This window comes from Rhodamnia argentea, chromosome 11 (assembly GCF_020921035.1).
Source record: "Rhodamnia argentea isolate NSW1041297 chromosome 11, ASM2092103v1, whole genome shotgun sequence".
NCBI classification, from domain to species: Eukaryota; Viridiplantae; Streptophyta; class Magnoliopsida; order Myrtales; family Myrtaceae; genus Rhodamnia; species Rhodamnia argentea.
The window spans coordinates 23,483,047-23,617,605 of NC_063160.1; the positions used below are offsets into that span (position 1 = coordinate 23,483,047).

Here is a 134,559-nt window from a genome sequence, read left to right on the forward strand (position 1 = left end):
CAAAGTAATCTCGAGGGCTGTGCTCGCGACATCTATTAACGGAATTTTATCCGATACACGTGGACGTGGCGATTTGTTTCAAATGCAAGTATAAGAATTGGTTGACAAGATTAATGGGCTGGCTTGATTGCGGGTAGAGCTATCAATATGAGTCTTTGACCCACTTTTTAACTCACTTTTATTCATGTGGGTCAAATATGAGTTCAACAAACTTAAAAAATGGGTCAAATATGGGTTTAGGCCTATAAAGCCCATTCAAATATGGGTTTTAACTCGACCCGTAGCCTAGAGCTTCGTAAGATAACTTTTATTCACTTGTAAATCATCGCCAATTGTCCACATGCCGTCGCCCGCCCGCCCGCCTCCACCGACCGGCACCCCGCCACCGCCGCCGTCCGCCCACCCGCCCAATGACACCACCCTTCGAGAACTCTTTGAATTCAAGGCAGAGTAAACGGTGGTTCGCGCGGTGAATCAAATTTGGATTGGTTTTTCCCTTCGAATCCGGTTTGATTCGAGCCATGTCGGGTTGAGATCTAGAGCGAGGCTTCGGGAAGGGCCTCGCCATGGCCAATTACCCCGGTGGGAGCTACAACCAAACAGCATACTACACAAATCGTCGCCGCTACTCCGACGGGCAGTGGACGTCGTGGCCGGTCGCGATGATCGTCGTCGCCAACATCTCGGTGTTCATCATGACGATGTTTGTTGGGTTCGAAGGCGGTTGTGTCGCCAAATTCCTCGAGAGGGTCTCGTTCCAACCGCTCAGAGAGAATCCTCTCTTCGGTCCTTCTTGGACTATGTGAGTGTTTTTGTCTTGTTTGTGTGATTTTATATTCGTAGTTTTTGTGCAACCTAGTGCGGTTGGGAGCCTCACATTCAGCTCGAAATTGAGAAAATAATCCTCACATTGGACTTGTTGCTTGATGATCAGCTTGTCCCAATGCGAAATGTGTACTCCAGGTGTGTGTTCCACTTGATTCTTGAAATTCAACAAGTGGGAGGGTGGGTGGCGGCGGGGGGCGAGCGGTGAAGGCCGTGGGCGAGCCACAATGACAACCGTAGGCGATCGGCCAAACAGTTTTTACATTTTTTTAATTTTATGAAACAAAAATATCATGATTTGATTAAATATATAAGTGTTTATACTATACGGGTCGGGTCGGGTATGTGTTGGGTTTGGGTTGGGTTGCGTATGGGTCATAAAATTTGTACTACGTGAAAATGGGTCAAAACGGGTTACATGGATCGATATAAGTTGGACCATATTCGACCCGATCTAAATCCGATCCAACCCACCCATTTAACACATCTAATTGCAGAGCTTACATGAGAAAGTCCACCTGCTCAACTTTGGTCTCGGCCCCGCCTATTTTTTCCAGTTAGTTTCGGGAACACAATGGGCCAGGCTTTTTCCGGGCCGGCCCAATGATCACCTTCCCCAAGCATCGACTCTATCAAGTCCGGCCCACCGGGCGTCATTACCGGCCCAGTTTATGTGCCGCGAAGCCGAGACCGAGAGTCTTCTGCCATCTTTTTTCTTGATGAGGAAGCCAGTGAAAGCGAGGAAGAAAAATGAAGAAGAAGAAGAGGCAAAGCCTGAAGTGATACGAACGAGCACACACTCTGCTCTCTTGACTGTCGTCTGCATCATCAGTGGAGATTGATCCTTCGGTCTCTGCTTCGTACGCTGTCGAACCGCTGCTCCGTGCGTCTCCCAGCAGGTTCTCTTCGCTTTTCGTTAGCTTCGAACGCGCTTCAGTCGTTTTTGTCGTAGGAGTCTTTGGTTTTTGTTCTTCTTTTGTCAGATTCTGTCGTTGTCTCTGAATTTTTCCTATGAGATTCCGGTCAGAGGTTGCATGGCGAGATTAGGCATGTTTTGTTTCCTTTGGCATGAGGCTGAAGGGGGGAGGATAGTGAGATAGGTAATTGCACGATTGAGGAGCTCAATCAATCGAGCTTCGTGTTTCCCGTAGCTACTTTTTCGTTGGTGTCTGCATGACCGTGTGCTGGGAGTGCAAGGTTTGGATGAGGTGGAAGAATGTTTATGGGTAAGAGTAACGGTTTTCGTGAGGATCTGTGTGGATTGGTCCAGGTTCTGAGGAAGGAATGCTTTTGTTGCTGTTGGCGGTGGCGGCGGCATTACTACACCTCTTAAAGATCTAATTATTTATAGTCAGCTAAAATCTGCCCTTGTTTTCGCCCGTTGGGTTTTTTGCTTCTGAAATTGTATTTTTAAGTACTATGTTGTACATTGGACTACATCAATCTGGGAACTTGATGACGCTTGCTTGTTTTGCCCTCTTTTGATTATGTTATTCTCATTGGTTAAGTGATTTGTGTGGTTGGACTAACATTTCTTGGCTGTCTTTTTGTAGGTCTACTTAAATTCAAAATGTCTACTAAGGCAACAATAGATCTCCCTCCAAAAGGTGGATTTAGTTTCGATCTGTGCAGGAGAAATGATATGCTATCAAAGAAGGGTGTTAGCCCTCCATCATATCGGAAAACTGGAACAACCATTGTTGGAATAATTTTCCAGGTATCACTTTATGTTAGATTCGTTTATCAGTACTGTGAGCTATGATCTTCTAGCTACCATTATTTAAAGTGGTATTAGCGAATTTATAAAATTGATCTATGTTTTTCCGATGAGTGAGCCAATATCACCTGAACATAAATATAATAAGTCTCCTTCAATTTGCTTTCTGTTGTGATTGCAAGGCCAAATAATCAACGATCTTGGACCAGTGAAATGTCAGAAGTTTTTTCAGTTATGTGTAAACACCCTATGGAATCTTGTGTCTTGGGATAGGCTAACGTTATTTATTTGTGTAAATTTCTCCAGCCTTTTTGAGAACCTTCAATACTATCATAGCTTGGCTGGTTTCATTCGCACTTATTACGATGGGCGCTACTGCACTTTAAATTTTTGTCCTTATGTCTATTCCAAATAAACTTTGATTATTTAGTGCTTGTTTGGATTCGCTCGGCTGAGAAGTTGTCGATGAATCCTACTGTTGAGTATTTGATTCTTACTTTTCAATGAGAAAGTATTGCTTGGGGGGATACCTGACCTAATCTAAGAAACAACATAATTTAGATGCCTTTTGTGCCTATTGGTGCTTAATCCTCAGTCATTTCATGAAAGTGGTAGAGCTGTCTTAGACATTGAATGGCTTTTTGTGGTTACCACCACCCCATGCTTCAATTCCCATTTTTCCCTCTCAAAAGATTAGCATTATATCAATCCTGAGTTGATTTAGTTATATTTTGCAAGAATACTACAGGGTGATTAGTGTATGTCGTAGTAAATAGCTTCATTTACTATAGTGTGCATAGATTGGCCACACAGTATAGGACTATGACTGATTATATGTGTGATGTGGGTTTATCACTTTCGTTAATAGTTAAATATGCTCATTTGCATTTTCCTTTCTTCTTGAAATCTTCTTTCCTTAGGATGGAGTTATTCTTGGAGCAGACACTAGAGCTACTGAAGGACCCATAGTTTGTGATAAGAATTGCGAGAAAATCCACTACATGGCACCAAACATATATTGCTGTGGCGCTGGGACTGCTGCCGATACAGAGGCTGTGACAGGTTAGATTTTTCACTTTTGAGTGTCAATTTGGCAGCGCTAATGAGGACTTTACACTTCTCTCTAACATTAGCTTGGAGTTGTCTGATATTTACAGTGTCGGTCTGTACTTAATTAAAAAGCCTGTGATTTCTCAATATTGTTTTGGTGAAGCTAATGCGTTTATTTCTTATATGCGGTCCTTCCATCCCTCAGACATGGTAAGTTCACAGTTACAGCTGCATCGCTACCATATAGGCCGAGAATCTAGGGTTGTGACAGCTTTGACCCTCCTTAAGCGACATCTTTTCAGGTATTGCTTCTCTTTTTTCTGCTTGGGTGGTGGTTAACAAATCTGAAATTCTCTCTTGTGGTTCTTCTGGTTCTAATTGTATATGTCGTATGCAGCTACCAGGGTTATGTCCAAGCTGCTTTGGTACTCGGTGGTGTCGATGTCACAGGACCTCATCTGCATACGGTGCGTTTGAGATTGAAGACTGTTGGCAATGCCTCTTTGGCCTGATAAGCTTAACTTCTTGCAAATTTGGATGTAATGTCTTCTTCTGCAGATATATCCCCATGGATCAACTGACACATTGCCGTTTGCTACGATGGGATCTGGTTCGCTGGCTGCAATGTCTGTATTTGAATCAAAGTACAGGGAAGGCTTAACTGTAAGTCTTTTTGTTACATTAGGGATGGTTTCTAATTTTGCCAAACCTTCTTTTGTCCACCTTAACTGAAATTCTGGCTGATTCAATCTATCGTTGGTGTGTTTAGCATATCTTGTACTCTGTCTGTTATATATATGTCTTTGAAAGGAAAAAAGGGAGAGGATTAGATTGCTCATAGTCTGTACTCATAGTTTGTCTCTTTGGAAGAAAACTGAGGATATTGATAGAGGATTCGTATTCATTTTCATACAGAAAGATGAAGGAATTACTCTTGTTTCTGAGGCGATATGTGCTGGTATATTCAATGACCTGGGAAGTGGAAGCAATGTTGATGTTTGTGTAATAACGAAGGTTTGTGGTCACTCACCAGTTGCAATTCTTACTGCACGTAAAAGTACATGAGGCAAAGAACTTGTTTTATGTGAGATCTATTATGATTCTCATATTGATGTCAGTTTTCCACAATTTTGGTCACAGGGTCACAAGGAATACCTCAGAAACCACCTTTTGCCGAATTCTGATGTTTATGCACTCAAGAGAGAGTACACTTTTCCTAAGAAGACTGGTGAGTACCCTTTACGCTGAGCTATTTATTGTCTCATGAGGCTATGTCCTTACAGTTTGTTCTAGCTTGAGCTTTATATGGAAGAAAAACAGTATTGCTAAATTTGCTTGTTTTTACTTGTTTTGGGGATCTCGGGGGCATTATGGTTGTTTTCTTGTCCGGCAGTTGTTTTCTTGGCCACATTTCGTGTCCGACAGTTGAGAAATGCATTTAGACACCATATAACTTTCTTGAGCTTCTCAGAGTGCAGCAACCACATGACTTTAAGCACAGTAAATAGAGCATATCGTTTGTCTTGCTCTCTCGATCTACATAAAGCCAAAATTTCCGGTTCCTCTGCTCGAGTCACGATTCCACTTTTTCTCCTGTTAAGTGACATGACTGTCATTCTGTGTGGCTGTTCAGACTTGATATGTTTGTGCCTTCTGTGCTTGCAGAGGTTCTGCTAACGAAAGTCACGCCACTGAAGGAGAAAGTGGAAATCATTGAAGGAGGAGATGCAATGGAAGAGTAATCATCGCTAGCGGTCGAAGAGGGTTGAGCTTTTAATTGGCCCTATTGCAGCTCCAATACTTCATGAACCGGGCGTGAGATGGGCGCATATAAATTCGAGCGGCTGCTAGCCTTCAATTCGAAAGCTAGAGCAACTGGTTGCTTGTTCATCCTCTCCCCACTTATGTTTCGTGTAGCTCCATAGCCATGTTCGAAAGCGCTTACTATGTAATGGATTTCATTGGGGCATGGTTTGAACTTTCCTCAAGTGTCCATTCGTCCGTCCGTCATGTGAAATGGTTTTTTATGAGTATGTAAGGACCGTTGGACCTCGCACGAGTTAGGAAGCAGATCCAGCGATTTTGGACGACGAGTTGATCTCATGGTTACTGAAGAGAAAGCAAAGCACGTGGTAAAGAGGTCCAACGGACCGTGCCAATTGCAGTTTGGAAAGACATCCGACCGGTCTAAATCGATTTACTATATTTCTTTGCCCGGATGGATTGAAACGAGTTCGGTGCGACAGCCCCCAAATATAATTTTCTTCGATAACGTTACTCACCAGGGACAGATAACGTAACGCTAAGTCGTCCCTTTAATCCGGAATTCAATAGTCGCTTTGTTTAAAGACCAGAATGCTTATTTGGACGTTGGAAGGGATTAGACTAATTATTTTTTTTTTTGTGTGTCACGATCGGATTAGAACAGATTAAGCTAGCGTACCATTTTTGAGTTCCCGCATTATCACTTAGTGCTGTTAACCCGCTGCTACATCTGAAAAGTTTAATATCGTGGGATTAAGTTAAAGGGCAAGTGCGTTAAAAATCCTAAAATTTGTCATATTGAAGTTTTAAAATTTTTAAAAACTTTAATCAAATTATAAAGCTTGTCAAATTTGTGAAATTAAGTTTTGGGAAAAATCCAAAAAAGGGCCTGAAGTCTTCATATTTTCTCAAATAAGGGCCCCGAATGAACATTTGTTTGAAAAAGGGCTTGAAGTCCTCATATTTTCTTAAATAAGGTACCCAAGTGAATACCGTTTTGAATAAGGGCCTGAAATGACTATAAATTCTCAAAAAAAGGCCTGATTTAAGGGCATTTTAGTCTTTTTACTTATTTAATTTTTTTCTTTTATATTATAGTTTTTGTAGTCTGTTTCCTAAAAAAAAAAAAAAAAAAAAAAAAAAAGGAGTGAACTTCACAGGCGGGAGGGGTAGCCCTCCCGCCTGTGGCCACCGCCCCACCGCCGGAGGGCAGTAGGCGGGGGCGGCACAGGCTGGCGGGGTCGCCGGCGCCTCGGCGAGGGCCGGCGACCCAGCCGACCAGAGGCAAGGGCCTCTGGCCCTCGCCAAAACCGGGAGAGGGTCGGGCCCTCTCCCGGATCTGGGCGAAGCCGGCGGTCCCCGCCCAGATCGGGGTCGCCGGCCGTCGCCCGGGACTGGGCCGGGGTCGCCTTGACCAGGCGACCCCCCACCAGCGACGGGGCGACGACCGGCGACCCCCGATCTGGGCGGGGACCGCCGGCCTCGCCCAGATCCGGGAGAGGGCCCGACCCTCTCCCGGTTTTGGCGAGGGCCAGAGGCCCTCGCCTCTGACCGGCGGGGTCGCCGGGGTCGCCGGCGACCCCGCCGGCCTTCGCCGCGCCCGCCGACCCCCCACCAGCGGTGGGCCGGCGGCCACAGGCGGGAGGGGCAGCCCTCCCGCCTGTGCAAAGCCTTTTTTTTTAATTTTTTAATTTTTTAATTGTTTTTTATTATTATAAATCAGGAAAAAGAAAAAATAATAATAATAAATTTTAAAATGTAAAATGACGAAAATGCCCTTCAGGCCAAACCCTTTTTTGAAATTTAATAACCACTTCGGGCCCTCAATTGAAACGGATCATGTTATTCTTGGGCCTTTTTTGAAACAGTGTTCGCTTTGGGCCCTTATTTGAGAAATTATGAAGACTTCGGGCCCTTCTTTGGATTTTTCCCTTAAGTTTTTCTGTTGATTGTATTTTTGAAAGTTTTAAAATTTAATTATATTTTTGTGATAAATTTTAATACTTGATTGTGTTTTTTGAAAATTTTAGGATTTCATTACATTTTGATAGCAAGTTTTAAAATTTGGTTGCAGTTTTTGAAATTTTAATAACTCAATTCAAATTTTAGGATTTTCAATAGAATCATCCCTAAATTAAATGTCGCATGGTAATGCGAGGTGTCAGTTGGTCTCTTAATCGAAGGTTGCTATCGGATTAGTCGAGCGATTAAGATTACGGATAGATTAAGGAGATACGATGCGTACGTGGAAGCTTCAAGCAATGCCTTGGCGTGCCGGTGACTCCCTACGTCACTTCCCTTCCCTTCCTCCCTCATCTTCTCTTTTCAAATTCCACGTCCAAACCCCGATTCCACTGTTTCACCCTCTCTCTCTCTCTCTAAAATTCCATTGATCGGGCTCGGCCCCCCGCCCTCGTCTCTCCGTCTCCCTCCGCCACGTCCGCTCGGCGGCGACGACGACGACGATTCAGACATGTCCTACGACTACCTCTTCAAGTACATCATCATCGGAGACACGGGTTAGCCCCGGACCACCCCGTGGAGCTTCTGGTTTCATCTCTCCGATTGCGGAAACCCTAATTTTTCCTTTCTATTGGCTGCTTTTTTGCTTGCAGGTGTGGGCAAATCGTGCCTGCTTCTGCAATTCACGGACAAGAGGTTCCAGCCCGTCCATGATCTCACCATCGGCGTCGAGTTCGGCGCTCGCATGGTCACCATCGACGGTAGACCGATCAAGCTTCAGATTTGGGACACGGTGAGCTGCTATTCTTTTTGCTTTTAAAAATGTTTCTCGACTTTGTCTTGATATCGTAAAACCTCATGGGCACGATAAGCTGAACTGTATGCCACCCTGTTCAATCTTTGAGGTTTCTAAGGTTTGTGTTTGGGGTTGTAGCATAAAAAAACTAGTGCTCTCGTGCAATTTGTACTTCAGTGGGAGACTTGCGATTTGGTGCGGATTCTGAGACTGATGGACAATGACTTTTGCCATTTGAAGGAATTGTCCTCTAAGAGTTGAATCATGCGGCTCTACGATCTCAGTATTCTGCTTGTCTATATCTGTACTTAATTGGATGGGACATAGAGTTAGTTCAGAGGCAGTTGTCATTAGCAAGATGAGCTTTCACTGATATGTTGGTTTGTCCCAAAATGGGTAACATTAGCGTATCTAGTTGCCAGTGATGGATTTTCACATTTTGTGTTTTCAATGTGTCTAGAAGAATTGGATGTTTGAAACTTGTAAGTTCTATGCGGGCACAATTCTCACGTCCCTGTGGATATTTCAGAAGCTTTGTCGAATTAGTCCTTCAATTCTAGGAAAAGACTCGGAATCGAAATATGGAAGTCCAAGTGCGGCCTCCCATACCTGTTTGCTTTACAAGCTGGACGATGACAGGAGGAGTAAGTTTTCAGCCTGGAGGTTGGAAAATTTTGGTGAAGTTATTAAATGTCGTGGATCCTTCGGCGACTGAAGTAAATATCAAACAAAATTGAGCTTGTGTTTAGCAATATGAACATGTTGTTAGTGGCCTAGGGGGATGATGTATGTACCTTTTCCTTGCAGTCAATTTAAAGACTTTTAACTTGATTGATATAGCTTGAGCCATTAAGCATGTCAAAGACAGAGAGATGCATAGAGAAGCCAGTGATACCTACTCCCTCTCTATTTTGGCTAGCAGAGAGTATTTTTTATGGAACCCATCTGCACATTTCCAGTTGGTTGCTTTTTCATTTATACATCTGGAGTTTCCCAAAGAAACTCAGAAATGCTTCAATTTGAGATAATGCTCAGTAAAACTGTCCGTATGTTTACACAAATATTGCTTGTAACTCGTTTGTATTCTTTGTCTCATTACAGGCAGGGCAGGAATCTTTCAGATCCATCACTAGATCTTACTATAGAGGAGCTGCTGGAGCACTTTTAGTTTATGACATCACCCGGTATGTACTATTCGAAATGCTATTGTCTGTTTTTTATTTTTCCTTTTTTTTTTGTTTGGGGGGGGGGTAGACGCCATAGAGAATGGGTAGAATGATTTGCTTACAATCTCATGTCCAGGTTAAATTAGCGACCTCCTTGGACATTGAGTAACTTCATAATATGGATGCTGCCACAGGGCAATGAAAGCTGTGTAGCAAACTAAAAATGGGAGAAAATGAAATCAACAGATTATGAGGCTATGACACCTATGATTAGAGAATATATACATTGGAATCTGATGTTATCATCCATCGTGAGATACAAGTGTCAGAACTTTTGAAAATTTTCGGAGGAATATGAAGTTATGAAGAGTTCCTTTGGGAGAGTTCTGTGTTATAGTTTGTCTTATTATTGCAATCATTTTGTAATTTTATTGCTGAGACGAAAATTCTCTTGTATTTTAGGAGAGATACATTTAATCATCTTGCAAGCTGGTTGGAGGATGCTCGGCAGCATGCAAATCCTAACATGACAATCATGCTTATAGGAAACAAATCTGATCTATCTCACCGGAGGGCTGTCAGCAAAGAAGAAGGAGAACAGTTTGCAAAGGAAAATGGACTTCTATTTTTGGAGGCATCTGCAAGAACAGCACAAAATGTTGAGGAGGTGATTTGACGCTACCATCTCTTCTCTATCCCATCGTGGATGAGTCCACAGCAGCATGACATTGTTCCTCACGATCTTGTACCTTTTAATCTCCAGGCTTTTGTAAAGACTGCTGCGCAGATCCTACAGAATATACAAGACGGAGTATTTGATGTATCCAATGAGGTATACATTCGCTCCCTGAAAAACAGACATTGCTTAATGTTTATCAGCCAAAATACACACTTACCAAACTTTTCAGTATTTGATTCAACTGATTTTCAATTTTCAACGCTGGCATGAGTCGTTGATGGCAATGTCATTTATGTGGATGAGTTATAGGTTGCTTTAAACATCCAGACCATATTTATACTTGATATGTCGGATTTAAACATGGGCAATTGTGTCAAAACCGGTCATCTTAAAACATTTCTTTGTTTCAAATTGCACTTGCAGACATCCGGAATCAAGGTGGGTTATGGGCGCCCTCAAGGTCAAACCGGTGCAAGAGACGGAACTGTAGCTCAGAGGGGTGGATGTTGCAGCTGATTGAGGATAGCGCAGCATTGGCGTTGGTGATCTTCTGCGATCTGTTAATTCTGATCTTGGCCCTTAAATTTTCTATATGTACGGATGCTGCTTTTGTACGGTGAATTGTACAGATCTGCTCACAGTTGTTCCTCGATAGCTATCATTTGTAGACCCAGTAAATCTTCTAATTACTTTGATTTGCTCCATGTGTCCTGAATGATTCGCCTCTGTGCTTTGGGAGCTTGCATGATTTTTAACCAACTTGGTCATCATTGGAGTACCTTCTGGAACTATGAAGTTCAACCGACCGCTTTCTCGATTAGGCATGCCCAATCAATCTGCTGGAATTTCATCTTGAATCTTGTGGAGAACAATAGAAACATGGCAATATGCAATCTTGACTTATACTGTAGATCAGCATAATCTCGATGCAGTCGATTAATCATCTCATCATTTTGATGACCTCTTATGCTATAGCGCAATCACTCGTATAGATTTAAGTTTACAGTAAGATACTGGGACGGAGGGTCACTAATGTAAATAACAAAAGGCAAGCTCTTTACGCGCAAGGTTAGTTTTCTTACGGTCATATTTTCCTGTAATTTACGAAGTGGAAAGACTCGAACTCTGTTCAAAACTAGTTTATATACTCCAGGGAGTCATTGACCCACTGTAAATGAGAAATCTCATTCACATTTTCATGGAAGTACGATGCGGGTCACCGGTGAGGCAAAATTGCTTCAGTGCCTTGTTCTCCGACTTGGTTCGACCTATCCTCCATCCAAAATACAGATCTTAAAACAAGATGATTAGCTTCTGTATGCTTCCACCACATCTCAGGCATTACAAATCAACGAGGGTGGGAGACGATACATAACGGAGACGATACATAACAGGGTCAATTGATCTTAAAAATATAAGGAGCCAAGGAACTTTAGGGCAGACGGGAACATGCTACTAGCCATATAATTGAATGAACCGAGTGACTGATATACCAGCAAAATTGTAGCCAAACGAAATCGAGGCATGTGCCATTGTAAGTATATTACATAGTCAAAGATGCTGTTGAGCACATATGCCGGAAAAATGTGTTGTTATCAGGCCTGGCTTTTTACAACCAAATTAGACACTTGAGACCTGTGTAACTAAGAAGTGCCGAACACCTGCAGACAAGAAGTCGTGCTTTAGACAACGGTGCATAGATATGTATCTAATAAGTGTCTTGACAAAGGAAGCTTACCCCAGCCAGAATATCTTTAGAGAGACGAGGTTTATTTTGGGCTGCATTTTCAGCAACCGGTTGCTTTTGTGGGAACTGGCGAATCACCTTCACCACCGGCTGGCTGATCTGTTGCTCAGTGCTCTTCACTGAACCTTCTTGCAACTCTTGCTTCTGTAAAGCAAAACAATGACACAGAGTCAAAAGGCGAGAGACGAAAAAAAGAAATGCATCAGACACACCAGACCTAGATGAACAGCAACACCACTATGACTGAAGTGATCGACATGAAATATATCGTTGAAAAGGGAAAAGGATAATTACATCATTTGGGAAGAGTTACAAATTTCATACTCGCACAAGATTTAGAAGAGTTACTTCTGCTACCGCATCCTCTATGGACGATAATGAGCAAGTCTTTCACCCATAACACACCCACACATACTGACGAACATGTCTCCACAACAAAAGATACTCCAAAAAGATGTTAAGAGGGTACTTCGCATAGTCTAGGCAGATATTAAAGTATTCACACAAAGAAAACAGTACAGGTTTTTGAAATTTCCAAATTTTCAAGGATGTTAAAAGATGCTTTGCATACTCTAGCCATTGAGAATCAGTACCACTCTCCACTGTTAGACCTCCGAAATGCATTATTAAGAGTCGTGATGAGGTCTGCTCAGCCTGGTGTCACTGACTCGTCACTAGTGCCCAACTAGGAATTGCTAAGGTCTTGCAAGTACTATTAGAAAAGATCTACAAGGAGTACGGAGAAGGACCCATTACCTTCTTGAGCCGTTCTTCTATGGAGCTTAAGGCTCGGGACTGGTCGACCTTAGAAAGATAGAAATCCCGCTCCCTCTTGGCAACAGAAAGCTCTAAAGCCAGCTTCTGCTCCCGAATAGCATTCTTATAAGCTACATTACAAACATCATGATACAAAACACAATCAGCTTCAGCAGACAACAACGAGTATGGCATGAAATATCTCATTGTGCTATGTACCTATTTCTTCAGTAAGATCATCCCACTTGAATTTGCTCAAATACTTGATATTCCAGAGATCATAATAAAATGAGGACCTCTTCCTCCCTCCTAAACAGAATCAGACATGCAGAGATTAATAGTAGACACAAAGGAACATATTCAGGAAAAGCTCGTGAAAAAGGAAAAATCAACTTTTATTAGGACATACAACAACCACAAAAGAAAAGTGTATCAAACAAGAACCAGGGGCAAAAGGTGCTCTGTTTAAGTACTCAAAATATTCACTTGTGGCAACGCACACCCACCATTGTCCAATAAAAAAACCGAAAAGTTACCTATTTGTTCACCATTTAACACGTCAGCAACTCTCTTTGCAACACTTTTCTTAGCGAACTCAACCCATCTGCAAGACAAGAACACATCAAATCAAGGTAACAACATACGTTCACAGATCATAACCTAACACCGACGGTATCCAGAAGTAGGCTTATGACTGAGGCAAGGCTAATACAGAGCCCAAAAGAAAATGCAAAACTTTTGCAAGTCCAAGGTGAATCATACCCTTCTGAGAATCCTTGTCCTCGAAAGCCACCAGCTCGTTTGCGCTTCACTTGAGCCGAAGGATCTATGATGTAGGTACAAATAGTGGTTACAACAAGCACGCCAGTTATGTTAACAAGGAGAAGCCTTACATTTCGCCAAGATGTGCTTGTCACTACTAGTACAACCAAAAGACTTCCGTCCAGAAAAACTTAACAATCCATAATTTTGAGCGGGAACAAGTTTAATCAAACATGTAGGAAGGGCATTGTATTTACCTTCGGGTGCAAGATATATCCTCTGTATTTCTCCATACTGAGAAAGAATCTGACGAAGTTTCACATGATCCATGTGAGGAGGAATCCTGCTCAAGTAGCAGACCCCACGATTCCCTGCTTGAGCAGCCTCTTTACTCAATTGCTTCTTCTTCCTCATTTTCTTGGACGCCTTCTCGTCCTTCGATTTTGTCTTCGTGTCCTCTGGAGGATTCACGGAACCAACATCCTCCCCTCTCGCAGTGTCGGCGCCTTCATTCTGATTACCATCCTCTCCGTTTTCACGACCATCAATCGCACTATCAATACTTATAGCTCGTTGCTCACCATCCTCCATAGCTTCCTCTAGAAGCTTCTCTTTCCTTCTCCTTTTCCTATCCTCCTCCCTCTCATCAAAGGTGTCCAGTTTGTTTCCACTCGCCATTGCCTTAATCTCTTTCTTTTTCCTTCTCCTTTCCTTTTTGACGGCAGAATCCAAGTGTCCCTCCTCCATTGAAGTCGATCGCGCGTCTCGTCCTTGTTCCCTCAACGAAACCTAATACAGATGGTCAGCACAAAGTTCGGATTGAGCATCGACACAAGAGCACGGAGCTCCCCTGAGTGCTGTATCGGAATCCGGAGCTAATTTAACACAGGAATGGCTATTTCACCGAACGAAACAAGCACGTCAAGCCGTACAAAGAAAAAGCCGAAATCCGGCTCGAACCAGAAGCAGAAGCGACAGAGGCTCTCACCTTCCGGCGATGGCGCGGAGGCTTGGTTGGCTTAGGCGGCGGTCGCCGTTCGCAGAAGAGAGGGAGAGCAAGAAGCAGAGGCGACGAGTCGGCTCGAGTGCCCGCCCCGAGAAGTCATCGGTTACTTTGAAGCCGATACAAAAGCCCATGAAAACGGTGGGTCAACAGATTAAGGCCTTCGACCAAAAAACAGATTAAGGCCCAAACAAGAACAAATTTTGGCCCAAAAGCCCACGTATTTGTTGGAAATTCTAAACGAAGTCCTTCGCTTGTTCGACTTTAGGAGGAAGTAACTTCCGCTCCAATTATTACGTAAAAAATGAATGATTTAAAAAATAATTTTTTAAAAATAATCTCTCTTATTCCTCACAAATATGAATAAATGAAAAATATTTCCTTTGTTCACAAAAATAATTAAATATAAATAGTTGTCAATAATAAAGACGTTTTTTTTATGGATTAGTCATTTAAAGTGTTATAAACGATTGTTTTCTGGGAAAATGTTTCTTAATTCACTCGTTTTTTTACGAAACATGTGGAGCCTTCATTTTCATCGTGTTTTTGTTTTTTTGGTTTTATCGTGTTTATCTCCACTGCTTATCACCCGATAAATCCAGTTTATCTCTTTGGTCTTTTTTTCTTTTCCCCTTTGGATGTCACTTCTCTCTTTTATGTACACTTGTGCGTGGTGCTCGTGAGAATCAAACCTCGGATCCAGTACTCTCAGGCTCCACCCCTATCCCTTTCCAAGCAAGGCCGCATGCATGTTGGTAGGTCATAATGCGCTCTATATCATGTACGTCGACTCAACGTACGTCATAGGCTGAACAAATATGATCACGAGATGCCCGATCTTTATCGAGTTGAATCATGTAACCGACTAGCATTGTACGGAACCGCCAGATCAGGATCGCAGGATGCGCAGCCTTTGTAACTTGAGGTCTTGTTATTTGCCCTGGCGTTGTGGCTCAAGATTTTCTTGGGTGCTAATTACACGTATAAATTGAGGACGAATCTTCCATAAGGACGACAAATTTATCTGCTGTAATATATCCATCTACAGAGTTGACGAAGGTTTGGCATTGCCGTTGGGAAATCGATCCAATATTAAAATTTTCGGGTCGGATCACATTTGATTTGGACCCTTTTTTGCACGAACAAATGGGCTAGAGACCCTACGCGATGGAAAACAAACCAGCGACGATTATTTCCGGAAGCATGAAAAGGTTTCTACTCAATAACGAGCGAATCTCTGGACGGAGACCTTCGGAGACGATCCATGGCCTCCGACGCCGTACGCACGACCTCGTTCGCCGGCGGCGGATCGCTCCAAGTGCTTCTTCACCGGCGTCGGGTTCACCTGGAGGAACAGGTAGTTGCCGGCGAAGAGGTCGCCGAAGTGCGACTGGCTCTCCTTCAGCCTCCTCAGCACCTTGGCGCACGAGACCCTGGCCGCCCTCACTAGCCTCGCCCGCCTCCTCAGGAGCCTCCTCAACCCGGGGACCCGGAGCTTGAACCTCCTCTTGACACCGACCCTCTTGAGCCTCGCGTACCACAGCTTGGACCTCACGATCGCCCTGTATCTCTCGAAGACGTGGCCGTCGAGGACGAGGCCCCCGGCATCGCCGTCGCCGTCGCCGTCGCCCTCTGTTTTCAGTCTCTGGTATGGGAATTTGGCGGCGGAGGCCATGAGAAACAGAGAGGGAGGGAGGGAGACGGGGGTTGAAATGTCGCTAGCTGGAGAGGATGGATCACTTGCAGAAGTTGGATTCGTGGGGATGAAGGATTTTACCTTGAGGTTGAGCTCGCAGAGGCAGTTGAGTCGCATTAAATGCCGAGAGCAATTGGTTTTCGATAGACCAAGGTGTTATTGCAGCAACTGTCGATCAGCATGTCTGGTGGCTGTCTCTGTCCGAAAGGTTTTTATGTAGTTCCCCGCTATTTTAATCCCTTGAAGCCGATTTGATTTCGGCCGGCCATTATGAGGGCCGATGTTAATGCTTATCGACTCAACTGACATTGACCGGACTAGCATCGACTCAGCTATCGGTCGATGGACTGGACGGAAACCCATCCCTGCCTTCTCGACTTGATTCTATTGGCTTCTCGGAGTGAATATTGTCGCTTGCCCGTCATCAAAATCGAATCATGTGTGCTAGCAAACATACCATTTATTCCTTCCTTGTTGACAACGTATTGCATTAATTGGTCCGTACCCGTAATTAGGTTCGCGCTGTTTTGTCGATGACCTTGATTTATCTCGCTGGGGCCGACTCAATTGACATCATCAATTCTTATTAATTTTAACTCTTTGACATCCTTCGACCAAAACCAAAAAAAACTCTTTGACTTCCGAGTTGACTTTTTTAGGGCGCCGACAGATAATCCAGTGAAGGGGGTCTGAGCCTTTGTGCTGGCGCTCGAGGATGGGTCACCAGTGCCACGGTTCAGACTATTGGCATGTGATGACCCAACGATCCAATAACGATCGCCAGAACTAACCAAGGGCAATAAGAGGGGCCGGCCGTGTAGTGATTAGGCTAACTAGGGATGTCCATGGTAACATAACATTTTTTAAAGTGGATTTCTGCATTAGAAATATTTTTGGAGCAGAAATCCATTTGGTAATTTAACTTTTGAAACAGAAATTCATTTGGTAAAGAATTTTACTTCTCAAAGAAATTTCTATTCCTAAAGTGAATTGTTACTTCAAAAGTTGTTTTTCCTCCAATTTAAGAAGTTAAAAAAAAAAAATTGATTTTCGACTCAAGAAATACTTATCGCCTCACCCTCTTTTCGATAACGCCCGCCTTCGCCTGAGGCCGACCTCCATCACCGCCCACGCCACTCTCGACCATCACCGGCCACCAATTGCCGCCGCCGACCTCCATCGGCCGCCCCCATCGCCGCCAACCACCGACTATTGCTCGCCGCCGCCCAACGCAGACCTCCATCGGTTGCCGCCCCCCGCCAGCCACCGCCGACCACCGTCAAAGGCCACCACCACCCTTTGCCAACCGCCGCCTACCACCGACCTCCACCGGCCACCACCCATCGCCGCCCGCAACCATCCCCAACCATTGCTAGCGGCCGCCCACCACCGACTTCCACCGCCCGCCACCCATAATTGCCCGTGACCACCGCTAACCACTAACCATCTCCCGTCGCCTACCTTCGCCAGCTGCCGCACCTCGCCGACCACTACCAACTGCAGACCATCGCCACAACCCACCACCACCCTGCGCCAACCACCAACCATCGCAGCTTGCAACCACCACCAACCACCGACCATTGCTCGTCGCCGCCCATCGTAGACCTTCACCGATTGTCACCCCCCGCCGACCACCGTCGGTCGTTAGCAACCGCCGACCACCGTTGCAACCCACCACCACCCTCCTCCGACCTCCGCCCACCTGCGACCTCCATTGGCTACCACCTATCACGCGCTGCGACCACCTCCGACCATCGCTTGTCGCCGCCCATCGTAAACCTCCACCGGTCCCCCCGGGGCGACCACTACCGCAACCCATCACCACCTTTCGCCGCCAACACTAGCTAACAACCATTGTCGCCAACCATTGACCACCACCCACCCCACTGCCGCATCCCGTTGTAGTAGTCAAGTCGCCATCTCTGGCCACCGAAGTAAAAGTTAAGTAATATTTTTTTATTTTTAAAAGGCAAATTATATTTTTTAACTAAAAAATTTTTAAAAATGAAGTAGAAATTTTTCGACCGCCGACAATAATTTTTATAGAAGATTTTGTGTTAATAATGTTTCAGAAGTGAAAATTTTCAACAATTACTAAACGAATTTCTCTTATCAAAAATCAAATTTTGAAGTAGAAGTAGAAATATCAACTTCTGATCGGAAGTTGATTTCTGAAGTAGAAGTATTGCTAGGTGCAATCGAGGGCATGTTTGCGACAATCTTGGATTGATTGGAAGGACGTACAATTGACTAACGATGTCGAAGATGCTGGCCAATGGTGACTCGACGCCATCACTTAGAGAAAACTAGGGATGAGACGGCGATAACTCGGGCTCGAGGGAAGTTGAGCGAGGACCAACTTGGGGTCTCGAAGACCAAATTTAGAGCAATGACTCGTGGCGGTGGTTCGAAATCAGGCAAATGTGATGTACCAATGCATTTCGGCTTTCAAGAACAAAAATTTGTGGGAACATAAATTCCCCCTCAGATCGTGAACGCATTTTCGGTCTTCTAGGTCTTTCAATAACTGAATAAATTCAATAAGAACCTGTAGGAACAGCCATCCGTCCACCTAAAAACGCGAAAACCCGGGCTAACCCCTTTAAGATAGACATCTTCGGAGGTCGGTAGGCTCTCAGGGCGCAGAAATCCGACGTGAAAATGCCGCCGCCGGACTTGGCGGATTCACAAGGCAAACGTTAAGTATGAAAGATGCAAAGACTTTATGGTTCCGTGCAGGAAGACAACTACCAATGTTTTTCCTTGTTTAGGTGATTAAGAAGCACATGAATTGAATGGAGAGAAGAACTCCGCAATCACCCTCCTCCCTGTTTTCGACGCCCCACTTGAATTCGCAGAAACGGGCCTTCGGCTTCCAATGCCACAATTAAATTGATACGATAGCTTCTTCAAGTCCTCACTTCACAAAGTCATTAATTCTGTCGAATTAATTGGCAACATTGACCCCAAAGTCAAAACAGTCCTCAATATGGACCCCGAGCCTCGATAGCTTTTGACACTACCAACACAGATGTATGTCCAAATACAGGTGGAGTCGTCCGCCCGGTGTTCAACATCGGATCAAAAAGCAAAGAACCAGAACCGTCCAGGCTGAGATCTATTGAACGACCGTGACCCGTTACCTTTACATTCATCGACGGAAAGATTATAAGGACGAGATCCCTCTCGGGAATAGAATCGTCCGTGCAAAAATACAACCCGAGATTGGCAAATCGATCCAAGAAGAGAAGAGGAAAAAACAAAGAAAGTAGGGTGACGAGTCCTCATCATCAACCGGGCCCTTTGCAGCAAACAATAAATGAGGTTGGTTCAGACTGAATTGAATGGAACAGCACATCAATACAGCAAACTACCCAATGAATAAACAGGCAGCAAAGACAAGACCCACGAACTTTTATTTCTCTCAAGCATGTATCATTTACGGTCTACAACTGATCTTGCCCTTTTTGTGCTGGCAAGCAATCGATACCCAACATCTATCGACAAAATCAATAAACAAATAAGATTAGGCTGAGGTCATTATATACAGAGAGGGCAGCAAATCCCGAATAAACAACCGATGCAGAAGGGTCTTCTCATGGAAGCAATGCTGAAGGAACAAACCCACGGCAGCCTCTACAACTTGGATAGTGAACACTGGAAAAATTTGCTGAATCGCGGCGAATGGGAGAAAACCCTATTGCTAGTAGAGCTTTATCCTAGTATGGATCGCGCTTCGACAAATGGGGCACACCTGAAGATCTTGCCCACACTCACAGCATGTCTGTCATAAGAAAAATTTCATGTTGACAGTCAGCATAACCATGTGTCACCACAGAGAGAGAGAGAGATGCAAAAATAAAAATAAAATAATACCTGATGCCCACAGCCAAAAGCCATGTCTTTCACATTTGTAAAGCAAATAGGGCAAAGCTGCACGACGTGGCATAAAATGAGTCAGCTAACTTTAGAACCAGTCAATCAAGTAAGAAGATCGATTCGAGCGCACTATATCTCCCTTGACAAGGAACTCCAAATTGAACACCAGTTAGAGCATGCAATACAATCGCTAGTTAACTTAATGAAGATTAACCAAAGGAAGAACAGAAAGAATTCGAGGAAACATCGCCCTTTTCGCACATTCCTTCTGCTTTCTAAAATGTCGAGCAATATAATGGGAACATTGCAATAGCACCCTAGTTGATGGCATTCCTTTCTGTGGCAGGCACTCAAGGAACCACAGGGCACTCCATACGGAGCAAGGAAGTTTTAGGGATGAGATGCCCAGAAAAAACTTAGAAACCGGGATTTTAGGCAAATGTAGGCATCAGCAAATGCCTTAATCAATGACAAGCTCATTGAGGAAACAGAGCGGTTATCCAAAGCCATTAAAGTATTATTTCCCGACAAGGAACTTGTGAAGCAGCATATTCTCAACATGTAGTCGGCACATTAGAACACTGAAAATAGAAACATTTTGAAAAACAGAGAGATTTGAACTCTAATACCTGGTCATCATTAGTAGAACTTGGAGCAGATGGAGCTGTGCCAGTTGGCTGGCTATCCTGGGGATAAGGTGGAACAGTTGGCTGGGAGATTGTTGGATGGTAATCTTCATAATAAGGTGGAACACTTGGTTGAGAGGTTGGCAGATAGCTATCTCTGTAATAAGGGGGAGCACTTGGCTGAGAGATGGTTGGACGGGAAGGCTTCGACATACCAGTGGATGGTGTACCGGATACAGGCGGTGGGAGAGGAACCCTCTGAGAAACATTTCTCTTCTGACTACTCATATGTAAAAAAACGAATCAGAAGATCTGATTTCCAAAGAGTAACTTTGCAACCAAGCCAAAAACGATCAAACAAGCACACACAATAAACAACTAGATGTATTCCTCTTACCCAAGTAAATTAAGCTCAATAGTTGCCCTGTACTGAGAAGGAATTTCCATTAAGGCTGAAAGAGCAAATTCTGTCTCCTTTCTTGTAGGCGCCACATTCTTCGACATAATTTGGGTAAAATTGACAAACTAGAGCAGGAGGAAGAGGGGGGAAGAATAGAATGTTCCCAGTCAACAAATTTTTAAAAAAAAATAAAATAAATAAACCTCATATAAAATATTACTGAGAAAGAACAATCATGCTCAATACCACATACCTGGAAATTATCAAATGCTCGAGCAGGAATATTGTCATCGAAGTCCTGCATCGTGTCCCAGGGCCCATCTCCTACCCCAACTAATATGATTGAAAGAGGCAACTTGCTGCAGAAAACAAGCATATAAGATAAAAAACAATGGACAGAAAAAAGGTAGAGACTTCATCAGTTATTCTCTATATATATACCTCGCTTCAACAATTGCTTCAACTGTCTTCCTCTCCTGTGGACTTAGTTGGCCTTGTTCAGTGTCAACGCTCCGAGTCACCTGCAGCAACCAGCTCATTAGACTCAGAAGATATAATTGTAAGCATGTAACAACGTATACAACAGTCAACAAGGGCATAGTAACACAACCCCTGAAAAGGTATGTAAGCCAATAGCTTTGGAAACATGCACCTGTCCATCAGCAATAATCACTAAGACATGGTACTGCCCACCACTTTGCTCAACAATTGTCATGGCCATCTCTATAATTGGTGCAAAAGAAGTAGGTCCTATGATCAGAGATAGCCAAAAGAAAAAAGGTTAATACTAATAAAAATAACAAATGAATTAATGAATAAAAACCATTCAGTATAAAGACTGTTAGATCAGCCTTTCTCCAACCAATGCGCTTTACAGCACAATGAGCTAAAAAATAAGAATCACCTGCAAGCCTCAAATGAGGAACTATTTCCCTGTAATGGTGCAAAACTTCTTCAAAACCATTACAAAATCTCTCATCTGGGTAGAAGCTGAAGACATCTTGGTCGTGCGTCGATGCTGGCATGAGAAAGCAAGACTCGCCATTTTTAGAGCTCAAATAACAATATTTGCAGGAAAAAATTAAAGTACTAGATCCATTCTACATACCATCTCCAAACCCAAAACAAGGAATCATGTTATCATCATCAAAAGTAGCCAAGGTTCTCCCTATAATCGATATCGCTTGTTCGTAGGGGTTAGGACCATTGCTAACATCATGCAGGCTGCGCTTGTTAAATGACTTTGCACCTACATTACAAACAAGTCTCAGCATTCAGAAAGGAACGAGAGTGACGATGGGCCGAGAAAGAAGCATCGAATGTAAAACCTCACCCGTCCACTCATTGCTCTTAGTAAAGTCAATACCGACAATAAGGTTGGAAGACTCGAGACCAGCACGTGCAAGAGCCCCAGTAACCTAAAACATCACAATTAAGAAAAAAGAGTCAATAGAAAGAAAAAGCCTCATACTCTTAGAAAATGCAACAAAGAACTAGACCAACATGACAAACTATTGTCACCCAAAAACTCCATACACCAAACAAGTTTAGGTCCTGAGATAAGCAGCCCTTACGTCAGCCAAGCATTTATAGAGCTCATCTATCAACCACTTGAAAAGTTTGAAGTAGCTGTTCCATCTCATAAGATGCTGAATAAGGCAACTAAAGAGAGAGCAATAATCGACTATGTGACATGTGAAAGGATCAACACAAGGAATCCATTGGTGTGGTTACAACAGAAGCAAGCTCCATTTCCATGTCTATATTGCAGAGAAAGCCACATCATGAGAATTTCACTTACTGGCATGAACACAACTACCAATCACAGGGCAACAATTTCAATCCAAAATCTCACCTCTTCCAGGGAATTGAAACTATCCGCGATCCTCGAATACCTCTTGTCTAGCCTTCTCCGGTTATTGCGTGCTTGACCGCCGCCATACCCGTTCTCCTGAGGTGGCGGATAATACTGCTGCGGCGGAGGATAAGCCATCTGCGGCGGGGGATACGCCATCTGCGGCGGGGGATACGCCGTCTGTGGCGGCGGATCGCTCACGCTCTCTTGACGGTACAGAGGAGGCTGTGCATACCCGTACTGCGAATCCAAAGGAGATGAAGTCCGACGGTGCGATGAGTTTGAATTCTCTTCCCAACTATCCTCTGTGGAAAGCCTAGCCCCCATCAATCAAACCCGAGAAACTCTGCACCAATTCTAGCAACTCTCAACACAAAATCGCAAGTTCCTCCTCTAACCCGCCCCTATAAACAAAAAGCAAGCAAATCCAAGTCTCAAGATCCGAAACACCAGGAGATCAGAATCAGAGCAACAATACTTCGATCAAACTTTCAAGAGATTGGAACCAGGAAAAAATAGGAAGAAACCCAATTCAGCTTTTATATATACACATCAATTCGTAAGGCGTTGAACCAGATGTATGCACTGACCGAACAAAGCGAAGACCGAAGACGAAGAGAGGCGGCTTCAGGCACACGGCTTTCACATGCAACAAAACAAACCGACTCAAAAGCGAAGGAGATTGTTCAACGTAAGTAAGCTGCCTAAATAACTTGTCCAAGAATTCTTCAATTTTTTTTTTTTTTTTGGCGTTTTGGTTTGAAGTTTCCACGCTACCGTCCACATCCACAAGCCTCCAAAATTTGAAACCCATCATCCCCATCCCACGCACGGTTTGACTTGACCCTTAAATCAACGCGACCTCGTTATTAAAGGCCGTCACATGGGCCCGAACGAAGGAGAGTAAAAACAAGACGCACGACATGAAAACGAAAAGGTGCAAACAATTGGAATCGCAGGGACATTGACCCCCAAGAAACACCAGCTAAAACATCTGCGGATGCGATCGACTAGAGAGGTCAATGCCACCGCAGACGAAGCATCGCGATCGAGCACGTACCTAATTACAGCTGCGGAAGTTGCAGCGCCTCGAATTTCCGGAGAAGACAATGCGGGAAGCGCCGCGATTTGACAATGCGAAGTGGGAAGCTCGTCTTTGAGCTCGATTTACATACGAACGAGATAAACGTGTCGGCCCGGTGGACGAAGCTTCGAACCAGCTCGTCGCGACTCTAATCAGATTTGACGTTAGCAGAGAGATCGCGATTTGGCATCAACATTTGTTGACTTTTTCGTAAAACCCGCTTTGGATATTCTCGCCAGCCCCCCTCCTGCTTGGCATTTTCCATGTTTTTTCTTCCGTTTCCCTCGTATTACTCCATGGATTTACAATGTTTTTCACCAAATGTTCCCCCTTTGCTTTTACTTATGGTTTTCCGAAATACCCCCATGAAGAAATCTGTCGTTTAAAAGCATTGTCGAGTGTTAAGAGTGATAGTTTCTTGGATGGATAGGAGGGATCTGTTCTTGAACCCGGCAGAACCATCAATTCCTAAGATAGTTCTCGTTCTGCTCCGGAACGACCCACCATTTTTCATTTTTGTCTTGTGTAAAAGACTAATTTCTTTCGGATGTAAAAATGTTTACCAAATAGATTTCTGCTAAGCACTTCTAAAATAGAAATCTACCTATAAAAATGTTACCATGCATACCCTTAAAAGATCAATTTAACTCGAAAACCCAACCAGTCAGTCCAGGTCAGTTTGGCCCAATTTCCTAGACTGTATTGGACTTAATGCTCACCCATATCATGTTATGTGTTGTCAGTGCGTTAACAATGAGATCATTTTGATTGTTGCCTTGGAGTCCATCCTTGGCAAAGAACCTTTTTTGTTTTTTTAACAGTGACTTGACTTAGTTGTGCTTAAATAAGCCAATCGTTTTATGCACAAAGTTCACTTGGAACCCAACGCATTATTTCATGTACTTCATAACACAATAAAATTTAGATCCGCATATACCATCAAACCATTCGGAATCTTCTTATGATGCGTGATTAATACTTCGAAAAATCAAAACAATCTTCATCCAAGTAAACACGAGACGAGCATCGCTCGTTAATAAGACCCATTTGACAAAAAGGTTTGTCATCTGTTGTAAAATAAAAGACATGGAGCTTTATTGTCATTTTCAGCAATTGGCATTGCTCTCTTAAAGCGATGGTAATATTCTAATACATCGAGATGGCTGCACTAGTCCTTGAGATTCACAATCAACAGGAGGAGCGCCACCAACTTTTCCATTCTTAAAGTGCACGAAACGGAAGGAAGGGCGGACGAAAGAACGAACCCATCGAAAAGCCGACAATAATTGAAGATGGGTCGAAAGAGGCGTGGCTTTTTCAAAAGAGGCTTTTGCGCCTTTGGCATTGTGTCAAAAAAGCGACATGTGCAAAATATGATTAGGTACTTCCACTTTTTATTCTAAGAGGCTTTTGGACTTTTTGAGGAAAGCTTGCCGGTCCGGATAACTACCGGGGATTCTCGACCCTGCCAATGTTCGACATGGGACGCCTTAACTGGACCCCGTGTCCAGGCTGCACCTGGCGATTGAAAATTCAAAAAAGCGAGGGCGGGGATGTTCTCGTTCCGAAATGAGTTCGAAGGCCAAGTGGGGCCGTGAGCCTGCTCGGGCCGAAGTTACATCGGGCTAGGCCTTGATCCGGAAGGAAAACAAGGACTAGTTCGCTCAAAAGTTCAAGCCATGTCGTGAGTGAATCTTCAATCAAGGGAAAATCACCGGAAAAAAATCATAAATCCTTATGACTCATCAATCCTAAACTTTATTTTATCAATTGAGTCATAAATTTTTTGTATTTATGTTAATTCGGTCTATTTGGCCAATTTTGATCGGTAATTGCTGACGTAGAACGATCAGCATTGACATAAACTATTTTTAATAATATGTAAATATTTTTTTAAAAAAAATTAATGATTTATTCTTCTTCTTTTTCTTCTTCTTTTATTAGGGCCAGAAGGAGGCCGTCGGCCACCCACCAAGGCCCGGCGACCTCCGTTGGCTACTAGACAAGAACCTACAAGCCCTCGTTGGTTGCTGGGCAAGGCTCACGACCTGCGCCCCGATCTAAGCGAGTCTTGAGATATAAAGCCAAGGGGACTATGCACCAAGCCTATGTGGCATATTGACCAAAAAAAAAAAAAAGGCCTATGTCGCATACGTCAACTTGTCATGCCAACTTCTATGTCAAATGCTTCGCAATAAATAAATAAAATAGAAGGACTAGTTGTGCCGCTGCATGTGAGCCCAACTCATATATTTCGTTGCATGAGGACACCAAGGGTCCGTTTGATAACATTTCTGTTCATAAATAGTTGTTTTCTATTTCTATTCTATATATGAGTTTTCGAGCAAAAAAAATCCTTCGGTAATCGCACAAAATTTCTATTCTCGGAAAAAGAAAGAACATAAATGCATTCGTAACAACCCCAAAAATGTCTACTCCTTAATTTTTTTAATTATAAAAATGTCGTGGAGACTTAACAATTCATGTTTGGATAAAACCATACTTTTTTAGATTTAACTGATCAAGATATTCTAAGATGGCCTAAAAAAATAGAATTACAAATGATCTTAAATGATGTCTCCTATAGAATCTTAGCGGAAGACAATTTAAGCAGGACAAATCCATTTTGACTACAGGATAGCCCGTCTGCTCTGTTAACAAAGATGCAAACGTGTAGGAGAGCAACAAGCTAAACTCAAACGCCAACAGGATTTATCTGGACAGCAGCAATCATATTCATTCTTCGTCACAATAGAAATTAACGGAGCAACAAACATGACTCTACCAGATCAATAAAGCTAACGTCAGTTACAGCAGCCGTTAATTCACACTTCTCTATAAGAAGATGAAGATGAAGATGAAGATGGAAATCTCGTTCGGAGATTCGCCCAGGCAAGGAAATAATTCCAAGTAACACGCGACGCGCTTTTGATAAAAGCATATTCGACAAAAGACAAAGAGCTTTAATGTCATTAGCACCTATCATTGCCCTCTTAAAGCGATGAAATATTTTAATGCATCGAGATGGCCGCACCAGTCCTAGATTCTGAATCCGACGGGAGCGCCACCAGCTTTTTACATTCTTAAACTTTACGAAACGGAAGGAAGGACGAACGAACGAACGAACGAGCCGGTCGAAAAGCCAGCAACAAATTAAGATGGATCGAAAAGGGGAGTGGATTTTTTCAACGAAGCCTTTTTGCCTTAGCATTTTGTCAAAAAAGCGACGGCCAAAGTATGATTGGGGAAGGATCCGGGCAATGGCGGAGTGCGGGAAACTTGGGCGCCAAATCTATTGCTCTTTATTCTAGAGGCTTTTGGACTTTTTGAAGGAAAGCTTGCTGGTCCGGATAACCAAGGGGATTCTCCGTGTCCAGGTTGCATCTGGCAACTTTGGAAATTCTAGAAAAAGTGAGGGTGAGGATCCTTTTCGCTCCGAAATGAGTTTTGAAGGCCAAGCTGGGCCATGAGCCAGCTTGGGCCGAAGTCACATCAGGCCGGGCCATGATCCGAAACAAAAGCAAGGACGGTTCGGTCACGAGTTCAAGCCATGTGGTGGGTGAACCTTTTAACCAATTTGTGCCGTGGATAGTCGCTATCTCATGTGAAGATACTTCCCGACTTTCTGGCTCACCGATTGAGATGAAATGACGAGGCGTGCGCCTATTGGTAAGGGAGATATGGCTCAAACCAAGCATTCCTTAACCCCATGCCACCGACGATATTTGGGACAGCTGTGGCAAGTGGCGATGGTGAGGGGGGGGGCGGCGATCTAATTCCTCTCAATTCTTGGAAAGAGCGATGAATCGGAAAAAAATGCAATACATGAAGTCTCGCATCGTCCTCGCCATTTTATCTTCTCCACCCAAACCTCACTCCACACGATCGGAATCGAATTGCTTGTTGCTAAATATCACGGGGCTCTCTCTCTCTCACCGAAAGCTCTCCTTCGTGATGGTGAGCCGAAGCGATCACCTAGAAGAGCCGGAGGATGAGTAATTGTCCATAATCTAATCAACCTCCATTAGCCTGTCGGTCGCAAGAGGTCGACTGATCTTGGCGTGGTGGCAAGGTGCCAAACCCTAAGCTTGTTTCGGGCTATGTAGCACGAACGGGACACAAGACACGATATGCCGACACGTAATTTTTTAAAAAATAGAGAATTTCGACACGTTGGGATACGTCGTATATTAAATATATATTTTTTTATATATACGTAATAAATTATTATTCTTACGATTCCAAATATTATGATTCATAAAATATCAATCTCGAATGGAATCAACAAGGTAGAGAATTGGATGGTCCCAACAACAATAACATAAAAAATTATTTTCTTATTTTTTTTATTTTGGTCTGGTTCACGTAGAAAATTATTTCATCGAATATCAATTGATCGTTATTTTTTATGGAAATAGAAAAATTTAAAGAGCGATGGCAAATCAGAGAAAAAATATATTTCTCAAGAGATAATACTGCAAGAGGGAATAAGAAAAAATTGAAAAAGGGGGAGTAGCACAGGAAGAAAATATTATTTTTATCACCTGCTTTCTTAGGGGTCTCAATAGTCGTTTCGCCTGTCAATCGTAAATTAAAGCTATCATCATCCCCTCTCTCTCTACTTTCTTAGGCCAAATGTTTCCTCCATTGACGAACCTTTCTCGTGTCTCCCTCTCTTTCTGTTTCAGTTTCCATAGGAAGAGCTCTATTTTCATCTAGCTTCCTTGTCCATCTTCATCTAATGAGCTACTACCCATTATTCTTTGAAGAAGGCGAGGCGAGCGAGGATGCGAGCTGAGGCGAGGCCAGCGGCCACAAGCCATTGAGGGGCCTGATCTTCTAATTCGAGGTGGCCTTTTCTCTTCCCTCAGAAACGAAGGCCGCTGAGCTGCGAGGAGTCGATGGGAGGCGAACGGACTCGCGAGTCCCTCCGGTGTCCGGTCGGTTGACCGTGTGTCGGAGCTCGGACACGCAACGCATGTCCGAGCTTTGTCCGGGGAGTATCGGACACCGACGCATGTCCGACACTCGAAAATCTACTCGAGGAGAGTGTCCGTGCTACATAGGTTTCAGGTGAAGACTCTCCCTTGTGACCTAGGGGCGATGCCACTCCTTGCAAACCCCGAGTGAAAAGCCCCTCCCCTGGTGCAATCTCTCCGGACCTGTTTGGTTCAAGATTGCAAATGAGCATTGGGGCTCTAAAGTCCTTTGGTCAAATGCAAATGGTGTTTGGTTCATTTTTTGACTCACTTTGGAAAAATGCAATTGCATCTCAAATGCTCTCCAAAGTCCCTTAGCCCAAAGTACCTCCAAAAGGTTCTTTGGGCTAAGAGACTTTGGCGAAATGCAACTAATTTTTTTTATTATTTTAATTTTTTCACCTTTGCTTGCCGCCGCCGCTCTTTAAAAAAATATATATATTTTACAAAGTTCATTTTTCACCAAACAATATTTTCGTCAAAGTTACTTTTTAAATGTGTTTTTAAAATACATTTTACCAAACACTACTTGCATTTTGAAAAAGGCCTTTAGCCCAAAGGTATTTGCATTTTTTCAAAGTCCCTTGATCAAATGCTAAACCAAACAGGGCTTCTGTCTCTCTCGTGTTGATTTTCTTTCTTTTAGAAAATAAATGCGGCCCATTGTTTCATTTGTTCAAATTTAGGCTCTTTTAGCTTTTTTCTGTTTTATTGGTGAAATCCTCGAGTGTTTGACACGGAACTTTTAGTCGTTGTTGTCGACAATGGAATTTTTTTTTCTTACCGGCTAATTATTTCGGACGATATGAACGATTAATTTCGAAAAAATGTTTTCCAGATCATTCATCTTTCGTAAAATAGACGCAGCCTTAATTTCTCCATCTACTATTGTACGTTATACAAGTGGCCACGTCCTTTTTCATATTGGAAATTGGTACATAATTTGTTTGATTTAATATAGACTGGTAAATCGGGAATGGACCCAGCAAGTCCGGTTCGGTCCGATGATGCCTAATATTAAACACTCGACAAGAATATTCAACATATCAAATTGTAAATCAGCTCTAATGTAACCAACAACCAGATATAATTGATCATTAATATTATTTCTTTTTGGGCCGACATGAGTTCAGATTCTTTCTTTAAATAGAAGCAGCGTTAATTTTATCCCAGGCGAAAGGCCGTGGTCTCCCCGCTTCCCCACACCGCAAAAGAAGAACAGGCGAACGAAACGCCACGCTGCCCACGACCAACCCACATGTGGCACAAGAGCAAATCCCGGTGCCCCACCCCCGCTCTAAGCCCACTCTCCCATTCCGACGTGCGCAACACTCGCGCATTGATTGGTCAGATCAGCACCTAAAAGCCAAGAATCCCCGAACTCTGCGCCACACGCGCTCGCTTTGGCCTCTCTCCTCTATCCGAGCGAGATCCATTTCCAATATCATCCTTACAAAAAAGAAGAAGGGAAAAACAAAACGAAGAAAGACGATCCCCGTACTATGGAAAGACGTTATTGACCTCGGTGAAATGGCTAGTTGCCGCATTAGCCGGTGGGCCTTTGCGGAAAATCGCTTTACCCCGTCCCCCGGGTCCCACCAAATCTCTTGACTTTCCCGATTGGTCCCCGACAGATAATTAAGAAACAAATCTTGTTCCAAGAGCGACAGTGGGACCGATAATTACCAGAAGCGGGTACGAAGTTGCCGGATGTGGCAACATTTTTGCAAATCAAAATATATTTCTTTTATAATAATACGAATTATATTACTCACGGACGGTGAAAATTTTTATTGATTATCTCCGATGAATATAATGTGTCAGAAAGAAAATAGGACTAGAGATTTCTATTTTATGTGAAATACTGAAAAACAAAAAATACACATCTTATCGAGACTTATTTTCGGTGCCAAACTATTTATGCCGATAATGATTATTATTCTGTTTCTCTATTTCTGTTCCAAACCCTTTTATGGAACATGTTTGAAACATAAATCTATTTGGTAACGCAATTTCATTTTTGTTTGGAATAGAAACGAGAAGTGCTCTAATTACGTCTCGAATTTGAGCCTGAAACAAAAATCTGAATTGAGGAAATAAAAGACGTATTTATTGGCGTTCTCCATAGAAATCCTATTTCTTGTTCATACAATCCAAGATTGAGGTTTTTGCATGTGAGAATCTGGTTGGAAATTTGTGATATAGTCGGATGTGGCATATATTTGCAAAGTGTATATTGGCCTTGAAGATTGACTTTGGGTCAGAAAACGAGAAAGAATAAGAAATATACGGGTCAGAGAAAGGGTAAGAAATATTCTTTCCTAGTTTGTCTGGAAGTCACGTTTTTTATTTTTTATTTTTTGTCTGGTCCCAGGAAGTCACGTTGAAGAATTAGAGTTGTCTTTAAGCCCCGGTTTACGTCGAGTGCTTCATGAGGTTTTCTTCGTGGATTTTATTCGTGAAATTGAGATATTATTTCACGAGAAATTATGGAGCTAAACACACGTAAATTATTTGATTATAATTGGAGTTAGAAACATTAAGAGTGTTTGAGTAACTTAAGTCTAATTTGTAATCTCCACGTATCGCTTAATCTATAGTTGAATTCGTTCATGCTTTTCACGTGAATATGAGTCTCTACGATTGAATTATGTAAATCTGGTGTCCCTTTTTGTTTTGTTCTATCTATTTGTTATTTAATTATTTACTTTCGCACAACAAGAAGTTGAAATTTTTAGCTTCTCTGTTTCTAGAACATAAATAAGCAATAAGAATTTTTCTCATTGTTCATCCCTCTCTTTCGCGTCCTCGGTGGCGGGTTCGTTGGCCTACCGTCCGCAAATCGCCAAAAACCTTAAAAATTTTATGCTGTTATGAAATGAATTTATATATTGGATAACAAAAATGTTGTGTTGCAATTATTTACTCACAAACTCGTCCTAAAATTGATCGGAAACTGATTTTAGAAATAAAATAATTATCATTCGCATCTCAGTATTTTAAAATAATTATTTAAATGAAGTATCCGTACATTAGTAATTATATAATTTTTAATTAATTATACTCTTGTCAAGTGCTTCCGAGATATTATTTAATAAAATAATCAACAGATGCAATTATTAAAACAAAATTTTAATGATTTTTTAGAATTTGAGATGATTTTTGGGGTTTCAAATTTACGAGATAGTAACGAGTGAAGAACGGTGTCTCCTTTCCGACATTCTTTATTCTTTTCAACATTATCAATTCTTAAAAAGTCAAAAGGCATTGACTCGTGTCCTGCTAGCGTGAGCTCGACCACATCTGATTTCTCATGCACACGCCCAACTTGCTTACTTAAATGGATGACAGGACAGCCCCAGCACCGAAAACTTGGCTCGGGAGCTGCGTCCATCGCCGTCGCCGCAAGGCCAAATCCACCCACCTGTTTTTCGACCAAAAAAAAAAAAAAAAAAAATCCACCCACCTGTCTCTCGCTCTCCGACCTCCGTCAAAATCGTGTCTTTTGGCTTAGGGTTTATTGCTCCGGAGGATTTCGTCGCGGTTCGGTTCGGTTCAGTTCAAATGAAGAGCAAGGGCGAATTGGTGGCTAATGCAATGGCCGTGAAGTACGTTTTGATCGGAACGATTGCGGTTCTGGGGCTGGTGTGTTTGTACTACGGGTCGTCTGTCGCTCCGGGTCTCTCGAGATCCGACGCAGATGGTCTCGGGTCCGAAGGGGTCGACCCTGTTCTCGGCGGGTTCGTGCCCCATCACGACTTGGATGATCTGTTCGCCAACCGTGAGCGCCAGCCTGATGTTCCCGGGAGCATTCCCGTAAGCTGTGCTCGAAGTTTAATTGTTTTCAGTTATGAAAGTCGGTTTATTGCGACTTCTGGAGTTCGATTCCGTTTAACTTGGCATTTTCGTAATTTTTGGCCGGTTTTATTGGCATTGTCCTTAGGAGCATTCGCGAAAGTTGTACTTGAAGTTTAGTTGTTTGCTGTGGTGAAAAGCTGTTTATTGCGACTTCTGGAGTTCGATTCCGTTTAACTTCTCATTTTCCTATTTTTTGGCCGGTTTTATTGCATTGTCCTGTGCCACGAGTGTACAAGTCTCACCGATCAGAGTGTGGAGATTTCAAAATCACTAAAATGATAAATGACTGGCTTGCTGCTTCGAGTTTGGAAATGCAATTGCTGCATCAAAAAGGACAACCCTTTTTTCAATATTCTTTTCCTGCTAATATCGGATTTTGATACTTTTAGTGTCTGCGAACAAACAATGGTCTTGTCATTTGCAAGTCTGCCAGGATGTGGGTTATGTTTAGATCATTGCTTGCATTCTCGAGCGCATCTTTTCCAACCTCTTTCGATCATTTCGTGAATGTGGTTGTATCGACAGATGATAGAATTTGCCTATTTATTGCTTTGAATTCCCTGCAGTTTGATGGTCGGCTTTGTCGATTGTGCTTTTGATTGATCTTTATGATCTCCTTATGTAGCTCTTCTCACCTGGATCATTCCTTCTTTTGGTCCATTTAGGTATGTGATGTGAAATTCTCGGAATTAATACCTTGTTTGGATAGAAACCTTATATACCAAATGAAATTGAAGCCCAACTTGACTTTGATGGAGCACTACGAACGGCATTGTCCACCACCTGAGCGCCGTTACAACTGCTTGATTCCTCCACCAGTTGGCTATAAGGTTCGTTTCTTTTGCCGCCTTTTGTACAGCAGTCAAATTTAGGTTGGCGTCAGTTGGATCTGATGTTAATACTTATTTCTAGAATATCAGATACCTATCAGGTGGCCAGCAAGCAGGGATGAAGTGTGGAGAGCAAACATACCACACACACATCTTGCACAGGAGAAATCCGATCAGCATTGGATGGTTGTGAATGGCAACAAGATAAATTTCCCTGGTGGTGGAACCCATTTTCATGATGGGGCCGACAAGTACATCATGGCAGTGGCTAAGGTACGATCTAGTTGCTTTATCATCTGTTGACCCTTGGCGGGAAAAAGACAGAAGCTTTTCTTTCCTATGTACAAATTATTCCTTTGGAGGGGGTGGGGGCATCGTTTGATTTACTGTGCATTTTTTATTTAGCTGCAATCATTAAAGCCATAACTCATTATGTGCTTTTTGTGGGCTTTACTTATGAAACTTCAGATGCTAAAGTTTCCTGGGGATAAGCTCCACAATGGGGGAAGTATCAGGAACGTCCTTGATGTTGGGTGTGGTGTCGCAAGTTTTGGTGCTTACCTTCTTCCTCTTGATATTATAGCCATGTCCCTTGCACCTAATGATGTGCATGAGAACCAAATACAATTCGCATTGGAGAGGGGGATTCCTTCTACTCTAGGTGTATTGGGGACCAAAAGACTTCCTTATCCGAGTAGGTCTTTTGAACTGGCTCATTGTTCAAGATGTAGGATAGATTGGCTCCAAAGAGATGGCATTCTATTATTAGAACTTGACAGACTACTAAGACCAGGAGGATATTTTGTGTACTCCTCTCCTGAAGCCTATGCACACGATCCGGAGAACCGAAAGATTTGGAACTCCATGCATGATCTTCTTAGAAGAATGTGTTGGAGAGTTGTAGCTAAGAAAGACCAAACTGTTATATGGGCAAAACCAATGAGTAATAGTTGCTACTTGAAGAGAGATCAAGGAACAAAACCCCCTTTGTGCAGCTCTGATGATGATCCAGATGCAAGTTGGAATGTGCTCATGAAGGCATGCATCTCCCCTTACTCGGCAAGTGAGTGCTTTGACAATATATTTAGTGCTGAAAACGTATGTACTTGTTACTGATGTATGATTTGTTTATTCGTTTACCGCTAATTTAATTACCTGCCCTTATTCCCAAATCACTCTGGGACTTGACAACTCTGTCATTGCAGATTATCACAGTAGGCATTAATTGTCTTTCTAAAATAGTAATTGCATTTAGACCAAATGAAAAAGAAGTAGGAATAATAATAGTTACTGCATCTGTCTGGTAAACATAAGTGATTGAATGGTGAGGACAGATTATAGAGTCCCCTTAGTCTGCCCTCACCTTGATTGCTTATGGTGATGATAATCACAATTTTTTGGTTGGGTGGCAAAAAGACTTCATCGAAGGGACATAATTCGAGATCCATGCTGATAAATTTACTTCTGTCAATTGCTTTTCGGGGAACACGTGTTTCTCCCTCGATATTGAGTAAAATTTTGGCGGTGTGAGTAAAATTAATTTTCATTATCCTACTTATACTTTTGAGAAGGGATGCACCGGGAAAGATGGAGTGGATTGGTTCCTTGGCCTCGGAGGCTTACTGCACCACCTCCTCGCCTGGAAGAAATTGGTGTCATTCCTGCAGAGTTTCAAGAGGATACTGTAAGTGCACGCATGCTGTGATGATCAATGTGTCACTACATTCAGGATTTAGCTCGTATCATTGCGATAAAAAATTTCATAATCTTTTATGCAGAATGTATGGCGTTCTAGAGTTGATGAGTACTGGAAGCAGATGAGAGCTATCTTACATAAGAACTCAATCAGAAATGTTATGGACATGAACTCTAACCTTGGGGGGTTTGCAGCTGCGCTAAACGACAAAGATGTTTGGGTTATGAATGTAGCTTCTGTTCATGCCTCTGCCAAATTGAAGATTATCTATGACCGAGGCTTAATTGGAACTGTTCATGATTGGTATTGATCCTGCCTATTATCATTTTAGGTTATTGATTCTTTTTCATACATGATCCGTGCAAAGTATTTCCTGTTACCAATCAACATATACTGTTGTTGATCTTATTGATGACGTAGATATTTGACAGCCGCTGAGTATGATGCGGATATGGCAGGGATAACAAAGAATTTGACATTCTCTGTTCTGTTTCTCATTCTCAGCTCTTAGTATGAATATCATTCACGTATAATTTTTTTGTCCTTTGTCAGGTGTGAAGCATTTTCAACGTATCCCCGTACATATGATCTTCTTCATGCCTGGGAAGTTTTTTCGGAGATTGACGAGCGTAATTGTGGGATAGAGGATCTATTGATTGAAATGGACCGGATTTTAAGGCCGGAGGGCTATGTAATCATAAGAGATAAGTCTTCTGTAATAAATTACATCAGGAGATATCTTCTTGCCTTTAGGTGGGATGGCTGGTCATCGGAAGTTGAACCTAGGGTGGATTCTCTCTCCTCTTCCGAAGAAAGAGTTCTTATCGTGAGAAAGAAGTTGTGGACTGAAGGGGTCAACACATTGTGATGATGCATTATCAGGTACTTGTTAGTTTTGTTTTTTGTTAATCACATATCATCATGGTGGATTACAAGGTCATCCTTTGATCCTCTCTATAGCTTCCTGGCCCAGTTGTCTCTGTTTTCTGAACCAGTTAAGTCAGATTTTATGAGCAACTCAAATAACCATGGCCTTTTTCAGCCAAAAAAGGCTTGAATGGATCTGCTAGGAGAAACTGGCATTCAGTTGCGCCACTTGGTACCGAGACTTGCCTGTTCTTTCGAGATGGGGACTCACTTTCTACATGAGACTACTGCGTAAAGCATTGTGGAGATACGGGTGCAGCGACGGCTACATGTGACTGTTTGAGAGAAGCTAGGCTTACATGATCATTTTAGGTTGGTTTGATCGGATGTAATTCTTCGTCAATATACTTTTTAATTTTCACTTTTACATGGACTTTTCGATCGTGAAGGCTTTATGGGTGATTCCGTCGGTCAGAGCTGATTCTGTCGCAGTGATCCGACCAAACAAAAGTAAAGCAACGGCCTGGTCTAAGTTGCGGCTGTATTTAAAAGTTGGTCAGTAGCTGAGTGCATGTACATGTCAAATCGGTCATTGACATCAAAATGGACTGTGTCTCATATTCAGGATGTCTTCGGGAGACGATGAGTTGATTAATTCTTTCTCGGCGCTTTGAATTTTTTGGTTCTTAACTAATGGCTTCTTGTTTTTTTGTTGTTGGTTTCTTCAGTCCTTGGATGCATTCAATTTCGCATTAGAAATGTAATGTTTTATGTAATGTTCTCGTGTTCAATACTCGAGTCTCTGTTCTGTCAGGCTGCGTTTGGTGGTTCGGACATGGATTGGAATAGGATAGCATAAGGTGGGATTAAAAATCTTTCGGATTGTCCATTGAATTATGAAAAATCCTATCATATGTTTCGTAAATATCCGGATATAACCTGGATATCAGGCTGCATCATCAGTAGAGTATAAGGTGCCGAGCTAGATTCGAGCCTTCTTCCATGGGTCTTGGATATGCGAACCTACCCTAGGGCCGCCTCCAGACGCCGTGAAACTGGTGCGCCCAGGCGGATTCTGGAAGGATCTGTGACCGTCGCAGCGGTTCCGATCTCGGGTATGGATGGGAGAGAGAGAACGACCAAGAAGCAAAACAGCGCAACGGTTCCGATCTCGGGCATGGATGGAAGAGAGAGAATGACCAAGAAGCAAACTTTTTTTTCTCTTTTTTGTCTTATTTCACTTAAGAACGATTTGGAGTAGAAGGCAGAGGAGGAAGACATGGGAGGCCCTGAAAAAAGAAAAAGAAAAGAAAGGTCCCGCTGGCAAAATCTCGACCACCATCTCCTTCAATGGAGGTTTTGTGGGTCTCTCCGTTTCTGCGTCCATGGAGATTTTCTTCTTTCTCTTCTTCTTAGACTCTATTTTGATCGTCGATCATCGCTTGCTTTACTATGCCACCTCCTTCAATGCAGGGTTTGTTAAGTTTTTTGTTAAAAAAATATTATCCAATCCGGATCTATTCCACCTCTTTCCCCGGATTTCTTATCGGGTATTTTATCCATGTATATCCTGTTGAGATGATGTTGCCAAATACTGGATATGATAATTTCTTATTCTATCCGGACTCTAATCCGAACCACCAAACGCAGCCCTATTGTATGAAAAATTCCAATCCCGACCACAATCCGAATTCAATGCTACACTTGAAAAGTTCAGAATTGAATTACTTTATCGTAGCTACTATTGGCATTTCACTTTTACGTTTTCATAGCCTCAAAATCATCAAAAAAATCAACCTCTACCGTAGATGGCCATTGCGGTTGATTGCCACCTCCGCTACCTTCGTCATTGATCACGGTTGCGGTCGCCAGTAGATCGTCATCGGTTTCCATTGTCAATGAGAAGTGTCCATGAAGAGGAGGATGTCTGGTCATCCAAACAACGGAAATGAAATCTTTTTCCAATAAACGATATTATTTGGAATAGAGAATTCCTTATTCGTAAAACCAAACTAGACCTAAAAGGAATCATGATTTCAAGGAGAAATATGATCCTTTCTCATTCCATTAGTACATATAATGTATTAAGATTCAATCGAAAGGAATAGTTTAGGTAGTTTTAAGATACAATCGGTACATCCTAAATTAATTTTATTAGAGAATTCTCATTCGATAATATTTCCACGACTTTATTTTTTCTCAAAATCAAATATAATAATTTTCATCGTGCTCCATTCCCACGGCCAGAATTCACCGTATAAAAATCATCGTTTTGCTGGGTTAATCTCAATCGTCCGATAGCCTATGTCGGGTAGGTGTGACTAATCCCTAAAATTAAGCCACGGTTCTTCGATAGAAGGTCACGTAAAGCGAAACGGTGCTTTTGCCGACTTAGAGTACATTTAAAACAACATCGGATATACATAAATTTATATTTGAAAAAGTTTAATAAATACAGGATCTCGTGAATTAGAAATCATTTTTTTTTCCATTTCCTAATCGGAGAAAAGGCAAAAGAAGGAAGAAAATATCACTCGCATTTTCTGTAGTTTAATGTCGAAACGACCGTGAAGGATAAGAAACGGTAGCGAGCGTACCGAAATCGACCACGAGGATACGAAAGCTGGGCACGTGTCGGTCCCACATTGTTCGTCTCTTCCCGCTCTTTTCGTTCCTTTCCTCCTCCATCGTCTTCGATCTCATCTCTCTCTGTCTCTGTAACTCCTCCTTATAAAGGGAGCTAAACTCGCAAAAGCATGGAAATCCTCACGCCCTGCCATTTCCTATGCTATCTTTCGAGATCCTCACCGCCCAGCGACGACGGACGAGAGCCCGAACGCTCCTCCAACCGCGACGCTTCCGTACGCACTCCCCTTCAGTACCATCGCGAACCGCCGCGTGAAAGTTGAGGCCCGATCGAGACGGAGCGCTTCGTCGTTTTTGTGTGGATCGCCGAGGTCGATCTTGAGGCTTCCCGCGGCTTTCTTCGCGCGGATTTCGGCTCTCGCCCATGGAACCGGAGCCGGTGGCTGCGTTGGCCAATGGCGTCAAGGATCAGTACTTCTCCCTTAAATCCCAGGGCCAGCGCGCCCGCGCGCCGCCGTTCAAGCAGCCGTTCGTGATAGGTGACCGGGTCGTGCCCGTGCTTGATTCTAGTTTTCGGATAATATTGGTCTTAGTCTGTGACGGAACGAATCGTGATTCGTGGTTTCTTGTGTTGTTTGTTCGGCCTTCGGTCAGGGGTTGCTGGTGGGACTGCGTCCGGCAAGACGACCGTTTGCAACATGATCATCTCGCAGATGCATCATGAGAGTGTTGTTCTCGTGAATCAGGTGAGTGCCTCTAGTCCTTATGGATTGACCTTGTAAGAAATCGGAACAGCTAAAAGAAACTTACAGTGAAAACATTCCCTTTTTTGCACTGCAAATGATGTTACACGAGAAACACCGAGAAGAGTGGCGTTAGGCTGTCCAACGTCAAAGCTGGGCCAACAGTAACTTACAAGGCCGCTACACTAGCCAAACGCATAATTAGGAGTAGCCTTGTGGACTTATGTGAATTCTACCTTGTGATAGACTCTTTCTGCCAAGCTTACTATAAAGACAATAACATTTAGCGTATCGTTTACAATTTGAAAGAGTTCCTGAGCGTTCGTCTCTCTTAACAGGGGCGGCTCATTGATTTATCGAAGCATGAAGTTCCTTTTGTTCGGAAAGGTTGAAATGGTCATGTTTCATGGTTAGATGTCTCCTGAACTAAACTGACCTTCGTTGTCAAACGAATGCAGTTTGCTCTGCTCTAGCGATAGATTTGTTGGAGACACTCATAAAGCTTAACGTAGAAAGTGGAATATAAGGATGTGATTGCGACTCTTATATAAGGCATGTAGAGCAGGAAATAGCCCTTTCTTTTGGGACTTAATTTTTGGAGTTCAAAAAATAGAGAGATCAATTTTCTCATGCTCTCTTTTTATGTAAGCAATACATAAAAGTAGACTGTTCCATATGGGAAAGAGGATATCATTTATTCGTTCCAGCGAATTCTGTTATCCTGGAATGAATATGGAGGGTAATTGCTTCGCTCTGCATCTTGCAGGATTCTTTCTACCACGCACTGAGTGATGAGAAACTGCAGAACGTTCACGAGTACAATTTTGACCATCCGGGTGAGTTTACTGGTCAGATTGCTTGGTCAAAGCTTCAAGCTTGAAGAGTCCGCAACAATGTACTTGACATCTTCAATCATTGCTCAGATGCATTCAATACAGAGCTACTCCTTTCATGCATGGAACAGCTAAAACTTGGACAGGAAGTCAGCATACCTGACTATGATTTCAAGAGCCATAGAAGCACTGAAGCAGCATGCAAGGTACTAACGTATATGCAAGCTGCAGACCATCTTTCGAGCTGCCAAGTCAATCACCAGAAGCACTTCCAAGACTCCTGATTATAGCAAACTTTCAATCATCTTGGGTCCCTGGTTGTGTCGAGAACAGTACCATTGCCATCAGAAACTTATGGTGGAGCAATGTGCAGCATTAGAATGGCACATACATTTTTATAGCATCTGTGAAGATCCTTTTTTCTTTTCTTTAGGTTTACTACTTTCTTGTAGATCCTCCCAATTAGATACACACTAACTTTATAATGCTGTTTCTTTAATTCATGTAGGTCAACCCGTCTGACGTTATAATTTTAGAAGGAATTCTCGTCCTTCATGATCCTCGAGTTCGCGATCTCATGAACATGAAGATCTTCGTTGACACAGGTCTCTTATGGTCCCTGTCTCTGTATCATTCGTACAGTAGAGTAAGTTGTTCTGCCTTTGTTTTGAGAGGATCTGACCTGTCTTTGAGCTTTCCAACTTGGGTTTCTGCTTTCCTGAAACCAAATAGCTTGGGACTGGAGGAACCTACATGAAATGTAATAGTGCCTTAGACCCCTTCGGACTTTGTTCACTAAAGCATATGTTTGCCAGAAAAGTACATTATTTTGACGTGTCCAGCAGTCATAGTTCATCTATAGAAACTTTATCTGCAGTTAATAAAAGCATAACAAGATTAGGAGTTCCTACACGAGTATCCTCAATTTTAATTCTCGTATGATTCTTAGTTCAGCTAGAAAGTTTGTTTGTATTTACACACGTGGAGTCCTGCTGAACTCCTCCTCTCAACATAAAGTCCCTGCATTCATTATGTGGCACAAGCTTTGCTTTCTGCACAGGATTCAGGGTTACAATCTAATTACCATCCTAACACTTCTTCAGTGCAGATTCTGATATACGACTAGCCCGAAGGATTCAACGGGATACCATTGAAAGAGGCAGAGACATTCAAGGCGTGCTTGACCAAGTTAGTAATCTGAATCCCTTCGTCATATAGATGCCATCTCAATCCATGGTAAGGATGCACGTCATTCCTTCAAAAGAAATCATCACATTCCCAATTAAACCAAGAAGTAATACACTGCAACGAAACTTTAAAAAAGATTCTTGCAGGGACTATGTTTATTCTTATCTAAGCATTTGAAACTCTCTCTCTGTCTCTCTGTCTCTCTGTCTCTCTCTGTATGCATTGCAGCCCCATCACACGTCCAACGGCAACCTATCAGCAAGTTGTCTTACTGGGCAATTTTCTCTAATTTTCAGTATGACAGGTTTGTGAAGCCTAGTTTTGATGAATTCATATTGCCTTCAAAAAAGTTTGCTGATGTCATCATCCCTAGAGGAGGAGATAATGATGTTGCAATCGACTTGATAGTTCAACATATTCATACGAAGCTTGGCCAGCACAATCTATGCAAAATATATGCCAACTTATTTGTGATTACTTCTACATTTCAGGTATCAGTCATATATCCTCGCCAAGTTCTTTATTTCTCTGTACATGTTCCAGTAGAGTTCCTCTTATGCAACATAGGAAACCACTTGTGTGTTGAACTCCTCATCTAAACTTCTAGAGGCTAATGCCAAAAACAACTTCATGATTATGTTTATTTCCAGATACGGGGTATGCACACGCTTGTACGTGATGTCAGGACAAGAAAACATGACTTTGTCTTCTATGCTGATCGTCTTATTCGCTTGGTAATGAATTTGGCTTTTACTGCAGTCTATAGAACAGGAGACGTAATCTGTTCGTTTTAGTTCTTGATTTGTTAGATGCCGTCTTTCAGGTGGTGGAGCACGGACTTGGCCATCTTCCCTTTTCTGAAAAACAGATAACTACTCCAACAGGTTGTTACAAAATGCTTTCTACGTTCCTTGTCTAAAAGGAAGACAATAGATGCACTGATTCTTTATATCAAGTTTTTTCACTTGTACATATGCGTTGTTTAGTCTCTGTAGTCTGTAGTCATGGTGGGAAAAATTTCTTCCTTGTAATAATGGGCCATCCAGGCTTGAGTGAATGCCCTTTACCCAAATACTCAAACGGAGTAGGCCAAATGTCTGCTTTTAAGTCATAGACACTAGTGAATTTGAATACCTTTCATTCCTCTCAGGATCTGTGTACACTGGAGTTGTTTTCCGCAAAAGGTTGTGCGGAGTCTCAATCATCAGAAGGTATGTTTATCATTCGTTCATTCCATACGACAGAGTCCTAAGAGCTCATAGCATTCAAAATTCGGCTAGTATCAAGCATAGCAGGTTGTTATTGATTATGTAGAAAATATCTTGCGGTGCTATAGCTGCTTCTCCCGAACAGCATCAGTGCCCGTTAGGTTCCAATCTACAGATTAAAGAAAACTGTTTTCTGTCTTGAGGATTTTCTTTGGGCTTCAATAAACGAGTCTTGCTCCTTACTGCTGTTCAGTTGGAATAAATGATACCAAAGGTTTTTCTTTTGGCAACTATTGTTGGCACAATCACCGAGAAGGAAAGTAAGGGTAAGGAGTTGCTGTGTTAACCTGGAAACTTCAAAGGCTTTTGTCTGCTTTTACATGATATGGAGCTCTCCACCCATGCCGCTGCTGAGCCATTTGGTCTCCTTGGACATACTAAGGAGAATTATGCTTTCTGCTAATGTTGTGCTTGCTTACACTTGATTCAATGAACTAACAAGAACTCAACTAAGAGCGGCAAAAACTAAGTGGATTACTCACACTTGATTGTGAATACACCAGTGGGGAAAGCATGGAGAATGCACTAAGGGCCTGCTGTAAGGGAATCAAAATTGGCAAAATCCTCATCCATGGAGAGGGAAATAGTGGCAGGCAGGTTTGTAAAGCCAAGCTCCGATGCACGTTCTTATTTCAACAACGTGGTAATTATACTTTGGCTACAACATTGGTGCAGTTGATCTATGAAAAGCTACCTGCAGACATCTCAAGCCGCCACGTGTTCTTACTCGATCCCGTACTTGCTTCAGGTTTGAAAACACAGAATAGTCACTATCCCTCTATAAACCAGCTAAAACAGACATGATATTGTGCGTAAATCCATGTGTTTCAGGAAATTCTGCCGTCAAGGCCATAACTCTACTTCTCAGCAAAGGTGTACCAGAGTATAATATCATCTTCCTTAATCTTATAGCTGTAAGTGATGTTGGTAATTCACATTCTTCAGAAGCCACCATGCGTCGTGCATTTTTAAGTTCTGTTGCAATTTAATGTCACGATGCAGGCACCTCAAGGAATACATGCGGTGTGCAAAAGATTTCCCAAGATGAAGCTTGTGACTTCAGAGATCGATGCATCTCTGGATGAGAATGCGCGTGTGATTCCAGGCATGGGGGAGTTTGGGGATCGCTACTTTGGAACAGATTAAAATTCACAACAAAGAGGCACCGATCCAAGCACTTTCAAAGGCGAACGAGCAGAAACATACTATACTATTTTTCACAGCAATTCTTCAAATATCAACGTCAATATCAAATGATGCTAAAGTACTGCTTGTAGAATTACAAACAACCGAGAGAAACATGGTTTCATATGATCAGATTCACATGATGCATATCAATTATGATATAATGTCTCATATATAAAATATCATACATCAAACCTGTGATCTCTTTCTCTTGATTTAACAGGCGACAACCGGACCTGTGGTTTAAGGAGGATCTGTACTTCTAAACACAGGTAGGAGACTCTAGAAAACAAAAACACACATGGCTATCGATGGCATCTTTATTGAGGGAAAGACGGAAGAAACTTTCAGTATTTGAAGTGGTCAGAGAACGTAGTCTATGATAAGTATAAAATAAAGTTTCGGACATAGAGAAGAAACAGAAAACTGTCCAGCCAAGTCACGTATGATCGATATGGTCACTACTGATTTCTCATAAACAATGCTCAAGCAGCTGCCACGAGGAAAAGCAGTATCCATCATGGGTGTTCTCAACAGCCCTTCCAGCCGACAGCAATGTCCTACAAACTCTTCCTTTTCAACAAAATTTAGAGGTAAAATTAACAATGTCCATTTTCCCAAAGAAACAGGAGTTCACTGGCTTCATAATCAGACTTCTCCGTTAACAGGCCAGGCATACAACCTTGATGGAAGATTTCAGACAATCTAGTACAATGGATCTGCCAAAACATCGAATTACTGCTTACAGCCTCAGCCAGTGGGATTTTTTCTACTTTTCTTCTTCCTTGAAGCAAAGCTACTGGGTCCAATTTCGATCGACATTCTTTTTGTCCTGCACATGAAAGCATCAACCCGGGATTCACTGTCCCTCTCCCCATCCCCCAGAATAATAAATTTACAATACGATGATTGGCATGAAGTTACCTCATAGAAATCTCTTCAGAATCGTTGTCGTCAACTTTATTGATACCATCTAGATCACAAAAATATCGCAACAATTTTGTCAAAAGAAACAGATAAAAAGCACCCACAATCTGACTGAAACATTATCTTGAAGTATAGGAAAAAGAATGATGACAAGCTGGCTTTTGGGCCAACAAAATTCAATGTTCCAGAGAACTGTCACAAAAATTCATTTATGATTAAGAAATTCTTAGCATCCACACTATGGGAAGGCAATCATTGATTGCCATGCCTTTGTCTTACCCTGCCTCATGAAATGAACCTTCTAGTACTTGTAACAGCACATGCAATCCTAAGACAATGTGACTGAAGAATACAAATCTGAAAATACTTTACTCAAACCAAATGATTGGTTTTGCATAGTGATATGAGCTACTCGTCACTCATTATATAGAATATGAAATTAATACTCATTAAAACATACCTGTTCCATCAGCTGCTTCATCACTCTCTTGCCCTGACTCCGCATCAGATCCCCATCTATCTCCACCATCGTCAAAGTCCCAACGATCTCCAATAGGAGGCATCCAGAAGTCAGCATTATCTACATCACTGTCAATCTCAGCAGAGTCTCTCACTTCCGATACCATCTCAATAGCAGATTTCTGCTTCTCCTTCTTCTGCTTCGTATCGAAATTGTCGTTTTTCTGTTTTGATGCTTTTTTTGGCTTTTCATCCACTTCTTCCATCGAATTGTTCTCCATCAGCTTTTCCATTTCCTTCAGCTCTGTTACCAGATATCACCATGATTATCATCACATTAGACTTCAAACATCCCAGTCCTTTCAATGTGTTAAGGTAAAAGTACTTCCCTCAGTTTTTACAGTGTAAGCCTACCACTCGTGCTAACATTAACAAAACCAGAAATAGCGCAACATCCTACATGATCTCATGCACCGATTTCAAAAGCTACTGATTATCAAACTGAGTGTAAAAGTACCAACCTAATTTGTTGAGGAATCGTTTCCCATTGACATGTTTCCATATATGTTCCTCTGATTTGTTTACTGTATCTCCAGTCAATTTGCATACTAACTTCGAACTGAAAAACAGAATAAAGAGAGAGCCCTATCAGCATCGAGACTTTCATTCCCCTCCCTCATTTGCCAAAGAGGGAAGCGCCCGAAAACGGCGAATATAAAGAGCATCTAGAGTAGGATTCAATCCATCCAAAGAGGCGGAACTTCTCACGCTAGTCATAAAATATATTGACAACAAAACCAGTAAAACAAAACAAAATCTCCCCCACCAACGCGAAACCAATAAGTTAATCCATCTGTGGAAACCAAACTAGCTCAGCTAAGCTTTCAATCTTCAACCTCCAAAACACACATTCCATCCTCTTTCTCCAGCTTTATCAGCACAAATTAAAGAAACAAAAGATGGAGAATCAAAACGACGAGAAGACAAAACACGTTAGCTCTGAAAATTTTCGCCACAGGAAGGACGACAATAAAGGAGTCAACTTTTTGACTACCGGCAAAGTGGGTCTTGCTTGAACATGTTGAGGGGAGCCTTATTGCGGGCCAAGGCGAAGTCGATGAGGCCCAGACGACACCGTTTGCTGCGAGAGTAGGGTTCCATGTCCTTGGCGAGCATCTCGTGGCCAGTCTCGACGCACTTGAATCGGCCGTTTTGGAGCTCGGTGAACGTCGGCGAGCCCAGCAGCTGGGTCCCTTCTTTCTCCTCTTTATTATCCTCCGCCGCCGCCGGCGTCGACATTGTCGCTGTTCACAGAGAGAGAGAGAGAGAGAGAGGGGTTCGTTGGTTGCACGATCAGGGAAGAGGACGATGACGTGGCTTGCCGCTTCAAACGATCTGCCGTTTGATATTGTGAACAATGAGGGGAAAACACTGTGGTTTGATGTGGAGGTGGAGGAGGTCCACTCGACGGTATTGGGACTTGGGAGAGAGAATCGTTCTTGCCAAGATATCAAACGGGCCGGAACATCCCTAGCACGGCGGCCCTTTGGATTTTTCGGGACTATGGGCTTTCCAGGCCCATTTATTCTTGAGACATTTTTGGGCCTAAATGGACTTTTTGCTACTTTTTAGCAATTTTGTGAGCCTGGCCCCTGGGACCATGATCAATAGCCGTTGACCATGAGAAATAAAAGAAAAAATTGGACGGGCTTGGGCACGGCATGACCTGTCACATGTGGCCCGAGGAACGAAGCGGGCCGTGTCCAAGCAGGGCCTGCTCCATAAATGGTCTGTTCCGGCACGGCGAGCGGTAGGCCAAGCCGGCCCATTTGCCACCCCTAACTCTTGTTTAGAAGCTCCATCGACAAGAGATCATTATTGGAGCATTTTCCACACATTGATGGGTTACAACTACTGGCGTGGCTAAACAAAATTAGAAATCTATGGGTCAATTTTAAGGTAAGGATATTTGATTGAGATCCAAACTATGGCATTTTGGTCAAAAGAAAATATATCCCAAGAACAACTCAACTGTGAAAACATGAAGAGTGTCATTGGCTCATGGGCAAGGTCAAAACAAAAATTGCTGCAAATACAGAAACAGAGGCGGACCAGCATATGAAATCCAATCACTGTTCACGTCCAACTTTGCCATTTTGTTCATACGTGCGAAGGATTTGTCTCCAACCCGGACACTCCCGACCGGTTTATGGCAATTGGAGGAGTTCTCTCGCTTTCAGTGTCATGCGCTGCTGCTCCTAGTGGCTTGGAATGTTGTCAGCCTTGCAATCGCAGAAGCCTTGCCACCGTGTGAGTCCCCGGCGATCAACAACTTCAGGGACTCGAACTCCGACACTGGGGGATATCAGCTGCACTTTACCCGATGGCGTTGCCGACCGGGGAGACTCTTCCACAGGCTGGTGGGGCGGGCCTCAGACGGCCATCTAGGGATGGGTTTCGAAGAGTAGCAGCAGCAGTTTTTTATTGTGACGAATCAATTCGGCGCGGCTTGAGGCCAGTGTATTGTCAATCATGTACCTGAGCACCTCGGACTGCATTACTTGAGCGCGTATTTGGACTTGCTTGGTCGGAGCTTTCGGCACTAGGCGAACTTCGCCATGAGAAGATCGACCATCCGGAGGCAGAACGAAAGCTTCTTTGAGAATGGGGTGAGCCCCTTCTCGCTGGACATCAGGACGGCGAATTACGACCAGTTTGTGGCGCGCACGAGCTATCTCTACAACCACAATAAGCTAGCTTTATAAGAAGATAGTGTCGGATCTATGCGTTTGTTAAAATCAATGTCACTCCTCCTAGACCTTTTGGCATACCTAGTACTAAATTTGCTGTTTGTTGAAAATAAATTTGCAGCTGGAGCCAAGAAGTTTCGCAGAAGCCGGCTTCCGAGGCCCAAGGACTTCTCAAAGGCGCTCTACGTGTTCGACATTGGACAAAATGATTTGGCTGCCGGGTTCCGAAAGAGAACTAACAAGAAACTCAACACTTTTGTCAATCAGTTGGCTACTGCAGTCCAAGTAAGAAGCCAAGAAAGCTAAATAGTCATATGACAACTTCCAACGTTAATTCATGTTCTTACTCTATTCTCATCTGATGTATGCTTTGGCCTTGGACATATAATGACATCATCTGTATCAGCAAGGCGCAAGAACTTTCCGGATACACAACACCGGCCCCATCGGTTGCTTGCCAATAACACTGCACTTCGTCCACAATCCGATGCCAGGGTACCTCGATGAGATCGGGTGCGTGAAGGATCAGAACGAAATGGCCTCGAAGTTCAATCGACAACTAAAAGAATGAGTGAAGCAACTAAGGGATGAACTGCCGGAAGCTGTACTGACTTATGTGGACGTCTACGACGGCAAAATACGGCCTCATTGCCGACTCCTCGAGAGAAGGTAAATCATCTTGGAGAACCTTGAACAGACGGAACGTCGCCGAATTTTGGTTTTTAGAGAAAGAGTGTCCTATGTCCTCGTTAAAAGGTTTCGACCAATCCTTGTGAACCTAATTCGGACATACGAAGTTTGCAAGCCGAATCCTCCGACTTCCTGGTTCAAAGCAGAAATGACCGTTAAAACGCTCTGATGTAGCTTCACTTCCATGAACTTTGATCCAAAATTATTCCGCGTGAACAAGAATCAGGAAAGCTCAAATTCAGTTTTTCTCAACAGGATTTGAGAAAGCAGGGAAGATGTCCTGTGGATACGAACGGGAGGACAAGCATGTCTGGTGTGGGCAAAAGGCAAAGCATAAACGGGAGCGAGGTGCTCGCAGACTCCGGCGAGGACCCTTCCATTTTTCGTCGGTTGGCACGGCATACATTAAATTGCACCGATGCGGCAGCAAATAACTGGATATCCGAGCACATCCTCGGCGACTCGCCATCCGACCGGGGCCGAAAGTCCCGATCACGCACCGGCCTGTTATAGACTTTTGGCTTTGTCATCACATTATTTTGCTTCAATTTAATCCGTGACAGTGTGACGCAGAATAAGAAAGGATCAGTAACACAAACATCGTACATGTGATCTTCCTCTCCATGATGTCAACATTACACAGAAAGAAACAAGTCCCGGGTCCAAGGGACACTGTGGACATTCTCGGGTGCACGTGAGTCCGGTGCATCTCAATTGAATTCTCGCGCGTGAACCCATTAAATTCCTCGATTCGGATACTCGACAACCCGCACTGGAATGACCTAGCAAAGGTCCAAAATCAAGACCAATGTGTCCGCTGAAACACGTGCCGCGCACGAGAGATTTCGGAATTTTAGTTTTCGATGTGATCCGGAAGTTCACGAAACCAATGCTTCTCGACCGTTTTATGCAAGTGGGCCCCACGTGGGAACAGATGAGATCGATTGGATTTATGTGCCCTCGCGAATGTTGTCGGACATATGAAAATGACAGACCTCGAATGCTTACCAAAAAAAGTCTTAAATTATTACCAATTTAATTTGATTAAAAAAAGCTGACATGGACAGCCGGCCCCGTTCGAGGCGCTAACGCAAACAAATTTTACATATTTTAAATTTTTTTCTAAAGCTTCTTTTATTTTATTTTTCTTTGTTTTTAGTTTACAACTTTGGGCCGACCATCGAAAGCCACAACTAAGGGCGTTAGGCCCTTGCCCATATCCATACATTTGCCGGCCAACGGGTGAGGGTCGTGGCCCTCTCCTGAATCTAGGAGGGCCAGATAACTCGCGGGCCCATAGTTGAAAAAAGAAACAAAAAAAGAAAGTAATAAAAATTTTATAAAGAAATTTTAAAAAATTATTCATGTCGGTGTTGGCTGTGCCACGTTTGGGATTTAAAATTTTTTAAACTCCAAAAAAAATTTCGCCCACATTTTTTCTTTCTCTTTCAACAAATGACGTGGTTCAAATCAAGCCGTCCATTTTCATTTGGACGATCAAATTTGAGAAATGCCACGCATGTCACAGAAACCCTAATGTTAAGTAATCCAAATCCCGTGAGACCCATGTGGAAAATGATTGAGATCAATTGGACTCATGTGCACACTCGCAAGTGAATATTGTTGCGCGTATGAAAATAACAAGACCTAGAATACTTCCCATACCCTAAAATGAAGAAAAGTATCTACAAAGTCCTAAATTATTGTATTTGTGTCCATTTAGTCATAAACCTTTCAGTTATGCCGGTTGAGTCATAAATCTTTAAATAATTTGTCAATTTAGGTTGTGCGGCCAATTTTGGCTAGAAATCGCCAACATGGACGCCAACCGTCACGCTTGACATGACCATCGCCGACGCGGATTCTATTATTTCTTTAGTTTTATCTAGAAACTTTTACTAGCCGACATGGATGCCAACCGCCATACATGACACGATTGACGTCAACGCGGATTCTACTATTTTTTTAGTTTTGTCTAGAAAATTCCATTCTTTTCTTATCTTTTCTTCTTTTTTTTACAACTCTGGTTTGGTGAGGTAGTCAATCGATCACCGCCAACCACAGGCGAGGCATGTTTATGGGTTTTGGCGTGATTCTTTTGGAATGACTCCCGTTGACGTTCACGTTAGCGATTTCCAGTCAAAACCGATCAAATATACTACATTGGCAAATTGTTGAAAATTTTATAATTCAATTGACACGATTAAAAGGTTTATAAATGAATTTGATATAAGTACAATAGGTTTAGTATTAATTTTTTTGTATACTTTTCCATTTGATTTCCAATCAGTAAATTGAAGTTGCCTTTTCCTTATTACCTTTTGGTTCACAGGATGATTATCTTTTTGAGTATAGAGTCACATTTTTTGGGACTTCACATGCGTCCTGGACCCTGGTTCTTTGCTAATTTTTACGCAGAGAACCGAGCATCCTTTCAACAACAAAAGCATGTCACGCGATGGCCTGATGACAACAAGATTTGCTTCTTATCACCGTATATCCTAAGCAAGATTAATTCTGCTCCAAACATTCGTTACGCTTCCCGAAGATAAACGGTCGGATCGAACAGCAAATGCGAGACGTGGAAGGGTGATCCGCACAGCGCACTTTTAAACGGTGAAATCATGGATTTTGGCCCAAAAATGAATCGAAACATAGGATTTGCCAAGATCTCTTCCTCAGCCCATTTGATTTTTGGCAATGGGATTTGATTTAGGAAAGTGACGATGTCTCTCTTTTCCAGGCGGTCCTTGTAGAAGTGAATGGCATCCAGACAGGAGACAGACAGCCAGCCAGCCAAAGGCCAGAACGATCTCTCTCTCTCTCTCTCTCTCCCTCTCCGTCAATGGCTGCCCCCATAATTGCTCTGTTTGTCCACATGTGCACGAGGATAGAATTACCCAAAAGGCAAAAGTGGCCGAGCTGATGAAAGACGTGAGCACAGTGTTCCCACACCCACTTACTTTTCGTATATAAATCACACAAATCGGCAACCATTGCACTGGGAATTTAGCCGACGCGTTCCTGTTAATGGGGTTCTGGGGAGTTCTTGTTACTGGGCTTGTGATAGCTTCGGCTTGTTCTTGTTCTTCATGGGTACTGAGAGTACAGGCCGATGATGCATTACCCGCCTGTGATTTCCCGGCAATCTACAACTTCGGCGACTCCAACTCCGACACTGGCGGCATCTCCGCCGCCTTCGACCCCATCCCCCCGCCGTACGGCACCGCCTACTTCCACAAGCCTGCCGGCCGAGACTGTGATGGCCGTCTCATCATAGACTTCATTGGTAAGTTTTTTTATGTGTTCCCTGTTAACGTTTAGTTAGATAGAGTGATTTGTTTTGGATCTTTTATCCTACCTTATGTGATCTTGTTTTGGGTCCTGAAGTTCTCTCGTTGCTCAACAGATGAATGCTAAAAGCAGAGCAGATTTGAGCTAAATTTGTGTTTTTTTCCTTGTTTTCTGTTTCGTGTTCTTTGGCAGCTGAGAAGCTGAAACTACCATATTTGAGTGCCTACCTGAACTCTCTAGGAACAAATTACAGGCACGGTGCGAATTTCGCAACTGGTGGATCAACCATTAGGAGGCAAAATGAGACCATATTTGAGTATGGAATCAGCCCATTCTCACTTGATATGCAGATCGTGCAATACAATCAGTTCATGCGACGGACCGCCGAACTATACAGCCAAGGTGATAAGGCCAAAATCTCCTAATTAAGTAGACATGATCTATCTGATCTCTTATAGCTATTCATATCTTGAATGATTATTTTGTTGATGTAATTGACCAGCCACGGATTCCTCGGAGAAAAGCAAATTGCCAGTGCAGGAGGAATTTGCAAAGGCGTTATACACATTCGATATTGGGCAAAATGATCTCTCTGTTGGGTTCAGGAAGCTGAGCTCTGATCAGCTCAAAGCGGCAATGCCGGATATAGTGGACAAGTTAGCTTCAGCTGTTCAAGTAATTTGAATTCTGATACTGGTTTAGTGAAGATATCAAATATTACCGATAAATATTGCGGGTTTTGATGATTTTGGGTCTTTCTAACCTTTCTTCAGAATATATACCAACATGGGGGGAGGTCATTTTGGATTCACAATACTGGGCCAATTGGGTGCTTGCCGGTGAACTTTTTCTACAATCACAATCCGCCACCTGGGTATTTGGATGATCACGGTTGTGTGAAGACTCAGAATGAAATGGCCGTCGAGTTCAATAGGCAGCTCAAAGAAAGGGTGGTCAAGCTGAGGCAGGAGCTCCCTACGGCTGCCATTACTTATGTCGATGTTTATGCTGCAAAGTTCGGGCTCATCGGCAATTATAAGAGCGAAGGTAAAGTTCGGATCTCTGCACTCTATATACTGTGGCTAGCTCAGTATGCTAGTGGAGTCTTCAGAGGAAATTTTATGCCCTCTCTTGTACTTAAAACAATTTGGCCGAGCACATTCTACAGTGCAAATTTGCTTAAATTACGATGTGCGTCGTCTTCCCACAATTATGATCAGCCAGTACCACTCACAGTTGCAACATGTTCACTTACCTGACATTATTTATTCCTTATGAATACATGCATGAATCCATGAAGCAAGAGTTTATATGCGATATATGGACGGTCATTGACGAATGGTTCGACTGATGGTGTGGATGGTGAAAGATAACTGATGTTGCTGTCTTGGCTTGCAAAAAAAATGGATGGTGCAAGATAACTGATGTTGCGCACTGTCTTGGCTTACACTAAACTGGCTTTATGGTGCTTGCTATTTTGAGATCACATTGGCGGCTCTTATGAGACCCATCTCCTAGTTTTGGCTTCATTCTTTGTCTTCCGTTTACAGGATTTGTCGACCCCTTCAAGGTTTGCTGTGGATATCACGAGAATTACGACCATATCTGGTGCGGAAATAGAGGGATTGTCAACGGCACTGAGGTGTTCGGTGATTCTTGCAAGGATCCCGCTACTTCTATCAGCTGGGACGGGGTCCATTATTCAGAGGCCACAAACCACTGGGTCGCCAATCGCATACTCAATGGTTCGCTGTCTGATCCACCGATTCCAATCACTCAAGCATGTCACAGGCATTAGAGTGCACGTGAGTGTGCAAGGCGCGCAGCACAGTGATTATGGCAATAAGAGTCGAGAAGCTTCAGGAGTAATGTCAGCTTACAATTTAACTATATCACTAGTACCATGCCGAAATGTTTCGAGAAGTTGAGATGCCCCATCTCATCTTAATCAGACTATCCAAGGGCATTTAAAGCAGTCAAATTGTGACAAGCATAGATATAATGTATCAAGATTTATCTTCTTTACTCTTTAGTGTGATCACTGCAAATCCATTGGTGCTTATTCTTCAGATAAACTGCATGCTGGACACGAGCTGCGGAACTTATCAGAGTCACAACATGAGATTTTCTGCTTCACTGTGAAAGCAGAGGGTGGTGGCTGAAAAAAAACTGAGTAAAAGAGGTGATGACGAGAGTTGCCTCTTGGTCCGGTTTTGCTGATGTGAGCTCTAGCAAGTAGCAACTGAAAGTGTCACAGAACTAAGATCGATCAGAATGATGTTATGAATCCGCTTCTCCATCCTACCAAACGACGGTGCTCAAGCTTCATAACTACGGTTTGCACCGGTTTCACGACGGAAACACTGATAAAATGCCCCGCGGGTAAAGTAAAATTCCATCATCTGGTGAAACACTCGGTTAGACGCGATCTATCATGAACACTGAAACATGGATAACGAAGCATCCGCATGATCCGACTGCTGTACCTGCACTTGTCCTTGTGCTTTCGCTACCTCCTGAAGTCGGCCGAGCCTATCGAGGACGGTGCTTTTGGAAATAGTATGTTGTTTAAACAAGCGTTAGAAGTCCCAGGTTTTTCACTTGCAATTTTGTCGAGGTACAGAATGACGTAGTTGGATCGAATTGATACATAAGGTGAAAGCAAGAAGGGACTTAATGACCCTGAATGATCATAACGACCTTGAAAGTAGTAGGGCCTAGACGTGGCCGGTTCCGGTTCCGGGCCGGTTCCGGTTCGAATCTGTCGGTTCCTAGGCCCAATGGTTCTTTTTCCCCGGGACTCCTCCCTTTTTAAAAAAAAAAAGAAAAAAAGAAGGGTTGGAACCGTGGGCCCGGTCAACGGGCCGGTTTTGGGCCCACGGTTCCATTTGGCCATGTCTAGTGGGGCCTCTCGCTATGTTGTTGGTATTGTCGTCTAGTGTTTTATGAGCCGTGAACTTCGGTCAAATATGCAATGTGGTCTCTAAATTATTGATAAATGTTTAGTACTAGTCCTTTCATACAAATCGGACGTCATAGGCCCGTTAGGTTTAGTGTCCGGCCAATGAACTTTGAGATAATGCAAATACCTTTGGGCTAAAGGTTTTTTTCAAAATGCAGGTAGTGTTTAGTAAAATATATTTTAAAAACATATTTGGAAAGCAACTTTGACGTAAATGTTGTTTGGTGAAAAATGAACTTTGTAAAGTATTTTTACCTTTTGGAAAAAAGCGGCGGCGACGGGTGGACGATATGGGGTAGCCGGTGGACGGCGGGGTTCGACGGGCGGGTGGTGGTGAGTAGCGGCAAGCGGTGGTTGGGCGACGGGCGGGTGGCAACAAGCGAAGGTGACAAAGTTAAAATAAAATAAAAATAGTTATATTTCGCAAAAGTCCTTTAGCCCACAATAGTTGTATCTCCCCAAAGTGAGTCAAAAAATGAACCAAACACTATTTACATTTGGCTAAGGGACTTTAGAGCCCCAATGCTCTTTTTCAATGCTGAATCAAACCAGGCCAACATATTCATCTTTGTATTCATATAATTTTGAAAAGGAAAAAAAATCATGGAGATATCATGTCCATCGTTATTTGGTGACGTCGATTATTATATTGTTATTCGAGATAAATATCTAATTTAGATAATCCACATGCATTTTTTTTTTATGTTCACTATGCAAACTTCACATAATAGAAGTCCCGTTAGCATATATTATCAATTTGAATTAACATAAGGATAACATAGAATATTTTCGAATAATTTAGGAGCTAAATTGAACTTTTACTAATAATCTAAGGATCATGTTGAACAAACTAAAAGTCTAGTGATGACATTACACATTAAACCAAAATTTAAATACTATTTCTATCATTTTCCCTAGAGTTTTTAAAGTTCACAACTACCATTCACCTTTGGCATTTGAGAACGCTATTAGATGACTCGGATTGCCATAAAAGCCTTATTTGAATGGATCTATCTATCTATCTATCTGCAAAATTTCCTAAACTCATAATAAATGAAGGGTTTTGAGGATTTTTTGTACAAAAAATAAGGGTTTGAGGATTTTGATTTCAATTTTGAAACGTGGCTACTTATAACGTGTTTAGCCCGGCAAAATTAAGAAGTTTGAATAACATTGTTTCTAGATCTAGTTCTAGTTCTAGTTCTCCTCTTTGCCTCCCTCTTCATTTTAGATGGTCCCGGTAATATTAAGAAGTTTGAATAACATTGCATCGAATTATGAAATTTTGAATTTCAACGGCCTTAATAGTTGAATTCGAGTTTTCAAGATATTCGAATCGAACCGAAAGATTGACACTTCTACTGACAGGCCTTGGTCCTTGGTCGCTGTTCCAAAAAGCTTCCTTTAACTCCTCAGCCTAAAATGCAAACGGTACCCTCCAAAAGCCCAATCGAGAATCCGAGTAGAAAGGGAACGTCTTTTTGAGAGAAACGTTTTGAATTCCACCCCAATCGCCCGCAAGAAGGCCAGAGTCCGTCGCATCAATCATCGCGAGGCGTCCGATTTCCGCCTATCCCAGCCGAGGGACCCACCCCAAGCGGTGGAACTATCAATCCGGCCCCAACAGCATCGCCAATTGGAGAGTTCGTGTCTCGTTCCCTGGAGATTCACGAGAGAAACGACGCGGACCCTTTTCTTCGTTCGATCCAACGTTGTCGATTTCGCAGCGCCTGCCTCGCCTTGCCTTCGACTTTTTTGGGAAGGTCAGTGGACGAATTGATTGCCCGAAGAAAGACCTTCTCGGACCAGTTGAAGACCACGTTCGGGCGAGATTCAATTCATTAAAAAAGCTCGGGGGTTGTACTTCTTCTGGGTTGATCCAAGGTCGTTCATTTATGGAACGTTGTTTTACTTTCTCTATTTTGGGTGAATTTGTTTGCGATTTGAGTTCGTTTTCGTGATTCATTCAGGTGGGTTGGTGAATCAGTCATCAATTTCGGGTATGGGTTTTGCGCACGGGATTTTAGCTTTGACGTATGAATAGAGAGACGGATTGAGCTCGTTCCTTCTTCTCCTTCTTAGTTCTCTTCGCGAGTACCGACGTGGGTTTAGCTCGATTGCTACTAGTTTTGCTTGTTTGAGACGTTCAATCAATCTTTTGATCTGATAATTCGTTGGTGGAGAGTGTAGAAAGCATTTGATGAACACAGTGTTCCGTTTTGAGTAAGATCAGTTGAGGGGACTTTGTTGAGCCTGGTCAGCTCTTTCGTAGCTTCAGTTGTTATGTTTTTAGAATGTTTTGGCTGCGTATTTCAATGGGTTTCTTCTGTTCATCTTAAGAGAGAAGATATCTGTGGCGAGTGTGACATTGGTGGTTCTTTTGTGGATTGTTCTACATTTTCTGGGTTCTAGCTGAAAGAACACATTCATGGGAAGAGCTTGTGCAAAATGAAGAAAAGGGGCTTTGGGCAGATTTCCACTTGAGCTGGTGTTTAGTTTCCATTTGCAATCCCTTCACGTTATCATCGTACAATGGTTTACCAGTTTGAAATTCTTGATATCAATCTATTACTCACAGCTGGAATTTCCCATTATCATCTTTAGCTGAAATCATGTGACGTGTGACACGATGGAATTTCACTGCTACAAATGAGAGATTTTTCAGAAGACTCAGTGTTTATCACAATGGAATTTCACTGTCGCGACTGATGTATTTTTCTTATCTGCATTGTCAGTTGAGTGTATTTCAAAGTGCAAGTAGCTAAGTGAGTTTGTGTTCATTGCTTACAAGATGGTGCACAGTTATTTGGCTGCTATAGCTGTTAGATAGATGATTTCTCAGTTCCAATGTGCTTCTTTCTTTAACTCTGTTTTTGCTTGACTTGAAATGCCCTTTATTTTTGTTGCTGAAGCTCCTAGCTCTTTTCTAAAATCTTTCTGTTGATTGGAAATCTGTTGGTAAATTATAATCAGTGATCCAGTCCACATTCGATGCTTTGAAGGTTGTTAAAGAAATGTTTGCTACTAGAGTAGTATGGCATTAGCTGTCCAAATCATCCTCATTCTATCAGTTCAACACTCATTTTGTTGTTTTATGCAATAACTAGCTTTCAATAATTAAGGCATGTCAAGTTCAAGAATAGCAATATTGAGCCAGCTGTTAACATAATATACGTTGCCCCTGCTTGAAATTTTTGTTCAGGATGAGTCTACGGTCTGCACGTTTTGTGTCTAATTTGCACTCTTGTCCAAAACCTTCAATGTTTCTGTCATGATTTCAGGGTCTCTTCTGGCCATGAGGGTGGGCATATATTCTGGAAGCGAGACAATTGGAACTTGATGAATTTTTGGTTAGCTGTTGCTATTCTTTTTGCAACTTCTAGCTCTGTGACTTGTGTTTGTGCGGGTTGACTTCAAAATGGGAACCCCCATACGCATGTAATTTTCTTTGCTAGACGATGCTCTTGAAGTTTCATTTGGAGTTCACGATTTCGCGGTCTCTGATTACAGTAAAGCACCAAATCTTATTTATCTATAAAATGTGCAGTGGAAATATAAGAAAGCCGAACGAAACAATGAGGCTTCTGGTTACAACTTTCATAGGAGTTGTTTTTGGCTTCTTCCTTGGTGTTTCCTTTCCAACACTCTCATTGACCAAGGTACAAAATTGTTACCCTCTGTACTGTCAACTTTTTCTCTCTTTCCATTGTTTTTTATTGGATATTCAGCTTCTTCCTTTATTTCCTTTGTATGGCACAACTCATGGTTGCATATTTAAATTGTTAGTTAAATCTCCCGTCAGCACTTTTTCCTTCAATTGATTTCACATATATCGAGGACAAATACTCGGGCCTTTCAACTCAGGCGCTTTTGAATGCCTGGTCTTCTTTGAAGGGAAATGGAGGGAGTTCAACTCCAATTCTAGAATTTAATAGCTCGAAGGTATATCTATCCTTCTCATGTCAGCCCTAACTTGCTATGATCTGGTATTCCTCGATATGTATTGTAATTGCAGTGTTCTCTCTATTTTTTTTATTTCACAAAGAAATGAGCAACTCTCGAACTCCTGTTAGAATAATCTCATTTTGCTGAGTCACTATTCCTACTGTAGATTTGGGTTCCAACAAACCCTCATGGTGCTGAAAGACTCCCTCCAGGGATCATTGCTACTGAGTCGGACTTATATCTACGCAGACTATGGGGTCTACCCAGTGAGGTCTGTATCTTTTACCATGAAACACCATGGGTGCCCAGGATGCATGCATTTGCACTCTATAATCCTGATGCCTGCTCAATCATTCTGGAGTTCCAACTTAAGAAGATGCATGGAGAATTTTGTTGTCAAGCACTGACATTATGTAGATAAATAGTGAGAAAAGACTTTTCAAGTTGGATGCAGGACTTAATGACCAAACCAAAGTATCTTGTGACCTTTACCGTTGGCTATGAACAGAGGAAAAACATTGATGCAGCAGTTAAGAAGGTCTCTCTCTCTCTCTCTCTCTCTCTCTCTCTCTCTCTCTCTCTCTGAAAAGGAAAACAATGGATGACAACTGTTGTTTTTGGACAGTTTTCAAAAGATTTCACCATCATGTTATTCCACTATGATGGTCGAACAACTGAATGGGATGAATTTGATTGGTCAAAGACAGCTATTCACGTGAGTGTTCGGAAGCAAACTAAATGGTGAGTCTATTATGTTACACCTCCAGATCTGTAGTTAGCTTGCACATGATAATTTTCAATGAACAAACTGATTCCGTGAAGCAGCTTATTTACTTAAGTTCTACCATGTTCCCAGGTGGTATGCCAAACGTTTTCTCCATCCTAATATTGTGGCAGCATATGATTACATATTTATCTGGGATGAGGACCTGGGAGTGGAGCATTTTGATGCAGAAGAGTGAGTATTCGTTTTTCCACGTTCATGTTTGTAGTCGTTTGAATTTGATTAGACATGTGTATCTTCCTAACACTATTTCAACTTCTAACGAGATTGAGGTTTTACAATCATTCTAGGTACATAAGATTGGTAGAGAAACATGGCTTAGATATTTCCCAGCCTGGTTTAGAACCAAACAGTGGACTGACATGGCAGATGACAAAGAGGAGAGGAGACAGTGAAGTTCACAAGTGAGAACGGTGCCACTTCATACTTCATGTTTGGCCTCATATAGATCAGTATAAATTCTTGTGCCTTAAAACACCTTGCAATTGGCATTTTCATTTCCACCTGCAGAGATACAGAGGAGAGACCTGGCTGGTGCAGGGATCCCCACTTGCCACCTTGTGCAGCGTACGTACTCTAATCTAAACGGCAATCAAACGAGGCAAAGAATTATCTTTTCTCACCCCTGAATTTGCAGATTCGTGGAGATCATGGCACCTGTGTTTTCTCGAGAGGCCTGGCGTTGTGTTTGGCACATGATTCAGGTGACTGATAGATAGTCATCCCTCTTTCCTCATCCCAAACTACCTGCGGCAGTTGCTGCTTTTAGTCTGTACTTTAGCTTGTTCTCTCGCTCCGCATGCTTGACAAATCTTCATGTTGTTATGCAGAATGACTTGGTTCATGGATGGGGTTTGGATTTCGCCTTGAGAAAGTGTGTGGAGGTTTGCAATTTCTTCCTCACCTACTGGATATACCTATATAGAAAGGTTAAAAGGCTGGTTCACTGACAATCTTTCTTCCTTTTTTTTAATTTTTATCGAGACAGCCTGCTCATGAGAAAATAGGAGTTGTTGATGCTCAATGGATAGTTCATCAAGGTGTGCCATCCCTCGGCAACCAGGTCGGTAACTAGTTTTACATGTTGGCATGGTGGCTTATGTACTGTGGACATTGTTAATCGTTGTTATCCTTTTAAACTTTTGATAGGGGCAATCCGAGAGTGGAAGGGCACCATGGGAAGGGGTTGGTGTTCAACTCCGATTTATTTCAGGTACTGATCTCATCCGATATGACTTATCTAAAGTTCTGGTTGCTTTTTCCTTCAGGTCAGAGAGCGATGTAGGAGAGAGTGGACGATGTTCCAAGAACGGGTAGCGAATGCAGAGAGGGCTTATTTCCTGGCCATGGGAATGGATCCTCCTAATTCCACAGCTCGTTAAGTGGCACGATGCGGACAATGACAGATGATGATGTCCTTTGTAGGGTTATAACCTTAGCTGGCTGACGGTTTTGTAACCTCAATGTAACTGGGTGAGCTCGAGAAATCCCAGGAAACTGTTTTGGTGGTTGTTTTGTCAATGAGAAAAGGTCTCCTCTGGTTTCCAAGAGGTCGACGGTGTTCTTGGGCATGCTCTGAAGTCTTCTTCATGGTTGCCCAGTGTTGGAGATCAGCATGACTTCGCTCATAAAAGGTCGATTCGTTTGGCATATGACATGCAAGTGGTGAGGGCGAGAGATCAGAGGGATTGTACCATATCTGTAAGAATTACATGCATTTGAGCCTTTCTTGCAAACTTGCCGAATTGGGGCAGCGCTTTGTATTCGTGTCGATTGGTATCGGTATCAGAAGATCAGAAGATCACAACTTTAATTTGACGACATAAACCCTTGATTATCGACGGAAACTTGTTAGTTCATGCCAATGTACGAATTAACCACGACGACAGATCCCATATTTGAATTTGGTCCTTAGTATCTTGAATTGTCTTGGTATTGGCAGACCCACACGGAACACAAGTGGCCTTGGTAACCAATGTAGGTACCCAGCAATTTAGGGAGAAATTATCAAAAAAGTCTCAAATATATCGTACTCGTGTCAAATTAATCCTTAACTTTTTAATTTGACTAATTTAGTCTTAAATTTTTTTGCCAATTTGCTAATTTAATCTTTTTAGTTAATTTTGGCCAAAAATCATTGATGTAGATATCGATCATTTTACATGGCATGATCGATATTGACATGTAAATTTATTATACTATTTTAAAAAATCGATTTTTTTTTTTATGATTTTACGATTTTACGATTTTATTTTTATTTCCTTTTTTCTCTTTGTTTTTCTCTTTTATCATTGTGTTGGCAAGGCATGACCAGCAACTCTCACTAGCCGCAAAGGCCCGCCTCGAGGCCTGGCGACATCTGGGCAAGGCAGCTTGGTGTGTCACAAATAAAAAAAAAAAGGTGAAGAAAATATAAAATAATCAAATTACAAAATAATTTTTCATGTCAATGCTTACCGTGCTATGCAAGCCTTTCGGCGTTTTTTTTAATAATTTCAGGCCAAAATTGATCGAATCGACTAAATTGCTAAATTATCAAAAGGTTTGCGACTATGGCCAAATTAAAAGATTATGCACAGACGCAATAAATTGAAGATTTTTTTTTTTTTATAATGTTGTCGACCCTTTTGAGTGGTGCTAAAAACTCGTTGTCTTTCGTTGGTTTGGTGCAGAACGGAAACCAAGATCTGCCGCGAACATCCGTTAATCAGCTGCAGATATCAATCTACAATTTACTATGTAATGTGCTCACAGAAGTCTGTCTTCTGCTTTTTGGCAACCGAGCGGTTCAGGTTAAGCTTTTATGAATCTAAAAAGGCAACGGAGAGAGGGATTAACTAGTTTGAAAAAAGAAATAAAAGCGCAGTCTTTATCGCAGCGCCTGAAGAGCGAGCGAACCCGAGAGATTATTTGAATCTGCAGCTTCAAAATCCCTCCAGGAATTCACTGGAAATTTTTCCCGCTAATTGGGGTCGGGCCACCCTCCGAGTCTCGCTCTCGCTCATGGACTTAGCGACCCCATCACCAGCTGAAGCCGAGGACGAGTGGGAGCTTTGCAACGACGACGGCTTCGTTTACAAGCGTAAGAAGCGGCGTCTCGACCCCTCTGCGGCGGCGGCGCCTCCTCCTCCTCAGCCGCCGCCAGATCCTCTTGCGGAGGAGAACCATCGGAGGGAACGCAAGAGGAAGGCGCTTTTGAAGATAAAGGGTCGGTACCAGGAAGAGCTTGCGCTCTGGGAACACTTGTCGAACACCTGTCGGGCAATGCAAGAGAAGGCACGGGAGCTTCAGCTTGAGCGAGAGAAAGAGAGAGAGCGGGCGTCGTCGTTGAGTGGGTCAGCCGACGAGGAGCTTGACCGCCAGAGGAGCGACTTTGGGTCGACCATTGACAAGCTGCTCTTACAGGTAATTCGGGGGTTTTGTGTGTTTAAGCTGATTGAATTAGGGTTTCTTGGGGTGTTGATGAATGGTGACGAAATTAGGGAAAAGAAGCACTTTCTTGGATTCAGTCGTTCGACTTGGTTGATCTTTCTCGGGTTTTCAGCTAACAAAGAAGACGCTTTAGACCACCCACCTGGGTGGCGCAGCTGGCTTGCGCACTCTTCCTCTCGCAAAAGGTCGAGTGTTCAAATCCCAGAGGCGTCGCAGGGTGACTTACCCGGTGGCACGTGTGTGGTGGCTAGCACGTGTTGCCCCCAGGGTTTACCCCCGGCTGCCGGCCGTGCGGGGGTTCCCTAGGTCATCAAAAAAAAAAAAAAAAAAAAAAAAAAAGAAGACGCTTTAGGGTTTGATATGAATTGTTATGTGGCTGTTATGTGGCTATCTTTTGTTCTCTGAGATCTGCTTTCGCTTTCTCATTTGTTGAACTCTACTTCAATTAACGCTTTGGGTCTTTGGGTATCGCTTGAACTTAAATACTTTCCTGTTAAGTAGGATCTGTAGTGGTGTTTTCTTGCATTTCCGAGAGTTGGTAGTGCGGTTATCTCCACTTACAGGTGTGCTAGGTTTGGACTTGTCAGTGCTTTGGCTAACATCTTTGTACACTTGACCCTCGATGAGATTGTAGCAATGCAAATATCTTAAGCTCTCCAGTTGTTGCCTATGTCTGTCCCTTTAGTTTTGTACGGCAGAATACTTGTTTTATATTCATATCTCTTGTTAATTGTTATTTCTTCTCGGAAGGGTTGTTTCCTGTATGCTCATTGCACTTGATTCGTTGTTCTTCTTAATTCATGACTTTGATAGAGAGCATAAATGCAAATTCCTGACCTGATTGTGGGGATCTCCATAAGACGGACTTCCTGCGTAGTGGTGTGGATTTATGAATGGGTTCTATTCTTTGGAAGTTCTAAAATTTCTTTTGCTACATGACTTTGAAGCTTCTTTTCCTTTCTTAGATCCCAACATGTTCTTGGTCTTGAAATTGCAGGCAGAAGCACAAGAAGCGTTAATTAATGACGTCTCAAATCTGTGTGATGTAGCTGAAGAACTGTCTAGTGTACAAGAGGAACAATTAAAACAGTCTTTGTTTGATCTTCCAGTTTGGGCTTCCCCACAAGAGCTGATGGCGGCACTATGTGATGAGTAAGCTTCTTAGGTTGGTGATTGTTTAGCTTTTGTAGCATGAAATCGAGGACAGGCTACCACTCGTGAGGGTGATATTGTACAATCCCATTAATGACTTAGGGGGCTGTAGCGTAAGCTAATCATTTGTATAATCCTTCTTGTGTAATTGAGTGAATATATTCTTGTCGTTCCTTATTTCCTCTCCTTTCTCGTCTAATTTATTTTTGCTTGGAACTGCATCATGTAATGAATGAGGAACAGCAGAAGTGTGTTGTGACCCAATTCAAGGTAGGATCGCTGCACTTAGGTTTGAAATAGCAATTGATCTTTGACGGATTTTATTCTTTCCCACGGTTCTACTTGTCTTGTCTCAGCAGTCAACACATTGAGCATTATGCGAGCCTGCATATTTCATTTTGACAGGACTTCTGCTGGCGGAACTTTCCAGGAAGAAAATTGTTCTCAAATCACGTTGATCTTCACAATCTCCAATTACCCCTCATCTGTACATCCTATTTCTTTGAGTTAGGGTCCATGTTTGGCAATTTTATTTCAGGGTTTGATTTCTGCTATTACTCTCTACTAGACTACGAGATGCTGTTCTGTCTCTGTGTCTGCCGTCTGAGATCTGCTTGGACTTGGCTTGTTCATGGAAATCTACGTCATTTTGAAAAATTTAGCCCTAGATCAGCTGATCTGAAGCCTAGGAGCAGTGAGCAAGTTTTTCCCCAAACAATATATTTTAGCAATTGAAACTTGACAGCCCATTGAGAGACTTCTTCTTTTGCATTTAACATGTGCAGACATTGCTACACAAATCAATGCAAGACTATCGTCATTTACAAGGTCCATACATGGACATATCATTGCTGAGTCCAATCCTCCATTTCCTCCAAAAAGAGCCGCATGAAGACATGTCCTGAGGCTTGATTTAAATTTATCTGCTAAGGTTATAGCTGAACCTACATTCAGCAATCGGTTCTAGTAATGCTTTCTCCATTTCTTCACTTGCTGTTAAATTCTTGACTGGCTGGTGATTGATACAACCTGGGATATCTTTGACTTCATAATTTTTCAATTTCATCTTTTTATATGGTGGAAGGTACAGATATGAAATAGTGAAACTATGTCAGGAACTTCCTGATGGCACTCATGCCTTTGCTGAAAGTATAGGATGCTATTCTCTTTCTTTTTTAGGCCCCTTCTTCTCAGTTCTCAATCGAGTACACAGATTGAATGTGCCCCAAAAGAAATTATAGAATGAAGAAAAAAGAGGAGAGACATCTTAAATATGTAAATAATGCATTACATTTCAACATTATTGGTCTTGCAGGTTGAATTGCAAGAAGCAATTATGTGCAACATGTCAAATCTTTGTGATGTAGCTGACACTGTATGATGTACAACAGGAAAGGTTAGAACAGTCCGTTGTTTAATTCCCCAAGTGAGCTCATGGCAGCACTATGTGACAAGTAAGCTTCCTAGGTTGGTGATTAGTTAGCAAATGGGTGTTCCAATGGTAAAGTTGTTAGTTTACCAGTTAATTTTTAAGGACCCTAATCTAACCCAATCACTTGTAAGAGTGTTATATTCTTCTTGTCAAAGATTGAACGCATTCTTGGCTGGCTTTTCACTTCCCATCTAATGTTGTTTCTGCTTGGGACTTGATCATACGTGGAATGAGTGACTGGATTAGGTCTTCTGAAGCATGTATGGGGAGATCAATTTGCTTCAATGAGAAAGTGGTTGAACTGGTCTTTTATATTTGTACTTGGTATTGAGAAGGCAATATATATATTGAAGGAAGAAGGGTTTGTCTATGCTATCCTTTTGAACTGAAATTTGTTTACCTTGCTAAGCTTGGTGATAAACAGCCAAGATTTGGCTCCGTCTTGTTGTAAGGTGATCAGGTTATTGCAAGGTTGCGTCCATTGAGCGCCATCGTTTCCTCTGTCTGCGATGAATTTCTAGTAATCCCCCAGTCAACTTTTAGTGGTAAAAACCGTCCTAGAGCTCAACCTCGAGTTATTAATCTGGGCGGTGCCTCCTATTGGCATGCAACTGTAATTCACCAGCAAGAAGGCGAGGTGCAATGGCAGGTTTTCACAATTTGCTGTTCTTGCTCTAATCTGAAAACGGAGATGCATTTCTTGGAAGCAAAGGGTCTTGCCTATTTTCATTTATATATCTGTATTTGAAGCACCAGTGAGTTTTACCACCCTATTTCACTAAGAAAAACTTAGTGAAGTCTATTGTACCCAGGTACAATAAGTCCTTGGCTACCGTTTTAATCTGAGCAAGGCCGAACTTGATCTTGTTCTATCTTTTGCGTAAAAAGGTCTCAACCTATTTAATAGTTTGCGACTTGCCTGGTGCATGTCATTGTCTGTCTCTGATTTTTCAAAAGATTTAAATTGGACATAGTCTAAACGTTGAAGGAAACTGGGTATATTTTTACCGGAAAAAGTGTCAAAAAAGTCATAAACCTATTGCATTACTGCTAATTTAGTCTTATTTTTTTTTTTATGCTGATTCAGTCATAAACATTTTATATTTATACCATTTAAATCCTAAAATTTTTATTAGTGCCAATTCAGTCATAAACCTTTTATAATAGTGCCAATTCAGTCCTAAAAATTTTGCATTTATACCAATTGAGTCAATTCGGCTAATTTTGATTGGAAATCACTAGCATAGACGTCAATTGTCCTACATGGCACGGTTAGCGCTAACGTGGATATTTTTTTTTATATTTTAAATAATTTTCAATTTTGAAAAAAAATGCTTAAAAAAGTATTGAAAATATTAAAATAATATTAAAAAATGTCTTAGTTAACACTAACCGTGCCATGTAGGACAATCGATGTCCATGTCAGCGATTTTCGATCAAAATTGACTGAATTAACTCAATTGGTATAAATATAAAAGATTTAGGCCTAAATTGACAACAATACAGAAGATTTAAGACTAAATTAATACCAATAAAAAGTTTAGGACTTAATTGGCATCAACGCAAAAGGTTTAGGACTAAATTGGCACAAAAAAAAATTAGGATTAAATTAATACTAATGCAATAGGTTCGTGACTTTTTTGACACTTCTCTCCATTTTCACCTCCATATAACCATCTCTCTGTTAGCTCCCTAGTAATGGCTAAATCTACAGATAGAAAGCTGTGAGACGGTATAGGCTGAGAAGGGGCACACCCTCAGAGTGGGGATCGCCACAATAAGATTCAGAACCTTGTTTCAATGAAGAGAGATCAAAGATATGACTTAAGGACAAGCAGGCATTGCAAGAGCATCAATGGCCGACTATCGGATCACTAGACATTTCGGTGCATGAAGCAATGGCAATTAATAAATGAAATAAATTCCCACTCTGCTAGGACTCATCAGTACTAAACTAATTCTTCAATGTGTTGAGATCAACGTCATTCAAACGGGATGAAACTACTTGAATTGGTTTGAGGATAAATCCAGCTTTTCGACATTCATCCTCCAGAAGCTTTGCCTGCGATGGCCCATCAGGGCAGAAAGCAACCACAGCTCCTCCACTGCCAGTGAACTTTGACGCAGCACCCACTCGTCGGGCCACCTCCACCATCTCTATGTTTAAAGCACCAAGGCATTCATCTCCAAACATGCTCCTGAATCAAAACCACAAACAAAACTTAGTTACCACAGCCCCGTGAGGCTGCACTCTGCTCAAGCAACTTGACCAGCAGCATATTTTAAACCTTGCAGACGGGCTATCCCAGTGGGCACATTCTAAATTTACGTAAGGTCATTGAAGAGCTAAGCAATTGTACACTCAAGCAGTGATTTTTTTTTGGGGGTCAAAAAACAACAATAAAATGGTGAAAAATTAATTTCCTAGCTAGTTTTTTCTGCCAGATAGTGACAGGACACTAAGACCGTTGAACCTTTAAAACTGATCCGCAGTACAGCAGGAAGTAGAAAAGTACGGTTAGCTGGGTACTTCTCAAGGAAAAGTTCTCCATTCTCGGAATAAACTCTGCAACTAAAGAGTATCACCATTTTACCTTCGTAGGTCAAAATTACGATTCATGAGCTTTGAAAGTTTGGTATAGTCCTTCTCCAGTAATGCTTCCCTCCCTTCTAAGGCTATATTTGCAACTTCATCCATGGATGTCATTATGAACTTATCTCCATTCAGCCACCTCTGTCGAACTGTGCTGTGCACCTACATCCACACAAAAAAAATTCAGAAATATGCATCTCAAAGGTAGTTGAGAGTTTACAGATTTTTATATTAAGGATAGGCAGACAGCATTATTATGCTAAATAACTGATTCAAAATAGGCAGCAGTGATTAGGAACCACATTACAAGTTGAATCATAGTTTTAAGCATCACTTTTGAATTGTTCACATTGATTTTATGCTTTGCAAACCTCATAATACAGCATATCAACAGGAGAAAAGTCTCCACAATTCAAAGGAGAGTTTTGATCACTGAGGCTGACCAAAACTACAAGCCTCTGCTAGGCCACAATTTAACTCATCAAGCTGGAACTTAATGATTAATAGTTCACTCCTCACATTAACAGACAACTATGAAAGAACACACCCATAAAGAATCTAGGAACATCAACGAATGCCATGATCGCCAGAGGGCATGCCTCTGCAAACTAACTAGCAAGCACTTTGGAATAGCACTCGCAATTGCTTAAGAGGTGCTGAGAACTGGGAGAAATTGTAATCTCTAGCAGCCGACATATTCGGGGGAATGAGGAAAATTGGACGGAAAAAATGTAAAGCAAACATGTGAGTAAGAAGTCCAGGTAATATATCAGGTTACGCTCACCTTTCCAGAATCACTTGGATTTTCAGCATAAATGAGATGTAAAGGAGGAAGTAGACTTATATCCATTGGAATATAGACGCCATGCCCCAACTTCTCCATGTTTTCCTTGCTGAAATCCTACCAGGAGAAAAGAAATAAGCTACAATTTTACAGTGGTTCATACAACATATGCATGACTTTGCAAGAACATGGTGAATACATACCATGTAAACAAGGCCCCCATACACCTGGGCAACCCGATCCTGGAGGCCAGCAACAATTCCCAATTCCTTTTCAGCATTAAGCACAAGATTTGGTCTAACTTCCACTTTCACCAAATGCCTGACATTATAGAAGTCAAGAAGGCAATTTAAAGCAGCACACACTATAGCACTGGAACCTGAAAGCCCTGTCTGAGATAACAATGTTACAGTTCAGCAATATAATTGAGAGAAGAATGAAAAGATGAACTTGGTTTTATTCTAAAAAAGAAAGCGTCTCACAAGAAACTCAGAAGAGATAACCAATTTAAGTCACATGTGAATCAAACTATCTAGAACAACAAGAACAAAAGCTAGCTCATTTTAGATAACAAGAGATGAAAAGACATGACGACAAGCTTACGAACAATGATACTGACGCAGAAACAATAGTACTCCTATAGGAAAAATGTAGGAATCTAATATAACGAAGAGTAGTTGACAACAATTCATGCTCAAGCTTCTCTCTTTACAGCTCTTCCTTTTTACTTAAAATCTATAATCATTGCGGTGGCAGATACTTCAAATTGGGTAAGAAAGAGAGGAAAGTTCCAGGTCAAAAGGATACAGCTTATACATGTGCAAGACCTAAAATAGCATCATTTGGTCAGCCTTTTAAAACTTGGTAATATACAATATCTGCCGATTCTAATAGCAATTATCTGTTGTATGCCACTCCTATACGTTGACAAAGAAATTCTCGCTTTCCTTCATCAATAACTCATAGAGAGGGGGTGAGGGTGAGGAACTGAACTTGCCAATTGAAAACAGCAAGAAGCCACACCACTAATTAGTCAGTAACTAGAGCTAGAGTAAGCATAGTCAACCTAACAAAGAGTCTAGGATAGTGACTTGTGGTTACAAGCGATTGAGCTTTTGCATGAAAATTCACATGTCTAATTCAAATAGACAGGAAGCATTCTGAAAGAACATCATATTTTAGCAATTCATATTGCATAAAACGATGATCGCAACAAACCAAATGAACGCTCAGTAGATAAAAACATAAAGACCCCGAACACTTTTACCTGACGAGGAATATTTGTCTCATAAGAGAGTGTGAAATTCCTTCGGTGAAGATTGATGTTGTTATTCTTGCAATAGCTGTGAAAAACTTTACAGAGGGCCATGAGCAAACGAACTCCTCCATAGTACCCTTCACTTTGCAGCCGATTCACCTGCGTTCACACGCATTTCAAATCAATCCTCTCAGACAGCCAGAACATACAAATAACTCGCAGGATTTCTCAAAATGCAGTTGCAGAGTCTGGACACAAAACGTTGCTCTCACATTAAGCATCAACTCATCAGAGCACAACTTCCAACCACATTTGCAAAACTCAAGCACGAGCAAGAGAATCGCAAAAATCCTAGATCGCGACAAAGAAAAAGGCAGCTAGATTGAAGACGCGATCACATTAGAAAGAAAAAAAATGGAGTCGACACAGCTTCTCAGAGTTAACAGACGCCAATCCAGAAGAATCAAACCAAAACCCAGATCGCGCGCACATCGAGACGAACCTTACCAGGTGATCAAGAGAATTAAAGTGGACGAGATCGTGGACGGGGTGAGGCGTGATGACGAGCTCGTCGGAGGGACGCAAGCGGACAGAGGCCCAGAAGTTGCCGAGGGTGAGGGAGATGGTGCGGCCATAGTAGACGTCGCTAGGGTTCCCCAAGAGACCGGCGCGAGCGTAGACCTTGTGCTCGATCGCTGCGTCGGAAACAGCCCGGGATTTGGCGCCGTCCATGGAGCGCCGGCTGGATCGTTCGTTCGTGCGTGCGTGACAGAGAGAGAGAGAGAGAGAGAGAAGTCAGCTGACGAGAGATTATGATGTTTGGATTTTGGGTCGATGAGTTCGCTGTGATCGGGCCACGTCATTCTTCCGTGGCGGTCCCGCTTTGGTCCACTGCTTTTCAAGGAACGTTGACGTTTTGATGTCGTGGCGCGCGTTCGGAGATGAAGTGCGACCAGTAGCGGGGCGCGAGAAAGACGCTTTTTCATTAAAGGGAGAGTCGTGATTATTTGAACTTCTAATACTTTTGTTAGGATAGGCGACAACTTTTTGTAAAATACGCTTTGAGATTTTCTACGCGTGCATACTTAGTGGCTCTCGAAAAATTATATTGCTAAGTTAATTTCGGTGAAGACTATAAAGATTAAATTTATCATTTTCATGAAAAATCACTTTTTGAATGGAGATATTTTATTGTGAGTTATTAGAAGTTTTTTCAGCTTGGGATAATAGTACAAATGACTCATGAATTTTATTCAATATGCAATAGCGTCCCTAAACTTTGACTCAATGATCAATATTGTCCACTATTTAAACATCGTCATATAACCTAAACTACAATGAACATTCACCAATTATTCAAAAAACTATATTGAATGATAACTTATTTTGTTACTCGACTAAATCTCATTTAATACTAAGTTCATTCTAAAGATTACCCGTTGCTCTTCTGTTTTTAACCGACAAAACATACATAATTTGCTTAAAATTATAACCTTTTTCAGGACTTGGTTTGTAGGTAATGAATTAAAAGCCTGAATTCATCATAAATCTGTATAAAAATTAGAAAGATGATAATCTAAATAAGCTAACTCTAGTCGGCATGCATTCGATAATTACATCACACGGAACAAGGCATCTCTTCCGGGAACAAATAAATTATACTAACAATGTATAACGGAGGATGGTACTGATCCAGCATTTCACCAGTAAAGAATTAGAGAGACTGTACAATTTACTGGAAATGTACAGACTTGCAAGTCAAATTCCATTGCTAATGCCTTGGAAGTAGGATGAAGAAAGATAGTCCGAATCAACACACATAAATTACCCATCACTCTTCTTCCTCTTCATCTTCATCTTCAGGAAGCCCCGCATCGTCTCCAACGCCTTCAAGCAACTTATCTACATCTTCTCCCAATTCCTCCAACCTTGAGCTCAGCCTCTCCACCTTGCTCTGCTCTTGACCAAGACACACGAGCAAATCGTTCAGCTCAGCCTCGCTCTCCTTCTGCGCCTCTTCCCTCGCTTCCGCCTTCACGACTTTGAGATCAGGCACTGGTGCGGCGCCTCCGCTCCTCAAAGCTTTCACTTCTGCTTCTAGATTGAAGTTGGCCTGTTCGAGACTGTTGTAGGCATCGGATAGGCTCTTCAGATCGGATTCCAGCTTACCCACTAAATTACGGTACATGGACAAATCGGATTCGGTCTTGGCTTTCTCTGCCTTGAGGAATTCTAGGCGGTGAGATGACTCGTGGAGATCTCTTCTCAGACTGTCTGCTTGGACTCTCTCCGAAATCCCACCTGCCCTCTGCTCAGCTTGGGATGAACCACTGCCACCACCCCCTGTCTTGGCCAATTCCTCTGCCAGAGTCGCATTGCGTCCAAGTAGACCCTTTAGCAGGAGAATAAATCGACAAGTCAAGTAAATGCACGATTGGAGTGAAAATACTATAGAAGTTCAAAAATTTCCAACCCCCAGTCTGTCGCAACCACTTAAAAGATTACACCGAAATTGACCAGTTAGTATGGCCATATAATGGGCATGAAGGGATCAGCTGTACTTGCAGCACCAGAGCACAAAACTGCAAACCGCAGCTTGTGAAGCAAGAGCGTAAAGATGACTTGGCCCTTTGAGTAACAGAAATGAGCCGTAATCTATATCTGCTCCACCAGCCCACCTAGTAATTATACTTTTATGACCAACTAGAATGGAATGAGAAAAACCAAAGAAACCATATTTATGATGGCATAATCTCTCCATACACCTCTCTCCTTGGATAAATTGGGAAATACTACTCTAGCGCCTCTTGATATTATTAGTCAGGCATGTTCAACATAGAAATATTTGCGAACTGCAACAGGATAAATTTACACTAAAAGTAGTTAGGTCAAATCCACCAAGCGCAGGTGCTAGTCATTAGCCAGTTACCATTAGCGTATAGGTGCTCCATAACACAATGACAGTCATATTCTTGTTGCCAGTATTATGACTAGGAAATGAAACATCTACAAAGACCCAATACAGTGACAAAGTGAGAAAACAACAAAGGAAATGCCGACTCAATAACACAACTGCAGCAAATTGTGGCATAGATACCTGTATTTCAAAACACTGCTTCTCCACAAACAATTTCAGCCGCTCAATGTACTCCTTGTCATTCTCCCCATTCTTCTGCCCCAATTCTGCTGGCACCATAGCTACCTGACTCTTTGGATGGCTGTAGACCTCTACAATGCTATCCCTAATATTTTCCTCCAAACCCTTGATGAAGTTAACAAAATGTGCATCAAAAATCACTGACAGAATTGGATGATCGCGGCTCTTTTTATCAGACATATCATTCTCATCAACATCCTCAATGTCTGCCATGCTAGCTGCATTGGACCTTGTCAATGGCCTCTGGGGCTGGCTTGACTTTATAGAGGCAAAAACACTACTCTTCTGCATCTCATCAAAATTTATTAAGTAAGCTGTAAGCCCGATTTTCTGGCTTATGGTGTCAACTACAGTAAAGGCATCCCTTCCATTTTCACTGGACTTGTTGTAGAGAACACACTCTCCCAACAAGATCGCTGCCAAACCCTTCGTGCAAACAGTTGCTGATGGATTTGATACAAGCTCAAGCAGGCATGTAAGGTGGTGACGTGAATCTAGGAAGGAGTGCACTGCACTTGGGCAGTTGGCAAGCCAGGTCACCAGCAATTTCAAGATGATCGGTTGAACAAACACATGTCCTGTGTTTGACTTTCCATCTTTACTTGTCATGGAAGATGCAAGAGCTAAGTATTTGACCATGCGATGGAGTAATGGTTCTGGAGCTCCTAATGATGGTGTAGGAGCCTCAATTTCAATTTGAACAACCTGCAAATCATTATGTGTTATCATCATCGTGTAAAGAGGTAGCATTCACTTATTCAGAGAATCGCAATGATAATAAAATCAACATTTCTAAAGGTTTTACTCTAAAAAAATGTCTAGCTGTTCATGTTCAGTTCTAAATATAGCTGTTCATGCCAAGATGGAAAAGATGATTAAAGCTTGCAATGAAAACTGAGATTCTTATTGTCAGCTCTTTGTTTAAAAACCTTTCTGCAACAACAGACCAGCACCATTCTCCTCCTCTCCATCCTCAATCTCTCTCTCTCTGTGGTGCCTGATGGGTTGGGGAAGATATGTCCGAAAGTGGAATTGATACCTATATAGCTGGAAGCAATAACAAGAGTCGACGTCTAACTTGCATGGGTTAATAGATTCATTTTAGTCTTAGTTCCATAGATATTCTTCCAATTGACGTGTTACCAGGTGACGAAAGACTCGGGTAAACATGACAATATAATTGGAATATGTGCAGAGTTTATGCAGAATAATTACAACACGATGCTGAACTATGAAAAGCCCAGCCAGTAACGGATAATAGAAAAGATCAGAGTGGAAGTTGATGCAAGAGAAAATGCATTAGTCTTCACACCTTTTCCTTACACTGGATGTTATCCTTTAATATGTGTGACAGCACGCTGGCAGCCCTGCAACAACACTGCGAGTTCAAAAAATCAACCAAATATTAGTCTCACCAAGCGGAAGCATTGTACCAAATCACATATAGACATGGACATTGTGTCGATCAAATACTAGAAACTTTTGACTTCTTCAGGCAGCTAAGGAGTACTTGCAAAACTAAAGAGAGCAAAACCAACTGTCACCTCAAGATCGCCTTCATTTTCAGTCAATGTGAGACCACGTAACAGCATGCTGCCAGACAAACCAATTATTTTAAGTTGAGACATAAAGGCTGGGGTCTTAACTTTTTTAAAGATTATACATCTAGGTTAGACTTAAATATATGCCAATAGCAAAAAGAGCACTGCATTGATCAATCAAAATAAGTAATTAACATGTTCTCAAGAGATGTACCTTCCAAAAGACATGTTCACATCCTCCTCCAGGGGAGATTGTGTCATTGAATGCGGTTGTGGAATCAGCGTGGAAGCCAGCATTTTTTGACCATCACCATTATTCTGAGTAAAATGCTGGGTAAGTATACAAAGCATGATAGATGAAGCACAATTGATGGTAGTCTAAAAATATCACAGAAATTGTAATCAAGCAGATGACCAGATCAACCTCACAAAAGCATTTAAAAACATAATCAGCTGCAGTAAACTCTTGCATACTGGATGTCCTCAAAATGATTCTGAGAATCGAATTCAAAGCAGGTTCTACTTGAGGCTCCTCTCCAAGAACTTTGCTTGCTAGGGCTTCAAGATTCTTAGAGCATCCAGCGATAAGATTGCCAATGCATCTTAATGCCTACAAAAAGCCAGGAAGAAAAGCAGATGAATTTCTCCTCAAGCATAAGAACTCTCCCATTACATATATAGCGAAATTCGCAGGAACAAGTGGTTTACAACAACTATGGACAGAATACAGTTATTTAATGGATGCAACAGATCAGACATTCAGACCCAGAATCAATTTAAATTTGATAGGAAAAGGATCTTCTCGGGTGAGATCGTACAGGAAGTGAATAATAACTAGGGAATGGTAAAGTATTTTCACAGCTAGTGGTCTTTAGTCGAGAAAATTTTGGTTCTGCAAAGAGTCTGATGAATTTGGCAGCTCACATCAATCTCCTGTCTCAGGGTTACTGAAAGTGGCTAACAGACTATTGAAGAATTGGTTTCTTGAGCTCAGGGGGCATCAAATAGGAAAAACAGTGCCCTGGACATAGGACCTTCACTTTACATAGCAAAGGAAAAAGCAGTTATTAAAAGTGAAAGATCAAGCACTTTGTTATATTTTAACCACTACCAGAAACTCATCATTAGATTCTAAATTTGGCAGATAACACTTCTAATTGTAGAATTCTATCCATGCAATGGCTAATCAATGAAGACATAAACTGGAGGAGTTCATACTAATCAATCTCAAAAAACACAAATGCAAATTGCATTCATTGCACATTCTTCCATTAAACCTTTGAACCCAAGAACATATACGCATAGACTTTTTCTTGATAGCCAAAAGCCTGAGACAGTAAATTGTGTTTCATGGGTGGGTTAGGAAGACAGGAAGCCATCCTATTATGTTTCATTACCATGCAGAGGAGTATGTGTCATATGCATGCTTATGCATGAGAAAACACGTTGAAGCATTACTTGAAAATGAAGACATCTTACCGCACAACGGACAGAGACAGGAGCCCATTGGCTTTCAACTCCCAACATAACAAGATGATCCAATACCTTTTTCTGAGGACACAATGGAATGACATTATAAGAGAAGTGAACCAGGGATTTTCAAGGATGTATAACACTTGAGGAGTTTGAACCTCAACCTGGACTAAGACTGCTTTATTTGTTGTCCTATTGGAATCCTTTGAGGGGTCAGCATCTGCACCTCCCGATATCAACAGAGTAATGGTTTCCAACACGCTCAGAAGATTAATCGTCTACTTCATAGTATATGTTGCAAGTATAAACAAAGACAACAATGAGATTAAGAGCATAGCATATTCACAAAAGCACTACATAATCAGACAAGTCAAAATGGGAATATCTTACCTTCTGTTGCGTAAAACTGTATGTATTTGCCCTTAGCTTCAAAATTGATATCAATGGATCGAAGCCAATAGTCTCTCTTAGAAGTATCTATACAAAATAGTTCTGCCTTACTTGTTGGACAAACCGGGAGAGAATAAAAAAGTCAAAGTAAAGCAGCATACCTGATTAGACACATTATGGCGGACAATATTATTCAACAATTCAAGACAGTCCTGCAAACAGACAATTCTGCCATCACAAAGAAGAACAAATTTTCTGAATTCTTAAGTTGAGTTAGAAAACATTACAAAAAGGCCAAACAAGGTCTTCCAAGAAAACAGTAGAACGCGATCACAGCAATGCCAAGGTACACAAAAGTTGAAATAGCTCAGGAAGTAGAATGGCTCATCAATAAGCTTGAACAAGGTAGGCGATAATAACCTGCACAACCACACCACCTTCTGATCCCCCTTCCTCTTTAATGATGCTAAAAATTTTCTCAAATGCGCCTTCAAATACAACGATTTTTTGAATTTCCTAGAATCAGAAAACATTTAGTTCACGTTCATCCAACCAAAAGAAAAACAAGACAAGTATCAGGATACTCACTTCAGCTTCACGAGTCAGATATGTAAGAAGTAGTAAGGCCTCATTACGTATAACCTAGAATGAAAGCAATAACAAGCTGCAGAGTATCAATAGAATGAGAAGCAGTTCCAACTGATCAAATGCTGACTGCAATTATAACCCTCTCTGAGAATTTGAAAGCTTCAAAGCTTCCAATAGGCCCAGCAAGAACGACCGGTAAAAAGAAATCGTGATGATTCTATTGAGTAAGAACAGCACTCACATAAGGTCAGACTCAAGTCATAAATTTTGTAAGGGACATCAGTTCTTTACCTCACGATCCATAAGCATATCCATAAGCCGAGTTATACCACGAGGGATGGTCAGAATAGCTTCCTGTAACCTGAAAAGAGAGCTTGATAAGTGTTCTATGAAGCAGCATAGCTCAGACACGGAACAAGGTGCATGGGCACAAACAGATACCTATTTGGAGAACTTGTGAGAAGGGCTGTTAGAAGTTGAAGAGTGTAATATCGCACATAAAAATCCTCCTCTGACTGCAAACAAAGAAAAATAGAGAATTTACTGGGCAGCATGAATATGATGAATTTTGTATAGATAAGATATCTATCCGACAGTACAACCAAAATTCCTCACCAACAAACTGAGAATAAGGGAAATGCTCTCAGGTTCTCTAGACAGCAAATCAGCATTCATCAAAGCTGGTTGAACCTCATTTGTAGGCCCTTTCACATGATCAATAGGTGTTAAGGCACCTACAAGAGTCTCAAGGGCACCTCGAACCTGCACCAGTGATGTAATGCACATGACATCAGCAACATCTCCCAAATTTAGAAGCATGGAACTGATAACAATTTAATTAAGAACTGGGCAAATTCATTGAGTATATCCACTAGTAAAAAATTCTACTGCAAACACCAACAAGCATCTTCTCCTTGATTGAGAAAAGGAAGAGAAGATCCTCCGGGAGTTATATCAGTCTCATACAAGTAAGCGATAACATAACAAGGACCATCTGATAACAATCTACAAACAAAGTGCAAATTTATATGACATTTTATAAACATTACCCATAAATAAGTAATAGTCTCCGCAGACAATAGATTTTTTTCCCTTGATGAGTCTCTTAAGACAATAGTGAAAGATATAATAGTAATTTGATGTCTGTACAAAATCTGCAACCAGCTTGTAAGACAGTGAATACACAACAATAAGTCCATTGAAAAGGTCAAGCAAATATCCAGCTTGCTTTGGTCATGATAGTTTGAAGTCAATGTTCTACAATTATCCAGTACATACTACTATGACATGCTGCATATCTTAATTTCCCAAAGAAATTATCATTATTCCGAAATTTGATCCCTGTGAAATGCCGATGAGTAAAAGAACAAAAAGATTTACACATCAGCAACTCAAAAAGCAACCTGACAAGTGACGTGACAAATATAGAATCCAACAAAGCACTCAACAATTTGTCAGCATCATGAATAGGCCAAAACTTAAAATCTAAAAATCCAAAAAAAAGCAATATCAAAAGCCAGGAAGTGAATCAAACCATTTCCACATCCTCCCGCTCTTCCTTCAGGACCCCTATTAGTACAGGAAAACCTGTAAAAAGTAGATAATCAATCTCATACATAACTGATTCTATACTAGTGTTCAGCCCCCAAATAAGAAATGAAACAAAATCTTACCCATTGCACCGAAGGCTAGCTGAGCAGCACGGCTTTCTGCTACGATTGACTGGAGGTCTGAAACAGCTGTGCGGCGATCCTCAGCCAGGACGCCATTGCTAATGCGGTCCAGCAATCGTTCCACATAACTAGTAATCCGGTAAAGGCATTAGAAAAGTGACGACTCACAGAGTTATGTGAGTTATAACTTATCAGAGAAAATTTTAATTTACATTTTCACCCTATGGAATTAAAGGCATGGAGTCTGAAGGAAGAAAAATATGACCATTTGATGAAGATGCTATCTTCCTCTGACAAGGAATTTTCTAGTTAACAATCAGTTTGAGAAAATTAAGTTTGCATCATAATAAGAACAGACAAGTACGATTGGAGAACAAGAAATTCCTTTCAGATTAATTTGAAGCATTTGAACCACTGGTGCAATAACTGCCTATTGATTAACTGCTCACATGTCATTTCAAATAAAATCAAGGATCCTAAACAAACTTAAAGAGGCAGAGCTTCCTCAGCTACAATGACTATGCATATACCAAAATAGCTTGTGTATCAGCAAAACATTTTCCCAAAGATATGAAGCATAATAGTAATTAGAGACATTTTCAAATCTTTAAAATTGAAGTTCTTTACATGACAAAGTGAACATGAAAATCAACTTTGAAGGAAAGATAGGTCCACCTTTCACAGAATGAGTTCCTACATGACTAAGATATAGCTTGAAATGTAACAAGGTGAAAACAAGTACACAAATCAAAATTCCAAAACACAAGTAACAGACTGTAAACACACATAAAGTGCAATCAGAGAAATTCTCTCTCAATGTGTCATATAAAAGGCAAAAGGCTCTCATACAAAATATAGACATTAATGTCTAAGAAACCGCAGATATGTCAGAGGCTCAAACAAGAAAACAAACAAACAGCAGTAAACTAAGAAACTCTTCCTTGCTGAGTCTTACGCTAATCCGTTAACCACTAAATAAGTGAAAAGTCACCCAACTATCAACATTTTATTTGTATCACAAAAATAGAAAATAAATAAAATAGCAACCTGCTGATTACACGGTCCTGCATCAACATACATAATTTACGACGTGATTTTTAAAGGGGAGGAAAAAGAGACCACCACCTGGCATTAGACAGATGACATACAGAGAAAGAGAGAGAGAGGAAGCTTCCCCCTTGCTCACTGATTCCAGTAACTACTCTTAAGCCAGAACTATGAAAGGCAAGTGATGCAAGTCGAACACAACAATTAGTAACTTATATAATGGTCTCCCAAAAACAGCTGACAGTAGCCAAGTAGTGCATTATGGTCCTAAGAAAAAGAGGGCATGCAGACATTAATTTGCACTAACACATTCATGATTATCGGGTTCTATGCGCTAATCAAGGAATGTAAGTCATACAAATTACACCCAGCATGCACTCATATCCTAAACAACTTGGAATCTCAAAAAAAAGAAGTCCTTCCCCCGATAACTTGTCTTTATGAACTTCTAGAAGTCATAAAATACTGTCGTCACAAGAACATATGGCTGCCATAATGCGAGGAGTAAGGTTCACAAATTCACAAACATACATATCTAACTTCCAGAGTCGATGCCATCATCGCGGCCGAAAAGAAGCCTACCTGTCTTCAGTTGAAGAAGAATTGTCATGGCCGAAAACAAGCCCAACAACACCCTGCACAAAAACTCTCTCATTGAACATAGATATCCGCGGACAACTAACAATTTGACACCATTTCACGACGCCACGCCAGTAGCGCAGTGCAAGTGCCCACAATTGTCGCATGCAACAACAGAGTTGACACAAAGAAACTCCCAAAGCATAGCAAATACCTTGTATCTAGATGCCAAATCCATCCTCCCTTCTACGTCACCTTCCCAGCTCAGGCGATCCTGAAACAATCGGAATCGCAAATTATCCAATGCCGACGCTCCAAAAACAGGAGCAAAACCCAAAAAAAAAAAAATTATATCAATAAAGTCGACTTCTTCTGATACCACGGAAGTCGAATCAAAAGGAAACTCGGGCTTTGAGCAGTCCAATGGCGACCGTGTCACGTAACTTCCCCAGATGTGAAAACGAAAGCAAAAGGGAAACCATGCACCTGGAGACGAAAACCGAAGCGAGCACGGATCGACGCACGAAGAAGCGATCGAGTTGATCAGAGTCAAGGTCGAGCTTTTCGCGGGGATTCGATTTGCTGATACAATGGATTTTTTTTTTTTTTTTCCAATTGCGTGAGCTTAGCACTTGAGCTGAGTCCCAAATTCGACGTTTCAATCGCTGAAGAAGTGATCGAGCACGAGCCCGCAAACATTTAAAAAAAAAAAAAAAGAAGGGTGACGCGAACGCAATGCTGAGGTGGGATCACTCGTCGCAGGATTGGATTGAGCCCAGTTGGGCCCATGGGCCTTTGCAGTCAGTTGATCTTTTGGCCCACTTATCATCCAATTTCAAGTGTCAATCCACATAGAGGTAGAGGTGTCAAGTTTCAAAACGCCAATTTAATTCGGATCTCCACTGACACCGGACCTTATCCAGACATGAAGGCTGTGTTTGGTGGTCCGTGTAAAACTCGAAATAGGATATGTTTTATCCTATCTCATGTTTGGTAGGTGTCCCGGATAGGATAATGTCGGATATAGAGGGAATATAACCCGAATAAAAACATGCGGGAGGAGGGGGTAGGATAAGGTCGGATAGGATTTCTCTTATCCGTCATATAAAAGCCAACTTTTAAAATAATGACAACTTTTTTGTCTCATTTGTTTCTATTTTCATTTTATTTATTTATTTATTTTTTTTGCAAAGAGGTTTGAAAATCTAATAAAATGTATATATTTTCAAGTTTTTTTTTTGTAAGGTATTTTCAAGTTTTTTTTGTGTATGAGAACGTTATTTTTATAGTAATAAGGTCGGAATATTTCATGAGCATCATGTAGGGGCATATATGTCATTTACATTGATATACAATCTTTACCAAATGCGGGATATGAGAATATTCGACTTTAAATCCATGATTTACTAAACAATGGATAAGATATGGTCAAATCCCTAGATTTCTTATCCTATCCTATCCAATCCTATCCCGACTAGAAATCCCGACGACCAAACGCAGCCGAAGGGTACGTGCCCGCATAGAACCATAAATGACAATGGTTGATGTGACGCTCTTTAGCAATTATAGTGAGAGTGGGAATGGTATTTATGCTAAAGTTCGATTGTAGTAACTACACATGCTGCGTTGTCGGGAATAGAGAAAAAAAAATGAGATATATGCGGTTCCCGAGTGGGTTTGGGACCAAGTAGGCCGGTTTTCGATTCTAGGAGAGGAACCGGCCCACTCTAGAAACGATCACTCCCATGAGGTTCTTCATCGCCTAAGGATCGGGGAGAGGAAGAAGAAGTTTCGGGCGGTGCTGAAATTAGATATGAAAAAAGCATACGATTGGGGTTGAGTGGGACTTTCTATGTGCCAGCATGTTAAGGATGGGGTTCGGTCAACAATGGATTACCCTAATCTCAGAGTGCATCTCAACGGTCTCATTTAGTGTCAAGGTCAATGGGGAACCTTCTCTATACTTCCAACCCACTCGAGGTATTAGACAACTCTCCCCTTACCTCTTTATTATTATGGCTAATACGCTTTCATCCCTATTGTGCAAAGCCATGGAAGTTGGTACTCTAAAAGGTATCAAACTAAATAGTAACTGTCTCTCTCTATCTCACCTATTATTTGCGAACGATGCAATTTTCTTCCTGGATGGGACTACTAGAGAGTGCCAAAACTTGGCACGGATCCTGGACCAATACGGTATAGCGTTTGGTCGGGCCATTAACTTGGAAAAATCAAGGATTTATTTCAAGAAAGGCTCGCCGGATTACTTGAAGAGGAACTTGGCTTCGGAATTGGGGGTACCAGTCATAGAAAAGATGGGGAAATACCTGGAGATTCCTCTGATTGGGGTCATTCAAAGAAGCAAGTGTTTGCTTGGATATTAGCGAGGGTTAACATGAAGTTAGAAGGGTGGTGTTGACACCTGATTTTTGATCAAGTGTTTTTTAGTTTTATTTTATAAAATTCATAAAAAGTCAAAAAATTGAAAAATCAAGTTTGGAAGCCTTAGCCAAGCATAAGGAACCATTCTTGAATAAAAAATAATTTTTCACATTTTTCACATTTTTTATATTTTCGAAAAATAAGAAAATAGAAGAAAATTCGCGAAAAATACTTTCCGAGGTCATAAAAATATAGAAAAATGTTTCATATTTTTATTTTAATTCCCTTTTCATATTGACCTCAAGAAAGATAAAAAATTAAGTTCAATTTTAGGTGTTTTTTCACAGCACCGAGAGTTGAATTTGTCTAAAAAACCTGATTTGAGTCTTTTTATTTGCAAACCTAGGGAAGCTTGGAGAGGTGGAAGGAAAAATTATTGTCTAAAGCAGGTAAGGAAACCTTGATTAAAACAGTTGTTCAGGTTCTTCCACAGCACGCTATGTCTATTTTCAAGATTCCTATCTCGGTGTGCAAAGCCATAATAGAGCAGAAGACGGCCAACTTCTGGGGGAAGCAAAACTCGCAAAACTGGAGAAAATGGGAGATGCTAAAGAAAAGTAAGATCGACGGTGGGCTGGGCTTCAGAGATCTTATCACTTTCGATAAGGCGATGCTGGGAAAGCAAGTTTGGAGACTCGCTCAGAATCCATCATCACTGTGGAGCAGAATTTTCAAAGGGATTTACTTCCCTAACTGCGACCTATGGGCTGCTAAAAGAGGAGCTAGACCCTCATGGGGTTGGCAGAGTTTACTCACGGGCAGGGATTCTATTAACCCTGAGATCAGATGGGCGATTAGCAACGGGAAAAGAATCAACATTAGAGAGCAAAAATGGCTACCCCCAGGAGTCTTAGGAGGTCCTGCAAACAGAGGCGACCCCCGCACTGGCTGATCTAATCATTCCAGGGACCAGTTCATGGGACGAGGAAAAACTAAACTTACTCTTCCAAGAGCATGCTGTGATTGAGATCCTGAATACCCCCATCAACCCAAGCCTAACAGGGGATCATCAGGTGTGGACAGGCAATGTTAACGGCAAATATACGGTCAGAACTGGTTACCACAAACTCGGATGCTCAAACCAACAATCCAATCCCGACCCCCTCCCAACCTTTGGAAATCCATCTGGAGTACCCCGACCTCTCCCAAGATCAAGTTTTTTATTTGGAGAATATGTCAGAACGCATTACCTGCTAAGGCTAACCTCTTCAAGAGAAAAATCCTCCCCGACCCTCCTCCATTGAAGTCGATCGCCCGTCTCGTCCTCGTTCCCTCAACGAAACCTAATACAGATGGTCAGCACAAAGTTCGGATTGAGCATCGACACAAGAGCACGGAGCTCCCCTGAGCGCTCTTACGGAATCCGGACCTAATTTAACACGGGAATGGCTATATCACCGAACGCAACAAGCACGTCAAGCCGTACAAAGAAAAATTCGAAATCCGGCACGAACCAGAAGCAGAAGCAACGGAGGCTCTCAGCTTCCGGCGATGGCGCGGAGGCCGGTTGGCTTAGGGGGCGGTCGCCGTTCACAGAAGAGATGGAGAGCGAGAAGCAGAGGCGACGAGTCGGCTCGAGGGCCAGACCGAGAAGTCATCAGTCACTTTGAAGCCAATACACAAGCCCATGAAAAAGGTGGGTCAACAGTTTGAGGCCTTTGACCAAAAACAGATTGAGGCCCAAAAAGCAAATTAAGGCCCAAAAGCCCACGTATTCGTTGGAAATTCTGGATGAAGTCCTTGGCTCGTTCAGCTTTAGGGGGAACTCAATTCGGCTCCATTTGTTTCCTAAAAAATAAATAATTTGAAAATAATTCTTTTAAAAATAATCTCTCTTACTCCTCACAAATATAATAAATGAAAAATATTTTATTCGTTCATAAAAATAATTAAACATAAATAATTGTCAATAATAAAGACCTTTTTTTACGAATTAGTTATTTAAAGTGTTACAAGTGACTGTTTTCTAGGAAAATGTTTCTTAATTCATTCGTTTTTCACGAAACATGTGAAGCCTTCATTTTCATCATGCTTTTATTTTTTTGGTTTTATCATGTTTATCTCCACTGCTTACCACCCAATAAATTCAGTTTATCTCTTTGGTCTTTTTTTCCCCCTTTTGAATGTCACTTCTCTCTTTTTATGTACACGTGTGTGCAGTGCTCACAAGAATCAAATCTCGAATCCAATACTCTCTAGCTCCACCCCTATCCCTTTCCAAGCAAAGCCGCATGCCTATTGGTATGTCATAATGCGCTCTATATCATGAACGTTGACTCGACATACGTCACAAGCTGAACAAATATGATCACAAGATGCTCAATCTTTATTGAGTTGAATCATGTAATGGACTAGCGTCGTACGAAACTGCCAAATCAAGATTGTAGGATGCGCAACCTACGTAACTCGAGGTCTTGTTATTTGCCCTGGCATTGTGGCTCAAGATTTTCTTGGGCTCTAATTACACCGTATAAATCGAGGACCAATTTTTCATGAAGGCAACAAAAAAAGTAAATAATCCACTTTTCAAGAATAAAGAATCGAGAAAAAAGTTCGTAAAAATCTCATATATTTATCAATATTCAAGTTCGTCCATTACAATTAAGAATTCAACTCTCTAAATCGAAGGAATTGAAGTAAAAAAAGCCAAATATTTAAAGACATGGGAATGACCCAACTAGTGAAGACATAGAAACTCAGAAAATACATTAAGGCTCTGTTTGGTAGTGATTATTTTCCCAAAAAATGATTCTGATCAAAATTACTTTTTTTTATTCTGTTCCCTCGATGATTTTTTGAGAATCAAAATGTGTTTGGTAACCGTTTAAAATTTTTGTTCCCGAAATGTAAACGCATTTGGTAGTTGCACAAAATTTCCGTTCTCAATTTGTCATTTAAATCAAATAATTATATAATCACATTTGATGGCAAAGAATAGGGAAAATAATCAAATAGTGATTATGGGGCAAAAAAAAAAAAAGAGAAAAAGCAAAAAAATTTGAAAATAATCAAATAGTGATTATGGAGCAAAAAAAAAAAAAGAAAAAGCAACAAAATTTCTATTCTCAATTCGTTTGTCGACTTGTCATGAGTATGCAGTTGTTTATATTGTTTGAAAAGTAATTCGCATTACATTTACATAATTTGTCAAAATCATTTGTTTGTTATTATTTATTGTGACTTTTAGATTGATTACCCAAAAAAAATAAAAATAAAGAAAAGCTCCTTATTGTGCAACCGCCAATAGTTTTGCATTCTATTACACATCGTACAAGCTTATAAGACCCGCAACTCAACTATATCGATTTTTTTTTTCACTTGACAAATTTTTTGTGTGGCTCGAAAAATGGAGAAAAAATGGAGATTTAGTTCACGACACGGAGGGTTGGGTCTAGTCTTTAATAAAAAAAAAGATAAAATTTGAAAAAACATAATAGGAAATAAAAAATACAAACTTAATTAGAATAAAAAATAAAATAGCTAAAAAATCGAAAAAAAAAACATGCGTATTAGAGGTCCCTTAATATATAAAAAAATAAATTAGATTTAAAAATTTTCTAAAAAACAATTTTTTAAATATAAATATGAATATAAATATAAATATAATTTAAAAATAGGCTTAAAATTTTACAAAAAAAAACTAATTAAAAAAGGGGGGGGGGAAGAATCTGGTGATAAGAATTTTTTTTCAAAATTTTAGCTTTTGTCAATCTTAAATTTTTAAATATTTTTTAATTATTAAATTAAAAATCTAAATATTTTTTATTTCCCCTATTTCTTAAATTTTAAAATTTTTATTAAATTTACCTTAAATAAAAATTTTAATTTAATAAAATTAGTTTTTAGCAATTTTTAAAATTGAATTTTAATTTATGTAAAGTTGAAAATCCAAGTGGACTTTTTTTTAAAAAAATAATACCATTTTATATTAAAATTTTAATTATGAGTATGATGGATAAGTCATAAGTATATCGTGCGAAAAAGTAATCCCCAAAAGTGTTCCAAAACACCATAATCATCTTTTTTTTGCTTCCGAAAAGTGGTCCAAAATTGTTCCCAGGACCGTAATCAAAATCATTTTTTTTCATTACCAAACATGTTTCTGATCCTTTTTTGTTTCTGGGAACAGTAAAAGAGGATTAGAATCACCGCCAAACAGAGCCTAAGAACTCGGGAATTTGGAAAATACATTAAAACACATATAAATTTAAACTTTAACACTTCCCAATTCGTGCACAAATCGACATATGGGTTGTTGATTGGCAATCATGAAATCCACAGCCAGCTCGTCAAATTGACATATTCCAATTTGAACAGATCGAATTAAACTATAGCCCAAATTAGTTTTTGCTTGCGATACTAAGAGATCTTCTAGATCAATCAACGAAGATTGTGTTGAGCTCGAGAATTGATCGAATGAACCCATGTTCCCACATTAGACGAAGTCGCCAAATAAAAAAATTATATTTAAGTTAAAAAAAAAGTCATATACTCAGCCATCCTAAAATTAATACACACAACCAGTCTGGAAAAAACCCTAATTGTGAATCCTTAACAGAAAAAGAAGAAACTCACTACTGATATTATTAAATATATGATAAATTATATATAAAAATATATATTTTATATATGACGCATCCCAACGTATTGAAATTTTCAATTTTTTGAGGAATCAAGTGTCGAGAAATTTCATTGAACTCTACTCCTGCTTTGATTGATTGAGGTAACAACCACTCCCTTCCATGTCCGTGCACGAACGAGTGAAATTCTTCCTCTCTCTCTCTCTCTCTTCCTGACTGTCGCTTTGTTCAGTCATTAGATTATCATCAACAGTCTGCAGCACACTCAAACATCATCACTGTGGAGCAGAATTTTCAAAGGCATTTACTTCCCTAACCGCGACCTATGGGCTGCTAAAAGAGGAGCTAGACCCCTCATGGGGTTGGTAGAGTTTACTCGTGGGCAGGGATTCTACTACCCTGAGATCAGATGGGCGATTAGCGACGGGAAAAGAATCAACATTAGAGAGCAAAAATGGCTACCCTCGAGAGTCTTAGGTGGTCCTGCAAACAGTGGCTGATCTGAAGCTTGGAGTCACCTGTTCTGAAAATGAAGGAAGTGATATGGACCTTGGGCCTTTAGGTCCTCGTTCCACGAATGTAACAATCTGTGGGCCCATCTCAAGAAGGTCGCCGTGGGCCACACCCCTCGCGAAGCTAATGAAGCGCACCCGAAGAAAGGCGCTCCCATCCAATTGGGTTGCGTTCCCTCTATGGGATTTATTATGTTTGGACTCTGCTAATGCTAGATTATGTAAGTCCGTCTTTTCTGGATGAATGAAATTTGCCTCTTTCGACAAAATAAAAAAGAAAGAAAGAAAGAAATAAGTGCATGGCCAAGTTCAATCGCACCCACGGCAGCACCCCTGGTCCCCCTTCTCTCCACCGTCGGATCACCTTTCCAATCAACGGCCTCTACGTTTCTGTCGGTTTTGTTAAGGGAAAAAGTTCGCTTTTCGCCCCCCCACGGCCCCCTTCCCTTCCCCTTGTCCTTTTCTTCTTCGCCTTCTTCTCGGAATTTCCGAATTATTGTTGGGAAAAGGAAGAAAATGAGAATTTCAAGTGGGTTAATTTAGTGAAGCGCCCTCTCTCTCTCTCTCTCTCATTTTTTTTTTGGGTCGAACTTTCTCTTATTTGGAACAGTGTTATCCGGTGAAAGAGCGCAAAACCAACACAAACGGCTATAATTAACGTTGCAGGTTCTTCTCTTTCCCGTCACAACTCAACACACAGAGGAGAGAGGGAGAGAGAGAGAGAGAGAGAGAGGGCCTTGATCTTTGTTTGCCAATTTCGACAGCGAATTGGGTTGGTTGACGAAATTAGAGGTTTTTTTTTTTTTTTTTTTGTGTGGATCTTTTCGTGTTTTTATTTTTGTCGGGTTTTACGATTCTGGGTTGCGAGAGGATGGTTATAAATTGAAGCGGAAGGGAAAAAATTTGGGTGGCATTGGAAGAGGATTGAGGCAAGATTTGCTATTTTTGTTCCCAATCCACCAATCCCCAGGTGGGTGTGCTCTTTCACGATGTCCGAGGGGTATTACAGTTCGAAGAAGACTGATGATATATGCGAAGACGTTTGTGGCCAGGTAATTCATCTGTGCTCTGAGTCTCCGAGCTTTTTCCTGTTCAAAAGTTCGCCCTTTTTGGATGAATGTTATGCATTTTTACGGGTAGATGATCGTCAATGCTTGTGGAGAATCGGTGGAAAAACTCTTTTTAGTTGATGCTTTGACAACCCATGCCTTTGGGTGGTGATGTTTCTGAACCCTAGAAAAACTTCATTTTTACAGCTTTTTGGGTTTCAATTGATGCGGGTCTTCTTTTCTTCATCTTATTTCCATTCTGCCGGTGTTAATTAAACTCAATTTATTCTATAAGGAGAGGAGGGGTGCATCAGCGTTCTGTTTTGGGGGGCATGAATGTAAGGGATGTAGATTTGATGCCTTGAATGTGTTGAATGAATGAATTTATGTACGTTCGATTTTATTACAGGTTTATGAATTAAGTTGAGTCATCTGCTTATTGACTGTGCTGGACAATATGTTGAGTTGTTTGAATTGTGATGTTTCGGATGATGGGTGAGATGATTTGCTTTCTACCCTCATCTCCTGCTCAGGACGTTGTGTGATTCCTTTTCTTTTGTTTGTTCTGCGCAGGCTCGTGCAGCATTGAGCATGTCCAGATTGCGTTGTATGTTGCGAGGTCTTGATCTCAGAACGTATATTCTCTTATTATTCGTGATCCCTCTCGGCATCTTCACCCTGTATTTGCATGGGCAGAAGGTCTCGTATTTTCTCAGACCTCTGTGGGAATCCCCGCCTAAGCCATTTCATGAGATCCCGCATTACTACAACGAGAACGTGTCTATGGAGACACAGTGCAAACTTCATGGTTGGGGAATCCGCGAGTCTCCAAGGCGGGTGTATGATGCAGTTCTGTTCAGCAACGAACTTGACATCCTCACTATTCGATGGAATGAGCTGTTTCCCTATGTGACGCAGTTTGTTCTCCTCGAAGCAAACTCTACTTTCACCGGATTGCCTAAGACGTTGCATTTCGCGAGCAACAGGGACAGGTTCAAGTTTATTGTACCTCGGTTGACCTATGGAAGGATTGGAGGACGATTCAAGAAGGGAGAGAACCCATTTGTCGAAGAGGCACATCAAAGAGTAGCCCTAGACCTCCTACTTAGAAAAGCCGGGATCGAAGATGATGACTTGTTGATAATGTCGGATGTTGACGAAATCCCTAGTGCCCACACTATCAATCTTTTGAGATGGTGCGATGATATCCCACCGATACTTCATTTGCAGCTGAGAAACTACATGTACTCCTTTGAGTTTCATCGGGATAACAAGAGTTGGAGGGCTTCGGTTCATCGCTATAAGACTGGCAAGACCAGATATGCACATTATCGGCAGACCGACTACCTACTTGCTGATGCAGGTTGGCACTGTAGCTTTTGTTTCCGCCGCATTAGCGAGTTCATATTTAAGATGAAAGCTTACAGCCATAACGATCGGGTTAGGTTCTCCCATTATTTGAATCCGAAGAGGGTTCAGGATGTCATTTGCAGAGGCGCCAATTTGTTCGACATGCTGCCCGAGGAATACACATTTAAGGAGATAATTGGGAAGATGGGGCCGATTCCTCATTCTAATTCTGCCATTCATCTCCCTGCTTATTTGCTTAATCATGCAGAAGAGTACAAATTTCTATTGCCCGGAAACTGCAAAAGAGAAGGGGGGTGACTGGCGAATTTCTTTCGACTATGAGGCGCTTTCTCTATGACATTGAAGATGATTTGTTTCGCAAAGGATGCATCGGATTTGGTACATCATTCAGGGCTGTATTTATGAAGAACCAGACAAATAGGTGTATATCGAGGAGAATCTCTTGTGCATGTCTATACACTCTCCCAGCTTGAGGTTCTTGAACAGCGGTTCTTATCAATTTTCCCTGTGAAGAACCTGCTTTACACAGAGAATACCTAGCTCTTGTGGCTGTGGAAGATGTTGTGCGTGCCGCGTATTGTTCTAGACTAGCTTGGGAATGCACATTATTTCCCAGCTTTTCGTACTCTGGGGAATTTTGCTCGAGTAGCATGTCATTGATAGAATGATCATTTGTATATTCTGATTTTCCTGCGAAAATCCATTTCGTCTTGCTCATTCTATTTCTTTTCCATTCGAATTACCCGGCACGCGTCATAATCTCATCAACTTTCTGCGCTGTTAGTTTTAACCCGTGAAGCGTTCTTCATGTATGCTCTACCAATCTGCTGACAGGACCAGATGGGGTCATCCTGTATGACGTTCGATCCCGCAAACAGGCGATCGACACGCATCGGTTTGCCTAATCGGTTTGTCAACTCTTGCAGCTAAGCTTCTCAAGGTTTTGCATGGAGGAGATGTCTTCTGGGGGAAGCGTACCTCTTGAAATGCCAGCCTGGGAGCTTAGAAGTTGCTGTGAGAGTACAAAACCGAAAAACCAGTCAACACGTTCTGTCAAGAAAAATATATTTATATCTGCAGCATGGGGATTGACAAATGATGAAACAGAGCATTCGTCAAGCTGTCATGAAGCTCTCTGTCCTTGAGTCTTTCAATTACGAAGTTCTTTTTTTGTCTGTGTGTGGACTGTGGAGTCTCCATCATGATGTGCTGCTGATCATGGTGTCTTCCACCATTAAAGAACTAAAGAAGGGATCATTGGGATCCATGGATCATCGATGAGAGCCAGTCAATTTATTCATCTCACCGCATGAAGTGGGATGGAATCAGTCGCCTCCTCTTGCTTTTTAACTGGGGACTCAAAACAGAGTCAACTTTCCATATTCAAGGCACTTGGCAACGTTTCAGTCTCGGGGGCAATCCGTTTCATGGAAGTAGTAACAATTATGCAGCACAAGAGAACCAAAATGGGTCCACAATGATTTAGTGAAATTATTTTCTCAAACAATCATAAGAAACAAATTTTCTTAGATTGAATTAAACATAGAATTTTTTTTAGTAATATGAGTCGGCTCGAGAAATTTGCACTACGTGGGTCATGAATGGGTTAATGGATCAATTTGAATCGGATCATTTATGACTCAATCCAAATCCGATCCGACCCATCCGTTTGATAGATCTAGTAATCATAAATAGCTCATTAGCAAGAACAAAATAAAAAATGAGCTAAGCTAAGTTGTTTTCTGACATAATCAACAAAGAACTTGGTACCGAGCGTAAAGTTCATGAGGCCAATCGAACGGCATGGATTGATCAACCCAATGTCCGGTGCAGCCATAATCCTTATAGTCATGGAAAGACTCTCTTTAGGATAACCCGATTCTCGGCTTTTCGACAAAGTGGTCAATCGAGTAAAAAGAGATGGATGGCTTGATGCAACAATTAAGAAAAAGAACACATCTTACGTCGGGACGAGGTGACTCACCACATGCATAAAAGAGATCATAGATTTCCAATCGCTTAGGAAAAGAGGCCAGTCTTTCTCTATGTCCTAAAATGCAAACGTTCTTGACCAACCAGGGAACCACCCATCGTCTTTTCCGCTGCACTTTTTCCTGCCAATCAGGTAAAAATCCAAGCACAAAATGCCACTTCCTTTTTCAAAGTTCACGTTGAAAGAAACCTTCCCATTCTTGACGAACACACACCCCCAGATGCATCACACTCGTTAAAAAGAACGACCGGGGATGAACGTGCGCCGAATAACACCGTATGAATATTCTAGGTATTCAAGAATCAGTACATGAAATTTTAATGAATTTGAAAGAAATTATATTGAGAAGTAATCCGTATGGAACTCGCAACGCATTTATTTGTGTCAAGGGTCCTCGATGTATGACTGCTCAAGACTTCGTCTTATCAACTCCTGTGGAAATCGTTGATAACACACAGTATCGATGATCTTTCCTCGAACGTGCGCCGAATACCATATGAATATTCTACCATAGCAGATATTCAAGAATCGGTACATGAAATTTTAATGAATTTGAAAGAAATTATATTGAGAAGTAATCCGTATGGAACTCGCAACGCGTTTATTTGTGTCAAGGGTCCTCGATGTGTGACTGCTCAAGACATCGTCTTACCAACTCCTGTGGAAATTGCTGATAACACACAGTATATAGCTAGTCTAACGGAACCCATTAATTTGTGTATTGGATTACAAACCAAGAAGAATAGCGGATATCATATAAAAATACCAAAAAAACTTTCAAGATAAAAGTTATCCTATAGATGTTGTATTCATGTCTGTTTGAAATGCGAATCATAGTATTCATTCTTATGGAAATGGAAATGAAAAACAAGAGATACTTTTTCTCGAAATATGGACAAACGGAAGTTTAACTCCTAAAGAAGCACTTCACGACGCCTCTCGGAATTTAATTGACTTATTCAGTCCTTTTCTATTCACACCAACCCCCCATTGACTTGTACTCAAGCTCGGTTTCAAAACTACCCTCCCAAGGATGTGCCTCACGCAATACAACCCGCACCAGAAGCTGACCCCTCTTTTCAGCTAAAACCCTAGAGCTTGCTGTTAAATATTGTCACCAAGCTCAATTATCAAACCTGCAGATTTAACATTATCCTTTTGGACATGATTGGGTTGTTGAACTCTTATTCCCTTTGAGTCGTCTCTCATCCCAACCAAGTCTGCGCTCTCTTTAGCCGAGGCAAAGGTTTCTACCTTTTTTTTTAGCCAACGTGCAGTCTCGTCCCTCAACTTTTAATTCTTTCAATGTGATCCTGAATTTTGGCTCAAACTTGAAATTTGTTCGATGTTGTATCTGAACTTTTGATAAATGCTCGATCTAGTTTCTACGGTATACGAAAACATCCAATATTATTCGTCCATTAATTCAAATTCAAGGACGACATTAAATACTTTTCATGTAACCCGGGGACTAAATTGAACATGTGCCCAAAAAGTTCGGAGACCACGTTGAACATAATTAAAAGTTTAGGGGCGGCATTGCATATTGTGTTAAAGTTTAGGGACAATATTAAATAAATTAAACATTCGGAGACGACATTGCACGTTGAGCCAAAGTATCGCATCCTTTTTTACCCGATGCTCCGTGCAGATATCACCCATCTAATTCATCGTGGCTTTTTTGGGTCCTAGAAAAAGGAAATGGTTGCGCTCGGTCGCGCATGCACATCTTTGATTGTTGATCTCTTGCCGACATCGGAAAGAGAATTCACGGGACCTCCTTTTCGCAATCCATTCTATTCCCCTTTGGGCTATCCAAACATACGCCGAGTCGACCGGTAAGTCGATGCTTCGTCTTATTCCCTTCGTGGTTATAGACTCGATATGATAGAGCCCCTATCCACTGTACCAAATCACCATTTCTAGTTATTCCTCAAGATTTTCGCTGCTGTTTCTCGGGGAAGATAGTATGTACCAAAGTATAGTGTCCCCTGCCACATGATGCCCCTCTACTGTTGACCGCGTCGTTGAAAATGAAGGAGTCGACCCCATCGATCAGACTTTTTGTTATGCAGTGCATGAGAACCAGTTCATTACGGTGGCGTAGATGTTTGGGGAAATCAGACGTGTGGATCGATCTCCAGCGGTTGGACTGAGTTCTGCAATGGATGCTTGGTAAGCAAATTTGGCTTTTTCTGTAGGCCCGTTTTGCTTTCACAATTCGTTCACGCCTGCGAATGTCCGCATCAATGGCGACTGCATGTCTTTCTTTGTAACTATACCCTCTGGCATTTCCGGATTGGCCATGGTTTGATCATATTTTCTCCTACGAGGAAGATCAAGTGAATTATATTTATTCCATAAATCTCCGACAATGACGGCGGATCTTGCTTGAGTTTCACGTATATCCGACGGTTGAGATATGATCTTGTTCATGTACGAATTACCCTCCTCTTTATATCGGCGTTCTTTCATTGGAGATTATGTAAACATAAGTTAAGATCTTACGCAACGAATTCTAGATACAGTTTATCAGTCACCTGCTAAATCTCGAATTATGGCACATCTAATTTGAGGGATCAAAATCCACCTATAAACCTGGCAATTTCTTGGAAACCCATCAGCAAAATCAAGGGATACCTTCACTACGCCAAGCTCTGAGAGAAGGAGACATGCCGCGAGTATTCCGCCCATTCTAATGCCCTGATTTGCATTCCATAAGGACATGTCTTAATCCGACCACAAGTGAATAAAGCACTAAAAGACATGGATCCTCTATTTCTGTCCAAATATTAGTACCATAATGCATTAGGTTAATTGAATTGAACAAGATCATTCACCCTCTACTTTGAGGCATTCATCTTTCTCATTTCCTGGGGGGTTAAACATTCATCTCGAAGACCCACTCGACGGGGATGGATCTGTTCCCACTAGAGGTGAGCAAATAAACCGGGATCCATCCAAACCGAACCGGACCGTACCCAACCGGCTAATTTTGGATGGTAACCGACGGGTACCAATCTGATTTTCGGTTCCAATTTTCTGGAATCGGGGGGTACCGGTTCGGTTCCAAGTTTCAAGTGAGAACCATCTAATTGGACTGGCCCTATTTATGTAACATAGCTATATAATTTTTTTAATGGAAGCTATCTCGCTCTATCAAGCATAGAAGAAATATCGCTGCTTCTGATTCAGTCAACAAGGAATCTTCATCACTTACTCTGTTGAAAAGCTCAGGGAGAAATTCCAGCACCTATTCATCATGTTAAAATGTTCAGAGAGAGTGATGCTGCAAAATCACCAATTCTAAAAAACAAGCTACATAAATGCATTTCACCAAGAAATATCCGAATCTGCCAAGTATTTTGATCTATTAGACCCTACATTTTCACTAGGATCGGATCCTAGTAGGATCGGATCGGATCTTAACACAAGTATTTGGATCTTAGTTTTACTTCTACAGTATCTTTTTTAATTAATGTTGGTGCTCAGTAGGATCGGATCCATCCGAGAACCAGACTGGACTGGTGATTCGGTTCTCGGATGGATTCACGGAACGAATGGGTGGTTCATGATTCACATTTTGCGAAACCGGTTCTTAACAGGCGATTCTCAATTCTATGGTGGAAACCACCCATCCTGAAACCGAGCATCTCTAGTTTCCACATGGTCATGCCTTCAACTGTCAAAGCCTGTATGTTCGTTCTAGATCAATTTGATACGAGAAATTGCTACCACACGTCGTTCAGTTCATGAAGTATCTTCGTTTAATTGTCTGCATCAACCTCCCTGGAGATTTTAGTTTATCAAATTTTTGCGTAGAGGATGATATACGACAGTGGAGGCCCATTTATTTTCCACCGAAACTACAAATTAGGTGTAGTCTACCCAATGGCACGTCCATCACCTTCTGCTTGCGAATGAAAAAGGGTGAAAATTATCCACAAGAATGGCTAGGACTAGGAGATCAGCATGAATTTGTCCATGAATGCAGAGTCTAATATCTTCTCATCACTTGAACGTCAATACCACCGCTGTTCTTGTACTGTTAAACAAAACTCGACCTCGCATTGTAAACTATCATGCAAGTCCAGTCAATTCCACAGGATAGATTTTGCAGAGTTGCCAAGCTCAACATACAGAGGAACTTGCAGAAGAATAACTGCTCCAGAAGAAGAGCTAATCACTATCCCAGGACTCATCCACCTGCTTCTGTGTCTTAGTTTTTTTAACTTCTCTCCCCTTTTGCTCATGTGTGTTGACATAATTCTCCCCTTCGTTGTCTCCTCTGCACTCGTGATCCCCTGCCCTTGATAAAGAGTATTCGTCCATGTTTGATCCCCGCATTGGGACATCTGAATCACTGACCGACTCATTCCAGGCAGAATTATCTTCGATCGTCCTTCTGCTGCCCTTGGCATTTCTCCAGTTATTTTCGTGAATACTGGTTTGAGTGTACTTGCCATGCTTCCCCTTTGCCATTTTGAATGTATCAGATTCATCCATATCATCATTGGACTCGTCATCTTCACCACACGAACTGCGGAATCTATTTGGGTGACTCTGCACTGGTTGATGAAGATTCTCATCTTCATCGCTGCCGCTATGGTAATTACGGCTGGCACCAGTTTCTGATTGTCTTGAATCCTGTCCTTCCCCTTCATCCGAGTCCCACATAACATTTTCAAGATCGCTAAGCATATTGTCAGACTCAGATTCTTTTACAACCATATTATTTCTAACACTAGGCCTAGCATTTCTAGGGGGAGTTCGATCATTCTTAGGCTTCCTTATCCTCTCATGCTTTTGCCTTTCTACTCTAGATCTTGCAAGCTCCTCATCAGAATCATAATTAACATTTTCAACATCACTCACTTCTTCTGCATCATCAGAATCCCATCCATCATCTTCGCCTTCATCGCTATCAATAGCTTGCTTGCCACGACGATCCTTCCAATTCCTTGCCCCTCTAATCTCACTATCAGAGTCGTTGCCTCCGCGGTATTCCAGTCTCTTGAACCGTCCTCCAAATTCTTCTCTGTTCCAATACCTAATTTTTCCTGCCTCTTCTTTTTCTGCAGCTTCTTCTGCAGCCCATTCCTTGTCTGCAGCATCCTCTATCTCGGCTATGAATCTGTCCAACTCCTCCTGGTCACTATCAGCAGCAGGTGCAGAAAGCTGAATGTCATGCATTGACTCCGCTACTGATTGTCTATCATCTTGAAAAACATATGGGCTTCCTTCCTTTCTGTCAATTGCATTAAAGAATGTGGAAGCAACTCTCTGGATGCTGGCCATGGCAACTGGATCCTCAGGATTAACACCCATTCGGCGCAACTGCTGTTCGATCTTCTTTATGTTCAACTTTTGAGATTCTAGAGCTTGTTCAAATCGGGCCTTGAACAGTGCCTGCATAGACAAGTTTTTGTAAGTGTGACACATATAGTAAAAATATAATACCATATAGCAGGGGATGAAACTCAAAATATAAAGCTTTATATAGAAAATTGATACAGAATTCAGTTTCACAACCACCCACTTTTGATTGACAAATCAAAGACCAGAGGTTTTGTCAGAACAAATCATGGATTAGAGATTGAATCCAAGGACATTTTCATCTTTTTCTTTGCACAACCAAGGTTAGGGCCTAGCTGGAGAAAGTGCAAGACTCTCAACTCAAGGCCAGAGCCATATTGAGAAGGGAACCTTCACACGAGGGGACTCTCTATCTCCTTTGGGTGTTTTTTCTTTTTCCTTTGTGCGTGTGTGTGTGGTGCTGTGGGGGGGGGGGGTGTGGGGAGGGGAGGTTTGCAAGGTTATTGCAGGGTCATATATTCTTAGAACTTGAACTTATTGTGATTTGAATGAAGGACCATCTGAAGACAAAACTATATGTTTACTCACCTTCCGTTTTGTGAGTGTGTTGATGGGAATCAAATTTTTTGGCTGACGATAGTTTCTTCCACGGAACATGATAATTGTCTTCACATTATGTATGTTAATGACAATGCCACCACTCAGCCTTGCAATCATGGATGCCATTTCTTTGATTTTCTCCTTGGGAAAATTATCACAGCAAACTTGCACAGTCTCATGAAACTTCCAGTGCAGATGCATATTTTGCACTACTCCTCCAAAGACTCCTCTGACGCCAACAGGAACATAGTTTTTATTTCTGAAGCCAATCTTTTTAAATGCCTGAAGCTGCTCAGGGGTCAATAGTTCAGGATCATGCCGAGGGGGTGGCAACTCAGGTAACTCATATTTCTTAAGCTTCTGTAGGAGCAGTGCCACTTTCTTCTTGGCCTGGACAAGTCAGAATAGAGACAAGAATAGTAGTTTGAGAATTGCTAGAAACCAACCGAAAAAAAAAAAAAGAAAGTGTTTAAGCAGCTAAGAAAACAAGGAAGAATCCAATTTCTTAAAATTCGGGACATTGCAAAGTTATTTACTCAGCACACCCATTCAAATTCAAACATTCATCAACTACACCATAGAGAGATACTAAAAGCAAACGGAGCAAAAATGGTACTGTTGAAAATACTACAAACGCCACTAAGTATTAAACAAAAAAGCCCGAGCTTGAAGGAAATTTTTTCCATAAAAAATTTTATGTTCTTTACAGGAGTTCTCTACACTCCAATAACTAGCAAGTTCTCAGATCATTCATGCACATGATCCTCGTGTAATTGTTGCTAATCCGCCCGTGATTAAAATAAGTAATTTACAGGTTCTAGAATTTATGACAGAGAGCAAACAGTGCAACAGCAAAAACTACACTTTTTTGTCAAAGCAAGGAAGATCTTCATTCTCTCGAACTTTCAGAAGATGAAGGAAACTTCTAGATGAAGAAGGATGTCACTAGGACAATATGGTGTATAAGAAGATGAATATATTTGTATGCAATTACCCTCCTATGATAATTTAGATGGAACGCACTAGCTAGACTTAATCAGCCCGCACTTGCTCCAGAAACTTTTGCTTCTGGCAGGTCTGAGCAAAGATTTAAACAGGAAGGGATGTATGCCCTTGGTATGCTTCAACCCCAGAGGTTTTTTAAGACTTCTTGATATTGTGACCATTTAAATCTATTCAGTTTACTTACCAATTGCAGGAACTCCAAGACACGCTCTATCATGACCATTAACAGCCAACCAATTTGAAAATTGGAGTCGATCCAAAATTTCAAAATTAAGGCGCTCCAGTGACAAGAGAAACTTAAACCATCCCACGGCTTACGAGTATATGTAACTTGTAAAGGATATGATTGTACACCCTTATTCAGATGCTTTCATGGGGAAAGAAATAACAATACCCTTTTCAGATTATAGATAAGCCTCTCCTCATCTGTCATCAGCTTCTTTCTGATTTTTTTAGCCCTTCGAATCTCCCTCAAGGTTTTACCAGACTCTTTGCGCATTCTCCTCTCTACCTTGCTCCGCATACTCCTTCCTTTGGTTGACATTGAACGGTACCAACCACTCAAGTGATTGAGCGCCATGAACGAGGAATGCAGATGGTCTTTGCCATTTACAGTCGGTTGAAACACGCTTCTCGAAGTTAGCTTTGCAGGGTCACTATCAAGAAGAATGGCATTCCTGGACGGGAGAAACAGTAAACAGCACGCGACGAAACGTAAGCAGAAGAAAAATGAAGCAGCGAAAACAGTAACATCTCGGCACAGATCAACGAGCACTTTTACTTTGTTTTCCTCTAAATTGTTCCCTCCTAGAAGAAACCATAACACAAACTGAAAATGCAGAGACCAGATTAGTGCCTTGAACTGGAAATGAAACGGAACTAACAATGCAATCCGATTCTTGACGATTTCCATGAATTGGCCCAAGAAATGAGCAATCAACCACGAAGACCACGATTCAGGCCAAACTCGACCGGGAATAAAACCCAGAACCCATGTCCAATCTAGCACATGAAACATCTATGTACTGCAAATATGCCGTCTTCGGTCAGCTGAAAAGAAAATTTTGGCAAGGGAGATAGAGAGAGTACTTGGAGTGATTAGTGAGGAAAATGGAGGAGAGAGACTTCAAGGAGTGCCTTTGGAGGTTCCGGGAAGTGGCAGCGAACATTTCCCTCGTCCGGCAAAGTCTGTTGTCCTACTCTTCCATTGAATTGCAGCTTCGGTCGGATCCAAGAGAGAGCTGTTCTCCGAGGTTCTTCCTCACCAGGTTTTAGGGTTTAAGCAGGTCTTCCTCAAGCAGAGATCAGTGGCCCACAGGGTTTTTTCTTTTTCTTTTTTGGTTTTATTTCCCTTTTTTCCGTTTTATTACTTCTTCAATCGAAAAATCCTAGCGTTGAATCTGTCTGGAAAAATTCCAAATGAAGATACGAAGTGCCGTTATTTTTTTAGGCAAAAGGATATTTGGAGTGTTAATATTTTTTTTAATTATTTAAGTATCAATTTTTTTAAAAAAATAGTTATTTCAATGCCAAATTCGACAAAACTTGCCGAAAATCATGCATGGCGCATATGTGGCTCGCCGGAGATCCCAATCAGCAATAAAGAAAAGCCAAAAATTAATTAAAAGAATCCATCTAATAAGCTAAAATTAAAAAAATAAAAACAGATTAAAAAAAGTACCTAAAAAAATCAGGATTCAACATTTGTATTTACAAAATTAACTAAATAAAAAAAAAGTAAAAACAAAAAATAAATATAAGTCGCAATGGCGAGGGCTTCCCCGGCCGACCGGACCCAACTCGTTGCCCTCGCCCCGTTGCCTCGCCGTCACGGGCAATGGCCCGCAACAAGTTGGGTATGGTCGGTCGGGTGTCGGTGACCACCGGCCACTAATCGGCGGGGCCGGGGCCGCCTCGCTAAGCTTTGACTTCGGCGAGGGTTGACCCTCACCCGGATCGCCGAGGGTCGCGGCCCTCGCCTAGATCAACGAGGGTTGCTAGCCCTTGCCGGCGCTCAACAGGGAGACTCCCAACGGATCGGTCCCCACCCGACCATTTCCAACAATGGTGGGCGGCGGTTTCTAGTTTTAGTTATTTAGCTATTTTTAAATTTTAATTTTAATTTTTTAAAAATATTTTAACTTGTTTTGTAAAAAGATATTACACGTGTTGTCCACATGGACTGATTTTTTTTTTAAATTACCATGTGAGCTATATAGACTAACTTTTAAAAAAAATTCCATATAATATTAAAAAATTAATAAAAAAATGTCACGTGTCTTGTTTGATAGGAATTGTCACTTAATTGATTGTTTTGGCCGCAATTGGCTCTTAACCGATCATTTGTTCTCCGATTTGATACTTAAGAGATCCAAAAAACAAACTTTGGCACTAAAATGAACGTCGTATACAAATATTGACACTCTAAATGTCCTTTTGCCTTTTTTTTTTAATAAGTGTCTGAAGTAAACTTTATGTGAAATAAGGACATAAAGTATCGTCTTTAAAAAGTGCCTAGTCGAAGGACATTTTCGTCCATCATGTTTTTCATATTTTTCTTTTTCTTTTTCCTCCCTTCCCCTAGCCATTGCCGCCCTGACCGGCGTCGGGCAAGGGCGACCTATGCCGATGGCCCTACAAAGACCCTGCTTTGACAATCTAATCAAGCAAAATCTCAATAGACGAAACGATTTACAAACCGATCGACCCAAGAATTGGAGAAGTGAGAAAAGGAAAGAGAGAGGAGAGAGATAAATCCAAGAAACAATACCTGAACGGAGGAAACACAGCCAAGAAGAATCGGAAGCAGAGGGAAGCGAGAGATGGGTGGTGTGCGTGTGGGTGAGAGAGAAGAGAGATGAAAGTGGTGGAAGCAACAAGGAAGAGGGGAGGCACAAATCGCAGATTCGACGAGAGCCACCCTCGCCCGGGCGTTGCCTGAGTCCGATGACTTTCGCCGGTGGCCCACCAATGGTCAGATGAGGGAAGAGGGGAAAAAGAAAAAAAAAAAGAAGAAAAGCAAAAAATCAAAAAGTAAATGACGAGAATACCCTTCGATCGGGTCTTCTTTGAAATAAAAAGGACACATTTATTTGAAATAAAATTCACTTTAAATCCTTATTTAAGAAATGAAGATAATTCAGGCTCCTATTTGAAATTTTTTCATCCATTTGTGTTGTAAAAATTAAATAACTTGGGAGAATATTTTTTTTAGAGGTGGTTATCTATCCCTTAAAAAGAATTAGTGTCAAAAAATTATTTTATTTAGAAATAAATTTTTAAACATCTTCATTAACGACATAAATTTTTTGCCTATTTGTTATTACAGACGATATAAACCAATTTTTTCAAAAAATGCTTTTTCTAAATATCTTTGATCTTTCAAGAGATAAACATGGATCAAAAATTTCTTTTCTCGACAAATTTCTTGAAAAAGAAAGTCAGGCAAACTCACAATAGGTGGATTTGGTTCAACATTTCAAATGAGCTCTGAAAAAATGCAAATACCTTTAACTTAAAAAGATTTTAAAAAATGCTAATTACGTTTAGTAAAAACCCTTCGAATGTAATTTTTTACTTTTATTAAAAAAACTCACCCCTTCACCGGACATGCGAAGGTTTCAAGCGAGCCACATCTAGCGCCAACGACCATCGTATGAAGGTCGCCCAACCTCGAGCCACCCCCACCGATGGTCGTGCAACCCGGGCGAGGGCCGCCCGAGGTCACACAACCTCGGGCACCGGTTTGCACCACCTAGGCGAGGCCAAGTGAGGGGCCCACGCCTGGGGTCGCGTGAACCCGGGTGGCCCTTGCCTAGGCAACTAGCCCCTCGCCATTCCTTCGTCGGCTAGATCCAGCCTCCTCAAATGTGTGAAGCAAGATTAACAGTAACTAAAGAGGCAAAATAGAAAAATTAGAAAATTGATGAGAGTAGTTTTGAAAGGAAGAAAACTCTTTTAGCAATGCTGAAAGCCCAATGCTAATAGGAACCAACATTAAGCTTTCAGCTTTTTCAAGGCTAATATTTGGCCAAATCCTGACCTAAAGCTAAACCAATCGCTACATCATTCTCTAAGGGGATTTGGGGGCCAAAAACCCCTTGGAAAAGCTAAATCAAATGCACCTAATGTTTTTCCTGGAACGTGCTACCCAGTCTTAATAGGGAAACTATCATGGCAATAAGTACAGATGGCATGTCGTTCGATCATATGGCACAAAAGCTTTTGGATTCACAACATCTAGGCCACGATAACTAGAGATATTTCAAGAAAACCAATCAGTCAGGCTCGCTCACCATCTATTACCATTTCACTTTCCCATCAAGCGTCAGCAATGCCGTACCGAACATTAGCTGCAAATTCACATCGAATTGGGGAATGCTAGTGATTCTTTTCTTCTGGTACCCAAAGAGAAAAAGGAAATCAACCAGAGCAGCCAACTCTTCACCTGTAATCTATAGCATCGTAAGTAGAGAAAAGAATACAAAGCCCCGGCAGATTCACCTTGCCCACCAAAAAGCTATCTTTAAACCGGGCCTCACCTTCTGACCAAAAAATAATTAAAAAAAAAGGACCTCACCTGCCTAATCCTTGCAAGGACGGACCCTGAGATAAAAAGAATCCTACTGCATATCAGATTTTCCTACGATTCCCAAAATTTATGTACCACTGGTCAACAGTCGCATAAGCTGTGATCCACGACGATTGACGATAAAACAGAAGTAACTCTGGACGACATTTAGAGATCAAAAGCTTTGACATCAGCGGCGCTTGTATATACAAGGCTTCAACTCTGGCCACGCGATTTCCTTCCTCTTTGAAATTGGCTTCTCCTACAAAAAAAGAGATAAATAAGGTTTCTGGGCTTTACACAGCTCTGGGTAGTTGCCGAGAGACAGCATACCTGCTTCGTGAAGTGAAATAGAACAAACATTTTATTTGTGAAGTCCTGCACATGTTCACCAAGAAGTCAAGAACTGAGAGGCAAATAATCAGCGAATGAAAGGAGCAAGAGTGGACCTTAGACACTGGGGTGAATCCTAGCTCACAGACCGCTTTTATGAATTTATTAGGGTCTGCTCCCCCAGTTTTTGGATCCAATCTGCTCTTTACTTCTGCTATAAGAAGCCATCCACTGTAAAAAATCTTGATGAGCCCAATGATGCGCACAGAATTTATCAACATTGTCAATCTAAAAGAACCCATGAAAAGTGTTCTAAACCTTGGTTTGAGAACTCTGTGTGCTTCCTTAAGGTAATTTGGGTAATTAAGCCCCATGAGGGAAAGGCAGAAGATAGCAACATCAACAGATGAAGAATCAAGGCGTGTCTGCAGGAAGAAAATAAATGGAATCATCATATTCGACTAACTCTGAACCAACACAGACCAACAATTAATAAGTACATCCACAAGATAGTATTATACAAGAAATACAAAGTCATGGTTGTCTTCAGATTCACATTTATAGTACTCCACTGGAAAACATACATTCATACACCGAAAGGATCAACATGCTACTCACAATTTGAATAGTCCCGAGCAACAAGGGAGATATTGGTGTATAATGGAACATGATGCCCAAAAAGGATCCACAGAACACATCTCTAACCACGAATCATAAACAAGTGACGGTATACATTTTTGACATGGAAGTAACCACAACCAATTTTAACTCCTACTTGCATAGTTCAATAGAATAAATCCATACGTTTGACATATCACCGGCTATTACATCAGGATCATTTGAGACGAGATCGAATGAGAAGACCTTGTTCTTCACACTTTTAGCTACCCTCGCGTCTCCTGGGAATAGTAAAAAAGTGTAAGTAGCAGTTCATATGAGTCCAGACATTTCGATAATGGCCAGTGCATCTGATGTTCCAAAACAAAATGTAATCATTGCAGAACCTATCCAGTTAACTCTCACCACAGCCAAAATCAGCCACGGTCAATGAAGGACTGTGAACTTGAAGCCATTCTATTATCTTATGAACTGGCTGTTCAGGCCATTGAGACATTTGAGCCTGATATCCTGCATGATACTGGAAAATTAAGTCAAAAAGAGTTAAAACAGCTTTCGGACAAGCAAAATCATTTCGTAACCGAAATTAACATAGGATATAGCATTCATATTGGTTAAGTGATGCGCAGACAGATTTCATGGAAGAATAACTCATCCGAGATGGCAATTATTATTTCAGAGCATAAAAATATGATGGACAACTATCCTTCATAGGAGAAACTAATTCCATGCAATTCTTGTTGAGAACAACCAGAAACCTATTTTTACTCTGTTATCTAAAGCACTTTCCTAAACAACTGTGAGAAACATTCCAGCTTTAACATTAAAAAAAGCATATCCAGATGACCAATCTTTACGCCTCATCTTCCTAGAAGGCTGATATGAAGATCTAGACCCTGATATGTACATTTCACCGAACCAAATCCCAGCAGGATGATCAAGAAACTGCTGATATGAAGTCAAAGAACATGTTCGTAACAGATCAGAGTGTTGCTAAGCAGCTCACTTTTCCTTCTTTTTATCAGTACTAAGCAAATTGTTCTTCCAGGAAGTTACTTGAGCAAAATGAACTCATTCCACCAGGGTCAAGAAAAACAAAAACAAGTCTCTCGGCTAAAGTTAGAATTTGCAGTGGTACACTTGGTATTTCCCTGATAGCTGAATCGAAACCGCTCTCTGTTAGCTATTGCGCAGTGGGATCAGTAGCCCGCTCAAAATCTTGATTCCCCAATCAGACCAACGACAGGAACATCTTGACCATTCGGTCTTTGTGGGACGAAGATTCATAAAGACTGGAATGTGCTATATCTGACTCACACAAACTTACACATAGTTACTCTGTCATAGAGGCCGACTCGCAGATAAGTAAGTTTAAACTTCCTTCCATTCGCAATTTATTTACTCCGCCGAGACTGATTTTTCTCCTCACTCAAATAAGTGAAATGAGGGTAACAGGTGATGCTTAATAGCCGATCCCTCAATCCAAGTTTTTTATGCAAAAAGTCCACATACACAAATTTAGCCATCAAAGTATAAAAGGGCAATAAAAGTGAAGGCTTGTTTATCGACTGAAATGACTTTTCATCAAAAGAAACACATCTTACCATATTAAAAAGTGATGGGTCCTCCTTAAAATAGTTAAGTGCCTCTTCTCCGCTGAAAAGATAGTACAAATTCACTTGTGTCAGATATAAGACCTCGGCCCAGATCATCAAATAAACCATCCAGCAACAAGGACTCCCTAAGCAAGCTATTTGGCTCGATCAGTCATTGGTCATAGACTACAGTGCACATGAAACGAAACGACGAAGATCACAATACGAATCAGAAATAGAGAGAATCACGTACGTGCAAGTGTATAGCTTCTCGTTGATCATCCTAAAATGCCCACCGGATAGCCTCGCTTTCATCTGCAGACCCACATCAGATTAACCCCCGAGCTAATCAAAATCCATCCAAGAACTTGAAGAAACCGCAGTCTTCCACCCAAATAATCGAGCTGGTAACTACTACCGCCAGCCCGCAAACCAATTTTTACGAATTCGGAAAGATAGCCAAAACCCGACAAGAAAAAAAAAAGAAAAAAAGGGACCTTTTCCAGGAAGCTAGAACTTGAAGGCTCCGATTTGCTCTTCTTAGCGTCGCGGTTTCGCTCGCTGCTTTGAGCTCTGCGACGCTTCGCGCTCTTGCGGTTTCTGCTCCGTCGTCCCTCCATTACGAACCCTGCAACTGGAGGAATCATCGTTTAGAGAGAGAGCGTTCTTGAGCCTCTCTTAATGGGCCTAGGGCTCTTGACACGGATGGGTGCCTCCGTAGCTTGAAGCCCGATTGGAGATCAAGAGATCCACCATTTTTCCTCAAACACTACTTCCTTAGACAAGAAAGAAGAGGGATAGGGATGTCATATTTGGCCTTGTTCGATATCGATTTGGTTGCTATCCATTCGTGGGAACCGCGAGCACACGAGCAGATGGACGCGAGCGCGCCAAATTCACACGTGAGAAAGTCCCGACTCCAAAAGAGGCAAGAGGAAGAAAACCATTTGCAAAAGCTAAACCCGAGCTTCAAACATCCGATGAGCCAAGCTCGGGTAGCTCGTGAGTAACACCGAGACACCCTCGAATTGGTCGAGCGGACAGTGTTCTCGTCTTCTCCAATCATTGGAGTGCAAGTGACGCTCTTGAGTTGTGGTCCATGCTTTTCATCTACAGGAATACACAGGATCCCGCTCTAACTAGATTTAAGAGGCCATGTCCCAAAAAAACGGATGATTTTTATAATTTGAGTCTGTGTTTTACCGGTAATTTGGGCTTGAACCTGTGAATAACTACTGTTGCATATATTCTTTTTCATTTATAATTGAGAGTTGAAAGGTGCTATTTATAGAATCGTCTGCTAAATACAGCCCTAGTTTAAGAATGAACTAGGATAAATCCCGTGTCTCGGCTTTTCTTTCTCGCTTTTATTCTTTATTTTATTGTATTTGTGCGCATAATCTTAATAGACTTCCTTTGTTAAATACACGTCAAATCAAATCATCGTAATCAGAATGAGTGAATTCCATACTAATTGGCACACATTGAAACCGGGGATCCGCCTCAATTTAATAGCAAGCTAAAGCATCTCACCGATCTCGCCTTCACCGAATTGCTGACACTGACGTCAGTTTATGACAATACAAGTTGTGTCCGTGCACCACGTTCTCTTGTAAGTGCTCACCCAACTGCATTCTCATCACAGTGCAAGCACACCCATTTTCCTACTTTGAGCTAAAGCAACGAAATCATGGAAGCTCGAGCAATGGCAACCGCGGTCGAATCGGAGGTCAAATCGAAGAATAATGTTAGCTTCCTGAGCAGAGAAACAGGCCGAGGACAAGGCCGACAGTGCCGTGGTTGTTGAAGATGTGATTTCTGCAAATGGTGAAGAAGAGTCCAGCGATCGGACGTGCAAGGAAGGAAGCGAGCGGCTGCGGAGCGAAGGTTCATGGGACGAAGAGAGAGGAGAGGAGATGGGAGTTGAAGTGGAGCCGAGGACTGGGTTCTCATTCCCAGTTGGACAGGAGGATGGGAAGCAATTGGGGAAGAAAGGGTGGGACTCAAGATCTATGCCTTTGGCCAGTGCACATTATCAAACACACCTGAATATGCACAAAGCACAAGCAGTGTCTTCATGTTACACGATTTCTCGGAATTCAGATTGCCGTCGATCTTCTTCACTTTCAGAGCAGCATAAATCGGCGACGGTCAAGACATGGATTAGCTCTAGTCTCTGCTACTGAACTTGTGGCCAACCAGTGACTGAATGAACCACCATCATCGCACGAGATGATCAAGTGATGTCATGCTGGTCCAGTAGGAGAACATAAAAGATAAATTGTGCACTGATCATCCGGCTCAACAAGAACTAAAAGACATAATTATTCAATTGTGCACTGATGCACAGAAAGATGCGTAAGAAACAGCAAAGCAAGAGCATTTCCTGCTCTTGTGCCGAGTACTCATCCAAAATGAATCGAATTCTGGATCCTTGAAACTTTTGCACACATCTTAGCTCTGAGGCTCAGTCATGATGTTACTTACATAATGGAGGCCATTACCTGTTTACTTGAAGCAAGATACACCCATTGACATTCCCCAATTTGCAGGTATATATGCAGATAATGAGAAGCTGAGAGATTTGCTGAAGTCCGAGTTTAGGGCAGCCCCGGCAAGGCCGACAAATGAAATGTACCAGAAGGTAATAGACAGTGATGTGGGGATGATGGTGAGATTGGCGGTAGTATTTTCTGGCCTCACCATGAGCTTGGTATGAGGAAACCTCAGGGAAGGCATTATGAAGCTCACCGGTGGGAAGAAGCATGAGGATCTCACAAACAAGTAAATATGCAGCAGCCCTTTATTCATTAGACATATTCAGCCAAGAACATGCATGCATCTCGCAGCTTTCAGATATCTCATCCCCTATTGTGACACCTCCTGCGATAGCAGCAGGGTCATGGGTGAAGCAACCGATGATATCAAGCTAACATCTGGTTCTGTAATGGAGATTATTCGCCTTCCAGGATATACTCTCCAAACTAAAGGTAAGATGTAAGAACACAGTGAACGGAAAAGATGTATGTTCCTAATCCTGAAGTAGTAACTGAAGAAATGAATTTTTCGGGGTGCCGTGATGGATAAGGTGGTGAGCAGGGTACGGGGCGGGAACTTCTATGCAGGGCCCACATCTATATGTATCTCGGAGACAATGCATTCGACATGGATGCCAGAGAAAAGTTTGGGATGTCCATGCGCAAGTTTTCTAGAGGCGTGATGAAAGAATTCAAGTGGAAATAAGAGGAGTGCACCGGTTTTCCTCCTCTATCCAATGAAAGATTATGCTAAAGAACTTATTCCTCCAATGTCTGAAATATATCAAAATATTGCCCCAGCAGCAAATATCATTACATGGCTTCCACACACGTTCCACACAACCTCTTGCGTTTACATCTGTACAGGTAATTCACACATATAAAGCTGACAACTCGTTAACATTTGAGGCATGTCTAAAGAAGAGGAAAAAAAAAAAAGCATGTGCACCCTTGCATGAGTATATGCATGCGTGCGTGAGAGAGAGAGAGAGAGAGAGAGAGAGAGGAAACGTTGGGGAGGGATGGCTCAATTAATCAAAAGAGTAATGAGTCGATTGCTGAATCCTCCTCTAGATGCACAACATTAGTCGGACAAATATCACAATGCACGGCATGGTAAGGTATGAAAATATCACTAAAAAGATGCGCTCCTCACATGCCAGACAGATCGACATAGAACACGTTTATGTTTCTAAACCCTCTGATAGCATGACCTAGGAAAACGTGGTCAGCTATCACGTGGATGTTTTGGTTTCTCAACAAAGAGACATGGGCACATTTACAGGGCGTGCAGCTTATATAAATCATCTAAAAACATGCCGATATTCAGTGAAAGCCACGAAGAACCTTTCGAGGATCTAACTGCCCACTATAATAGCTTGATGAAACAGTAGAAAGTTCTTGACGGCCTTTCCACTCTTCAAAGGGTTTCAAAACTATCGGTGTTTCAACAGCAGCAGAATCCACACAGAGCATAGTTTTGTACTCCTCATCACTCATGTCAGAAAGTGCCTTTGCCTTTTTGTCCCAAGGATTCCATACCACTGTAAGCATATGGCCGTTACCCAGATGATTAAGGTGAAGAATGAATAGCCACATATAGCAAAGGAGCCACATAAGTAAACACCAACTTTTGGACACCATTTACCTGCATCCGGCATGCCATCCTTCCGCAGCACAAAGGTTCTCTTCTTCTCATGGTCTATAATAGCAATCTTCGTTGGGGTGCTCAAATAAACTCTGTCCGTCTAAGAATATATAAACCAATAAATCTTCCAAACACATAAAGAGGTTTCGATACTAAACACAAATGTTGAATGAGAAAGATCAATCATGAGCAAGTAATAAAACACATGGTAATGAAACACATGTAACATGGGAAGCAAAGCTCAAGAATGAACTTAAATCCTGTAGGCGTTCTAGTCGGAAAAGCATGAAAAGAGCATAACCTCCCCGTCGAAGGTGATTGCATCAGCCTGCTCTGTGAACCTTTCTCTTTGCATCAAATTATCAAAGTAATCCAGGGTCTCTAAGCCTTCAACACGTACTTCACTGCAAATTGAACAGCATAATCCAATCCATAAAAATGATTTTCACTTTTAAGTTCTAACAAACATGAACCAATGACAGGCTTTAAGGTTTTGATGTTATGATATGAAATACAATTAAAGTTCTAGAAGCTTGATAAAGAAACACAATAGCTCTAGACATTTGTATTTTGGCATCAAAGGATTGAGAAAAGTACGATGTGGTTTATCGGAAACGGCATTAAAAGTAACAGGCAAAGGTATAGCTTTTACATGAGAAGGCAAGCAAACCTGATGTCCGACACAGAGAGGTAGTTTGTAAGCGCAAACGTAAACGAGAAGGCCTTGCTGTCAGTATTTCTCACACGGGGGATCAAAGTGAGCTTTCCAGCACTCAGAGAAACGCGAAGTCGGAGCTCAAAGCTGTTGGTGTACAACCAGATAACAATCCAAAAGCTTAGAACCACAGACCTCTAGGAAGGCTTCAAAGCAACACATCTGACAGGTATATCAAGGTTCGCAAGCATACCTACGGGGCCATGTTTTGAGGTCCTCTTCTGTAGATTTAAGTATCAGATCTACTGAGGACTGGTTGTCAGCTGAAGGTAGAGGTGAAGGATTGTTATCCAGAGACCACACTCTATTCCTTGCAAATCCATGTTGCTCTAGAGAACCAAGATTTCCAAACTGAACAAGGAAGCAACAGTCAGTATATAACAATTCCCAAAAGTTAATAATTTGTTCGCTAGGAATGCTCATTTTCCGGATTGTTCACCTGAGGGAAGCAAACAGGTATACCTCCCCTAATTGCTTTAGGTGGCTTCAGGATGGCCTAAAAAATATTAAAGAAGTCATTTAGAGAACTGATGCTTCAAGAGAGATCAAATGAACTGACTGAAGTGCAAATTTGAGGTGAAAAGCCCCCATTCCTGCACACTAACATCAGGTACAGATTTCTACTCGTGAAATATTGAGGAATGCATACGTGTGGCAAAAAAAAAAGTAATAAGTTTTCAAAGACATCTGAAAAACTTAAAAAAGATGGTGCTGAAAGTACTGGGTGAGAAAAGAACTATGGGCATGCAAATTCCCTCTATACATATTCTCCCTTTGATGGCCGACACTATTGGTTTGTCAAGCATTCATGTACTCAAAAGTTATCGCTTTGATATACATATGACAAATCCGTAAAAAGCTATTCAACAACTTTAGAAGCTTGGCTATCTATCTCCACTACAATGAAGAAGATTCCCTTTTGGCTAGAAAGAAGTTAGCCCTCAATTCAACATTTCACGTGCTTCCACATCAAAATCATATGTTCATAAATCCATGCATTTACATATATGCACGTATACTACTCTCGTCTGGAACATAGGTGCAAATATGTGACACTAGGTTCACCTTACTGCTCATAAAGAGGAGCTCCTCTCTTCGGTCATTCTTCCAAGAAACAACCTGCCCTCCATAGAGAAGCACCTGAAGTCATGGATTTCAATCAGTAGGTGACAGGCAACAACTAACAACAGATTCCTGGAGAATCAAATGGAAAATCATGTCATAGTTTGCAAAATTAGCAAGCTCATTCTTCTAGTCAAAAGGTCCAAGTCTTCGGGAAGTGGAGACAAAAATCCAACATCAGAAACTCATTATCTGAGAGCCAGATGCTTCAATCAATGCTCAAACATGACATAAGCATTTTCAGATCCATCGCTAAAAACTTAGACAACTTTCCAGATTCGACGGAATGCTTCTATAAACATCACATAAACGGTTCATACAGATGTTTCTGGGAACATCATACAGAACTAACCATGTATTCGGATACTTCATTTCGTACATCCACTTCGGCATTAATTACAGTGAACCAAGCATACCCGAATCATCACAAGCAAATTCTTTATCGAGAAAGAAATTCCACCGCCCATCTTTCCAAAGATTTAAAAACTTAAACAACAAAAACAGGTAGGGATTTACTCCCACAGCTTTCCACATGAGACTGTCTACATATCATTTCGACCCCTCCAATCAAGCTCATAACAAAAATTCAAAAAGAGAGCGAAAAAAGAAGAGTATTCAGGAACTAATGGACTAACCTCAGCAGATGAACCAGATGGCTCAGTCAAGAGAACACGGGGCAATCCATCAGAAGCGTGAACCAAATTCAAGGGCATCGTCGAGGGTTGTCTTTGCCCCAGCCTCGCTCTGATTTTGCTCACCAATGGGCTCACTTTCCCTTTGTTCCACTCCAGCTGTCCATCAAAACTTAACAGAAGCTAACCAAACAAACACCCAACTCCTCATTCACCAAACCCCACCAACAAAAACACAATAAAACAAAGAACCCAAATCTCAAAAAACTCTCCTTTTTGCAAGTAGACGACAGTTCAAGCCTCAAGATTAAACGAAATGAACGGGCAAAGCGAAAAGAAGAAGAAAGAGAGAGACCCAGAAATGAACAGAACAGACAGTGCTTTGATCAACATGAGATGAGATGAGACACAGATGAGTGAACTCACATTTTCGTTGCCAAGTGTTTATATTATATAGTTTGTCGTTATCCGCTTCGATTTTCGGAGACCCAACCACCTGCCAACTCCAAGCTCGTCAAAGGTCGATGATATCGCAACACTTGATTGATCTTTATGTATTAACAATACATATACGAACAGGAACGCATCATACACGTCTCAGCGAGCGAGAGAGAGAGAGAGAGAGAGAGACGAATAGAGGGTAATACTTAAAAAACAGAAAAGGGAAATCAAAAGGCAGCTCCGCTTTTGTCATCGGATGCTCTGGTTCGTAGCGTCTCTTTCAGGCCTTGAGAGGAGCATGCAAATGGCATGGTTACCTTTCCTTTTTCCCCACAAGCAAGAGGATTCCAACCCAATCAGAGACTAATCAAAAGTACCGGCTTACAGCAACAGGACAATTTTACGCGGGCCTACACGGTTAGTGGCCCTGTTCTAATCGGCTGAAAACAGAGTCTTAACTCTTAACATCATAAGGGACACGATCAAGAAAAGCAACTTGCTGAGGTCCTTCGATCGCCATCTTAGCTGTTTCATCCACACGTTGATTGGCTCCTTGCGCGTATGATTGACTCTGTAATTTGTTAAGATGTCCACATAAGTCGTGTTAAAAAAAGTTTCGAATTGAGAAATTATTACGGTATGGAGTTAATATATTTTAGTTGGTCCATAATTTATTGATTTAAATTTTTGAGCGAATGTAGATCCAACTACATATATTGATAGGCTCAAACTTTGGCTCATTTTTAGCAATACAGTAAAAGTATCGGACTTACGTTGGACGCTCTCAATAAATGGTTAAATAGCCGATGGTTGATTGGTTTGGCAGATATCTCAAGGAAGGAATCTAGTGACCATCGCGGTTTTCGAGCGGTGGGCATTGTTGCGTAGCAACGCGGGGCACGATGGCAGCCTTCATTGTTCAGTCCAGAGAAAGAGACTAAGAATTAAGGTGGAAGAGCTCACACGTGAGGGAGAGATTATTAAGACGGATGTTACATTTGAGAATTGATGTGGTTTAATATATATTAGTCGACACATAACTCATTGACTTTAAGCTTTTGAGTAGAGCTATGTTGGCGAGCTCGGATCTAGACTTTCTCTTAGCGATATCTCTGATGAAGATATTAGACTTCTCTTGCGCTCTCCCAACACGATTCCCCCACCACCTTTATTTAGCAACTCCCTCCACTCGTGCAAAAGTGAATGTCGAGTTTCTGTCCAAGCTCTTCTCATCATGCGAAAGAGCAAAAAAGAACAGCATCTAGTTCTATTTCAAGACGGGTCCATTCCCCAGTTAATGGCATTTGCCAGTCACTATGGTCTTCATACGCATATTTAGCGTAACGCCAGCATGATTCCCACGAACAGTTCCTCCGAATCGTCGCAGCGAAACGAGTCGAGTCTCGTTCCGTAGAACTCCGAGTTCCACACGAACTACTTAAAGCCTCGGCTCGATCGAGAGGGTTCCAAATTCGAGGACCATTATGAAAAATCAAAGCATATTCTTACTTAACAGGAAAAAAAAAAATATCAGACGGTCCAAAAGCAAGGACGAAGTTGCTTTAAGCTGGACGCAGGACTAGTGTGGCCACGAAACACCAATAAGAAATGACTGTGGAACTTTCGGCCAACTTCTCTACTTTTGCAAAATTGAATGGTAACGGAGAAGATGGCAATTTTATTTTTATTTATTTGCAGATAAGCCCAAATTCTCCTCAACATCTTCTCAATCTCGTCCACTATTTAATGATGTCTTTGCTAGATTCAAGGCTTTCTTTGGTGTGGGGCTGGATTATTCGCGTCCTTATTTAGAGAAAAAAGTAAAAAAAAAAAAAAGGCAAGGAAATCAAACACTCTCGTCTGAAATCTAATCGTGACATTGAATTTGTCGGAGCATCGTCAATCAAATCGATTCAAAAGTCAACTGCAAATTAATCTAAGCCGTTAAATTTTCCTTTGGGTCCACTGCAGGGCATAGAATTGAACTGAGTCCAGATAATTGCTATGAAAATGCGAAATCAAAATTTGTCTGAAAAGGGGGCGAATTCCCTTCACACATAGTATAATTTCGTTCGGAGAAAAGCACGAATTGCGAAACATTTGGGAGATTCCAAAATGTCAATCTCCAAGGAATAAGCGATTGATGACAAATGTCGTGCGTTTATTGGCTCTTTCCATCGTGCCTATTTTTCACTTTGAATTTTGTGTTTTTTTTTTTAAATAGGGAAGAGTTGCATTGCATTCTTTAGACGAATTGAATTTTGTTTTGACGCGGCGGCCAAACTTAGGTGGCCCGAACCTTCCCCAGTTAGCTCCTGATATCATTTTGTATATATTCCCCCCCCCCTCAACTCCTCCTCTTTTTTCGTTATTTCTTTCTTATTTCGTTTTTTTAGAATTCTATTATGGCCCAGGATCGAGGTAAAATTCCAATTAAGCGCGCTCATTTCTTTAATTAAGGGCATAAAGCAGATTTTATTTTAAATAAGAACATGAAATACCTTCATCGTTTCGAAGAAGGATCTGATCAAATATATTTTCATCCTTTTGCACTTTCTTTTTTTTTTTCCTCTTCCTCCTCATCGATGGCCATGGGCTAGGCGGTCTCACCTAACCCATGACTAGGGCCGGTCTCATCTACGGTCACGAGGGCTCGTCTCGCCTCGCTTTGCCCAAAGGGCCGCGAGGCCGGCGCTTGCTTGGACACTTCGGGTCTCTCATGAGAACACTTCGAGTTCTTATTTGAAATAAAATCTATTTCGAATTCTTATTTAAAAATTTTCCCTGAATATACAAAGTTATCCCATTTTCGTTCGTGTCTCCATCTTGTCACCGATGGTTGAAGCAATATAATCCGACGTTAATGAAAACAACAAAGTCTATTATTGTGCGACTTTCTCGGTGGATCCTTTTGCCTTGTAATTTAAGGCTTCAACAGCTTTGAAACTAAAAAAATCTAATTGATTATCAGAATAATATTTTCGTCATTAAATCTGAAATCTCTCAACAAAAACATGCCCAACACGGCGATTTCTATGTGCTTTCTTTTCTTTTTCTAGTTGAATATTACATGGCCAGTTAGGATTGCAAAAGGGGTTGCCATCAAATTCACAATGTGGTATCTCAAAAGTGGCAAGCCTCGCATCTGATTTTTTGCTATCAACTTTAAGTTTATTTGAATCTCAATGGCAATTCTTCGTTTGCCTGAAGTCAATAATAATCACGAGGGAACTGTGTCCAGTCGTCTGCTCTTCGCCTTACCGAAATCGCTGCTCATCGTTCGTGCAGAATTTCACAAGACAGATGCCTTCATGATCGTCTTGCAATTCCGAAAACCCGACTAATAACTTAAAGCCCAAGCTTGTTCACTCGCTTCATTTCCCGTTTTGAATTTGATCAAGTAGTCTCCATCCAATATCATTCATTCACCATTCAACTAGCACTAAAGTGTATCCCCACATAAATGACAAAAGAGATGCTGATCAAACACGCGCGCCCTCTTCAGCATTTGTTGTTACAGAGAAGTGCAGGCAAAGGATTAAAAGGGGTTCGCAGCCCAAAAGATGTCATATTAGCTTTAACAAAGGACTCAGTAAGGAAGAATCTAGCCGGAGCACACGCTGCCCAGCACATATTTACTCCAACACATCACAAAAAACGGGAAGCATTCCATAGGGTGTGCACCACTAAGCAGCTCGATTCAATGTCAGAGAAACAAAAAAATGAGATCAAGAACAGTATTAACCTGTGCTTCAATATCAGGAACCACAAACGTGCATCTTCTGCTTGATTCTGCGTAAACAAGCAGAACCCGCAGGAATTGGGGGGGCTTACACATATATTTCCTCCCAAACCACATAGTTCCAAGTACTTATTTGATGATGCTATCAAAAAGAGAGAAGGCAGGGAACCAATCCATCAATGATTACTAATGACTTACGTGAATCTATTATACTTAGCTAGACCTCCTATAAAAGCTGTAGGCCACTGCGATAGTTGCCACAGCTCCTACGATAGCGGCAGCGGTGAGAACCTCACTTTGTTCCCACTTTCCCACCCAGCCGGGACAACTCCCCTTCTGCTTCTTTTCCTCACTTGCGCTACTCTGATCCAAGCTTCCATCTCTGCAACAAGAAAAGCCATTGACTCCCTGGCAACATCCAGAGACAGCTTCCTTTTGCTCCTGCACAATGCTTTCTTCATGCTTTCTGCTTTTCTTGTGATCTGTTCCATTTGGAAGTTTCTGTTTATCAGCCTTTTGACCTTCACCAGCAGATGCTCCCATTTGGCCCCTGCATCCACTCACCATCAATATCTTGTACAGTTGTATTCATTGACACACATAATACCCTTTCGGTGACAAATGTGAGTGGAAAATTTATGGTGTACCTCTTAATAGAGTACAGAGAGTGATTGTGAAAAGACTACACGAGTAGGGGACAAAAAGTTTTTACGAATCAGCTTAATCCTAAGCTTGCAATTATCAGCGACATGAAACAAACAAAGTGGCCCATGTTTGACACAGCAAGAGACATAGACGCAAGGAAGAACTAGAATCTACAGCCTGCCACTACAACCCATACACAGTGGCCCACGTTGACACAGCAACAGACAGACGCAAGGAAGTGAACTACCTACATCTTGCCACTCACGACCCATACAATACCATATTCACTGTAATGCTCAAACTCTTATAGTTACAGACAGTAGATTTTTCACAATTATCAGGAAAAGCGAAACTCTCCAGCTCAAAAAGTTGCAAGACTGACTAGAAGAAGAGTACTAAGAAGCATTTCAAGCAAAGAAGGCAGCACAAGAATAAGCAGGGCATGTTACCCCTAAAAATGTAAGAGGCAAAAGTTTATCTACAAGAATAAGAGATAAAACTGAAATTCTACTCCACACAAGTGATAATCCTTTCTGTGAAAATATTATAAACTGAGGAAATGAAGTGAACGACACAGCCAGACACTTTCTGCTGGTGGCTGCTTTGGCATGCTTGGGTACCTTAATCAATAGGTCAGATGAGATACTTCTACGCATCTATGAACATGACAAGGCTAATTTCCACTTTCTGTGATTGTGGGAAGATTCTACGCATCAATCAATTCCAATTGGCAAGTGAAGAAAAGCGTTTTTTTTTTGTTTTGGGGGGGTTTAAGTGAATGACGGCAAGCATTATTATCAGGTAAATTACTATAACTTCCTGCAAAGAACTGTCATTATTGCACTCTCAATCATTCTTTCGAAAAAGAAAAAACAGTATACAAACAATAATCAGCTGAACCTGACCGTATGACAGCATCAAACACCAGCAGTAGCAACTACCTTTTGTAAAGAGGACCATTTACAAAGATAAGACCCAACACAAAACAGTTTGAAGCAAAAATAGCTGCTTGAAGTGATTGACTGCTAAAGACAACCAATGAGTCCTTATAGTTAACATCACTAGCTACAGCATTTGATAATTCCTACTAATATTTTTCAGTATTGGTGAGCATAAAGAACAAAATTAACTCTCAAGAAGTTCTATGCACAGAGAGCAAAAGAGCAAACCTCCAAAGCCTCTCTATCACTTTTCCTTGCCCAATATGCTGCTCAAGAACTTCAGGCACATCATCAGGCGTTACATAGCCATACCTGCAAGCAGATCATAAAGTCAACTCACGGTGTGCTATTTAAATGAATACTTCGTAGTTTCTACAGCTTGAGAAAGAACTTAAAGAAAGTTTAAACCAGGACTGACCAATGACCCGTGATTGTTCCTGCTGAATCTGGAGAGAAGACTATCAAATTCCCAGCATATTTGTGGCCACCTATGTGAGAGCATGGGCTAACAAATACCTGATCCTTCAGTCCACGCAACTCAATCTCCTCGTTCAGTTTCTCTATAAGAGGGGGCCCACAAACACCGCACCTCCGATCTCGACTACCATGAGCACAGACAAATACATGGGAACCAGTAAATGCCTCTGGCACTCCAGAAGCCCAAGGCTTTCCATTCACCAGCACATCCTCAACAAAGCTGTCCACACCTGATTCAGTCAGACCCCTGTCATGAAAACAAAAATATCTTCAGATTGATCAAGAAAAGGAAAGATTGCATGAGGTGATGAGTCACTGCTTCAGTCTTTATAATCGGTGTTAGGGGCCTTTTCTCCTTTTGGGTGGGGATGCGGGGGTCGTTTGATGGGGATGAAGAACCACGATATAAATCGCTTATTCTTAACAGTAACAACTTCGCAAGTGCAAAAGAAAATAAGGAATTATTCAGAAGAATGAACTATTGTGGACACAGACAGGACGAATTCTCAGAGCCCGGTAACCAAAAATGAAATTGCGTAGCATCATCTTCCCGCATCTCAGCATGAGATTGAACTTGAAGGGAAGAACTATCCGGGTAAAAGTTTCATAAGAAAAGCCAAATCATATATCAAAGCAAACACTCACTTGTATTTGATCATGTCAGGGAAAATCAACACATCCCCATCCGAGCACTCGATCCCACTGCATCCTCCACATATGGTCAGCCTCGTCTACGAAAAAACCACAAGTCAAAATGCAAGAAAATCCGAATAGTCAACAAACTTTCCTCACCAGATCCAGACTCCAAACCAGCTCAACAACCTCCAGAACCACGATTTCCACACAACAGAAGTACCAACACACGCGTAAGCACAAAACCTCGACCCAAACCCGAACTAACCTTGACGGGGATGTCATTCTTGCGGGCCTTGAGAGCAACCCCGAGCAGCTTGGGAAGCATCTCCGTGTCGGCGTCCTCGACCTTCGGGGTCCAAGACTCGGGGCCCTTGTAGCAAAGGAAGACGTGGCGGTCGTAAGGGGGGTCGACGGTGTTGGCGAGGGTGCCCTTGTACATCTCCGCCCGCTGGAAGCCGAACTTCGCTTCGTCGTCGGCAGAGATCACCGACGGGTTGTCGGCGGCGGCGGCCATGGATCGGGGTGCGAACGGAGCGAGGGTTCGGAGGAGGCGGCAACGGCGTGTGGTCGCGGGGAAGAGGGAAGGCCTGACGGAGGAGAGAGAGACGCGCTGGAAATGGAGAAGACGATGATGATGACGACCTTTGGCAGCGCAAATGAGAGAGCGACTGAGGGGAAAGTGCAATTGCATTTGATTTTGATTTGTTGTTCTTTCATTTTTTTATATATTTTAAAATTTTTGGATTGAGATGGGCCGGGTCTATTCTCTGGGTCGGGTCTCAGAAGGAAGGTCCGCATGGGAGGGTCGTTGCCGTTGGGGCACGTGCCTACCCGTCACGACGCACGCGCCCGTTTACATTCTCTCATTTTATTAGATATTGCATTTTGCCATCTATTTGGCTTTTATTATTGGAATACCTCAGTAATATTTTATTAGATCGTGAGCATTTCTTTATCTAAATAAAGAGGTTTTTGTTAACGCATTTTTTGAGCCACTTTTAATCAAATCCTTGTTGAAAATTCATTCTCGTAATATCTCGAAAGATATTATTTTACATAAAAGATCGCACCGAAAATCTTAAAATGCTTTTGTTCAACGTATAATCGGATCTTAGCATTTTGTATCTGGTGCAATCAAGTTCTTTATGCAATTGTTCAAGCAAATTTACTAGCATGGTATGCTAGATTATGTCGTTGGGTTTTTAGAAACTTCTAAGCATATGTAGTGATAACGCGGAGGAAATCAAACAAAACTGAGTTAGATAGATACATATATATATAGAGAGAGAGAGAGAGAGAGTCAATGCCACATATATTAGAGAGTATTAAAAAGCACCACATTAAATTCCAGCGTACCACATCGACAAATATGTCCAAGTAATTGTCGAAATGATTTCATCGCATTGAATCTAAAATGTTTAGGACTTGATCGTATATTGTCGAATGTCTAGGACTTTGCTACAGCTGGCGTTAAATAATCTGGACCTCAATATAGTTTTTCTTATTTTATATTTGGTTAGATAAGGCGCATCGAAATTCATTTTCGCTTGTTAAAATTTTTTTATTATCTTGAACCGATCCGATCTCAAAGGACACGCACTCTGACGTCTCCATGACTTGGAAAACTCGAAACTTTTGCGGTATATAAATGTCCATCGAATAGTTGTCCAAATCGTTAAATATATAAAAAAAGGCACCTTTTGGTTTTGCTCAAATTTGAAAAAATCTTTTAACTTTTGATTCGACCTATATAAAAAAGGTAAAAGAGAAAGGGTGGAAGAGACTTGTTTCGAAGGAGCAAGGGGAGAACGCAGTGAGGTACGATTTGACCTCCTGGAAGCAAAGATGTAGTTGGCAAATTGGCATGGCAAATGCCCCCTCGTGTTTTTATATATGACGTAACGTGCCGTCGGTCGATAATCGACACGAATGCGACGGTAATTTCCACGGGATCAAAAAAGTCTGCATCGCAGAAAAATTACCAGTCAAGGGTTAAAAGGGGCGGCCCCGGCGTGTGTCCAAATGCTTTGAAAATGGAAAACCGTGCATCTTCTGGAGAAATTATTTAATTCTGACGGTAATAACGACATTTCCGACATAAAAAAAAAATTAAAATTATGTCAATCGTGAGACATTTGAAATAAAAATTTTCGCGTGACGTAAAAAAATCCCCAATTTTTGTACTCGTGTGATCTTCCGTCAAGATTCCGTTGGATAAAATTCAAGCAAAAACGGCATCATTTTTTTTATTTCACCTAATTCACACGGGGCGACGTGTTAACTCGCGTTGCCTTCCGGTGGTCTATGTAGGCAGATCTATGAGGGTGCTCATCGATGAAATTTCGACGGAGGGTAAATGCATCACATTAGTATACGTTTCGTAGTCTTGGTATCACAAAAAAATTATGATAAATGTGTCGTAGAGGACACGATTTGGAATTTTCGACGTTGATTTTCCTACCCTTTTTTTTTTAATGTTGGAAATTTTTTAATCGTGATTTATTTGTTCTTGCGCCCAAATCATAATTAACACGACACAAAAATTTTCCACTTTCGGGATTCGTCTTTCCTATCATATTAAAATTCCATTCGTTTTGTTTACATCGTCGTTATTTTGCGTGCACGAGAAGGACCGAAGAAAGCAACTTGCGATGTCAGTCACGCAAAGAAGTCGAAGATTTCAGGTAAGACTTGTTGCCCTGTACGGTCAATGAGGTGCACTAGCGAACAAAGACGAGATCCTGTGATGTGAGGGAACGGCGTCGCGTGAAGGTTTGTGTCTGAGGAAGGGTCTGGAAATGGGTGTGCGAAGCCTTTGGTGTATGAGGTGCAGACCCAAATCCGCTGGGTCGGGTTGCATCCGACCCGGCAGATCCAATCGGAGAAGAATAATCAAATCCGGGCTTAATTTGATCATTTTTCGTAAAATTGATGCCAAAATTAGGTTTTTTTTTTTTTTGGTCCAATGCCAAAATTAGGTTGCCCATAATGTTTCTCATTCAAAACGAGTATTTTCGTGGATTAAAAGTTTGGGATTTGACAAAAACCCCAAATTTTAATCTTGATCCGAAAATGATTTCTGCATTTTTCAAAGGTGAAATGATCAAATCAATCCAAACCAAGGCCACCAATGGATTCGGAAGGATGAAAAATGTAGTTTAGAGGGCCTATATTTTTATGGGTGTGCCCATACAAAATTTAATTTCAAGATTAGCGAAACCGGAGACTAAATTGCAAGGGATTTGTGCAATTAAGCCCTTTTGGTTAAAATTGAAGAAATTGGAGGGCAAATTGACACAATTGGATTTCAAGGCTCTATATATCAATGTCATGGCTTATTAAGAATGAAAATCGCAAATTAAAAGACTCGAAGAGGAATTTTTATGCTAGATTCGGGTTTACATTTATGAAGAAACATAATAACCCGAATCAAATTTTCAAAAATTGAAGTGACCAAAGTGAAGAGGGAATTAAAATAAAAATATCTATTATTTTTGGTATTTTTATGACCACGAATGGCATTTTTTATGATTTTTTTGGTATTTTATAATTAAATAAATTCGAAAAAATATTAAAAATTAAGAAAAATGTTTTTTTGCTCAAAATTGGTTCCTAAGGCTAGGCCAAGGCTTCCAAAGTTGATTTTTCAATTTTTATGATTTTTTGTCTTTTTTTAATAATTTTATAAAAATAAATAAATTAATAAATAATAAAAAATGAAATAAATGTAATAAAAAGTCAGGTGTCAACACCACACAAGGATGAAGATGATTTTTTTCTTCTTTTTGTCCTTGTTAAAGATTTGTCCCTCTAATCTTTAGGTCAAATCTATAATGGAAAATGTAGTATGATGGGCAAAATATAACTAGAAAATTCTTTATATCAATAGAAATTTTACGAAGATGGAGTAAATATGCTTGCAATACAAACACGTAATAGAGAAGAAAAACCTGGGATATCTATCTTGCATATCGTACAACATCTTATAATGCAAAGGAAAAGGGGAAAAAAAAAAACCGAGAGATGAAGGGTGTCGAATTCCATCACGAGATTAACTAGACAATGCGCACCTCGACTTCGACGCCGTCACCACCCACCGGCCGAGTCGTGGGGGTGTTATTCATCGACTATTCTTCTTGGTTTGCAACATTAATTCTCAAAAGAACTTCGATAAACACACGTGACTGAATAAACAAGTTTCTGAGTCTCAAATAAGTTGCTTCACTCAAGGGCTCGATGATTCGCTTCATCTCCTGAAAAAATTGTTGGTAATCGGGGTTTGCAATTACCCCAGCAAGGAACATACCATAGATAGCCCACTTGATGTAAGAACTCGATACGATTGAATTGAGTGCTATTCCAACAACGAGACATCCTAGTATCAAGAACATGAAATTGATGAATGCCTCTCCACGATTGCTTCGTCTTATTCGAGAACCGATGCCAAAGAGCACGACCGGAGATACGTAAATCGCGAAGAAGGTCGCTTGCATGTTCATTAGTAAATCCTTAGCTCCAACAAGAGCAAGTGACCATCTAAGCGAGGATGCCAAGAAATCTTTCACTTTTTCATGGATGGCATCTTCTTGTTCTACGAGTCTGCAGAGAAAAAAAAAAACAAAAAAAAAGGAGATCCAAAATAATTTATTCATGGTACCAAAAACTAATACATGCTTGTAATAGGAACGGTCCATCTACATGCTCAAATCTTGCTCAACGGAAGCTTACTCATCCACAAATGAAGTTGTACAATTAGGAAAAGTAATTGTACAAATATGATGGTGAGAATTTATCCCAAATAGCGTTACTACATGCTATATGCGGATCCCAAACAGTAATCAAAAGCTCAGCATTAACGACATATAAAGTCCATATGATAAAATCTTAAACTGATCAATGACTCATGATCGAAATGGGTGGATCTTACGAAATTTTGTACAAATAAAAGTTTCAAGAAACATAGAAAACTCATGATCCAAAAAAAGATATATAGTTCGCAAGGAACTACATAAATGTACGCAAGCCAAGAAGAGTAGGAATCAATGTAAATTTCGAGTGTTTGAATGCAAAACTCACCTCTGAGCTTCAGTTGAAGTAGAGTTGGTGTCAGGCATTGATCCGTGCTTGCTTTCCAACAAAGAATGTTGGGAAGGCTAGGTATATATATAAAGGGGAGAGGGACAGAATAGGTAATAAAAAAAATTGGGCTGGCAGTCGATGCTACATAAATCTGGAGTTAGCTGAGTAAGAACTTGTGAGAGTCCCTTGTTCTTTCGTTGGCTTCTTATAGAATTCGATTGAATTGTCCATCATAGATTGTCCATCTTTTAAACTTTTACGATGCGGAGGTACTTTTGCCACTTTTCTAGGGTTTATTTGGTACAATGTGAATTGTCCATCATAGATTGTAAAAGTTTAAAAATTGTCCATCATAGATTGTAAAAGTTTAGCAAAAATGTCTAAAAACATTAGTTTGTATTGTTTACAAAAATAAATGAATAGTAAATATTTTCATCGCATATGAATATATCAATACATATATTTTTTGATATAATTAATTAATAAATTTTTATTGTTATTGATATAATTTATGTATTGATATATCCAACAATTCATATATTGTTTGATATAATTAATTGATAAATTTTTATTGTTATTGATATAATTTAACAAGTTCTCACTTCATATTATCCAATCTAAAGTGACTGAAGCCATAACATAATTAAACTTTGTCAGTTTTTTATAATTCTGTCCACGTTGTACAGTGTATCCGGCAATCCTTATCTCTAAATTCAAGATTTCTGTGTGTGCGAGGTACGACATTCCGCAGTATTGACTTTGTCTAAATGGCTTGAAACAGTAGGTCTTCAACCACCAACTCCAGATTTATGTAGCATCGACTTTAAGTCTTTTGACCAAATAACATGGATGTCGATGGGCTGTCTCAGGCGCCAAGGAAACGTCACCAAAATCGAATTCTATAAGAAGCCAACGAAAGAACAAGGGACTCTCACAAGTTCTTACTCAGCTAACTCCAGATTTATGTAGCATCGACTGCCAGCCCAATTTTTTTTATTACCTATTCTGTCCCTCTCCCCTTTATATATATACCTAGCCTTCCCAACATTCTTTGTTGGAAAGCAAGCACGGATCAATGCCTGACACCAACTCTACTTCAACTGAAGCTCAGAGGTGAGTTTTGCATTCAAACACTCGAAATTTACATTGATTCCTACTCTTCTTGGCTTGCGTACATTTATGTAGTTCCTTGCGAACTATATATCTTTTTTTGGATCATGAGTTTTCTATGTTTCTTGAAACTTTTATTTGTACAAAATTTCGTAAGATCCACCCATTTCGATCATGAGTCATTGATCAGTTTAAGATTTTATCATATGGACTTTATATGTCGTTAATGCTGAGCTTTTGATTACTGTTTGGGATCCGCATATAGCATGTAGTAACGCTATTTGGGATAAATTCTCACCATCATATTTGTACAATTACTTTTCCTAATTGTACAACTTCATTTGTGGATGAGTAAGCTTCCGTTGAGCAAGATTTGAGCATGTAGATGGACCGTTCCTATTACAAGCATGTATTAGTTTTTGGTACCATGAATAAATTATTTTGGATCCCTTTTTTTTTTTTTTTTTTTCTCGTAGACTCGTAGAACAAGAAGATGCCATCCATGAAAAAGTGAAAGATTTCTTGGCATCCTCGCTTAGATGGTCACTTGCTCTTGTTGGAGCTAAGGATTTACTAATGAACATGCAAGCGACCTTCTTCGCGATTTCGTATCTCCTGGTCGTGCTCTTTGGCATCGTTCTCGAATAAGACGAAGCAATCGTGGAGAGGCATTCATCAATTTCATGTTCTTGATACTAGGATGTCTCGTTGTTGGAATAGCACTCAATTCAATCGTATCGAGTTCTTACATCAAGTGGGCTATCTATGGTATGTTCCTTTTCTGGGGTAATTGCAAACCCCGATTACCAACAATTTTTTCAGGAGATGAAGCGAATCATCGAGCCCTTGAGTGAAGCAACTTATTTGAGACTCAGAAACTTGTTTATTCAGTCACGTGTGTTTATCGAAGTTCTTTTGAGAATTAATGTTGCAAACCAAGAAGAATAGTCGATGAATAACACCCCCACGACTCGGCCGGTGGGTGGTGACGGCGTCGAAGTCGAGGTGCGCATTGTCTAGTTAATCTCGTGATGGAATTCGACACCCTTCATCTCTCGGTTTTTTTTTTTTCCCCTTTTCCTTTGCATTATAAGATGTTGTACGATATGCAAGATAGATATCCTAGGTTTTTCTTCTCTATTACGTGTTTGTATTGCAAGCATATTTACTCCATCTTCGTAAAATTTCTATTGATATAAAGAATTTTCTAGTTATATTTTGCCCATCATACTACATTTTCCATTATGGATTTGACCTAAAGATTAGAGGGACAAATCTTTAACAAGGACAAAAAGAAGAAAAAAATCATCTTCATCCTCGTGCGGGGAGGAGAATCGTTACCGAAATATGGTTGGTGCTCTATGCGTTTGGTATCTTCAGAGAGATTGAAAAAGGAGAGAAAATATATTTTCATCTTCATTCTCTTGTGGAACGGAAAATCATTGGGAACGTGTTCGGACATCAAAACAAGAGGAAAAAGAAATTTTCATCTCCAAGTGTTTGTCTTTTTCTGCCGATAATGTAATTATTATGGATCTTGTTAACAAGTATCTTTGAGCACTTATTAAGTATATTTAATACGAGGTAGGGGTGTCAACGGTACAGTTCGGTTCGGTTTTTTTTTAATAACCGAACCGAACCATTATGGTAAATGGATGAACCGAGCCGGATCATCACTCAAACCGAATACGTACCAAATTTTCGGTTCGGTACAGTTCGGTTTTCCTAATTGTTTTTTCCCCTTTTTTTAAAAAAGAATTTACCCTTTAAAACAAGAAAATAACCCTGTTTCATGTAATTGTTGCATCGATGGAACTTATTCTTCTCCCAAAAATGATGATAAACAAAATAGAATCAATTCTAACTTTACTTGGAAATCAATTAAGGATCCAAATTGCTAATTGCAATTCTGAATCTCCATCTCTGCCTCCATCTATGTACAAATATTTCCCAAAAAATATAATAACAAAGAGGCAAGAACTCCGAAGAGAAAACAATGGGCTGTTACAAGTCATTTGTATATGTACAACTACAAAGTCACTTGTCCCGTCGTAATCCCATGCTCTACAATTCGGTGGACTTAGTACACAGACCACTTAGCATGCAAAGTAATTACCGACTTAGCAACAACCTCTCCAATTAAAACCGTGATAAAAAGGCAATAACTACAGCATTTTTCTATGGGTTCTGGAGGACATCGACATTTTCCGAGGAATGCATTTGCCTTTTGCGATTACTTCTCCTCCCTCTTCTCCTCCTTCACAGCATCTCCCACCTCGGCCTTGGAGCTCCTATTGCACAAAATTAGACACATTCACAAATTGGAACAAAAGAGAAGGGAATTTGCAAACTTTGCAACCAAGTAAATGTTAAAAGCTTTGGTATTTGTTACCAAACAGGGGATATAAAGGCCAAGATTATGTTCAAGATAAAGATAGATAGATATGGATGTAGTTTTTCCACTTGTGACCTAGATAACCAATTCAATGTCTTCGATACATCAGATAGTTGGAGTGGTCTATACTTGATCTTGCTGCTTTGAGATGATGCTAGAGAGTTCTATTTCTGTACAAGAAAGTAGAGAAGAATCAATACGAGGATGTAGAAATCATCCAAGACCACTTCCATATCGATGATGTACCTTCTCCTAGCTGGAGTTTGCTATGAGAAAATCAAACGCAAGTACTTAACTACTCAACCAAAAACAGAAGACCAATCCGAACCGCAGGAGTTACGTAAAAGAATATGATATGTCAACAACAAATGCTGAATCCTTTGTCGATCAAAAGCTAAGCAAACAATCTCCATTGCGCAAGAGAGCACAAACGCTAATAAATTACGTAACTCCTTTTGATTAGTAAGCAATAGATATAACCAGTTAATGACTTGCATGATTACAAAACTCATGTTACCATGCTTAGTCATACATCCATAATTCAAATAAACTGCATGAACCCTATTACCCTATATTTTGCAGGTTCGGTCATTGTAGTTTTTTTTTTTTTATATAACATGGAGATATTTTTTTCTATCATTTTTTGAACTCGTGACAGATTCGGACCATTTATAGTAATTTGGTTCCCCAATATTTTTATGAATGTAAATTGAGTAATGAACTGATTCGGGTCGTACGCCGGAGAAAGTTATATGAATCCAGTTAAAAATACATATGTTATTAGTAAATAAGAAATAATAATACTAAGGAAGGCAGGGTGATTGCTTCGTGAAACATGAAATTTTTTAAAAAATATTTTCCTAAAGATGAGCAATTGCATTGCTCACGAAAATGAAATAACAAAAAAAAAAAATTCATTACCCCCAAAAATGTTTAGAGGGAAAAACGGCAGCCAATTCAATCCTAAATTTTTTAATTATACCAATTTATTCCTAAACCTTTTGAGGACTTCCTAATAGTCATAAACATTTTAATGAATTACCAATATAGTCTTTTAGGTAGGAAATGCTGAAGTGGTGGTTCAATCAATGCCAATTGTCCACATGGCACGGTCACAGACAATTCTTAAATTTTTTTAATTTATTTCAAAATTTCTATGAGATTTTTTTTCTTTCATTTTTTCCCTTCATGGGGCCACCGGCTTGCCCTCACCCGGGCCGTCGCCGGCCATAGTGGGGGGTGGCGCCTTGTTGTGGCCGACGAGGGCTTCACAACCCTCGCCCTAGGGCTAGCAAGGATTGCCAACCCTTACCCAAGGGCTTGCAGGCCCCGTGAAGAAAAAAAAAAGAAAAATTAAAAAATTAAAAAAGTTATTCACGTCGACGGTTTTTGGTCAAAATTAGTTAGAAGGACTGCATTGGAAGTTCGTTAAACGGTTTAGGACTAAAAATGCACAATCGAAAGGTTTAGGACCGAGTTGGCAAATTGTCAAAAAAGTTTGTGACTAAATTAGCACAATTGAAAATTTTAGGACTTAATTCATCGTTGTATTTATTTTTTTGTGAAACAAATGGAGCCAAACGTCTCTAAACAAAGCAATAATATGAAAAGTGAAAAATATAACTGCAAAATGAAAAAAAAAAAAGAAAAAAAAAGAAAAATCGACTGTTTTTATTGAAACTACGGACTCATCACCAATTTTCGTTTGAATAAACCGAAATAGTAGCTAATTAGTCGACGTCTGGATCGAAACCTCCCGCTTCCGCAGGTTGGGCCCGACACTGCCCGGCCCGTGCCGGTGGATGACGCCAGCGCTTACGACCGGGAAGAGTGGTGCGGAGACTCATTCATGTTCTACGGTCCCCGTTCTTGTGAACGGAATCGTCGACTCACCCATCTCGTTTTGGAAGCAGAGAAGTTCACGTGATCCTCGGACCCTCCATCCTTGTTCGAACCCACCATTTCGATACCGTCTTAGAATGATGTGAATTTTATTCTTATTTATGTCTCGTATGTGGCGCTAACGTGACTAAAACGAGTCGTTTTGGTCAAAAATTCATTTTTAAATAAAATCTTAGTTAAATTATACTAAAAATTAAGCCAACTAAAAAAAAAAAAAAAAGGCAAAACTCAAGCGAAGTCCGGTGGGAGTCGCCAACCATTGGCCAGTGGCAGCGACCCTCGCCTGCGATTGACAAGAGACACCGACCTTTTCCAATGATGGTGGGGCAACAGCGGTAAGGGTCATCGTTTTGCCCTCCTTCCTTTTCTTTCTGAAAAATTTAATTTACTTTTTAGTCTAAATTAAAATATCATATTTGGATTAAAAAAGTGACGACGTTTTACCCTTGTCCATCATATCTTAACCACGTTAGCCTCCATCGGAGGAGAAAAAAAAATCACGTCAGCATTTTGAATAAAATTAAAAGAATACTTAATTACACCAATTTAATAAGCTTTATGCTTTTGATCATGTGTTTTGAAAGTTTAGACTCGATTATACTTTCATCACAAGTTTTAAAATTTTCAGTACACTTATCTCATTAATAAATGAACCAACAAATTCGGCAAATAAAACAAAAAACGAAAACCAACAGGACTGAGAGAGGATTAAATGAACCAATTCTTCTTTTTCAATACCATGCACACCTGTTGGGGTGCATTTGCTGTTCTACGTAGGGAGAGAGGAACCAAGATGAATGAAATGGTACTAAGCTGATGTCGAGCCAGCAAAAGAAAGAGGATCATCAGAACTAGAAAACATCGAAATCCGAACAATTACCCATAGGTTCCGCAACGACACCCACGCCATGCGTTTGCTTTGCCGCGTCTTTCGTAAGCCCGTCTGTCGCTTGCTTAGGCACCAGCGGCGGATGGGCGCACCGAATCAGTGCCCAGTTGATGCTCCTGAAGAACGGATGCTGTTTAACTTCGGTGGCTCCACGGGTGTAAGCGAGGCGTTGTTTCGGATCTTTCACGAGCAGTCTCTGGATCAAGTCTCTCGCAGCGAAGCTCACGGCAGGTGACTCCGGGAATTTGAACTGCTGCCGGATGATATTTAATAGAGTGCTTCTGTTCCCCGCACCCTTAAAGGGAGTCCTACCAAACATGAGCTCGTGAAGAAATATGCCGAATGTCCACCAATCCACGGCACTTCCGTGGCCCTCACCTTTGATGATTTCGGGTGCCAAGTACTCATGGGTCCCGACGAAGGACATTGACCGAGTGTCCGTGGGTTCAGCCACGAGCTCGGGCAGCACGTTTTCTTGATGACGCAATTTTTTCTCTTGCTTGGACTTCTTTTCCTTTTTGGACTTATGTGAAAAGAAGCGCGGCGTGAAACAGGAAGGCTGTACACAGGAAGTCGAGCTCCCCGTCTCGGAGATTGAGTTGGAGGGCTTGACAAGAGTCGGGCTGACAGAGCATCTTAGAGAGAGGTCAAAATCCACGAGCATTATATGCCCATCTTCTCGGACCAAAACGTTTTCTGGCTTGAGGTCCCTGTATATGATCCCAAGCATGTGCAAGTACTCCAAAGCTAGCAGGACTTCAGCTGCATAGAACCTGCAGCATATGATTGGCATCAGCCGAAACGAAAAGACTCTGGAGATGCACGGGATGCGTTCAGTTAGATTTCTCCTCGCAGACTCAGATTTACTCAACGGCTAGCAATATGGACATGGAAACACAAAGAATGAGGAAAATACAACAACATTCGACCTGGCTGCATGCTCTAGAAAATACTTCCTAGGTTGCCTTTGCCTAAGCGTATGCAAGTCTCCTCCTGGGCAAAACTCCAATACCAAGCAAGAAAACTTCTCCGTCTCAAAATGCACGTACAAAGTGGGTAAGAAAGGATGATCCAAAGACTGCAATATATCCCTCTCCATCAGTGCCCTTGCAAGTTTCTTCCTATTTGTCAGAGCCGGTTTATCCATAGCTTTCATGGCAAAGGAGCACCCTTCGTCTTTCAGCTCCGCTAGGTATACACTACCGATATCCCCACAACCCAACTTCTTCAGCAACCTGAAGTGCTCTAACCCCAATTGCCCATTACGTGATTCGGCAGCCTGGATTGCCTTCCATCCCCTATCTCTTGCCTTATGCGGCTTGCTCATAATGCTGCTAAAATTGCTGGAGCTGCTCTCGCCACTGACAGTACTCACAATGCTGGTGTTCCTGCTATCAGTCATGACGCATGAGTTGGCAACTTCGCTCTCACCGAACTTGTTGCTATCTGTGCACTCGCTGAATTCAGCACAGACAAAACTTTCTTTGGCTTCCACATAAAGATCAGGAGAGCATAAGCTGCCCTCAGGACTTGAACAGAAGAGCATCTCTGAACCAGACTGAGACGGGGACTGACTCAAAGACTTCTGGGAAATTACTTTGCAATCACTTAAAATATGGCTTCCATCCATGACATCACCTGAACTGGGATTCCTGGAGTCATCTGGAGGATGCTCAGTATGCGAGTTCGCTTTCACCACCGCCGGGCCTTTTCCAGGAGAGATATCCACTTTCTCATAAAAAAAATCATTCAAGTTCGCCGGTCCTTCTTTTGAGACATAAAATTCCTGTGCCAAGCTGGGTAATCCGTCACTCTGTGGGCTATCATGAGCCATTTCCAAGAGTGGCTGGTCATCCTCTGTGAAAATTTTTTGGTGGTAAATGGGCTTCATTTCACACCCGACAAGAGTTGCCGGAGCAGAGGATGAGGAAGAAGACAGGTTCCTGGATTCTCGGTCTCTAGGTGTTGGTGGATAAATCCAAGGAGCTCCTGAAGTCGAAGAGCCTTTTCCTGCGGGCGAAAATGAGTTCTTTGAGAAACAAAATTAAATCCATGTATTGATTTCATGCAAGAGTCACTTAACTCCGGGTAACTACAGCAATATTCAATGATGTAGCAATCAACAATTAGCAATCTCCCGTGTCCCGAAGTCATTGATCGAAGAATCTTTGACTTAACCGACTTGCTGTATACAAAAACTTCCAGACCCAATGAAATTTGTTCAAAGGGCACAAGCCTAGTGTGGTAGTTGCAGAAACTGATACGTTTTATCTTAAGTAGAGAAGTGAACCAGCTAGATACCATTGTCCCATAACCATCCTAACTAAAATCCCACAAGCGTGAAAGACCTGATTCATACTCCACAGGAGGTCAACGTCTTGTCGACATCCCACAACCCAATTGCCCAATTCCGTGGAAGAAACTCAAGACACATTAACCACTACATGACAAGTCAAAGCCGCTCCAGACGAGTTCATCAAGTAAACAGTTGCTGAAGAAAAGAAGCAAGAGCAACACAAGTTCAGATTTTTCCTTTAGGATTGCGTCACAGTCTAGGAACACCAGGATTGTGAAGACCTAGAGCCCCCACGAATCGAATCCAATTTCACCATAGCCAGAATTCAGATTCGGCTAATCTGAATCCAACAAGAACACAACAGGAGGAAACCCGGCATACACAGAGAGAGAGACTCGGAGAGAGAGTACCTGATCAGAGAAGAGTGCAAACTCAAAGAAAGCAGAAGGTCGCGACTCGCTCAAAAGGAGGAGAAATACGGGTAGAGATCCCATGGCCGAACAAGGGAAGCGTTAAAACGAAGATCTTCAGGAGGTGCGACGTGAAGGGTCTCCTAGTTTAGATCGAAACAAGAGAACGAGAGAGATGTATGCTTCTTGTTGGAGTTCTGTCCTTGTTTCGTCAACTCTTATGCAAGGCGGCAAGAGACGATGCATTT

The 134,559-nt window shown here is 41.3% G+C and overlaps 21 protein-coding genes and 2 pseudogenes across 35 annotated transcripts; 11 read left to right on the forward strand and 12 right to left on the reverse strand.

The window, feature by feature from the left end:
- The first annotated feature begins 1,549 nt into the window (after positions 1–1,549).
- LOC115751062 (proteasome subunit beta type-7-A-like) lies at positions 1,550–5,753 on the forward strand. The gene is made up of 9 exons (XM_030688763.2): positions 1,550–1,724; positions 2,379–2,542; positions 3,463–3,604; positions 3,798–3,894; positions 3,990–4,059; positions 4,151–4,255; positions 4,508–4,606; positions 4,733–4,820; positions 5,258–5,753. Exons 2-9 carry the CDS (start codon positions 2,396–2,398, stop codon positions 5,332–5,334), a joined length of 825 nt encoding a protein of 274 aa, XP_030544623.1. The 5' UTR covers positions 1,550–1,724; positions 2,379–2,395; the 3' UTR covers positions 5,335–5,753.
- Positions 5,754–7,664: 1,911 nt separating this feature from the next.
- LOC115751064 (ras-related protein RABB1b) lies at positions 7,665–10,663 on the forward strand. The gene is made up of 6 exons (XM_030688768.2): positions 7,665–7,875; positions 7,972–8,111; positions 9,216–9,298; positions 9,743–9,947; positions 10,044–10,112; positions 10,383–10,663. The coding sequence occupies exons 1-6, from the start codon at positions 7,830–7,832 to the stop codon at positions 10,473–10,475; spliced, it is 636 nt and encodes a 211-aa protein (XP_030544628.1). The 5' UTR covers positions 7,665–7,829; the 3' UTR covers positions 10,476–10,663.
- Positions 10,664–11,746: 1,083 nt separating this feature from the next.
- Positions 11,747–14,361, reverse strand: LOC115751060 (pre-rRNA-processing protein ESF2). Its single transcript, XM_048272107.1, is given in 7 exon segments — positions 11,747–11,764; positions 11,767–11,850; positions 12,463–12,593; positions 12,682–12,771; positions 12,999–13,066; positions 13,225–13,288; positions 13,482–14,361. Coding segments are annotated over 7 exon segments (945 nt in total). The 5' UTR covers positions 13,972–14,361.
- An 872-nt stretch (positions 14,362–15,233) lies between these two features.
- Positions 15,234–16,055, reverse strand: LOC115751066. The gene has a single exon (XM_030688771.2). The coding sequence runs from the start codon at positions 16,038–16,040 to the stop codon at positions 15,447–15,449; it is 594 nt and encodes a 197-aa protein (XP_030544631.1). The 5' UTR covers positions 16,041–16,055; the 3' UTR covers positions 15,234–15,446.
- A 1,077-nt stretch (positions 16,056–17,132) lies between these two features.
- Positions 17,133–17,504, reverse strand: LOC125312975. The gene has a single exon (XM_048273084.1). The coding sequence runs from the start codon at positions 17,502–17,504 to the stop codon at positions 17,133–17,135; it is 372 nt and encodes a 123-aa protein (XP_048129041.1).
- Positions 17,505–19,268: 1,764 nt separating this feature from the next.
- On the reverse strand, positions 19,269–23,987 carry LOC115751054 (E3 ubiquitin-protein ligase RGLG2-like). Of its 5 annotated transcripts, none has more exons than XM_048272101.1 (12): positions 23,744–23,987; positions 22,684–23,029; positions 22,162–22,246; positions 21,937–22,077; positions 21,733–21,846; positions 21,481–21,578; positions 21,270–21,349; positions 21,082–21,187; positions 20,826–20,953; positions 20,432–20,708; positions 19,800–19,856; positions 19,269–19,707 (listed from the first exon to the last, which is right to left on the reverse strand). In XM_048272101.1, the coding sequence occupies exons 2-12, from the start codon at positions 23,008–23,010 to the stop codon at positions 19,627–19,629; spliced, it is 1,494 nt and encodes a 497-aa protein (XP_048128058.1). In that variant the 5' UTR covers positions 23,011–23,029; positions 23,744–23,987; the 3' UTR covers positions 19,269–19,626. The 5 variants fall into 5 exon arrangements, with proteins under 5 accessions (XP_048128058.1, XP_048128061.1, XP_048128060.1 ...); XM_048272104.1 differs by lacking the exon at positions 23,744–23,987 and adding an exon at positions 23,274–23,596; XM_048272103.1 differs by lacking the exon at positions 23,744–23,987 and adding an exon at positions 23,190–23,596.
- An 8,132-nt stretch (positions 23,988–32,119) lies between these two features.
- LOC115751053 (probable methyltransferase PMT9) lies at positions 32,120–36,713 on the forward strand. 2 transcript variants are annotated; one of them, XM_048272100.1, is made up of 8 exons: positions 32,120–32,163; positions 32,205–32,562; positions 33,270–33,434; positions 33,525–33,707; positions 33,903–34,497; positions 35,003–35,118; positions 35,213–35,433; positions 35,683–36,713. In XM_048272100.1, exons 2-8 carry the CDS (start codon positions 32,311–32,313, stop codon positions 35,996–35,998), a joined length of 1,848 nt encoding a protein of 615 aa, XP_048128057.1. In that variant the 5' UTR covers positions 32,120–32,163; positions 32,205–32,310; the 3' UTR covers positions 35,999–36,713. The 2 variants fall into 2 exon arrangements, with proteins under 2 accessions (XP_048128057.1, XP_030544603.1); XM_030688743.2 differs by having other exon boundaries at positions 35,006–35,118.
- LOC115751063 (surfeit locus protein 2-like) lies at positions 32,883–46,607 on the reverse strand. 2 transcript variants are annotated; one of them, XM_030688765.2, is made up of 5 exons: positions 46,241–46,607; positions 45,708–45,805; positions 45,188–45,490; positions 44,700–44,773; positions 32,883–32,894 (listed from the first exon to the last, which is right to left on the reverse strand). In XM_030688765.2, exons 1-4 carry the CDS (start codon positions 46,483–46,485, stop codon positions 44,721–44,723), a joined length of 699 nt encoding a protein of 232 aa, XP_030544625.1. In that variant the 5' UTR covers positions 46,486–46,607; the 3' UTR covers positions 32,883–32,894; positions 44,700–44,720. The 2 variants fall into 2 exon arrangements, with proteins under 2 accessions (XP_030544625.1, XP_030544624.1); XM_030688764.2 differs by lacking the exon at positions 32,883–32,894 and adding an exon at positions 44,397–44,632 and having other exon boundaries at positions 44,725–44,773; positions 46,241–46,606.
- On the forward strand, positions 38,577–43,952 carry LOC115751055 (uridine kinase-like protein 5). Of its 2 annotated transcripts, XM_030688749.2 has the most exons (14): positions 38,579–39,122; positions 39,238–39,329; positions 40,093–40,162; positions 40,250–40,365; positions 40,668–40,764; positions 41,268–41,347; positions 41,644–41,838; positions 41,998–42,081; positions 42,171–42,231; positions 42,498–42,558; positions 43,119–43,212; positions 43,291–43,363; positions 43,447–43,529; positions 43,618–43,952. In XM_030688749.2, the coding sequence occupies exons 1-14, from the start codon at positions 39,008–39,010 to the stop codon at positions 43,759–43,761; spliced, it is 1,365 nt and encodes a 454-aa protein (XP_030544609.1). In that variant the 5' UTR covers positions 38,579–39,007; the 3' UTR covers positions 43,762–43,952. The 2 variants fall into 2 exon arrangements, with proteins under 2 accessions (XP_030544608.1, XP_030544609.1); XM_030688748.2 differs by having other exon boundaries at positions 38,577–39,122; positions 43,119–43,363.
- Positions 46,555–48,712, forward strand: LOC115751067 (annotated as a pseudogene).
- Positions 48,713–51,459: 2,747 nt separating this feature from the next.
- On the forward strand, positions 51,460–53,910 carry LOC115751058 (GDSL esterase/lipase At5g14450-like). Its single transcript, XM_030688756.2, has 5 exons — positions 51,460–51,915; positions 52,113–52,322; positions 52,423–52,595; positions 52,694–52,967; positions 53,471–53,910. Exons 1-5 carry the CDS (start codon positions 51,657–51,659, stop codon positions 53,716–53,718), a joined length of 1,164 nt encoding a protein of 387 aa, XP_030544616.1. The 5' UTR covers positions 51,460–51,656; the 3' UTR covers positions 53,719–53,910.
- A 2,407-nt stretch (positions 53,911–56,317) lies between these two features.
- LOC115751057 lies at positions 56,318–61,405 on the forward strand. Of its 4 annotated transcripts, XM_030688751.2 has the most exons (16): positions 56,318–56,766; positions 56,853–56,882; positions 58,164–58,320; positions 58,430–58,541; positions 58,669–58,824; positions 58,994–59,098; positions 59,282–59,365; positions 59,453–59,568; positions 59,684–59,785; positions 59,902–60,015; positions 60,122–60,178; positions 60,249–60,315; positions 60,442–60,495; positions 60,600–60,674; positions 60,761–60,796; positions 60,880–61,405. In XM_030688751.2, exons 3-16 carry the CDS (start codon positions 58,301–58,303, stop codon positions 60,991–60,993), a joined length of 1,212 nt encoding a protein of 403 aa, XP_030544611.1. In that variant the 5' UTR covers positions 56,318–56,766; positions 56,853–56,882; positions 58,164–58,300; the 3' UTR covers positions 60,994–61,405. The 4 variants fall into 4 exon arrangements, with proteins under 4 accessions (XP_030544611.1, XP_030544610.1, XP_030544614.1 ...); XM_030688750.2 differs by lacking the exon at positions 56,853–56,882; XM_030688754.2 differs by lacking the exon at positions 56,853–56,882 and having other exon boundaries at positions 56,318–56,645.
- Positions 61,406–62,365: 960 nt separating this feature from the next.
- LOC115751065 lies at positions 62,366–65,964 on the forward strand. The gene is made up of 3 exons (XM_030688770.2): positions 62,366–63,016; positions 64,041–64,195; positions 65,511–65,964. The coding sequence occupies exons 1-3, from the start codon at positions 62,615–62,617 to the stop codon at positions 65,560–65,562; spliced, it is 609 nt and encodes a 202-aa protein (XP_030544630.1). The 5' UTR covers positions 62,366–62,614; the 3' UTR covers positions 65,563–65,964.
- Positions 65,965–67,440: 1,476 nt separating this feature from the next.
- Positions 67,441–71,081, reverse strand: LOC115751059 (glucuronokinase 1). The gene is made up of 6 exons (XM_030688758.2): positions 70,770–71,081; positions 70,272–70,421; positions 69,208–69,396; positions 69,005–69,121; positions 68,222–68,382; positions 67,441–67,825 (listed from the first exon to the last, which is right to left on the reverse strand). The coding sequence occupies exons 1-6, from the start codon at positions 70,992–70,994 to the stop codon at positions 67,582–67,584; spliced, it is 1,086 nt and encodes a 361-aa protein (XP_030544618.1). The 5' UTR covers positions 70,995–71,081; the 3' UTR covers positions 67,441–67,581.
- An 825-nt stretch (positions 71,082–71,906) lies between these two features.
- Positions 71,907–81,388, reverse strand: LOC115751052 (golgin candidate 6). Its single transcript, XM_030688742.2, has 20 exons — positions 81,197–81,388; positions 80,925–80,984; positions 80,714–80,766; positions 79,085–79,212; positions 78,946–78,998; positions 78,027–78,173; positions 77,853–77,926; positions 77,703–77,772; positions 77,412–77,465; positions 77,244–77,339; positions 76,985–77,035; positions 76,824–76,910; positions 76,598–76,711; positions 76,440–76,511; positions 75,385–75,570; positions 75,175–75,278; positions 74,964–75,012; positions 74,732–74,797; positions 73,360–74,124; positions 71,907–72,654 (listed from the first exon to the last, which is right to left on the reverse strand). The coding sequence occupies exons 2-20, from the start codon at positions 80,946–80,948 to the stop codon at positions 72,094–72,096; spliced, it is 2,754 nt and encodes a 917-aa protein (XP_030544602.1). The 5' UTR covers positions 80,949–80,984; positions 81,197–81,388; the 3' UTR covers positions 71,907–72,093.
- A 1,076-nt stretch (positions 81,389–82,464) lies between these two features.
- On the forward strand, positions 82,465–84,246 carry LOC115751068 (uncharacterized mitochondrial protein AtMg00310-like). Its single transcript, XM_030688773.2, has 2 exons — positions 82,465–83,119; positions 83,513–84,246. The coding sequence occupies exons 1-2, from the start codon at positions 83,106–83,108 to the stop codon at positions 84,042–84,044; spliced, it is 546 nt and encodes a 181-aa protein (XP_030544633.1). The 5' UTR covers positions 82,465–83,105; the 3' UTR covers positions 84,045–84,246.
- A 4,507-nt stretch (positions 84,247–88,753) lies between these two features.
- On the forward strand, positions 88,754–91,358 carry LOC115751183. Its single transcript, XM_030688946.2, has 2 exons — positions 88,754–89,296; positions 89,867–91,358. The coding sequence occupies exons 1-2, from the start codon at positions 89,234–89,236 to the stop codon at positions 90,959–90,961; spliced, it is 1,158 nt and encodes a 385-aa protein (XP_030544806.1). The 5' UTR covers positions 88,754–89,233; the 3' UTR covers positions 90,962–91,358.
- Positions 91,359–96,614: 5,256 nt separating this feature from the next.
- Positions 96,615–100,939, reverse strand: LOC115751182 (CRM-domain containing factor CFM9, mitochondrial). 2 transcript variants are annotated; one of them, XM_030688945.2, is made up of 4 exons: positions 100,668–100,939; positions 99,973–100,234; positions 98,562–98,963; positions 96,615–98,066 (listed from the first exon to the last, which is right to left on the reverse strand). In XM_030688945.2, exons 1-4 carry the CDS (start codon positions 100,745–100,747, stop codon positions 96,837–96,839), a joined length of 1,974 nt encoding a protein of 657 aa, XP_030544805.1. In that variant the 5' UTR covers positions 100,748–100,939; the 3' UTR covers positions 96,615–96,836. The 2 variants fall into 2 exon arrangements, with proteins under 2 accessions (XP_030544805.1, XP_030544803.1); XM_030688943.2 differs by having other exon boundaries at positions 99,973–100,255.
- Positions 100,940–103,978: 3,039 nt separating this feature from the next.
- Positions 103,979–107,496, reverse strand: LOC115751187 (ribosomal RNA-processing protein 8). Of its 2 annotated transcripts, XM_030688951.2 has the most exons (10): positions 107,192–107,496; positions 106,948–107,009; positions 106,704–106,755; positions 105,505–105,619; positions 105,286–105,380; positions 104,800–104,906; positions 104,598–104,712; positions 104,482–104,526; positions 104,153–104,410; positions 103,979–104,119 (listed from the first exon to the last, which is right to left on the reverse strand). In XM_030688951.2, the coding sequence occupies exons 1-9, from the start codon at positions 107,339–107,341 to the stop codon at positions 104,339–104,341; spliced, it is 813 nt and encodes a 270-aa protein (XP_030544811.1). In that variant the 5' UTR covers positions 107,342–107,496; the 3' UTR covers positions 103,979–104,119; positions 104,153–104,338. The 2 variants fall into 2 exon arrangements, with proteins under 2 accessions (XP_030544811.1, XP_048128759.1); XM_048272802.1 differs by lacking the exon at positions 104,482–104,526 and having other exon boundaries at positions 104,153–104,481.
- A 1,022-nt stretch (positions 107,497–108,518) lies between these two features.
- LOC115751093 lies at positions 108,519–110,048 on the forward strand (annotated as a pseudogene).
- A 294-nt stretch (positions 110,049–110,342) lies between these two features.
- Positions 110,343–114,091, reverse strand: LOC115751186 (putative glucose-6-phosphate 1-epimerase). Of its 3 annotated transcripts, none has more exons than XM_030688949.2 (9): positions 113,775–114,091; positions 113,352–113,520; positions 112,660–112,734; positions 112,034–112,090; positions 111,788–111,945; positions 111,550–111,681; positions 111,181–111,283; positions 110,880–110,979; positions 110,343–110,775 (listed from the first exon to the last, which is right to left on the reverse strand). In XM_030688949.2, the coding sequence occupies exons 2-9, from the start codon at positions 113,427–113,429 to the stop codon at positions 110,558–110,560; spliced, it is 921 nt and encodes a 306-aa protein (XP_030544809.1). In that variant the 5' UTR covers positions 113,430–113,520; positions 113,775–114,091; the 3' UTR covers positions 110,343–110,557. The 3 variants fall into 3 exon arrangements, with proteins under 3 accessions (XP_030544809.1, XP_030544810.1, XP_030544808.1); XM_030688950.2 differs by having other exon boundaries at positions 113,352–113,531; XM_030688948.2 differs by having other exon boundaries at positions 113,352–113,507; positions 113,775–114,090.
- A 3,346-nt stretch (positions 114,092–117,437) lies between these two features.
- Positions 117,438–120,922, reverse strand: LOC115751184 (altered inheritance of mitochondria protein 32). The gene is made up of 5 exons (XM_030688947.2): positions 120,496–120,922; positions 120,240–120,325; positions 119,536–119,841; positions 119,346–119,429; positions 117,438–118,081 (listed from the first exon to the last, which is right to left on the reverse strand). Exons 1-5 carry the CDS (start codon positions 120,919–120,921, stop codon positions 117,745–117,747), a joined length of 1,239 nt encoding a protein of 412 aa, XP_030544807.2. The 5' UTR covers position 120,922; the 3' UTR covers positions 117,438–117,744.
- A 10,487-nt stretch (positions 120,923–131,409) lies between these two features.
- Positions 131,410–134,454, reverse strand: LOC115732005 (serine/threonine-protein kinase D6PK). The gene is made up of 3 exons (XM_030662661.2): positions 134,312–134,454; positions 132,535–133,615; positions 131,410–132,378 (listed from the first exon to the last, which is right to left on the reverse strand). Exons 2-3 carry the CDS (start codon positions 133,494–133,496, stop codon positions 131,568–131,570), a joined length of 1,773 nt encoding a protein of 590 aa, XP_030518521.1. The 5' UTR covers positions 133,497–133,615; positions 134,312–134,454; the 3' UTR covers positions 131,410–131,567.
- Positions 134,455–134,559: the final 105 nt, after the last annotated feature.

Coding starts and splice junctions, on each gene's coding strand:
- LOC115751062 (XM_030688763.2), top strand. CDS start 2,396: ATGTCTACTAAGGCAACAATAGATCTCCCTCCAAAAGGTGGATTTAGT. Junction 3,895..3,989: donor CTTAAGCGACATCTTTTCAG/GTATTGCTTCTC, acceptor TGTCGTATGCAG/CTACCAGGGTTATGTCCAAG. Junction 4,821..5,257: donor CACTTTTCCTAAGAAGACTG/GTGAGTACCCTT, acceptor CTGTGCTTGCAG/AGGTTCTGCTAACGAAAGTC.
- LOC115751064 (XM_030688768.2), top strand. CDS start 7,830: ATGTCCTACGACTACCTCTTCAAGTACATCATCATCGGAGACACGG. Junction 9,299..9,742: donor TTAGTTTATGACATCACCCG/GTATGTACTATT, acceptor CTTGTATTTTAG/GAGAGATACATTTAATCATC. Junction 9,948..10,043: donor CAGCACAAAATGTTGAGGAG/GTGATTTGACGC, acceptor TTTAATCTCCAG/GCTTTTGTAAAGACTGCTGC.
- LOC115751066 (XM_030688771.2), bottom strand. CDS start 16,040: ATGCGACTCAACTGCCTCTGCGAGCTCAACCTCAAGGTAAAATCCTTC.
- LOC125312975 (XM_048273084.1), bottom strand. CDS start 17,504: ATGGTCGGTGGTTGGTGGTGGTTGCAAGCTGCGATGGTTGGTGGTTGG.
- LOC115751054 (XM_048272101.1), bottom strand. CDS start 23,010: ATGGGGGCTAGGCTTTCCACAGAGGATAGTTGGGAAGAGAATTCAAAC. Junction 20,954..21,081: donor GAGCATTTGATAATTTCCAG/GTATGTGGTATT, acceptor CTCCTGCTCTAG/TTTGTCAATTTTACCCAAAT. Junction 19,857..20,431: donor GTTCTACTAATGATGACCAG/GTATTAGAGTTC, acceptor CACGTCGTGCAG/CTTTGCCCTATTTGCTTTAC.
- LOC115751053 (XM_048272100.1), top strand. CDS start 32,311: ATGAAGAGCAAGGGCGAATTGGTGGCTAATGCAATGGCCGTGAAGTAC. Junction 34,498..35,002: donor CATCTCCCCTTACTCGGCAA/GTGAGTGCTTTG, acceptor TATACTTTTGAG/AAGGGATGCACCGGGAAAGA. Junction 35,434..35,682: donor ATTGGAACTGTTCATGATTG/GTATTGATCCTG, acceptor GTCCTTTGTCAG/GTGTGAAGCATTTTCAACGT.
- LOC115751055 (XM_030688748.2), top strand. CDS start 39,008: ATGGAACCGGAGCCGGTGGCTGCGTTGGCCAATGGCGTCAAGGATCAG. Junction 39,123..39,237: donor CAAGCAGCCGTTCGTGATAG/GTGACCGGGTCG, acceptor GCCTTCGGTCAG/GGGTTGCTGGTGGGACTGCG. Junction 40,765..41,267: donor GAAGATCTTCGTTGACACAG/GTCTCTTATGGT, acceptor TCTTCAGTGCAG/ATTCTGATATACGACTAGCC.
- LOC115751063 (XM_030688764.2), bottom strand. CDS start 46,485: ATGTCGACGCCGGCGGCGGCGGAGGATAATAAAGAGGAGAAAGAAGGG. Junction 44,774..45,187: donor TGAAGCAGCTGATGGAACAG/GTATGTTTTAAT, acceptor TTTGTGATCTAG/ATGGTATCAATAAAGTTGAC. Junction 44,633..44,724: donor TCTGAAGAGATTTCTATGAG/GTAACTTCATGC, acceptor TTTCATGTGCAG/GACAAAAAGAATGTCGATCG.
- LOC115751058 (XM_030688756.2), top strand. CDS start 51,657: ATGGGGTTCTGGGGAGTTCTTGTTACTGGGCTTGTGATAGCTTCGGCT. Junction 51,916..52,112: donor TCTCATCATAGACTTCATTG/GTAAGTTTTTTT, acceptor GTTCTTTGGCAG/CTGAGAAGCTGAAACTACCA. Junction 52,968..53,470: donor CGGCAATTATAAGAGCGAAG/GTAAAGTTCGGA, acceptor TTCCGTTTACAG/GATTTGTCGACCCCTTCAAG.
- LOC115751057 (XM_030688751.2), top strand. CDS start 58,301: ATGGGAACCCCCATACGCAT. Junction 60,179..60,248: donor CACTTGCCACCTTGTGCAGC/GTACGTACTCTA, acceptor CTGAATTTGCAG/ATTCGTGGAGATCATGGCAC. Junction 60,675..60,760: donor TGCCATCCCTCGGCAACCAG/GTCGGTAACTAG, acceptor AACTTTTGATAG/GGGCAATCCGAGAGTGGAAG.
- LOC115751065 (XM_030688770.2), top strand. CDS start 62,615: ATGGACTTAGCGACCCCATCACCAGCTGAAGCCGAGGACGAGTGGGAG. Junction 63,017..64,040: donor TTGACAAGCTGCTCTTACAG/GTAATTCGGGGG, acceptor TTGAAATTGCAG/GCAGAAGCACAAGAAGCGTT. Junction 64,196..65,510: donor ATGGCGGCACTATGTGATGA/GTAAGCTTCTTA, acceptor TTGGTCTTGCAG/GTTGAATTGCAAGAAGCAAT.
- LOC115751059 (XM_030688758.2), bottom strand. CDS start 70,994: ATGGACGGCGCCAAATCCCGGGCTGTTTCCGACGCAGCGATCGAGCAC. Junction 70,422..70,769: donor TTAATTCTCTTGATCACCTG/GTAAGGTTCGTC, acceptor GTGTGAACGCAG/GTGAATCGGCTGCAAAGTGA. Junction 68,383..69,004: donor ATCCAAGTGATTCTGGAAAG/GTGAGCGTAACC, acceptor GTGTGGATGTAG/GTGCACAGCACAGTTCGACA.
- LOC115751052 (XM_030688742.2), bottom strand. CDS start 80,948: ATGGATTTGGCATCTAGATACAAG. Junction 77,036..77,243: donor AAGGTGGTGTGGTTGTGCAG/GTTATTATCGCC, acceptor GTCTGTTTGCAG/GACTGTCTTGAATTGTTGAA. Junction 75,571..76,439: donor CTGTCTCTGTCCGTTGTGCG/GTAAGATGTCTT, acceptor GGCTTTTTGTAG/GCATTAAGATGCATTGGCAA.
- LOC115751183 (XM_030688946.2), top strand. CDS start 89,234: ATGTCCGAGGGGTATTACAGTTCGAAGAAGACTGATGATATATGCGAA. Junction 89,297..89,866: donor GCGAAGACGTTTGTGGCCAG/GTAATTCATCTG, acceptor TGTTCTGCGCAG/GCTCGTGCAGCATTGAGCAT.
- LOC115751182 (XM_030688943.2), bottom strand. CDS start 100,747: ATGTTCGCTGCCACTTCCCGGAACCTCCAAAGGCACTCCTTGAAGTCT. Junction 100,256..100,667: donor TTCCTCACTAATCACTCCAA/GTACTCTCTCTA, acceptor TCTCCCGTCCAG/GAATGCCATTCTTCTTGATA. Junction 98,067..98,561: donor ACACACTCACAAAACGGAAG/GTGAGTAAACAT, acceptor TTGTCTATGCAG/GCACTGTTCAAGGCCCGATT.
- LOC115751187 (XM_048272802.1), bottom strand. CDS start 107,341: ATGATTCCTCCAGTTGCAGGGTTCGTAATGGAGGGACGACGGAGCAGA. Junction 104,907..105,285: donor TAGCCGGTGATATGTCAAAC/GTATGGATTTAT, acceptor TTCTTCCTGCAG/ACACGCCTTGATTCTTCATC. Junction 104,713..104,799: donor CACAGAGTTCTCAAACCAAG/GTTTAGAACACT, acceptor GATTTTTTACAG/TGGATGGCTTCTTATAGCAG.
- LOC115751186 (XM_030688949.2), bottom strand. CDS start 113,429: ATGCCCTTGAATTTGGTTCACGCTTCTGATGGATTGCCCCGTGTTCTC. Junction 111,946..112,033: donor TACCTGTTTGCTTCCCTCAG/GTGAACAATCCG, acceptor TTCCTTGTTCAG/TTTGGAAATCTTGGTTCTCT. Junction 110,980..111,180: donor CAATCACCTTCGACGGGGAG/GTTATGCTCTTT, acceptor ATATATTCTTAG/ACGGACAGAGTTTATTTGAG.
- LOC115751184 (XM_030688947.2), bottom strand. CDS start 120,921: ATGCAATTGCACTTTCCCCTCAGTCGCTCTCTCATTTGCGCTGCCAAA. Junction 120,326..120,495: donor AGAATGACATCCCCGTCAAG/GTTAGTTCGGGT, acceptor GTTTTTTCGTAG/ACGAGGCTGACCATATGTGG. Junction 118,082..119,345: donor GTGATAGAGAGGCTTTGGAG/GTTTGCTCTTTT, acceptor GAGTGGATGCAG/GGGCCAAATGGGAGCATCTG.
- LOC115732005 (XM_030662661.2), bottom strand. CDS start 133,496: ATGAAGCCCATTTACCACCAAAAAATTTTCACAGAGGATGACCAGCCA. Junction 132,379..132,534: donor TTTCTAGAGCATGCAGCCAG/GTCGAATGTTGT, acceptor CATATGCTGCAG/GTTCTATGCAGCTGAAGTCC.